General features: G+C 43.7%; 1 protein-coding gene across 3 annotated transcripts; it reads left to right on the top strand.

The window, feature by feature from the left end:
* The first annotated feature begins 38,395 nt into the window (after positions 1-38,395).
* On the top strand, positions 38,396-106,442 carry LOC147442053 (microtubule nucleation factor SSNA1-like). 3 transcript variants are annotated; one of them, XM_086528379.1, is made up of 5 exons: positions 38,396-38,508; positions 104,917-105,063; positions 105,757-105,956; positions 106,046-106,113; positions 106,244-106,442. In XM_086528379.1, exons 2-5 carry the CDS (start codon positions 105,000-105,002, stop codon positions 106,260-106,262), a joined length of 351 nt encoding a protein of 116 aa, XP_086384505.1. In that variant the 5' UTR covers positions 38,396-38,508; positions 104,917-104,999; the 3' UTR covers positions 106,263-106,442. The 3 variants fall into 3 exon arrangements, with proteins under 3 accessions (XP_086384505.1, XP_086384504.1, XP_086384506.1); XM_086528380.1 differs by lacking the exon at positions 38,396-38,508 and adding an exon at positions 38,577-38,598; XM_086528378.1 differs by lacking the exon at positions 104,917-105,063 and having other exon boundaries at positions 38,481-38,598.
* The last annotated feature ends 37,737 nt before the right edge of the window (positions 106,443-144,179 follow it).

The following is a 144,179-nucleotide window of genomic DNA, read 5'->3' on the forward strand; positions in this document are numbered from 1 at the left end:
AGAGACTCTAGAACCACCGAGTGATAATGCACTAGTAATTAGTACTAGTGGCTTTGTTCATCATTGGGTATAGCCTATTTGTCATAGAGGTATAGCAAAGCCTGTAGGCCACTTGGCTAAGCTATGCTAGGCTCTTTGAGCAGGTGCAACAAAAGGGCAGCAAAATAGATTGTGTCCTCTTGGGAAAAGAGAGAGCAAGTGAATGTGCCTTTGTAGGATGTGGTGAGCTCCGATGATAGCTACAAGGGAGTGTTTCTCTTGCACACCACTCACATATCAGTTGTGGACAGTCGCATGATCTGCACACATTATTGTAGGATGCATATGTGTACACAAGATAAGCTAGGTTCAAAGACCAGAGGTGGTCGATCACATATGGTTTTCCTTTCCTCTACTACTACGGGTTTCATTGAGCAGCACATGGGGGTGCAACTGACATTGAGTATGAAAGGCTCACAAAAGAGGCAGCAAGGTTCACAATGACTATAGAATAACAAGGGTACTTGGGGGCAAGCATCAAAAGGCCAGGTTTTTGGATGTGATGTGCATAAAAGAGGCAAAGAAGTGAAGTGAATATGCCAAAGGTAGAAGAGTCAGAAGATGTTGTGAAGTGATGATCAAAGGTAGAAGATTCGACTCATGCTACACACATCTACACATTCAAAATAAGTGAAGTTCATGAAAGAGGCTCCTCAAGGCAATGTTCAGATCATGCTGCAACTCATGGAGATTTAGCAGGTCCCATAAAGTGATCAAAGGTGGAAGATTTAGCACATGCCATGATCTGATCAAAGGTACACGAATTAGCAATCCTCATGAAGTGATCAGGGGTATTCAGCTTGACACAGCAGCAGTAGTGAGGCATAGAAAATGGAACTTCAGATTGTAGCACGCATGAACATAGAGCGAAGGAGTTTGTGAGAGATGCGATTGGATCACTCTCCAGTTCTCTCTCTCTCTCTCTCTCTCTCTCTCTCTCTCTCTCTCTCTCTCTCTCTCTCTCTCTCTCTCTCTCTCTCTCTCTCTCTCTCTCTCTCTCTCTCTCTCTCTCTCTCTCTCTCTCTCTCTCTCTCTCTCATTTGTGAGTCCACTTGGAGGGCTCAAGGCATAGCATATAGTGCCACAATTCATGGCGTGCTCAAGACACAGCTACGTGACAGGGCATGGAAAGCTCATGACACAGCTGCGTGAAGTTGTCAGTTTCAAATTTTGAAACTAACGTCTAATTTCAAATTTGACAAACATGCTATTTGAGGAATGTCCGGTGAAGTTGTGCCCTTCTATTGGAAGGATGTTTGAGAATGTTTGTGCTCGTTTGCAAAGCCACCCGTAGTTAGTGTACACAGTTCCTCCGTGTGGTTCCTCATGCTTGCTCGAACTATAGCTCGAGCCTCGTTGCCTTGAAAACTTGTTGTCTTTGCCTCGAACTATAGCTCAAACCATGTTGTCTTTGAAAACATGTTGCTTGTGGTTGTGTAAAAGAAATAGCAAGTCCTAGTTATGTATCACAAGCATGTTTATACAATTTCTCATAGTTGATCCTAAAGCTATGACCTAGAACAATCTCATAAGATTTTGTGAATAGGGCACCACATACCTAGCTTGGTGTTGTTGGGGCAAAGAATCACCATGTTGATGGGGGGGCATGTGGTCCAAGCAGATGCTTATGAGAGTGAGTTTCTTACATAAAAAATGGATGACATCTCTTGCAAATTTCTTTTGTTTTTAGCTTTGATTTCTTTAATTTTGTAGTTTTCTATTTTGGATGTTTAAGCTGCTAAAACTCACGTATCAAGTGGAATCTTTGATTGCAGGTGGCTCTTGAAGCCTCAAACTCTAGTTTGAGCCTTGCTAGAAGAGTGTATAAGAGAAATGCTACAAATGTTTTCAGATCAAAACGTTCATTTTAATCCTTATCGTTTCTAGTATGAGATAATTTACAAGTTCATAGTAAACATTCACAAGATGTTCTAGAGAAATTCTCAAAATACGTCCCACTGTGTGAACTACCACAACATCACAGGGTTTTGCAATGGATGCATCACATATCTTGCTATGTACTATTGGCCCTTTCTGTCCAATTCTACATGGCTATGTATACGCTTCCCAAGCAAAATCTCCCGATGTTATGCTCTATACAGAAAAACGATGAGAAAGATTTCACCGAGTTCCTACATGTCTTGTAAATTTGTACATAAAGCTCCGTCTTGGAATTTTGGGTTATTTGATCTCATACTCTAAAACCAAATTCTATTATGGAAGTTTTGTGATGCGTGGCTCCTCCAGCATAAAACTAGACTGAACATGACATGCTTCTATAATCTTCACAAAAAGTACTTGTAAATGTTTTTAGCACATCAATTTCATTTGATCTGTGCAATTTTACGATGCAAGAGCATTTGTAAGTTTCTTTTGATGTTCACAAGAATTTTTAGCAAATTTTTATAGTACTTTCTATTTTATGGCATATTACCTCAACAACATGAGCTTTTGTGTGGGGGCATCACATACCTAGCCAGGTGCAATTGACTCTTGTTGGTATAATCTTCATAAAAAGTACTAGGGAAGTCCTTTTAGCTTAAGAAATTCTCATATTATTTCCCATATTGTGGCATACCACAATACCATGAGATTTTTTGTGGGAGGAACCACATACCTAACTTGGTCCTATTGGGGCGAGTAGCCTCAAAGATGATGGAAGACCAGTGTCCTCTTGATCTTCAGTGCACATTGCTAGTACCTTGTTTCTCCCTAGAAGCTCCTAATGTTGATCACTATAAGGGAAAATGTGAGAGAAAGTACCCGGCTTCCTACGTACAAGTGTATGCTACCTCTTGTCAATTTTTGCATGAAACTTTCTTGGGTTTTGGGTTGTTGCTCTTGTAATGAGTGTTCTAGCTAACTCATGTTTCAACATTTCAGCTTTACTAAAACTCAAGCCCCCACACTTAACCATTTAAGGCCCTCCAAGTTTCTTCAAATTCTATTTATGCTTCTAGAACAAGGCAAAGTTGTTCACTTTACAATTCAAAAATTGATGTTTCCCATTCCTTTGTATACTCTTGATCCCCATCTAAACATCAACAGTTTCCAAGTTCTCTGTATATTCCTGATTCCTAGCACAATGCAGCTTCTGCAAGTTAGTAGAATTAGACACCCAACTCTTGACAACAATGCAACCTAGCAAAGTTGACACCAATGGTTGACAATAATGCAATCTACTAACAATGGAAACTCTGCTGTAGAACTTGACACCCAACTCTTGACAACAATGCAACCTAGCAAAGTTGACACCAACGATTGAAAATAATGCAACGTACTAACAATGCAAACCTTCTCTAGAACTCGACACTAATGGTTGAAAACATTGCAACCTAGCACAATGCAATCACCATCACTCAAGAACTTGGTTCACAAAAATTTGTCCCAAAATTATGCATTTTGCCCAAAATTCCTAAATATGTCTTTTGAAGAAAAAAACCCTCACCTGTGATGGTGGTGCCTTTGGTTGGTTCATGGGTCTGCTCTGGGAGAAGGGGTAGAGGAATCTTGCTACATTCTGCCTTAAAAAATCAAGAGGGAGCTAGAAAGTCTTGCCAATTTTACTTTTGGGTTGAATTAGAGGGTATCTTTGAAGATACCCTCTTTGACATCAAAAGAAAAGTTGATTAAGGCAAGGATCTCAGCACGTGGAGGTGGGGGGGGAGAGAGAGAGAGAGAGAGAGAGAGAGGGGAGAGATATTTTTTTAGGGAAAATTACAAAAATACCCCACTAATTCGTGGAAATTCTCCTCAAATTTCTAAAATTCCCAAAATACCCTTTTGTCTATTTTGGTTGGATTGTTCAAAGATTTTCTAATTTTTATTCCTTTTTGAAAATTCAAATGCGCACCATGTAATTTGTCGCAAATCACTTGGCGAAAAAAGGCAATTATGTCTAAAATGGCAACTCATCTCCAAAGTCTGCACAACTGACTCAAATTCTAGTTTAAGCATCTTGTATTGATAAACAATCAGTCTTCTTATGAAAAGCTACAACAAAAAAAAAAAAATCTTTGGAGAAATTTGGCATTTTGGGAATTTATGACAAAATATTGGAGGTAGTTTGGGACTTTCCACTTGAGTTACCAGATTGGCGCATGGAGGACGGAGATAAACACAAAGTCGATGTGCGTTGGTGCGAGGGTGGGCGTTTAGAGATTTTTTGCTCCTTCATCGTGACGGTATCTGACAAGTCTGCGGTGCATTGTGTCTGCTTGACAATGGTTACAAGGCAGCACATTAGTTTTCGTATGTGTTGGTTTGCAAAGGAGCGCATAATCTCTCTCTCTCTCTCTCTCTCTCTCTCTCTCTCTCTCTCTCTCTCTCTCTCTCTCTCTCTCTCTCTCTCTCTCTCTCTCTCTCTCTCTCTCTCTCTCTCTCTCTCTCTCTCTCTCTCTCTCTCACACACACACACACACATTTACGGCTTTAAGAAAATGCAGGCTGCTAGACCTACTCGCGATAAGGAGTGCAAGGGGTAACGACGAGCTATAGGCTGCAAATTTCTCATACAACACAAGAAGCAACGACTGCAAGCTAGGTGAGGTGTGTGCGCCCTCAGTGCAAGAAGAAGGTGCCGATGCAAGAAGAGGCACAAAGGGTTGTTGATAAGCCAACAGAGAGAGAAAGTAGCAAGCATAGAAAAATCCAATAATGGGTCCATAGAGGAGATGATGGTGAGCCGATGAGAACATGTGCAGAGCCCACGGTGGTGATTCCTAGTGAATCATTGTATCTGTGCAGAGAGCATCTTTTGTGAATCAAGAGAGAGCATGCATGAGCGGGGCTTGCTATGTCTTTTGCTCTCAAATTTGGGAGATTCCAAAAATCTCGATAATAAATTAATGGGTTGAGTTGATTTCCATACTCTTCCATTCACATCATCTCGCTCCCTAACACCAACCGTTCCCTCCTTCACTCTGGGTGCACCGACATCAACACCACTATGGTTGTAACAACACCATCCTTGCCTTTTGAATTCGCTTTCCCTTCAAAATCAAAGGCATCAGTTGTGAGTCCCCACACAAACGATTTCAAAAAATTGTAGGCACATACTCTTTCATTCTCTACACACACACACACACACACACACACACACACACACACATAGAGAGTTGTTAAAAAGAAGTAGGGGATGAGAGAGAAGCATAGACACACACTCACGAGCTTCCTTTGTACACTAGGGGAAAGAGGGACACACATGTTAGCTCCCTATGCCAGATGCCCACAAGGTGTACTCAAATCCTATTGGATGGCCATGGAGGTGGACCAATGAGAATTAAGCTAGAGTAAATCTAGTTTAATTAATTTAAAAACACTTAATAAAAGAACCAATAGGAATTAATCTCTCTAGAAGACTATTGGATAGTCTCCCAAGGGGTGGGGTCCAATGAGCATTCAGCATCCCAATGGCTTGCCTGATTCCTATTGGCCAGGAGACAAAGGGGTCCAATGAGAGTTTAATTGCATTTATTAGTTACCTAAATCTCTCACAAAAGGCTCTCTAGAAGACTATTGGATAGTCTCCCAAGGGGTCCAATGAGCATTCAGCAGCCCAATGGCTTGCTTGATTCCTATTGGCGAGGAGACAAAGGGGTCCAATGAGAGTTTAATTGCATTTATTAATTACCTAAAGCTCTCACAAAAGGCGAAAGGGGGACACATGTCAGAAGGCTATCACTTATGCTCCTGAAATCCTATTGGCTAAGCTTGGGGAGGTCCAATGAGGTGCTAGCAAGAGCAAATAGCAAGAGGGGTCGACCAAGAGAGAGAGGGGGCTGATTTTTCAAAGGCAATTATCCACACTCACTACACAAGCTCATGTGTAGAGTAAGAAGACTCTCTCTCTCTCTCTCTCTCTCTCTCTCTCTCTCTCTCTCTCTCTCTCTCTCTCTCTCTCTCTCTCTCTCTCTCTCTCTTCTCAAGCTTTAATGGAAAGCGTATCACCTACTCCAAGCTTGTGAGAAGGGAGGCCTACACCAACAACTCTTGTCTTTGTGATGCAAATCCAACCAAGAACCAAGCTTCAATGGATGCTCATCTCCTCTACCATGCTAATTACTAAGCTAAGCTATGCTAATATGAGTGATTATGTGAGGAGATGTACATCTTTCTCGTAAGACTACTCCTTCTTCCTCTCAATCTACTCTCATACCCCGCTAGCTCTCACCATCTTCGAAGGTGTGTGAGGTCTTGGGTCTGAGACCGTGAGGGAATTGATGTTGTGTTTGATAAGTGTATTGCTTAGTGCTTGAAGTTTCCATCTTCATTGCACTAGCTAGTATTGAAGGAACAAAAATAATTGTATTGTAAAATGTCTCTCTTGATGGGAGAAACCATAATACAAAGCCTTTTGGAGGGGGGACAGGCTCCATGCAAATCCGGTCCTCAACTGTTGTCAATTGCTTAATTTCTCTCTCTTTTGAAGTATTGTTCATGCTATCTATGTGTTATACTTTTTGTTGCCCCCTCTCCACCCAAGTACTCTTGTTATTCTCATTAGGAATCTATTCTAATGAAATGCTCACTATGTTCATGCTATTTTCCGCTACACACAAGTTACTAGGCCATTAAATGTTACATTGGTATCAGAGCACAAGGTTTCTCTTTTCTTGCTCAAGAAGGGAGGTCCTCAAGCTAGCTATAAATGGTTGGTATTATTAATTGCATGTGAGTAAGTAGAATAGGGATTTTTTAGCCTTGTAGTGCGCCTGCCTTTGTGCAGTTAACGGGGCATCACCGTCGAGAGCTATGGTCTTAATAGTGGATTCCTATAGGGCTTGCCTACAACTTAACCACTATTGAGCTATTAGAAGCTTGACAGGAGCCGGTGTTGTTTTGGTGTTGAATGCCCCTCTCTTCTATTCCTTGCAATTAATGGTATTCAAGCCACGGGTACAGTAGCTTGGGTGCTTTTTCTAAAGGGGTAAAGAGGAGTAGCAATTAGGGCTTGAAGTGCCAAAGTACACCTAAAAATTTCACCTAAAAGTTGTTAGAATGGCTGACAATAGTGAAGAGAGTGAAATTAATGTTGATAACTTTGATTTTGCTAATGAGCAAGCTACTAATGATGCCCCGATGCTTGTTAACTATCTTGTTTCTAGGCTTCAACAAGCCATGGGCAGTCCGTCCCTCCAAAGTGAAGTGCAACAGCAACTTCGTGCTCATGGGATTCTCCAAGCTCCCCACCATGACGAAAGAGCACCTAGGAAACCTCCTTGCAAGACTTCCAAAAGAGGCCTCTCTCCAATTCGGGAAGAAGAAGAGGATCCATATGAAGGGTCTTAGAAATGTGCTCCTTGATGACGCATCTCCTTCTCAAAGGAGAATTCAAGAGCCCCCACTGAAGGAACGAGAAAGAACGAGAAATAGCAACCAACTTCTCTAGCAGGATAGTAGTAAAGCAGGGTTACATGACCTTGCCCTAAGTAATTGTGGAGAATTGATATTGGAGAAATTACTAAAAACAACTACAGATGGATCATGTACAGTCTTATTGACACTCACACCTGTAGCAACATGCCAATTGAGGCGTGTTTTTCTCTATTGAATTGTTAAGTACATCTCCTCTCCCCCCCCCCCCCCCCCCCCTGCCTGCGTGCATTGCATCCTTTAATAATTGAATCATACTCAGTTTGTAGAATTAGAAGTCATATAATGCTCTCGGATGTACAACTTATATACTTGTCTTCATATGTATTGTTGCTTGTGTGCAAGGACATTCTTAGAAGTGCAAATAAGACCTCCAACCACCCAATGACCACACTATAGCAGTGCCTGTTATGTGGTGACACAATTTTGGGTGACGGACTGTGAAATTAACCGCCCTTTGGTGGAGGGAGCTTTTTGCATAAGATTAGGGAATCCATCACAAAGTTCATGGATAGAGATTTTTCAATAAATTTACCAGCCGGTTTATTTTCCATAAAAAGCTCCCTCCGTACCCCTACTCGAGAAAACAACTTTGGAAACAGAATTGCACCAAACAAAAGAACTGCTTAGACATGAGCACGAGAACGAGAAAGACACAAAGGAACCAAAAGAGTCAAAAACTGACTCAGGCGGTTCAGTCTTGGTGGAAAAAGTGAATGGGCAACTAGATGCTATGCCTATATGGCAAGGCCCAATAACAACCAAACTTTAGAACAAAGACAACTGACCTATCCGTATTCAAAGGACCAAACCAAAAGAATGAAAGTGGACAAAAGACTTGTAGAAACTGCTCAAGCCCTGCTACAACCTAGAGGTACAAATACTCCTGGGCCTGTAACACATGAGCTAGGAAACGAAAACACACGAACGCAGGGGAAAACCAACATAGGTGAAAAATATAAAATACAAAAAATTTGTGACAGTTGTGGAAGGAATCATCTTCCCATAAATTGCTCCAAGAATCTAGACAACAAGATCAAACTTGCAAAAGCAGACAAGGAAGAACCATGGACTATGAAAATTATTGCGAACACAATGGATGAGGCCAAATCTCACGAGATGCATCCAATTTCAGACGTAGAAGAACCGTGGCCGCAATCATTGTGGGAAACGACCATAATAGAAAATACGGAAGTGCCACATTGATATTAGCACCAATCCCCGCAATAAACATTGACCATGAGATCTATCCGGGAGATATTCAGTCATTGTACGGATGGAGGCTTCTGTAGAGAGAAAACTTGCAACCATAAGAACTTTACCATCCTTTGGAGGAGATTATGAGACAAAATACCATCCCAATGGAATTCTGTTCCACAAGTGAGGGATACAAAGAGCTTGCATGATTTATTGTCTTCTCCTATAAGGTGTACAATCACTCTTGTAGAGTTGCTAAAAATCAAACCATATTTATAGGGGCAAATGAGCAAAAACCTGGAAAAGATGGGAGTGAAGATCCAACCAAAAGATGACCTTGTGGAGGAATTTCAAAACATAAATCATCATAAGGAACCAAAATCAGAACTTGTCCCGGTGAATAAGGTAGAAAATCATGGCGAAGGAGAAGAAGGAAACACCACCTTATCCATGTATACAAAGGAGTAAAGACGACAACAGTACTTGACGGTGGGTCCGGAATAGCTATTGCTACAAAAGGAATCTAGGAGAAATGGGGAAGGCCAGCTCTCAGGAAAACGTGGATGAAACTGCAATCAGTCGACGGGTATGTGGAAAGACCCTTGGACAAGTAATAGTATTCTCATGTGGGATAGAATACAAACATACCTCTGTAGTAGTAGATTTTAATAAAGGAAACAATTTTGAAGTTGTTTTGGGGTGACCCTTTATGCGTCAACTCAAAATGGTTCAAGATTGGGGCTACGATCATCTCTATTTACGGCACAAGGGAGTCATAACCAAGATAAACACCAAGGACCATGATGATAGGGATGTAAACCAAACTTTGATAGAAGACTTTGTTGTCGCTACAGATGGCGGAAACACAGTTGCCTATTTGGTTAGTGAAGGATGCTCATGTTTGGATGTATGGAGCATCAGAATACGGAAGCCTAAGGAAGGAAGATTGCATCCTAGAGCGTTCAGTTGAAGAAGATGACAAGGATGAATACCATGATTTGAGGAGCGATAATTTAGGAAACAACATTGTAGAAAAACTGTCAAGTGGCCATGACATAACTCCCTTATTTACGATAAAGGTGTTGAATGAAGCTAATGAGGTTTGTGAGTATGAAAGCAAAAAAGGTGAGACAAATAGATTCGTCATGGAGCATGATGCCAAATTACAAATGAAGAAAGTAGAGAAACCACGAGAATATGTCATCATCGACATACCTAATGAATTGACCAAATTTGTTTCAACGAAGCCATCTCTAGAAAATGGACAACCGAAAACATATGAAGGAGAAAAGTTTCCAGCTTCAACGTCAAATGTTCAACAAACACAAGATCAAGAGAAGAACAAGAATAAGGAAGAAGATCGATTCTCCTATGAAAATGAAATTTAGTGTATGTGGAGAAACAAGACTCAAAATCACATGTCCAGCTATGATAGATTCATAAGCGACAAAGAATCTAATGTATTATGCCACATGGATAATGATGGAAAAGCCACCAATTACCAAGCTAGAAGAAACAATGTACACAAGTTCTACAACGGCAATTCCTAGCTTTGGAGTGGCAAAAGCCGTACTCAGTTGAGTATTGAGGAATACAAGGATACTTTCCTGATTACTGACTCCCATCTTATCAAAGAGAGTCTAGTCTTGACAAAAAGCTGGATTGACATCTTCTTTTGACAACAACCAAAAGCTTCCAGGACAACACCATCAAAAGCCCCAAAAGCACCTCAAGTCAATGCAAAAAAGGAGCAACCAAGCATCGCAAAAAAAGGTAAAGCTAAGGTAAACACTAAAGTAGATAAGCCTCACAAGTCGATTTTACCTTCAAGGAGCCTTCATCAAACTACCCACGTAGCCTCTACATCAAGAGCCACACCATCAACAATGCAATGGGAACCAAAGCAAAAAGTTTATCAACCAAAGTTTCCATCACAAAAAAGCTTCTAGAAGAAGTCGAAGAGAGTCAACCAAGTTTTGGTATCCAAATAGCACATCAAATTCAATGACCCAATTCGGATACATGAAGCACAAGTTCAACCTCAACAACAAAAGTTAAAGGGTAGGTAGTATCAAATGAGTCAATCATTGGTCAAGGCTACTTCCAGGGAACCACCAATTTTTGGGCCAAAAAGCTCAAAGTAACAACTTGGATTGACTCACCTCAAACAGTGCTTCTACAAAGAGAAAGCCGAGCAATCAATGGAAGACAAACAACTCAAGCAAGAGAAAGAACAACCACAATAGGCAAAAGAAAAGATCAAAAAAATAAGAAATGCGACAAGTGTGGACGTCGAAGTCAGTAGCCAAGCTACCCAATATAAAAAAGTGCGACAATGGATGATTCCAGTGAGGCTACTCAAAGCACAAGGATTTTACAAAGGTAACACTCAAATATGGTTACCCAAAGTTATAGATCAACCTAGAACAACGAAGATCAATCAGGGAATAAAGGGCTCCACCCAAAGGCAAGCGAGGACAACCAAGAGCCAACAGAAGCCAATCACAATTGAGGGTGATGCAACCTCTAGATGGATAGCTTGTTTCCAACTACAAAATCAAGGCTTCTACAATGAAAACAATCAGATATGGATACCGAAGCCTAGTCTCCATCAAGCCAAAGAAGAAGAGAAAATACAAAAGATGGTCACACAAGGACCAAAGATAAGGTGTGTTCCAAAATTGCTAGTGAGAATACAATTACAAAGAACCCACACGCATCGACAACCGCTTCTCAGGGAGATAAATCAAAGACTCCATCAGCCACTATAATAGCCGAAGAGCTTGTTTCACAAAGCAGTGTCAACATATGACAAGCAAGTCAAGAGGAGCCGAAGCATGCAAGCCTATTGGACAAAATGATGACATCCATAGACCAACACAATGAAAAAGGCCTAAATCTCCAAGAACTTCTAGAATTGGGCTTTTGGCTTTGAACATGTATATCCAAGTATTCATTAATAATACATGGCATAAAAGTAAGATTCGGGCAGCTAAGCCACCAAATGAGTGAGGCATTAGTCCCAAAGATTCAATTAATATTCTATGTGGTCTAAGTGACTTAGCTATTCTAGGTACTACTCAAGCTGGAAGAGTTGAGAATATCTATGTTGTGTTGCTCATGCTGGTATAGGTGAGCATAAGAGTCGAAGTCTACGTATTCTAAGTTTGGTGAGCTGAAGGAGAAAATCCAAAAGACACTCATGCACTAAGCACAATGAGCTATGAGTGGAGAAGCTTCTACATCAAAAACCCTTCTTGGAAATGTGGTAGCTATAGCAATGTCCTTTGATGTCATATGTGCTACATTTGTTCCTTGAAGCACCCATCAACTCCATCTTTCACACTGCATGCTTTTCTTGACAAATTTCTCATATGCATATAGAGTTTCCCATAATTGGCACTTGCATTCAAAACTCTTCCTTTGTTTCTCCCAAGCACTCATCTTGCATGACAAGTACTTCAACTGGAATTGCTCAGTTCCAATAAGAGAGTATACCAAAGGCACTTTTTTCCCACTGCGTTTATTCCATTTGGTCATACAGGGTTTAGACCCTAATTTGAAAACACTCATCATCATCCTCTTGTACATATTCCTTCTACACAATAAGGGAATGGCTACCTACATCATTTGTCCATGCATTGGAGCAACAACTACATGTCTCAACCGTGTTTGTCAAGAGCATCTCTTACCTTCAATGGCAACAACAAAGCTACATTAAAAAATGGCAAGTTAAAGAATGGCCTACAACACCAAGCAATAACAAATTCCACAAGAGAGCTATCCACAACAACCATAGGTAGCTCACACCGCTTGTCTCTGTAAAAGTATTTCTTCTTTGAATAGAACATGTGGTCATCAGAGTCCAAACTCTCAGAGGAGAATGAATCTTCTTAAGGAATTTTGTCTCTAGGTTCCAAGAAATGCCTTGTGTACCTTTGAGAAACACTTTCCAAGGGTGTTCTGATGCTTCAATATCTTCAAAGGCTTTAATGTAGGTGATGATCATCTTTGCAATCTTGACCAGTATCTAACAGGTGAGATCGAGAACATCCCGTATTTATGTGATCACTGCCCCTAAAGTGTGCACCATACACAATTCTGTTGGCTTGTAGTTGTTTATTGGCTTTGTCAACATTGGATAGTTCAACATTGATGGTTGCTTGCTTTGCCATGTATCATAACTCTCCCAAGATCACCTTCTAATGATCAGGAAAAAAGTTGGGTCGATCTTGAGGTGTTGTGGCACACTTCAATAGGTTGTTTCATCCTGTGGTCGCTTCTCAAACCACTTCTTGTTCCATAGAGTTTGATTCTCTAGAATGGCTAGCACTTGATTTGTTGATACTGGCACATACTTGTAGTTTCCCTTTTTGTTGGGCTCAAGTGCTAGAAGGAGCTTTCTTTTCCATAAGAGGGATTCTTGCTTCATCAGAGAGGAAATGATATAAGTTTGTGGCCCAAATTTTAGACCACCTTGTCAGGCTTGATCATTAGTAAAGCTATGGATTCCAAGAAATTAAGCTCGTATAGCATATACTCCTTGTGCAACAAGTCTAGAATTTCAGTTGTCCACCTTTTCATTTCCTCCCTAGCATCTGTGAGTTCCTCTATGTCTTCAAAATTATAGAGCCCACTCTCAATAGGTGTACTTGGTAGATCTACTGGGGGAAGGTCTACCCTTGTTATTTCTACTTCTAATGCTGGTGCTTGATGAGCTGTTACTACTACCTTTTCTTGTAGGGCACTAATTCACAGGTCTTTTCTTTGAAGCTCTTCTACGTTCTTTTCAACTTGTGCGACAAGATCATCTTGTGCCTTATCTAGTTGTTCCTTCAATGTCTAGATCTCTTTGTCTTTCTAGGCTTGTATAAGCCTACTATCATTATTTGTCTATCATACTTTTCTTGAGCTAACTCTCCCTTGATTGCCTTAATCTCCTCGAGAACTGCAAATGGTTCTTATGCAGTAGATGTTGGAGCAGGTGTGTCTTGCATGGTTAGGAGCTTGGAGAGAGTGTTATTTATGATTTCGTACAAGTCACTCAGCTTTGCATTTTAGTCATGCTCCTTCTCCAACTGTTCTTCTAGTCACTCCTGCTCCAGTTGAATTTCATTGGTTAATGCAATGTGAGCTTGTAGGTCACAAAAGTATCCTTCCACTTTTGTTGTTGCTAACTTTATCCTTCTTGCAATTTCTTGTGTCCTCTTGGAAGCCTTCTATTTGAAGGTGCAGCCTTGTATTCTATGCCTTCCACATTTGCCTCCTTCTTAGCATCTTTAGCATCTAGGTCCCTGAGTTGGGATATTGCTTACTGACAATTGAATCGTGTATTAGCTAGGTCAAAATCGTGTATTAGCCAGTCAACATCTTCAACGACGGCTCTTGAGTGCGGTGATATTGGGCCTCGTTCTTGATTTGTATGTTGTCAAGAGGTCCCAGACATTGACTCTTTCTTTCTTGCCGATCTAGTGCTTTGACTTGGTCTCTTTCTTCTCGTTGACTTTGATCGATCTTTATAGCTTCCTTCTTCTCTTGGCCCTCATGAGCTACCTCCATCTTCTCTTGGCCTTCCTTACCTTCCTCAAAGTCTTTTGGCTCGGGCGAGGCTTGCTTTTGATTGGCATATTTATTTCTAGCGTCTTGTTTGTCTTTATCCACGGGAGGTGGTGTTATTGGCTTTGTTGAAAACCATTGATCGATCTTAGTGTAAGCCTCTTATGTGTCATCCATTGTCTCCTCCCCATGGGAGTTCTTCATTTGTTGTGTCTTGGCCCTTGGGGGAGTCCATCAACGACTCTAGATCATCCACTTTTTGATTTTTGGAGTCTTCTTCTGCTCACTACTCGACATTTCTCTTGAGCACTTTATGGATGTGTTGCCAAAAAGTGCTGGCAAGATTCACCTCCTCGACCACTTTTCTCCTTCTATATTGTTTGATCTTCTCTATTTGTTTAGCTTTCCTTTGTTTTAAAAATTTGCTGAGCTCCAACTCATCTTCATCATCAGCATTGGATCCTGTTTCATCTACTTTTTTTCTCTCTCTTCGATAAGCTTTTTGAGTCACTCGTCTTGCAATATTTGAGCCTCTTCCATGAATCTCTGTGTTTGTGTCTTGGGTAATTGCTTAGTTGGCTTGCTTCTATTTCTCACCAGAGGTATGGTGATGTCATCCTCTTCTTCTTCTTCTTCTTCTTTAGTGATGATTGGCTAGAATTTAGACGGCGTGTCTCTATTTTTTGGCTTTATTTTGCCGTTGAGCTCAATATCTGACCTTGTTGCTTTGCTATCCGTGACTTTAGCTTTAGCCCTTTGTCCTCTTGTCCTTATTTTGGATGGAGTGAAAGAGGAGAGTGAAAGAGGAACTTCCTACTACTTTGATGGAATGCTTGGCCTTGTATAATAGATCAAGTTGGGACTCCGCATGATCTATCATGCCCAATGATTGATCGGCAATTCTTGTCAAAAGAGGGCCCGCATTCATGTAAGTTTTGTTGCGGTCGCTAACCCTTCAAATTAGCTCCTACCAAGTTCTCCAAGATGTAATTTTTAAGATCACATCTGATTATTCTTTGTTTGGCGAGCCCCATAGCCATTGCCATTGCTATGTGTAGGTTGGGCTCTGTGTACCGTGGTGGCTTCTGAACCTTCAAGTGCTAAGAAGTGAGCAGCAAGGGCAACTTCATTTTGGTATAGATAAAGTCTTTGTAAGTAATGTGTACCCTTGTTGCTTTATGAAAGCCTTGTCATTGTTGATTGCTTTGGTCTTGTGAAGAAGGTTGGGATTCCCTACCGGTATGTGTAAGGCTTGGTTGATCATCTCGTATGTTATTCTTTCTTTGACTATAGCTCCATCCTTGTTGGTTAGGATTTCTTTGTCATTGTATTGAATTGAGCTCATAAGCTTGTGTGCTCTTTGAAAATGTGTCCCCCAAGGTGGAAGGCGGAAGAAGGTTTCCAACTGCAAGAATCTTGACCCTTCTAGTACTTCCCACTATTGGTGCAATGTCCATATCTCTTTGGGAAATATTGTTTGTCTTCACCTTGGTTCCATTAGCCACTTGGAATTTTCTGATGAACACATTTGCTAGGATCTTTGCTTCTTCCAAGATGTGTGTCTTTGCATTGGATGAGATGTTGATGACTTCATATGGTGTAGCCTCCCACTCCTTTTGGTCCCTTCTACAAACCATCTTGGTATCAAAAAATCAATTGATCAGCATCTGAAATTTATCAAAAGGTTGTCAATACGTCAAAATAATGCAAATTGGACCATAAAATGAAAAATGAGCATAACCTGATGAAAACAAGTCCAGACTTGAACAAACTTCACCAGTGCATCTAGGACAACTACATGCACTAGGTCATGTGGTCATAGGTAAGATTTGGGTACAAGGTACATGGATCGGGATCCATGTTGGAACATATTTTGGACTCTGATGACACCATCTAATTAAGTATGTTATGGAGATGCTATGGTTCAAAACTTTGTGAATTTGGATCACTAGTTATCCGTTTCTTGGAAATTTTTCGTAGACTTAGAGAAATTTGGCACTTTGGCTAGGGTTTGTGAAATCTAATTGGCTTAAAACTTTAGGGTTCGTATTTTCCCATCCATGTTTGACAGCCTTTTGAGGTGAAACTCATTGTACATGTTCCTATAACCTATCTTAATACACTGGTGAATCCTTTTAGAATTTGGACAAGTTTTTTCCAAGTTTACCCAATTTCCCAAATTATGGCCCAATTTGGTCCAGCTTGGGTATATTTGGTTTTTAATGACATCTTTGATCCCGCAAAGTTATTCAAGAGAGAGAAAGTAATAGGAAGAAGAGATAGAGATTTAGAAAGAGAAAGGAGATAGAGAGCGAGAGAGAGAGCATTAGAGGGATAGAGAGAGATTGGGGGGAAAGAGGGAAGAGAGAAGAGAAAATTCTATATAGAGAGAGGGATAGCAAAGAGAACGATATATACATCTATATATATATATATATATATATATGTATGTATGTATGTATGTATGTATATATGAGAGAGAGAGAGAGAGGGGAACATAGGAAAAAAGATAGAGAGAGAGGAGAATGGAGGGAGAGGGATACAAAAAGAGAGAGAGAGAGAGAGAGAGAGAGAGAGAGAGAGAGAGAGAGAGAGAGAAAGAGATAGAGAGAGAGAGAGAGAGGAATGGAGGGAGATAGCCAGAAGGAAGAGAGAGGGAGAGGAATGCAGGGAGAGGGATAGAGAGAGATAAGGGAACATAGGGAGAAAGATATAGAGAGAGGAATGTAGGGGGGGAGAGAGAGAGAGAGAGAGAGAGAGAGAGAGAGAGGGATGGACGGAGATAGCTAGAGGGAAGAGAGAGGGATAGAGAGAGAGATAGGGGAACATAGGGAGAAAGATATAGAGAGAGGAATGTAGGGGGAGAGAGAGAGAGAGAGAGAGAGAGAGAGAGAGAGAGAGAGTGGGGAACATAGGGAGATAGATAGAGGAAAAGAGTGGAATGGAGGGGGAGGGATAGAGAGAGAGAGGAGAACATAGGGAGATAGATAGAGGGAAAGAGTGGAATAGAGGGGGAGGGATAGAGAGAGAGAGAGAGAGAGAGAGAGAGAGAGAGAGAGAGAGAGAGAGAGAGAGAGAGAGAGAAAAGAGGGGGAGAAATAGAGAGAGAGGGGAACAGACTCAAAACAAAGGGAGATATCTAGATGAGAGAGAGAGAGAGAGAGAGAGAGAGAGAGAGAGAGAGAGAGAGAGAAAGAGATAGTTCTATTATCATCCTCGGAGGTCAAATATGACCTATGGGACCAAATGAGCATGTCACATGGTGTGAGTGGAGGTCATAAGTGACTCTCGATGCTCAAAAATGGCTGAAATGTGCGTCACAATAGAGAGTCCACATCGTGGTTGGGAGAGGAAGGTATGTAGGGAGAGCTCATGGCTGAATATATGGGGAAAAGAGGACCTAATGTGGTCAAAAGCTGAGCACTCAAGTAGTGTGTGGTACTCACTCTCTCGCACTTGACGAGGGCATAAGTGCAAAGTCGATGAGACTCCTCGTAAGTGCCCAACGTCCTGTCTCGCAGTGTAGAGAATGGGAGCTAAGACAAATGGAGGCAATGGTGCAGATCGCACTCAATGGGATGGGCTCAAGGATGTAGGGATGGGTTCGGTTATCGCGTTCAAAGAAGAAGAGAGATTTGTAGTTTGGGGCAATGTGTGTGGTGTAATGGGCTGAAGCGAGAACCTCCGGATTTCTCCCAAGCCGTGATACATTGGCGTTGTAAGAAGGCCTCATTAACTTGGGAGTCGATCGACGCATCCTTGACCCAACGTCCTGTCTCGCAGTGTAGAGAATGGGAGCTAAGACAAATGGAGGCAATGGTGCAGATCGCACTCAATGGGATGGGCTCAAGGATGTAGGGATGGATTCGGTTATCGCGCTCAAAGAAGAAGAGAGATTTGTAGTTTGGGGCAATGTGTGTGGTGTAATGGCTGAAGCGAGAACCTCCGGATTTCTCCCAAGCCGTGATACATTGGCGTTGTAAGAAGGCCTCATTAACTTGGGAGTCAATCGACGCATCCTTGACCAAGTGACATGCATCCCATCTTCCAAACCATTTCTTGATGTCAAGCATCCACCCCGAACTTAGTATTTTGCTCTTGCATGTCCTTTGGACCTTTTGACTTGCTTCATATGCAATTCTAGGAAGTCGATACAAAGGGCTACGTTGTGTCTTAAGCATGTACTCCACAACCCTTTGCATGCCCAAGACCTCAATGGGAAGCGATCCGGACTCAAGAAGTAAGAGCATGTAGGGTGTTTGTGTCTTGACTTGGAGAAAGCTGGTGAGAAAACGCTTTTGGACATTCTCAAACTCTTTCCAAGTAGACTTCCCGATGCTACCACCCCCACACCTCCACTCCATAAAGAAGCATCGGTGTCACCAATGTGTCAAAGAGGTACTTTTTGAGAACCCAACACTTGATCTCTCCATCATTGCATTCTCAAATGCATAATAAGCCCTCTTTCCGGCTTCCAAGCGACGCATTGCGCAATCCGTCCATCTGTGATTGGATGGAACCTCAAGGCCAAGGTACTTGAAGCTATCTACCACTTCAAGTTGCTCATTGTTGTATACAATGCATGGATTTTCATCATTGAGGGTTTTACAAGCATAACCTTGGTTTTGGATCCATTCACGATCAGCCCGCTATGTAGGCAAAAGTGTTCCAAGACACTCATAAGCTTTTGTGCATCTTCTAAGGTATGTGCAAAGAGCACTACATCATCGACATAAAGCAAAAGCATGATCACCGCATTTTCGATCTTAACCTCTTCTATGCCTTCTTGTTGCATAAAATCAAGAACCATGCATTCCAATTCATCAATGAGTAGCCCAAAGAGGGTTGGGGAAAGTGGGCATCCTTGTTTGACACCAATGGTGCTTGTAAAAAGTTTTGAAATTCCATCTCCCATATGTAATCGACATATCACTTTTTGGTAGATGCGAAAGACTGCATGCATAAATTCTCTCGGCACTTAAAGGCTTTGCATACGTCTCCAAAGATTTCCTCGCGGTACCATGTCAAAAGCTTTCTTGAAATCCACAAAGCAACAATACAACTTTTTTCCTTTCAATCGAGACGCTTCCATAAGAATTAGAAGAGTGACAATGTGATCAATAGTGCTATGATGCTTTCAAAAACCTGCTTGGCCTAGCGCACGTTTGCCGTTCTTTTCAGCCCATTCACTTATCTTCATCTCCATGATACATCCAAATAACTTTGCCATCAAAGAACCAACCAGAGAGAGAGAGAGAGAGAGAGAGGAATGGAGGGAGAGGTATAGAGAGAGAGATATGGAAAGAGATAAGAAGGAAAGAAAGAGAAATAGAGTGATAGAAAGAGAAAGAGGGGAAGATTGGGGGGGGGGGGGAGAGAGAGAGAGAGAGAGAGAGAGAGAGAGAGAGAGAGAGAGAGAGAGAGGGAGGGAGAGAAAGATGAATGGAGGGAGATGGATAGAGATAGAGAGAGAGAGAGAGAGAGAGAAGAGAAGAGAAAGAAATGGAGAGAGATAGATACAGGGAAGAGAGAGAGAGAGAGAGAGAGAGAGAGAGAGGTGAGCAGAGGGAGATAGATAGAGGGAAGAGAGAGAGAGAGAGAGAGAGAGAGAGAGAGAGAGAGAGGAATGGAGGGAGTGTGATAGAGAGAGAGAGAGAGAGAGAGATGTGGAGGGATATAGAGAGGGGAGAGAGACAGCTGGGCAAGCAAAAATTGTCTATAAATATAGGCTTGGGAGTCTGTTAAAATATATATGGATAGCCAATAAGCTCTAAAAGATTCTCCCAATGATGGCTTCAGTCTCGTCATGCAATGTGAGTTTGTTCTTGAATATTATTAGGCATGCAAGAGTCTGTAACACAATCACCCAATGCCTTGCAAGAGTCCCTAGTATATGGCTAGTGGAAAAGGGAACAAACATAACTGCTCCAGAGTTGCTAGAATTGGAGACAAGATGCTTCTCAGTAAAGAAGATTGCAGTTAAGGAAACCAACAATGTGCATTATCGGTCAGGAGTATCAATTCAAGCCTCCAAGAGAGTTGAGTTGGCAATAACCATGGAAGCTCAAATTGAGCAACACACTGACATGAAGGCAAGCATGCATGAAAAATTCATGGTAGAGATATCTTCTTCACAAGTCCGGGGCGAGAGATATGAAGCTCATGTTGCAAGTAGCCCGATGTGTACATGTGGAGACTTTGCATAACGAGTAGCACAAAGCAAACCATATATGGTATGCAAGCATATTTCTTCATCTTCCTTCGCTACTTTGGCTTGGATTTAACCCACATTATGTTTATCCATCAAAGAAAGCTGACAAATGAGGATCTGCTTCGTGTGTTCAACTACCGTCGTATGGCATAAAACAAAATTGTAATTACATTGTTTCGATCACATCCCCTAGTGCCCATATGTAATTGTATGGCACGAACTGTAACTGCTAATTTAATATTGTAATTCTTTCTGTGGAAATTCATGGTTTGAGAGGGTTTCTTGTGTCTACTTGTTCTTATTCTATGGGCGAGGCATCATTAGTACATGTTAGATGCTAATTTAATATTGTAATTCTTTTTGGAGAATTTCATGATTTAATAGAGTGGCGTTGTCATACCCCTATTGTTCGAAGCATAATTTTTTCCGATGTACATGTTCGATTGAAGGTTCAATTGGACTGTGAAATAACAATGAAAGCTCCCTCCAAAAAGCTCCCTCCAACGAGGGCATGGAAAGCTTTTTTCCTTGCAAACACTACTCCAGTAAAAGGATTAGAAAAGCTCCCTCCAAAAGATATCTCCATTCACATCCCCTGTTTTCTCCTTCAACCTCTTTGATTTCATTTTGTCACATTTGACTTTTCATGATTTTCTTCCAGTTCTCACTGATAAGTTTTTGATTTCTATGTTCCTCCTCAACGAGTGCGTTTTTGGTAGCTTCTTGAGCTTGAGCTCGAATCATCACCTTTATAGGAATTGTGGGTTCTATGTCAAATCTACTTAAAGAGGGCATCACTCCTACAAATTTCATTGTTTCTTTCCCCTTGTTGTTTGGCTGTTTTGGACAGTCATGAACCAGGTGTGAAACAACGCATTCTATATAATATTGAAATATCTCCACGTTCTTCACCTGATAAGGACAATCTCTTGGCCAATGATTATTTCCACACTCGTAGCATGGTCTTACTCATTGCATAGTTGGTGGTATGGCCAATGGTTGTCCTTGCATAACAAGAATGGTCTTTGAACCATACTCTTGTTTGGCTATGAACATGAGTGTATTCTCATCCATGGAGTACTGGTTTCTCGGGGGTTGTGGCATATGACTCATTTCTCATGAACGTTTTGGTATTTCTTTAGTTACAAGAAGTTCAAAAACCTCTTTTCATGCCACAACGTTTCTCAAGACCACAAATTTTGCACTTCACACTATGAATTTTGTAATCTTGACAATTGAAGCTCTGGAAATGATAAAATACTAAAAATTTGATACATGTCCCAATTAAAGATCACTGCACACAATATGTACTCATTTTGTGATCAATTTACTTCAGGGAGTCATGGATCACGATCAAAGTTCTAACACCATTTTGCACAAGACTTATAGGGTAGTTGGGAGGCATCTTCCCTAAGCTATTGGTGCACTTTTAATTGAATTTGGATCAAATTTTTCCCACCCTAGATGAAAATGACCATTTGGAGACTGAAAGACCATTTTTCATTGATTCTTTATTCTTCAATGTCCAATACATGTCAAATTTGTAGGCAAAGTGAATGTACTGACATTTCCATGTTATGCCATGTTGGGGGACATGGATCGTGATCCATGTTCAACAACAATTTTCATATGTGATTATTGTAGTGTAGAGGTTCTTTCAAATTCAGTTTTATGGTTGTTTGTATGCACATTTGACCATACATGACTGTTTATGGTTGTTTGTGTGCACATTTGACCATACATGATTGTTTATGCACTGATAAGGAGCATACCTATGAAATCTGGTGTGATCTAAATGTTTGGCGTGGTTGTAGCATGCAAAATTTTGGCAGGGATCTTTAGGTCAAAAATCTCTCTTTGAAGGTGTCTAACTGTAATGAGGTCTAAATTGCCCATTTTTGCCTATATGTGTTTGACTTACCCCGAGTGCAATCTGCACACTTACCTTACTTGGCCACATTTCTCATGTCATACCACATGCGGAGGATCAGACGGCTCATCATTTGGACACCTGGTCATTAATGGCTCTTGATTTTGCAATTTTGGTCAGTTGTAAGTTGGCCTGAAATTTGAGTTTTGCCAAATCCTTTCATATTTGACATGCTTGAAGCTCTTGCTTTGTAGATTTGGCGTTTCCTTTCAAAAATTGATTCCAAATTTCTTGGTTCTAATTATTGATTTTTCATTATTATTAGGTTAAAAAGGAAAGAAAATTACTAAAAAATATTATTACTCGGCCAAAAATCTTGCCAAAATTATTCCTCACTCTCGTATGTACATACTCTCACTATAGGCATTTGTCAATATGGCTCAATGTTATGCCCTGATACAAGAAAAATTCTACTAAAATTCTACAAAAAGAAAAAATTTAAGCAGTAAAACACACTTTATGCATTGTACACATAACCTCTCAACATAATATCTTGCAATATGCTGCTCCAACTATTGTAGCCAGTGTTCCTCCCCCCTTCCCATTTTGAGTCTCCCCAGATGAAGGCTTGTGCGATGTGCATGGATGAATATAATGTGTTTATGCAAAGCCATGAAATATGCTCCTACCATGCTTATAAAAAAGATGCATGGGGTAACACATTTATGTGCAAGATGTGGGTACTGAACTAATTGCTCAGTGGTTTTCGCTGGCAAGGTTTTATCCCTTTTATGTTTTCCGAATAGAAGTTGTTAAAGATAAATTTCCCTCTCATGAATGCTTGGGATTTGGAATATCCTTTGTGTGTCCAATAACTAATTTGGCTTACTTTAGGGATCCAGATCAAGCTTGTGGGAGACTGCAACAGGGTTTAAGGTTTCGGCCTCCATTCCCATTTTGTTGTTGTTGGCTCCTTTGGCTTGTCCAAGTTAGCTTTGGGAATCTATTTGTGTTTTGGGAAGCTTGTTGAAGCATGAAGTTGTCGGTTGAAGTTTTGTTGTCGGCATGGTTTAGGATTTGTTTTTCCATCAATCAAGAAGCTGGCCTAAACAAGGGAAAAGATTGATTAGCAAGCAATGTTTTGGGTATCCATATCTTTTGCGGCCTTGATGCCAAGGTTTACTTCCAAATCCAAATTTTGGTAACCCTTTGTCCATGAGTACTTGCAAGTAATTGTTGTTGAAATGTGGACAATTGGTCTCTTGTATCTAAGTTGTCTAAATGCTGATGTTCATCCCATGTGTGATTTGTTTGTGCAAAGGGCGTAACATAAGGGCGTATCCTCAAGATAGTAATTTAGTGTGTTGTCTTGCCAATCTGAAATAGCCTTGTAAATACGTAGCCATGAAACTCCCACTATGATTTTCTCGTTGAGATATGTATCTCCCATGATGTGGAACCAATGTGGAGAGTGGTTACCATCTATATATCATGAAACTTTTAGTAAATTCTATACAATAAAATCTTGATTTGACTTTTAACACAAAGCATACACATTTGAATAAAACAAATAAAAATATCTAATGTGATATAATTTTGATCTAAATATTGCCAACCTGTATCAAATTGTATATGATACTCATAAAGAGTAAATATGAAGATCAATCAATTCATCTACTTTTTTTTAATATATGAATATGATTGAATGTGACGTAAATCCAATATAATTGACTCTTGATCTGGTTTCTTTTATATAAACTAAATTGCATATGATACATGAAATCAAAGCAAAGATTCACAATAAAATCAAGATATAATTCTAATTGAATATGATATAAATTCAATATATTGAAGTCCTGATCTAATTTATTTTATACAAACCAAATTACATATGATGTAAAAAGAAAATCAAAGATGTGACAACAAGAAACATCAACATGTAACAATATGTAAGTCTAATGGAATGTGATGTAAACTTAATATTAACTCAATCTTTTTTTTTATATATATAAAGTGAATTTCATATGGTACATAAAAATCAAATCAAACATTCACGACAAGAAGCTCAACCCATGTGGATTTGGAAATAAAAAGGTTCTTATCTTTTTTATGTTTTTGATTAAAAACGTATTGAAAATAGTTACCGATTTGTTGTAAATTACTTTTGAGGTGTAATTTGATAAATATTCATGATGAGTAGCTTTGAAATGCCCCAAATCTTAAGAATGACTCTTCAAATGCTGAAATTGAAGTTTCGAGTAAAAGGTTATGAGATAATTTTATGTTTTACAGAGTTGCTATTTTTTCATGTGGGTGCGTTGTGCATATCCAAGGGAGTCCAAAAACATATTTTCTTTTGTGAAGATAAAGCAACCACACTCTGATACCATGTTGAGAAGACAGAGGAATAGAAGAACAAAGAGACGATGCATAGAGATGCAACCTCAAAGTGTGTAGAGTACTCACACTAGATGCATATATATAGAGATAACCTGGAAGCTATATATAAAGTAACTATACATATAGCTCAACAATATCATGAATATTAATGATAGATTAATTTTTGTGCAAATCGTTCTCAATACATTGCTAGTCTTACAAAACTTTTGCTAGTACTTAGAGACTTATGGCCCAAGGAAACCCTCAAGCCATCAATTTTGATGCATTATTCACATTGCTATTACAAGAGTCACTTTCAAGAAATAGGGCTAAATAGCATGCAATTGAACATGCTTTCATTACTACTCAAAGAAGAGGTGGTGATACCAATACAACTTCTTCTTGTGGTTCTTCTGTGAGTCGCAAATCACCTATGTTTAATGTTGCTGTTGACAACAACTTATCAAGCAATTTTAGTGAAAAATAAAAGAATAATATGCATTTTCATTATTGCAAGGCTAATGATTATTTGTTAAGGCAATGTCCCAAGTTGAAGGCAAAAGAGTCTAAGAAGAGTGTTACACCATTGGGTGGGATGATCTCCTCCACAAGTCTCACATCTCCTCAATTGCGGTTGTTGTACATTCAGGCTCTATTTGAAGCCTTGGTTTATTCTTCTAATCACCTCCTCGACCACTTGATCAATGCTTGGTTTTGTAGGAGTTTGAACATCTCGCTTTATTGTAAATTCTCTCTTTGGAGATGAGGCACTACTAGTCACGTTATTTGCATCTTCAGTCGCCTCTCCGCAAGCCATGCAATTGTCAACTAGATATAGAGCTTCTCTAGTGACTTTCTTGAACGTCGTGCATCCTTTCAAATGTAGGTCCTCTTTTAGAGTCTTTTTCTTTAAGCCTTCTATGAAGAGAACAGATAATCTCTCATCTTGTGGTAGCTCTCTCACATCCAATCTCTCTATGTACTGTTTGAAGCGAAGCAAAGCTTCTTTCACTTTCTTGTTCACTTTTTGTTTGAAAGCGTAGATTTGTGACACCTTGTTGTTCTTGATTCCCCTTTTCAGAACTCCTCTTGGATTCTTGCAAGAGGTGTGCTATGTTTGAAAAATCATCTCTGTTCAGTGGTTCGAACTAAGTCAAAGCCGTTCCTTCCAATGTCAACCCAAATCCCTCATATTGAGTATGGAAATCCGCATTCTTTTAGCTCTTCAAAGCTTATTTGAAGTGTAACATTTAATGGCCTAAAAACTTGTGTGTAGCGGAAATTAGCATGAACATAGTGGGTATTTCATTAGAATAGATTCCTAATGAGAATTACAAGAGTGCTTGGGTGGAGAGAGCAACAAAAAGCATAACACCTAGTTAGATAGCATGAACAATACTTTCAAAAGAGAGAGAAATTAAGCTATTGACAACAGTTGAGGACCGGATTTGCATGGAGCCGGTCCCCCCTCCAAAAGGCTTTGTATTATGGTTTCTCCCATCAAGAGAGACATTGTACAATACAATTCTTTGTGTTCCTTCAAGACTAGCTAGTGCAATGAAGATGAAAGCTTCATGCACTAAGCAAAACACTTAGCAAACACAACATTAATTATCCCCGGTCTCAGACCCAAGACCTCACACACCTTCAAACATGGTGAGAGCTAGCAGGGTATGAGAGTAGATTGAGAGGAAGAAGGAGTAGTCTTACGAGAAAGATGTACATCTCCTCATATAATCACTCATATTAGCATAGCTTAGTTTAGTAATTAGCATGGTAGAGGAGATGAGCATGCATTGAAGCTTTGCTCTTGGTTGGATTTGCATCACAAAGCCAAGAGTTGTTGGTGTAGGCCTCCCTTCTCACAAGCTTGGAGTAGGTGGTAAGCTTTCCATTAAAGCTTGAGAAGGAGAGAGAGTCTTCTTTACTTCACAAATGAGATTGTGTGAGTGTGTGTGTGATAATGCCTTGCAAAAATCAGCCCCCTCTCTCTCTTGGGCGACCCCTCTTGCTATTTGCTCTTGCTATCCTCTCATTGGATCTCCCCAGGCCTAGCCAATGGTAATTAAGCAGTATAAGTGATAGCCTTCTGACATGTGTCTCCCTTTCCCCTTTTGTGAGAGCTTTAGGTAATTTAATAATTCAACTAGACTCTCATTGGACCCCTTTGCCTCCTGGCCAATAGGAATCAGGCAAGCCATTGGGCTGCTGAATGCTCATTGGACCCCTTGGGAGACTGGCCAATAGTCTTCTAGAGGACTTAATTCTCATTGGTTCTTTTATTAAGTGTTTTTAAATTAATTAAACTAGATTTACTCTAGCCTAATTCTCATTGGTCCACCTCCAAGGCCATCCAATAGGAATTGGGTACACCTTGTGGGCATCTGGGCTAGGGAGCTGACATGTGTCCCTCGTTCCCTTTGTGTAAAGGGAGCTTGTGTGTGTGTGTGTGTGTCGCTTTCTCTCTCATCCCCTACAAGCAAGGCTCGCCCCCTCCTAAGTAGGGATTGGTAAAGACTTTTTTGGACACACACAAAGCATCCAATTCCCCTATGGTTGACCTTTGGACACAACCTTTGAATTTTGGAACCTTAGCATTTTGGAAGTCTTAATGGGCTAAACCTTAGGGTCTTTTTAGCCCATTGTTGCACATGGCTCTTTTGCAGATGGCCCCCCCTTTGGATCCCTACTGTGGCCGGTCTGCTAGCTTAACCAATATTCTATCTTTTTCTCCCCTGGCACTTCCCCATATTAAATGATCAGTTTAACATGAGAAAATCATTTAGGAGAATTAGATATTGATTATTATGACATTACCTCTCTCTTGAAATCATAGTCGTCCTCGACTATGGTGTAGAGAAGATAAAGCATATTCATGAGTCCTTTTCTTAGCGGGTAGAGGATCCCTATGTTACCCTACAACATCATTCCACAATGGATGACTAGTCCATTTGGTGCTTGAGAGCCTAAGGCTGCCGCAAGCATGTCTGCACATTAGTCCTATCAATCTTCCATAGTAGAGTGAGAAGCTCTACTTGGTGTTTGGGAAACGTCGTCTCCGCAAACTTGATCTAAGCATGCATACTACTTCATTTTTGTGCACAATAAAGAAAAAGAGAGTCTTATAAGACAAAAAATTTGTTCATTTTTAACATTTTGTACATTTTCTTACTCTTGGGAAGCATTGTAAGCATTGACAAGGTTTAGGTTATCTTTTAATTGTATGCCTTGCATCCATCTAGCATCTTCAAAAGGACAATTCTTAAACTTAATAAGATATCGTGGGATAGTCTTACCGCCTCTTAGTACCTTGTCTTCATGTCGGAGAATGGACTCGGGCTGCAGCACCTCCTCTTGGTCCTCGATCTCCGGTGGGTCTTCAGTAGTTGGTTCTTGAGGTGGCTCTCCTTTGTAAGGCTTTAATAGGCTCACATGGAAAGCATTGTGTATGAGCCAATGATTGGGCAACTTGAGTTGATAGGCCATCTCATTGATTGGCCTAAGAATCTGGAAGGGACCATAGTACCTTTTTGCTAGTTTAGCATAGTACTTTTGGTGTCCCGTAGGATTCTTGCCTGTCGTGTGCCTTAGTCGAGCCTTGGGAAATTTTAATAAGACCCAATCATTTTCTTTAAAGGCTTGGGCTCTTCTGTGCTTGTCAGCATCAGCCTTTTGCCTTTGTTGTGAGATAAATCTTTTGAAAAGATTCTTGTAGGTCTCGACTATACTCATCTGCAGAGCGAAGATCTTCCTATGTACCTTAAGTAGCAAGGGACTTTTTGATCTCCCCTCAATTACCTCGAAAGGTGCTTTTCCCGTGGAAGTATGTACAGTGTTATTGTAAGCATACTCCACTAAGGGTAAGTACTTCTCCCATTGGGATCTTTGATCTACTTCCGCTACATAGGCTTTTAGTAGATCGAGAATTGTTAGGTTAGCTATTTCACTTTGGCCATCCGTTTGTGGATGATAGGCCGAAGAGAAGTTTAGCCTTGTCCCCAAATTCCTTCCAGAAATTATTGGTCATTCTAGGATCTCTATCCGACACTATGGACATTGGCAAGCCATGGTACTTGAAAATTTGTGAAATGAAGAGGGTTGCCATTTGATGGGCTTTGATAGTCTTTTTGACAGGTATAAAATGAGCTTGTTTACTGAACCTGTCTACTATCATCCATATTCCCGTATTCCCATGGATAGACTTAGGCAATCCAAAGATAAAATCCATGGATATGCTCTCCCATGGTGAATTAGGGATTGGCAAGGGTTGAAGCAATCCAAGTTGCTTCCCTCTATCAAATTTTGTCTTTTGGCATACCACACATTTAGAAACATACTCTTGTATGTTCACTTTCATGGTAGGCCAATAGAAATATGTTTCAATTCCCTTTAAGGTAGACTGAATCCCTCTATGCCCCGCATAAGGAGGAGCATGAGATTCATACATTACTTTCTCACGTAGTGAGTTAGTAACACATAGTCTATTGCCATAGAGAAGATAACCATCTTGTAAAGTAAATGGTTCTTCTTTCTTCCCTAATGCAAGGGCTGAAATCACATCTCTAAAATCGGGATCGATAGCATACTCATCTATCATTGAAGATAGATCATTGTGAGTTGCTATGGAAACCGCATTCACTCTCGGCCGTCTTGAGAGTGCATCAGCTACTTGATTATGCTTTCCAGCAATGTGAGCAATATGAAAATGAAATTGAGAAAGGAAATTTGCCCACCTCATTTGTTTGTTGGAGAGCTTGGTCTGCGTCATGAAGTATTTAAGACTTTGGTGATCCGTTCGCAGAATGAAAGGAGTCCCCAATAAATAGTGCTTCCATGAGTCTAAGGCATGTAGAACTTCAAGGAGTTCTTTTTCATATATGCCTAGAGCTTGCTCAACAGGGTCGAGCCTTTGACTTTCATAGCCTATGGCGTGCCCTTCTTGGAGCAAAAGAGCTCCAAGGCAATCACCACGAGCATCACATTGGACCTCAAATGGTTTTGAGAGATCCGGTAGTGTAAGCACAGGTTGAGAGATAAGCTTTTCGAAAGCATTGTTCTCCTTAGCAGACCATGTGTACTAAACTCTTTTCTTTGTTAGGTCATGTAATGGTCCCGCAATTTGTGAGAACTTTTCTATGAAGCGTCTATAGTATGCACACATACCTATAAAGCTTCTTAGTTCATGAAGATTCTTTGGTTTAGGCCATCCTTTTATTACCTTTAACTTTGATGGATCCATTTGGATGCCATCTTGAGAGATAATGTGACCTAAATACTGAATCTCTTGCAAGAAAAATTCACTTTTCTTTCAATTAACATAAAGTTTATTCTCTCTTAAAACTTGAAATATTACCTGGAGATGTTGCTTGTGTTCGTCTAATGAATTGGAGTAGATGATAATATCATCAAAGAACACTCCAGTGAAGGTTCGATGAGGCCTGAACAGCTTTTCCATCAAGCGGTTGAATGTGGTTGGTGCATTGGTCAAGCCAAAAGGCATGACAATGTATTCGTAAAGACCAAATGTGGTGCGAAATGCGGTCTTTACAATGTCTTGATCAACCATCCTTATTTGATGATAGCCACTTTTTAGGTCAATCCTACTGAAGTAGGTCGATCCTTGTAGCTTATCAAATAGGTCTTCTACCTGTGGAACGGGAAACCTATTCTTGATAGTGATCCTATTTAGTGCTCTATAGTCGACACACATACGATATGTGCCGTCTTTCTTTTGCACTAATAACACAGGTGAGCAAAATGGAGATGAGCTAGGCCTAACCATACCCCTCTCAAGTAACTCATGCACTTGCCGCATAATCTCCTCTTGTTGAGCTTGAGAAACTCTAAAAGAAGGTTTGTTAGGCGGTGAACTTCCTGGAAGAAGTTCAATTGCATGGTCATCATTACCTCGTTTAGGAGGTAGCTCACAAGGGATGTCGTCAATAAAAACATCTTGAAACCCCTTGAGAAAATTGGATAACTCTAATTCCTTTTGGTTGCTTTTATTTTCTTTTGCTAAAGCATTAGGTTCATTTTGAGAATCTTTAACAAAAATCATGTACACGGAAATAGAGCTCTTTATTGACTTGTTGAAAGCTGGTGTATGTACAATGGGGATAGTGTTACCCATTTCCTTAGCATCTATATACATGTCTTTTTCCCTGAACTTAAAGGAGATTCTCCTTTCACGGAATTTAACATTGGCAGCCAGGCGATCAAACCATGGTGCCCCTAGGATTACATCCTCATGCTTGAGAGGAGAGATAAAGAAGTCCTCTTTGTCCACATAGCTTTGGACATGAAGCCTCAATTTCCCGATTAAGGGAGTGACTGAAGCTTCTTGCCCCTTGAAAGCATTGTCTGCGGCGGGTAGGACATCTCCCATCTCGTAGGCTTGTATGCCTAGCTTGGTGGCCAACTCTATAGATATAAAATTGTGAGTAGAACCAGGGTCAAAGAGAATAAAAGCATCATGTTCTCTTACCTTTCCCCAAGCATGGCATAGAGGAGATCCTTTGTGGTGAGTTTGGTGAGTCTCCTCCTCTTGGATTTCAACCAAGGTAGCTCTAGGAGGATCTTGGCGGTTGTTCTTTTGGGGACAAGCGCGGTACGCATGCCCTTGTTCGTCGCACTTGAAGCACCGGTTATCCTTGCGATAACGCTCAAGCTCTTCAGGAGAGAGTTTGTTTTTACCTTTGTAAACTCCCTTCTCTTTAGCTTTGTTGGAGTTGCCCTTAGGAGACTTTTGGACATTTTCCTTCCCCTTAGGCTCATTGGAACCCTTGTTTTTCGTGGGCTTATTATTTCTTTTAGCCCCCGTTTGGAAATTGATTCGAGAGGCCACCATAGTATGGTGTATTACCGCCGATATGGTATGTGGCCTTTGGGAGTTGACATACTCCGCCATTTCTTCGGTTAAGCCCGCACAAAATTGTTGCTTTTGCTCTCCAAAATCCAACTTTTTGAAGACAGTGGCTTTGAGTTGTAGGTCCCAAAACTTGTCTACATATTTGTGGATGGATTCATAGGGAGAGAGCTTTAAGCTTCGCCATTCGGTGAGTACTTTGTCTTTGGCATCGGTGGCCAAAAACTGCTTCATAATGGAAGCTCTTAAAGCTTTCCATGTTCACGGAGCTTCACCGTTGGCTCGTAGGCTAGACCACCATTGCCTGGCACACTTTTGAAAGTGCATAGCTACATGGCGTAGCTTAGAGAACTCCGTAAAGCCCTCATCTCCAAACGCCGCATCAAACTGCTGGATAAAGTCCAAGACTTTGTCCGTAGCACCAAAGGTGCCATCATAGGTAAGGAAAGAGATACTCTTCCCTCCCTCTTTGAACTTCTTCAGCTTGGATGACCTCTTCCATGCGGCATAGGATTTCCTATGGCCTCTTCTTTTTGATGGTTCAAAGGTTGCACCATCACTTTCTTCAGAAGGTGAAGAATTTGAAGAAGGTGGAGAAGAGGGTGACCTCTTTCTCGCCTTTTTCTTATCTTGATCTTCGTCGTCTTCACCATCACTTTCATAAGAGGAAGAGGATGAAGAAGATGGAGAAGAGGATGTCCTCTTTCTTGCCTTTTTCTTCTCTTGCTTTTTATCATCCCTCTTTGAATTATGGTGTGGAGAAGGGTGCGATGGTCTTCTCCGCTTTGGTGGTGATGGAGAGCGTTTAGCCCGCCGTCTTCGTGGAGCCATCTCCACCGAGGTGGCAGGAGACTCACTTCTTTCTTGTTCCTTCGGTGGAGGCTCTTGAGTTCTCCTTTGGGAAGGAGATGCATCATCAAGAAGTAAATTCTTGAGCCCTTCGTATGGATTCTCTTCTTCTTCCCGAATCGGAGAGACACCTCTTTTGGAAGTCTCACAAGGAGGCTTCCTAGGTGTTCTCTCGTCATGGTGATGAGCTTGGAGAATCCCATGAGCACGGAGCTGCCGTTGCACTTCACTTTGGAGAGATGGATTGCCCATGGCTTGTTGAAGCCTAGAAACAAGATAGTTAATAAGCATCGGAGCATCATTAGTAGCTTGATCATTAGCAAAATCAAAGTTATCTCTCTTTACTATTGTAAGCCATTCTAACAACTTTTAGGTGTACTTTGGCACTTCAAGCCCTAGTTGCTACTCCTCTTTATCCCTTTAGAAAAAGCACTCAAGCTACTGTACCCGTGGCTCAAATACCATTAATTGCAAGGAATAGAAGAGAGGGTCATTCAACACCAAAACAGCACCGGCTCCTGTCAAGCTTCTAATAGCTCAATAGTGGTTAAGCCGTAGGCAAGCCCCGTAGGACTCCACTATTAAGACCATAGCTCTCGACGGTGATGCCCCGTTAACTGCACAAAGGCAGGCGCATTGCAAGACTGAAAAATCCCTATTCTACTTACTCACAGGCAATTAATAATACCAACCATTTATAGCTAGCTTGAGGACCTCCCTTCTTGAGCAAGAAAAGAGAAACCTTGTGCTCTGATACCAATGTAACATTTAATGGCCTAAAAACTTGTGTGTAGCAGAAATTAGCATGAACATAGTGGGTATTTCATTAGAATAGATTCTTAATGAGAATTACAAGAGTGCTTGGGTGGAGAGAGCAACAAAAAGCATAACACCTAGTTAGATAGCATGAACAATACTTTCAAAAGAGAGAGAAATTAAGCTATTGACAACAGTTGAGGACCGGATTTGCATGGAGCCGGTCCCCCCTCCAAAAGGCTTTGTATTATGGTTTCTCCCATCAAGAGAGACATTGTACAATACAATTCTTTGTGTTCCTTCAAGACTAGCTAGTGCAATGAAGATGAAAGCTTCATGCACTAAGCAAAACACTTAGCAAACACAACATCAATTATCCCCGGTCTCAGACCCAAGATCTCACACACCTTCAAAGATGGTGAGAGCTAGCAGGGTATGAGAGTAGATTGAGAGGAAGGAGTAGTCTTACGAGAAAGATGTACATCTCCTCACATAATCACTCATATTAGCATAGATTAACTTAGTAATTAGCATGGTAGAGGAGATGAGCATGCATTGAAGCTTGTCTCTTGGTTGGATTTGCATCACAAAGCCAAGAGTTGTTGGTGTAGGCCTCCCTTCTCACAAGCTTGGAGTAGGTGGTAAGCTTTCCATTAAAGCTTGAGAAGGAGAGAGAGTCTTCTTTACTTCACAAATGAGATTGTGTGAGTGTGTGTGTGTGTGATAATGCCTTGCAAAAATCAGCCCCCTCTCTCTCTTGGGCGACCCCTCTTGCTATTTGCTCTTGCTATCCTCTCATTGGATCTCCCCAGGCCTAGCCAATGGTAATTAAGCAGTATAAGTGATAGCCTTCTGACATGTGTCCCCCTTTCCCCTTTTGTGAGAGCTTTAGGTAATTTAATAATTCAACTAAACTCTCATTGGACCCCTTTGCCTCCTGGCCAATAGGAATCATGCAAGCCATTGGGCTGCTGAATGCTCATTGGACCCCTTGGGAGACTGGCCAATAGTCTTCTAGAGGACTTAATTCTCATTGGTTCTTTTATTAAGTGTTTTTAAATTAATTAAACTAGATTTACTCTAGCCTAATTCTCATTGGTCCACCTCCAAGGCCATCCAATAGGAATTGGGTACACCTTGTGGGCATCTGGGCTAGGGAGCTGACATGTGTCCCTCGTTCCCTTTGTGTAAAGGGAGCTTGTGTGTGTGTGTGTGTGTGGCTTTCTCTCTCATCCCCTACAAGCAAGGCTCGACCCCTCCTAAGTAGGGATTGGTAAAGACTTTTTTGGACACACACAAAGCATCCAATTCCCCTATGGTTGACCTTTGGACACAACCTTTGAATTTTGGAACCTTAGCATTTTGGAAGTCTTAATGGGCTGAACCTTAGGGTCTTTTTAGCCCATTGTTGCACATGCCTCTTTTACAAATGGCCCCCCCTTTGGATCCCTACTGTGGCCGGTCTGCTAGCTTAACCAATATTCTAGCTTTTTCTCCCCTGGCACTTCCCCATATTAAATGATCAGTTTAACATGAGAAAATCATTTAGGAGAATTAGATATTGATTATTATGACATGAAGAGTGAGACATGAGCATATGGATCCCCTGACCCACAATACTTTGTGGGCCACTTGATATGGTCTTAGTCATTGTGGTCTAGTCGCCAATCTAACCAATTCTTGGTCTCTTAGAAAGGCATCTCTTGCTCTTTCCTCTCATCGTGGAGAAAATCCTGGTGGAATCTCCTCTGATATGTGCTCTAGTATCTTTTTTGGTTGAAAGTAAGTAGAGATCAAAGTATCCTTATATGTATACCTTTCTAGATTAATTGGATCAACAAGTTTATACTCTCGTCCATACTTATCTACCATCAAAACTTGCACTCCATGGGCATCTGTAAATGTGAATGCACTCTCATGGATTTATTGCTTTTGATGACTCTCACATTCGGTTTGTTAATTAGTGGATGCCTCCCCTATATGTATTCTCCCAATCCCGCAGTCAAAGGAATCTCAACGTTTCTTGTATTTTTTATGTCTCAGTGGAGTAAAAAACCATGGTGGTGGATGATTTGTCATGGTAAAGGCTCACTTAAAACTCTCAAGGTAGTCCTTGACAAGCCACTTTGGCTTAGTGCACTTATCCCTTTTTGCCCCTAGTCAGGTCTCTCAGAATTCAAGTCTTTGTGGTCCTTTGGTCTTTGGAAACTAGTCTTGGGGATGCTTAAAGGCCAAAATTCAGGCTCATTGTATGCACTCTATATCTGTTTAGTGAAAGAGAATTCTATTTGTGTAGCCGAGCTGTCATCAACAGAGTTGTGGCATAGTTGGCTGGGATATATGAGTCAGAAAGGAATGAAGATACTACGATGTTCTGGCTATATCTCCATGTTAATTTACTCTAATTTTTCTTTATGTGAGCATTGCATTTATGGAAAACGGACTAGATTGATCTCAGCGCATTTAGACAAGATGTTAGGAAGCCCTCTAGATGTTGTTCATAGTGACTTATGCGGACCTATGCATATTAAGTCTCTAGGGGAGCACTATACTTCTTAACATTTATAGATGACTCTACTAGGAAGGTGTGGGTTTATCCCTCGAAGCAGAAGAGCAAAGTCTTTAGTGTCTTTCAAAAGTTCTTAGCAATGGTACAAAACACTCATGTAGAAAGCTTAAATGTTTGCGAAATGATAATGGAGGCAAGAACATCTCCTCTGAGTTCAAGGAATTCTACAATAAACAAGGCATTAGAAGACGTTCACCACGCCTTACACACCCGCTCAAAGTAGTGTGGCAGAAAGGATAAATAGTATTATCTAGGAACGGGTCACTTCTATATTGTCTACAACCAATTTACCTCAGGAGTTTTGGGAAGAAGTTGTTATGATAGTTTTCTGCTTGATAAAGCAGCCGCCTAGTACACCAGTGAAGTATAAGATTCTGCAGGAGATATGGACGAGCAAACAATCTAATTACAATAGGTTATTGTTGAAAAGAGGGTTGCAGGGGAAACACACATTGATTGGAGAAGCCGAAGAAGCTCAAGGCACGCAATAGAGAGTATATATTGCTTTACTGCACAATGAAAGATAAGATAGCTCTAGAGTGATGTATGTATATACAATGCACGGGGGGAAAAACCTCCTAGTAAGGGAAAAAATGCTCCGGTAGTCCTAAGTGTGTTCACACACATCACTACCACATATGTATGGTAACAAATCACCCTTGGGAGTGATGCGATGAACAAGAGTTGGCACATAAAGCATAGGGAAGTGCCATGCCCCGAGGACATGATCAATCCACAAAGGGGAGTAAGCCCTTCAAACTTCTCAAACTTCGCACAAGACAATGCCTTTGTGAAAAGATCTACAAGGTTCTCTTGTGTTGGCACATAAGCCAAGCTGATCTTACCGAGACTCTCTCCCTGACATAGTGATAATGCACCTCAATGTGCTTTGTGCAAGCATGAAAAACTAGGTTCCTCATAAACCAACAAAGAATAATCATTGGGCATAGATCGACATATACTGCTCAAATAATCTGTCAACCGAATGACTACCAACTTGACATCAAAGCACCTATACCCATCTATACATAACCTATGGTAAGGCCACAAATAGGAATCTCCAACAACCTGATACACCTGACACTAGGTAGCCCGCCCCCCAGTGCTCAGCTTCAAAAAACCTCATGCAACGACCCTCACAAAAAAGGTTATGCAGACTCAATGACTAGCCACAGTCTTAGAAAAGGCACTTCCAGACCAAGTCTCAGAAACGATCGAGTAACGACCAAAAATATCAAGACAAATTAGCTCCACAAGCATCGTATAGTGACAAGATCTGCAACTCAATTTACATGTAACGGTAGTCACTATTGCTGTAGCAGGATCCGTGCACAAACAGGCACAAAAAGAAGTGCAAGCAAGCCTGAACTGGAACTTCTCCCTGCACGGAGTGAAAAACCACTCTCAACAGAGCACAATAGCATCACAAGTGCTGGTCACACATAAAATAATGCATAAAGATCCCACTAGAGCAAGAGTCTCTCATCCGTAGCCATCTAGGCCAAGCATGTAGCCACAAATGCCGTACATGTGCCAAAATGGGTATGGTAGTAAAAACTTTCTGAAAACTATAGAGAAGAGTGCGAATCCTATAGCAAAGTAAACACTTGCAAACCTATCTCCACATGTATGTGTAAGCCGACATGGCTATGCTGAAATTTAGAGAAACTCAATACGTGAACCACACAAAGCATACATCGAGAAGCACTCCTATGTGTGCCAAAAAATTGCTCGTCATATGTGCCTACCATGCTCATCCTTCTACCCTACCACTGCAAAGCTTTGGTAACACAACTTCAACCTTCACCTCCGCTATGCACCTACCACGCTCAAAATGGTCCTCTGCCACCGTAAAAGAGCCCTCTTGGCTGTTCCATACCAAATCTTGGTAACGTAGCTTCAAGCTTTGTGTGTCCACTCGTCACCCTTTGCCTTGGGTACCCCCACCTCCACTATACACCTACCACGCTCAAAACGGTCTTCTACCACTATAAAAGAGCCCTCTCGGCTCATCCATACCGAAGCTTGGTAACACAACTTCAAGCTTTGCAATGTCCACTCCACCTTCACTATCATGTTTGTTTCGGCGGTCATACGAAATGATAAATGCAACCTGTGTACATCGATGACAGACATTCAATCTCACGATGAGTAACCATTACCATTTTTTGTTTTTTTACACTGAGAACGTAATTAATGAAAACGTTGAAAATTGCACGCTACCGTGGGAATGATACGTTCCCTCGTATTATAAAAATTGGGCAGGACTGTGCAAAATCCCGCATGCGAGGAGACTTGCATGTTTTTTTGAAAAAAACGTAAAAATGAAACAACAAATAATTAATAACACTGACATCTTGTATGGTTACGAACATTGAGCTTGACAAAACTCTAACTCTCCTTGTGGTTTTTTGTAAGGAACACCTCTGAAACACTATGATCGGTATCCCAAACACACTCTCAGGTATAAAAATATAACACACTTTGTCTCTCTCTCTCTCTGTGCTTCATTTTAATGTCTCTCCTTCTAATTAATAAATATCTTAGACATAATTAATAGCATCAAATAATAGAAGTTGTCAAATTTTTTTCATTTGAGAAGAGTTGAAATGGCATATATAACTTTTCACTACTTTGCTCGATCTCAATTCCATGCGAACCCAGCTAAGGAAGCACTCTAGTTCCCAGATTAGGAGAGCTAATGGCAATTTTCATAAAATACAAGGGTATGTTGATAATTTTTCCTATTTTTAAAATAGACCAAATCGAATGGACAACGAACTGCGACCTCCCGATGCCCAACATTGGCGCCATTGTCACTGTTTGGCTACCGCCATTGTAAGGTATGACTAGCCCCAAAGCGCAGAGAGAGAGAGAGAGAGAGAGAGAGAGAGAGAGAGAGAGAGAGCACAATCTCGAGTTCCATTTTCATGGTAAGATATTCTTGTGAGCATTGTTTGAACTGGGATGTCAGATGTCAGACTCGGGTGCTGGCTGCGCTTGGTCACTTATACAATATGATTCAAAGGATGTACTGTTATGGCATAAGCGTGTAGAGGAAAGGAGGATGAAAAACCACACATAGAGTTTGCTACGATTTTGGTTCCTTTGCTGTCTTCCTGGAGTTTTCCTCCCGAATTTTGGATCGTAGTAGCCATTTTCAACAAGTGGACTGTCTTCTACCTCGGCTGACATCTCCTTGACTGCTCCAGTTTATAGTGCTCTATGGGCCATCCTTCTTGGTCTCCTTCGTTAGATTTCTTGGTGATGCCAGTTCTCTATCATCTTCATCATCTACTGCTCTCTCCCTTCTGTTTTTCCATAGCCCTTGTTTTCAAAAGGTAGCATTTGGAGGACTTTGCCCGGAGATCGAGCTACTACCCTGGTGGCTGTTCCTTACTCCACATCACTACGAGTGGCTATTTGGTGGTCTTGGTCTTTGAAATGTAGTTGTAGAGCAAGCTTTTGGTGGGAGTGCCTCTCTTTCAAAGGCCACCGTCATCCTCTCCTCCCTTAGTTTGCCAGTGCACCTCTTGCTCTCTTTAGGAGAGGTTTTTTTCCTTGGATTTTCATTCTTTAGTTTGCAAATTTGTCCATGTGACTAGTTTTATACAGTTTCGCAGATGTTGCCTTCGAGCATGTATCGTAAACAGTCGTGTACTTGCCCTCCGAATCGGCACCGTTTGGATGTTCTAAGGGGTTTTCAAGTAATAGAAATCAGTTACTTTTCCTTGCAAAAAGACTCTTAAACCTGTCACATTGTAACTTGTAGTCAATGTCGTCCATTTGGATCTTTGTCCCGATCTGAATTACTCCATCCTCGAAGAATGATCTTGGAGTCCGTACCTTCAGCCGCATAGAAAATGCCTAACGACTTTGATTGCTTTAAATATTGTAGAGTTTGAAGAGCTTGCTCAATATGTGACTTGGCAGGCCTCTATCTAAACAAACTGAGAGGTCCCACCAAAAAAATGACATCACCAGGTTGAGTATCCAAATAAGAGAACCGACTAGCTTTCGATACTTTGTAGCACGCGTTACATCTGAGGAGTCGTTTTGTGACAACTTTCGGTCCATAAGAGAAAGATGCCTCCCCCTCGTCTGCCATATCTCCAATCCAAGAAAGTAGCTAAGCAAGCCAAGGTCTGTCATCTCAAACTCCTTAGCCAAGGTCTCCATAGTATTGCGAATATGCTCAACGTGGCTACTTGTAATAAGATATCGTCCACATAGAGGATAATAAGAGTCACCAATCCTCCCTTAGTGAAAATATACAAATCTGGGTTTGCAAAAGTACGACAAAACGAGTGCCATAGGAAGAAAGAGTCTATTTTCTGGTATCATGCTCGAGAGGCTTGCTTAAGGCCATAGAAAGCCTTCCACAGTCTGTAAAACATGTCACTGAAATCTGGATCCAAGAACCGTGGAGGTTGCTCTACATACACCTCATCCTCTAAGTTGCCGTTAAGAGAAGTCAAGATGACATCCATTTGAAACACGGGCTAGTTGAAAAAGGCAGCAAGGGAAATAACTGTTCGTAGGCTCGCTATCCTTGCAGTCGGTTCAAAGGTCTCATCATAGTCTACACCATGTCTCTGAGGAAAGCTCTTGGCAACAAGCTGTGCCTTGTGCTTATCCAAAGAACTATTAGATTTGTACTTGGTCTTGTAGACCCATTTGACACCAATCACCTTTCGCTTAGCGGGGCAACATAACCAATTCCCATGTGTTATTCTTCTTGATGGAATGAAGCTCAATCTGCATGCACAACTTCCACTTTGGTTGTGAAAGTCATAGTAATTGGGGACGGAGGGGACGAAGCCTAGAGACGGGGGACGCCCGATTCCGGGACGGGTGGGGACGGACTGCAAATTGCTTGCCAGGTGGGAACGCAACCAAAATGTCCTAGGGATGGCAGTCAAACAGTCAACTTTTTTTAAAATTTGAAAAATTGATCATTTCTAATGGCCAGTTCCTCTCCAACAGCCTATTTTTGAACTTTGAAGCACCCCAATGGCTATAAAAACCACCCTTTGGGTCCTCATTTCTCGATATTTTATTAGCACATTTGCGTCTATATGACTCATGTTCTTTGGTCTATTTAGTGTACATTTGTGGTTAAAGTGATGCTCTCTATGTGTGTGGCATGTATGTAGGTCAAAAAATGCCAAAAAAACTCTGTTTTTTTAACTTTTGCCGTTCCGACCCTCATCCCCGATCCCTAACTTTTGCCGCCCCGTCCCCGTCCCTGTTCCCGACCCGCCATTCCATGTTACTAACCTCCTCAACTATCAAAGGGTCTTTGCTCTTGATCATTGCAGACATCAATGCATAGTTGGCCTGCTACAAAGTCCTATTTGTCTTAGCAATCCGAAGTCACTTAAGAGTATGAAACCGGCCTGCTTTAGCTTTCATCCGTAAATAAATCGTCCACCTTTCCTTGTACTATACAACACAAGGTAACTTCACAAATTAGCCTACTGATTGGAATTCACCACTTCAAAACAATCCACGACTTGGTAGTTAGAGTGCTCTTAAGTAGACAATGACATCGTGTTGACCCCAAAGATAGTTGTCACGTGACACATCCAACCCTATGTGTCCGTGGACAAGCTACAGCATGATCATGGTTTAGTTCAGTTCAATCAGTCTAGATTAGAAGTGATCTGGCACTTTTGTGAGTCTATTCGTAGACCGTGCATGCCCAGTCACTTAGTGTAGATGCATATCCTCTGGTTGCACACAGCATGATCATAAGCATTCCCATCAAAATCCATCAGAATTCTTCAAGGGAATTTTCCAATGCATTTAGCCTATTTTACCTATTTTTGACATTTTTCACTTATTATTTTTAAGTGACTTTTGTTGGAAAGTAGGTAGGGCAAATTGAGTAAGTTTGTATATAAGCAAACCTAAGCTAGCACTAATTGGCAGAAGAGGCAACAGGAGCCAAGCTCAGCAGGCAACTTCTCCAACAAGACCCTTGGTGGATTTCCTCCAAGCAAGAAGAACCTCCTGTAGCGTTTTCTTCATCAGCCATTGCCTAGCGTTTTCAACAGCTGCACCATCGCCAGCAAGCTCAAGCCCTTGGCGTTTTTGCATCAGATCGTCACCGCAAGATCCTCTCATGCCTGGCCTTTTTCCCTATGCCTAGCGTTTTTGAAGAGCTACAACTGCAGCGTTTTTCAGCCCTAAAGAGGTAGCAGATTCAGCCCGGAAAGAGCATTAGTTTTCAGCCTAAAGAAACCTCAGTTTTCAGCCTTAAAGAACCTCAGTTTTCAGCCCTAAACCTGCAGATTTTCAGCGACAAGAACCCACAGAAACAGCCCCCAATTCAGCATTTTTGGATTGTAGCAGATTTCAGCCCATAGTGTTTTTGGACAGCAGATCAAAGATTGCAGATTTCAGCCCTTATGTGGCTATCGTCATCCCCGTCGTCATCGTCTACATAGCGTAGACTTGCATCAGTCTCATGCATTCCATTTGTACCAGATTGTGCAATCATAAGCAAACCACTCTCGCCGACGAGAGTGGGGCCTTCGGAGGAGGGTTTTACAACGTCTCTGGTGTCGTATCTCTCTTCTCTCTCTATCTCTCAGTCTCATACACTTGCACGCACAGTGTCCATTCACTTTGTTTGTGATCATAGCATTAAGAACGGAAGACTCTCCCTTCCATAAGAACAAAAGGAACCTTGAGCACAGTTCGGAGCACTCATCTTGAGCAAAGTGCAAACATTCATTCCGCTGCACCTAACAATAGCACTCCTTTCGGTATTTCTTTATTCTTATTGCAGTGGAGAACACCTGTAAACTTCTACAAGTTGTCCCACCATTATTGGGTTGAAAATTTCCCTACTCTAGCCCAATTTCGGCTGCATCATGACAATAGAAGTCATCACGGCCAAGAACCCAGGTAAATGGTGATTTCCCACGCACTATAGAGCACTTTTATATACCTGGCAAAAAATTACAATAAGCTGTAATTCTCTGATTTAGGTGAGAATCTCTCTAAATCGTCTTGTTAGCACATGTACTTGCTTTGAATGAGTGATTAGTTGATTTGATATTTGTGCAAGAGGCTCTTGCCTCGGCAATCGAGCATAGAATCCCCACAACTATACATAACAGATGAAAAGCCCTTGAGCTGGGCATCACGAATATATAGGATGAAGACTTAAGCGTTGTGCCCATGTTTTCAAACAAGCCTCTCCACTGACGATTGACTGTGGCATACCATGGTACTTAAACACATTGTACATAAACAATCGTGCCATTTGATTAGATTTAATCTTCTTCCTAGCAGCAATAAAATGGGTGTGTTTGCTAAACTTGCAAATAATGGTCCATATACCATCATTCCCTGTATACGTTCTCGAAAGATCAAAGATAAAATTCATAGCAATACTTTCCCATGGCTGATATGGAATAGGCAATGGTTATAACAACCTGGTATGAGAGTGTGCGTGTGCGGATGCATGAGAGAGGAGAAGAGAGAGAGACAGGGGACCACAAATGCTAGATGTAGGAAGAGGGGACGATCAACCCCCCATGACTACAAGGGCAAGAGAACCTCAATACAATAGATGTCAGATTGTGTTTGTCCTATGGGTACCCCCTGACCCCATATATAGGTGCCCAAGGGGAGGTAGGGCAATGCATGGACCCTGTAATAGACTTGGACACTCCAAGTCAAGAATCAACCGCGACAGCACCAAATAACCACTTCAAAACAAGTCACAGATCACAATAGATGTACACTGGTCCGACGGAGTTCCGTGCCTAGAGATATTGGCCCCAAAGACTGGCGCCCCTTTCGGTATTTCTTTTTATATTAATCAAATCAAAGTACAAGAGTGGCTAGGGGTTCACTCTCAGACTCTGCGTCCAGATGCTCTGAGAAGTGAGGCCCTCACCACTAATTTAAAGGTTACAAGGGATGCCCAAAAGCAGAGTCCCAAAAGCTTCAAATCAAAAAGCAATTGCTCCCTCTCTCTCACAGAGAGTCAAAACTTGAAAGAAAAAGCATTCTCTCTCTCTTTCTCATATTGTAGAGAAAAAGCAAAATTTGCGTCGCTCATCATTTTCAATTTTTTTTTCTTTTTTAATAATAGCCTCTGCGATTAGGGTTTCTGGCAAAAATTAGGGTTTGCAGGAATTTTAGGGTTTTTGGCAGAAATTAGGGCTTGTGCTGTCCGCCACGTCATCACTTTGTGACATACCCCCCTCTTGAAAGCATTGTAATTGACCGCGACTACGCCTGCAAAACCGACAAAAGCCATAAACCGTCTTAGCAGACACTGACTGTTAGTACCTACGTACTAGGAACACACATCTAGCACATGTACAAAATCGACAGTCACATCACATGACATCACAGGACATCACCAGACATCACAGGACATCACATGACATTCAACATTCATTCGGATCTTAGACCATGATTTATCGGCAATGTAGCTAGCAATCGCATCTATGTCCAATCGGGACCTCATCGATGTCCGATTGACTAACCCGTATTGCAACCATGTCTATTCGAGATCAATCAGACCAAAATGCTGCAGTCATTTCGTCTATCAGCTCTTGCACTCACAAGAAGTCAAGAACAAATCAGTATCATTATCAGGAATTCCATTTCATAAAGTAATCCAGCAGAATACTGTCAGCTCAAAGAGACATCAGTGACTTTAGTATCAAAATCGAGGCATATGTTGACAAAGGAGCGGAATAACTCCCCTCTTGTGCATCCCACTGCACCAGATCTTCGGCCAAGCTGAGTTTCTGGGTTCCGTTTGGAGTCGACTATGCTAAACCAAAACATCGAGGTAAAGTTTCACAATCCGAGGAGTATCTGCTAGGTCCTCCTTCTCCATCCACTTCGCATCAAATGCAGGAAAGTTCTTGAACTAAACCAAGAACCGCCTTCGGACTTTACCTTTCTTCGTATCGTTATGTGCCAAAATTTGTTCAGGAACAAGGATCTCCTCCTTTTCTTCCACTTTGGGTTGCTCATCAGGGCCGATGAGGCTCCCCATCATCAGGCACATCACCCTTATTAGGGTTCAAGAGACTCACATGCAATGCATTATGAATCCTCCAAGTATTAGGCAGTTTCAATCGGAAGGAGACATCATTTATCTTGTCAATGATCTGGAAAGGTCCGTAGTATCGAATACTAAGCTTTGGAAAAAGCCTCTCCTTTCCCTTTTTCTTTCGTGGGCGTGCCTTCTCAAAAGTAAGAGCACCCAATCATCCTCCTTCAATTTCAAGTCGCGACGATGGCGATCCGCTGCCTTTTTCTGTCGTTCTTGAGACTCCTGCAAAGTCTTGCGAACCTTGGTAAAAGCCGTATCCAAATCTCGCGAATATTCATCCGCTTCAAATATCTAATCTTTCGTGCTCAGGAAGGATGGAACCTTCGCAGCACTTTCAACAATCTTACATGGCGTCTTCCCCGTCGAAGAGTGTATCGTGTTATTGTAGGTAAATTCCACCAAAGGTAAGTTCTTTTCCCATTGAGTCTTCTGATCCGAGATACAAGACTTCAATAAATCTAAAATCACTGAATTGGCAATCTCAAATTGCCCGTCAGTCTGCAAGTGGAACGATGACGAGAACTGCAACTGCGTGCCAATGTTCTCCCAAATTGCCTTCCAAAACAAACTCATAAATCTGGGGTCTCTGTCTGAGACAATCGTCTCAGACGTGCCATGTAATTGGAAAATCATCGTGATCATTCTGTGTTCTTGGGAGATCAAAAATGAAATCCATTGCAATACTTTCCCAGGGGTGGGTGGGTATGGGTAAAGGCTGTAACAATCCCTGTGCCTTATGCCTGTCAAACTTGACCTTCTGGCATACGAAGCAACTGCGCACAAACTCTTCCACATCCTTTTTGAGTCTCGGCCCAAAGAAGTATCTCTCTACCCCCTTCATGGTGGTAGCAATGCCGCGGTGACCCGTAAAAGGTGGACAGTGGCATTCAGTCATAACCTTATCCCTCAACGGTTGTGTAACGCACAACATAGTCTTTTTCATCAAGTAGCCTTCCCGAAGGGAGTATCTAGCTACTGTCTCCCCATCCCGTATCCGTGTGAAAATATCTGCAAAATTTGTATCTGTGGCATACTGATCGACCATATCCTCGAAGCTCCTATGATGTATCGCGAAAATAGCCAGAACCAACGGTTTCCGAGACAAAGCATCTGCCACCACATTCTTCTGTCCCTCACATGGACAATCTGGAAGTGGAACTGTGACAAGATGTTCGCCCACCGCATCTGCTTTTTCCGAAAGCTGCTTCTGTGACAAGAAGTAGCGCAAACTCTGATGGTCTGTAAAGATAGTAAAATCTGCTCCGAGTAGGTAATGCTGCCACTGAGTAAGAGCATGGATAACCGCCAAAAGCTCTTTCTCATAAATCTGTGCTGTCATCTCCGGCCTAGAGAACAAACGGCTCTCGTAAGCTATGACATGGCCTTCTTGCATCAAGACCGCACCCAGACTACGACCACAAGCATCACAATATACTTCAAATGACTTCTGCAAGTCCAGCAAAGTCAAAATAGGTCCCGTAGTCAATTTCTCTTTCAATGTCCGAAAGGCAGTCACCTCTGTGGGTTCCCACGAGAAAGGTACTCCTTTCTGAGTCAAGGTATGCAAAGGGGAAGCAACCTCTGCAAACTTTCGTATGAACCGCCTGTAGGACGAACACAGTCCCAAGAAGCTTCTAACTTCATGGACATTCCTCAAATCGGGCCAATCACGGATAGTCTCTATCTTGGCCGGGTCCATTTGCACTCCTGCTGTTGATAGTGTCCCAAAAAGTGTATCTCTGGTAGGAAAAATTCACTTTTCTTTGCATTAATCACTAACTTGTGATCTCGTAATGCTTGAAAGACTTGAAGCAGATGATCTCTATGTTCTGCCTCATTCTTGGAGAAAACAATGATGTCGTCAAAGAAAGTGCCAACAAATAGCCTGTACTCTCGAAAAATCCGGTCCATCATCCGGTTAAATGTCGCAGAGCATTGGTTAAGCCAAAAGGCATCACCAAAAACTCAAATAACCCATAAGTCGTCCGAAAAGCCGTCTTGTGGACATCTCCTGGCGCTAGCCTGATCTGATGATATCCACTCTTCAAGTCAATCCTGCTAAAGCACGAGGATCCCTGTAACCTGTCGAGTATAATAATTGATCCTAGGAGTCGGAAATCTGTTCTTGATGGTGATTTCGTTGAGAGTGCTATAATCGATGCACATTCTCCAAGATCCGTCTTTCTTCAAAACCAACAACACTCGAGAGCAATACTGTGAAGTACTAAGCTGGACAAGACCCTTTTCCAAGAGGCCTTTCATTGGGTTCATAATCTTTTCATTCTGTACTCGGCTCACATGGTAAGGTGGCCGATTCGGTGGCGTGCTTCCAGGTATCAGATCAATGGTTTGATCTTCCGGCCCTCTGAAAAGCAATCGGCATGAGTGTGGAGAAAAATCTTGGCATTCTTTTGATCAGGTCAAAACATATTCAACCTTTATCCATCATTCAGTTCTCTCCCAAAAGAATGAGTAAGAAACTGAAGTTCATCAAGTACAATCTCTAAGCCCTTCATTTATCAAAGTCGCTTTCTCGGCCCGGTAGTCAACCACGGCGTAGTTCTTGTGGTACCAAGGGATCTTGAGTAGAACGTCACTCGCGTGCCCTGAACACCCCTGTCATTGCAATCGAGGTTTGCCAATGCTCGATGTAATGGCAACATCCCATTCGGGTGCCAATCGAACTACCTCCGCCTGTGGCGTCAGTCTGTCGGGCGTAATTCCAAATCGAGCCGCCAATTCTAAGGGAAAAGAAGTTGGCCTTGGCTTCTTCAAAAGAGCTTCTTGATCCTTCACTTTGCCCCAAAAGCAGCAAAGTTTGTACTTTCATTCATTAGATTCGATGCAGGTCCCACGCCATGTGGTACCAGTTCTGCTTTTCTATCTGCCTTTTTTGCCACATTCCTCAGCTGCTCTCGAACTTTCAGGCCTGTCGTCGTCTTTATCATTCTGTTCTTTCTGTGCCTTTTTAGGGCACTTCGCGGAGATATGTCCATGTTCCCTGCATCCAAAGCACTTCCCTCTCTGATGAAGCGAGCTCTCTCCTCGGGAGTCAGCTTGGGTCGTGCATCTTTTCCTGTGGGTTGCTCTTTTTCTTTCTACTTTCATTCCAAGAAGTCTGTTCGGCTCGTTGTGTCATGGCCTTATCTGTGGGGTAGGTCAAACTGCCAGAGTGAATGGCAAAGCCCCGCTTCGCATGACTCATCAACTCCTAAATAGAAGCTGACTTCTATTCCAAGCAGTGATCTCGGATCTCTGTAGGTAGACCCAAGGTAAACCGCTCAATCTGTTCTCTGAATGAGATCTTCTTGAATGAAGAGGGGGGTAGAAAAGAGCTCCAGAATCTTTCACAATAAGCATTGATTGTGTCTTTCTTGGTCATCCGAAGATGGTTCCAAGCAGCTCGTATATCTCGTTCATATTCTTGCGTCAACCAAGAAGAAATAAAAAGCTTCTTAAATTTCAGCCATTTAACTGGTGCACTCTCATTAAAAGAAGCGTGGACCACCAAGTACGAGCATTCCCCTTAAGGTAAGAGGTAGCTCTCCGAATCTTGGAGTGCTTTGAATAGCGTCCTCCCGCGAAAGCGATGTCAAACTGCTGTATAAAAGACAAAGCCTTAGAAGCATCTGAGTATCCTAAAAAGTATCAAACTTGATGGAGTGGCCATCTTCCTTAAACTCTCGGACTTTCTTGCTTTTATCTTCGAGAAAGTCATACTGGTTGGCTTTGTAAAAATTCTTCTTGTTCGCATAAAACTTTCCGTCATCGGAATCTGAGCTGTCTGTAGACGAGTCCACAGTAGAACTGTCAGTCTCTGGGCGAGATGTAGCCTTATTTGCCTTTTTCTTGCCCTTTCCGAAGCTTTGTTTCTTGCTTCGCTTTTTACCTTTTCTGTCGTCTTCGCTCGAATTCGAGGAGCTAGTAGAAAAATCAAAAGAAGAAGAAGAAGAAGAAGAAGAACTGGGTACTCCTTCAAATCGAACACGCTTCTTCTGTTTCTTTGCCTTGTCAAATGTCGACCGACGACCCAAATATCCCGGGAAGTCAGTGCCTTTCTTCTGCTTTTTGCCTTTCTTTTGCACGTCGAAAAGCTGAGCAATCCGTGCATCAACCACGTTCTCTAGTTCCTTCTCCGTATATTTCTTGGAGGCAGAAGGTTTCTTGGGAGCGGGTTTCGGGAGTGGTGTTGTGGTTCTTTGCCACTCCATCTGTACCTCTTCCAAAGAGGTCTGGTTCATATATTTTACCATCTTTGGGTCCTTGGCAAAATTGAGCATCATCTTTGTTGCATCGCCAATCAATTGACGATGCTCCATCTCTCTTTGCTCCGCCTGAGTAGGCCGAGGTGGGCCATACTCTCTGTCTGAATCTTCGTTGTGATCCCAGTCCTCATCTCCAGATGCAGAGGGAGTCGACTGATCATTGCCTGAAGCTATAGGTGCCGCGGAAAAAAAATTTCGAGGATCGGATTTCCCATAGAAGAGAAATCGGCCGTGCTCTGATACCACTGTAATAGACTTGGACACTCCAAGTCAAGAATCAACCGCGACAGCACCAAATAACCACTTCAAAACAAGTCACAGATCACAATAGATGTACACTGGCCCGGCGGAGTTCCGTGCCTAGAGATATTGGCCCCAAAGACTGGCGCCCCTTTCGGTATTTCTTTTTATATTAATCAAATCAAAGTACAAGAGTGGCTAGGGTTTCACTCTCAGACTCTGCGTCCAGATGCTTTGAGAAGTGAGGCCCTCACCACTAATTTAAAGGTTACAAGGGATGCCCAAAAGCAAAGCCCCAAAAGCTTCAAATCAAAAAGCAATTGCTCTCTCTCTCTCTCACAGAGAGTCAAAACTTGAAAGCAAAAGCATTCTCTCTCTCTTTCTCATATTGTAGAGAAAAAGCAAAATTTGCGTCCCTCATCATTTTTTTAAAATATAATAATAGCCTCCGTGATTTTCGGAAATTAGGGTTTGCAGGAATTTTAGGGTTTTTGGCAGAAATTAGGGTTTTTGCTGTCCGCCACGTCATCACTTTGTGACAAACCCAACGACCCAACAAGGGAAAAATAATATGAGGGCGCTCGGACAAGGTGGGCGACCGAATAGTGAAGTGGTGGGCTAGCCGGAGACATACTAGCCGTACATATATGTCCTAGACGTGAGTGAAGCTGCAGAGTGGTGTAAATATAACTCTCTCTGTCAACACCTGATGCTGAACAAACCGCGTGAAGCCGAAGATATGAGGCAAAGGATGAAGATGTCTGTAGTAGTCTGGGGTGTCCCAACCTACGAGAGATCTCCATGGTAAAGTGCCCTCACGAGTAGTGTAGCAAACTGCTGTACTCCGCCAATACAGGGTGAAGATACTATACTACGTGAAGGTCCCGAACCAAGTGTGAAAAGAACTCCTGTCGTGAAAGAAGTGCCAATAGACCTGCAAGTGTCATGCCCAATAGGATCTGTGGTGTCTGTAGTCAAATTGTCTAGAGAAAATAGGGAAGTCCAGGAACCGTCATGAGAATGACTGGAAGCCTGTCAATGCATGAACCTGTAACCCAATGTGGCTAGGTGGCTAAGCCGTGTAAAACTCCAGGAAGGCCAGATGTAGCAATCTGACCGTAATCGTCCTCCGAAACAAGGAAAACAAGACTAAACAGTCTGCACTGTAGAAGCTACCGTAAGCTGTAGCAGTCATCGATAGACTGCACGAACTACCATCGGATGGTGTCCTGTCAGTAGGTAGGGTAATCCAAGGTGAGGGGAAAGCCAGAGACTCAACTGTCTGCGTTGTGAAGGGCCTCTAAGAAGAGGTGTGGTCAGACCAAGCTGTCTGCACTGTAATCATCCTGTATGAAGAAGGGAAGCCAGACTGAGAAGTCTGCGCTGTGAAGTGAAGTGGCCAGACCAAGATGTCTGCATTGTCTTGCCTGTATCTCCTGCCTCCAATCCTCTGGTGTCAACCAAAACAGAACCCGCGCCAACAACGCCACCAAACCGCAACTCGGTGTGGCTCTCAATGTGAATGAGCTAGGAGTGGCCTACTGCCCAGGTCAGGGGATTAGTCTGCCGTAAGGTTACCAAGGGTGAGTGTAAGCAACTCTGAAGGTAGCAATCCAAATGGTCAGGAGTGTATAAGAGCAATTGCACTACCAACATCCAAGCCAAGCTCTGGGTGACTCCAGATGTAGTCGTGGGACGCTTGATCTCCCGCACCTCGCGGGTAAACTCTCCAAGAGAGTCCAAAGAACTGAAGTCCCACTCTAGTCTGTAGATCCAAGCAATGAACCTGTCCAAGAAGAGATCCAAGGTCCTCTCCCTAAGTCCATGTAGATGCGCCTGTGTAAGCAAGTGATGTGACGTGTCTAGGTCAAGTGGCTCCACCCAAGATGGTAGTGTCTTCTCTGGGAATGTCGGAATCCCATATGCCATGAGCATGGCCATATCTCGTGTGAACTCCTTTGATGAGTGCATAGGTGTGTCCATAGCAAACCACAAGTCATCACCCCCTTTGGAGTGCGCAACCGCCGAAGAAAGGCTGGAATGAATGCATTTCCCAAGGATCGTATGCCCGTTGATGATCAAGCTTATGTCGTAGATACCGTGTATTGCAGCACTCACTGAGAGACCGCATGGACCACCATCGGATGGTGTCTAGGCAGGAAGTAACTTCATCCTCTGTGAAAAACACAAGCCAAGAGGCTGCTGTCCACCCGAAAACACAACTGCGAGGTGATGAAATGCTGCTGCCCAGCGGTCTTCAACGTGCTCATACGCCCCCGGCATGGTCCGGAGCGGTGCAAAGGGTGTAGGGAGGGTGGGGAATCAATGTAGCAACCCAAAGTGGGCTGAAAACAGAGAAAACAGCAGGTGTTTATGGTTGAAATCTGAGGTAAACAAAGAGGAATCTCGCCGGCAAAGCGCCGGATGCCAAGCCAGGTAGGATGTCACAAACTAGTGACGTGGCCGCCCCATTGTACACACACATACCCACCCCGGCTGGCCGCAGTGCCACGTGGAAACCGTACGGACCTCCGCTATTTGTGGCGCAAAATGCGGCAGCAGGACTTGTCACCAGCGTGTGACTACTATCTATCCTTTTTGTTGATTTCTTTCTTATTATCTATTTACTTTCACTTTTTGGAAACACCCCTCGGGAAATCTAACTGCCCTGCATTGCATAGCTAGTGTGGAACTGTCCAGAGGGAGTCCAGGCCTGAGGGCAAGAGAGCACTAAGGTTGGACAAGGACTATGGTTAGCCAAGTGGGGTCATTGACTAGCCAAAGTGGAATCCTTTGCTACAGAGGCTACATTTCAGTTCTGGATGTGGCCACAGTGTACAAAGAGGGTCGGATGACCTAGAAAGATATAATGGCAGCATCTCCTAAAATTTAGGGAACTGCTATTTTGGGACCTGAAAATGTCTTCGCGTCATTACGTGCAGTTTGACATGGGGATCATTTTGTTACTCTGTGGCCAAGTCAACAGAGGCTGCAGGTGAGATATTTTTAGACCCGAGGGTCTAAAGCGGGAAAGTGCACAAATGAGTGACACTTGGCACTCTGAGGCCAGTTTACTACTTATAGAGAAGGCAAAAACGTGATTTATAGCTGGGAGGCTCATTTTGCAAGTCTCTGTCACAGGTTAAGAGCTATGGAGTGCTTGCTTTCCCTCTTATGCACAGTGCGGTGCCAGGAGTGATGCCCTGCACGCTACGCACTGCCCTCTCTCTCCCCTTTGGCAGTATGTTATGCCCCTCTAGTGGGCTTTTCATTTGACCAATGTACAGTTGTGTGGGTTCATGCGCGATTGCCGAGGCAAGAGCCTCTTGCACAGGTACTGGATTAGCTAGCGGCTAATCCCCCCGCAGGTACAGGTGAAATCTCGTCCGATTCAAAGGGCAAGTAGCCCTACAGGTGCGGGAGCTCGAGGACTTGCTAGGGATGCGACCGGCACGCGAAACGGAGCCCGAAACAGTGAATTACAGCCTGCTGTGTATTTTTGCAGGTTTAGGGTTTTGGCCCTAAACGGACCCTAATACCCCCAGGAGGTTCGGGGACGCAAGGGGACCGCTGTACAGGCGATCTGGCGTATTTTCAGGGCTGAAAACAGAGAATTCAGCGTGCTGCAGATTCTCGCCAGGTTTTGCAAAGTGCCCGTATGCGTCGGGAAAGTCGGTCAATGCGTGGGAATACTGACCGTGAAGGGTTCTAGTACAGTTATGTTGCCGAAATCGGGCTGGAACAGTGGAAATTCAGCCGAGTTTGTGCGGGGCAGCTTGTAGGAACCACAGCGTTTATTCCCTCTTTTGAACAATAAAGAAATACCGAAAGGGGCGCCTAAGTTAGGGGCCAATCTGGTGTCCGTCTACTCATACAGGTGCAATCTAGCAGCCTGTATCCCTCTCCCCTTTGTTGTGTCTTGAAAGTACAGGTAAAATAGACGACTAATAATGGGTGAAAGCTAAATCAAGGTTTAAAGTAAAGTCTACCGCCCTTTTTGGATTGAACAGGCCGGTTTCATGGTTCCATCGACGGGATTAAATCACTTTTTTCCATAGAAGTGAGCCTTGGTCAGTTTTGGGCTTGAAGACACAGGGGATCATAGACGAGACACAGGGAATTGTAATTATGGCTGACAGACCAGATGATGTGACTGAAGAGGTTTCCTCTTCACAGGGTCAACAGACACATGAAGTGGGTGAGTCCTCAAGACCACCACAGACTGATGATGATATATTCAGGACCCAGTTGGCTACTGCTGTGGCTATGTTCACACAAGTAATGCAGAATCCGAGGTTTTTAGCCTTTCTGCAACCTCCGGTTCCGTCTCAGCAAGTTGGGTCACTGGATCATATTCAAAAGCCTGTTAAGGCTCGAGCACAGGTGATTCATACCGCACAGTCAATGGAAACACCTGTACACTTGACGGAGAACATGCAGTCTCCACAACGTATGCCTAAGGTGCAAGAACAGGTGGCTGAGATGCCAGTTTTTCAAGCTGTACCAATTCAGCCCGCCACCTTTCAGCAGCCTATAGCTGGTTCTAATGGGCAGGGAAGCAACTTACAGGCTATGCAACAGGTCTTCCCACCACCTTCAGTACACCCTGGCTATTTTGGAGGTGGATCGGTATTTCAGAGCATGGCTGGTCATGCACCTGGAAATCAGTTTTATACGCCAGGAACAGTGTTTGCGGGTGCTCAAACGATGATGCCTAACCCCATGTACAGTGTCATGGGTATGCAACCAGGGTTTCAAAGCACTCAGGGACAATTTGGGATGCCACAAGCAAATTTTGGTATGGCTGGAATTACAAATCAGCAGCCAAATATGGCATTTCCAGGTCAAGTTAATAGCGGCCAAGGAACACAGATGAACCTTAATAGTGTTCCCATGTTTCAGTCACTTCCATATGACAATTTAACGCCGCTGGAGAGGCCAACTCCGTACAAAGAAGGTGGCAAAGGAGTGTCATTCACGACCTTTACAGGGTTTGATGACAGGAAGAAGGCTCTTTCATTCCTCCAGCAGTTTGACAAGGCCTATGCAGGGGGAAACTTTACAGAGGCTTCAAAGGTCCGCAAGGCAGCCACTTTCTTGACAGGGAATGCGGGACAATGGTGGACAACTTTATTGCTTCAAGGGCAAGCTCCGTCCACATGGATTTACTTCAAGCAGATTTTTGCAGCAGCATGGTTATCTGATGATTTCGAAGCAGATGTCATGACAGAATGGCACCAGCTAAATGCTGCCACTTGCAGAAATCTGGATGATTACAATCGGAAGTTTTGGAAAGCTCTACTTCCAGTAACTTCCTATAGGTTTGTGCCATTGACAGAACAGATTGAAAAATACTGTTGTGGCCTACCCAAAGGATTGAGAAAATACTGTACAAAGACCAAAGTCACTACTTTGACGCAGCTCATCGAGGTAGCAAACACTGGCAATGGTTTGCTCAAGGGAGAAGATTGTGAATTTAACACTGGCGTCAAGGCAGGATCAGGCAAGAAAAATTCAGCCAAGAAGCACGTTCCCAATGAGGCTCCTAAAGGGACTCAGGAGTCGGCCAACACAGGGAAAGACAAAGCTGCGGCTGAATCAGAAAAAGGACCAGCAAAGAAATGGAAAAGACGTTTTCCTCGCAAGTCAGAAGAGCAAAAGAAGGTCCTGAGGACAGAGAACAAATGCTTTATATGTGAGCAGCCTGGCCACATTGCTTACAATTGTCCTACAAAGAAAAGGCCAGCTGATTCTGAAGACAAGGAAGACAAGAAAGGAAAGAAGCCCATGGCTGGTCTAGTGCCAGATATGGTGGGCGACAAGCCAAATTCAGATGCAAGTGAGCTTTGCAGAGCATGGGGAAAGGTTAGGGATCAAACAGTGCTTATCTTCTTTGATCCAGGTGCCAAAGCCAACTTCATTTCCCCAGAATTGGCTTCAAAGTTGGGAATCAGACCTGAAGAGATGGGGTATACAGCAGAGGCAGGTTTGGCATGTCCTGGCCATACAGAGGCTGTGACACCCATCATTGGAAAGTTGCGTCTACATATCCAGTCCTATGTAGATGCTGAAGAATTTTACATCATGCCACTGGACGGATGTGATGTGTTGTTAGGTATTCCTTGGTTATTTCGTGTACAGGGAATCATGGATGCCTACAACAAAAAGATCACTGTACAGAGCAGGGGAAAGACTCACATACTGGATGTAAAGCTTAAAGGGGAGTCTATTCCTACTGTATCAGCTTCTGCTATTACTTCTGTAATGAAAAAGCATCTTTCTGCGTACTTGGTTTTTGCACGTGAAGTGTCAGATTGTGATGAATCAAATTTATCTGTGCTAGATAAAGAAAGGTCAATGTTTTTACAACAGTATAGTGACTGTTTTTCCGATTCATTACCGTCTCAATTACCGCCAGAGAGACCCGAGGACCATGCGATAGATTTGGTGCCAGGCTGTAGCCCACCAAATAAGCCTCCGTACAGGGTTAGTGCGGCTCAGCAGAAAGAGATAATGGGCCAAGTACAGGAGCTGTTAGAAAAAGGGCTGATTCAGCCCAGTTCATCTCCATTCTGTTCTCCAGTATTGTTGGTGCAGAAAAAAGATGGCTCATGGCGTATGTGCATCGACTACCGTGCACTGAACAAGAATACCATCAAGAATAGGTTCCCTATACCTAGAATTGATGATATTATGGACAAATTAGAAGGAGCAGCTATGTTTAGCAGGATAGATCTAAAGAGTGGGTATCATCAGATCCGCATTAGATCAGAGGATGTGCACAAGACTGCTTTTAGAACAACGTTTGGCCTTTACGAATTTTTAGTGATGCCCTTTGGTCTCACAAATGCTCCTGCTACGTTTAATAGGATGATGGACAGAATTTTCCGTCCACACCAGCAGTTTGTTGGTACGTTCTTTGATGACATGATAGTCTATTCAAAGAATGAAGAGGAGCATAGGCATCACTTGGCCATTGTGTTCAAAGAGCTACGCAGTCATAGGTTGCTCATCAATGCAAAGAAAAGTGAGTTTTTTCTGGAAGAGATTCACTTTCTGGGACACATTGTCTCAAAGGACGGTGTCAGAATGGATCCTGCAAAAGTTGAAGCGATCAAGTCATGGCCAAATTTGAAGACGGTGCATGATGTCCGAAGCTTTTTGGGACTATGCTCCTATTACAGAAGGTTTATTCGAAATTTCGCTGAGATTGCTTCACCTTTACATGCTCTTCAAAAGAAGGCAGTCACCTTCAGATGGACACAGAAAGAGATTTCAGCTTTTAATCTCTTAAAGGAAAAGATGACTTCAGATCCAGTCATTGTCTTGCCAGATCTTAGGAAGTCATTTGTGGTCCAATGTGATGCCTGCGGTAGTAGCATTGGTGCTGTGCTAATGCAAGATGGCAGGGTAGTAGCCTATGAGAGCAGAATTTTGCAAGGGCCAGAGATGACCATGCAGGTCTATGAGAAAGAGTTACTGGCTGTGATTCATGCGCTCTTAAGTTGGAAACACTACCTGCTAGGTGCAGATTTCGTTGTCCAAACGGACCATCAGACCTTGCGATACTTCTTGACACAGACAAAGTTATCTGAAAAGCATATGCGATGGGCAAATATCTTGTCCATGTTCCATTTTCAGATTGTGCATGTGGAAGGCAAGAAGAACGTTGTGGCTGATGCCTTGTCAAGGAAGCCACAAATTTCAGCTGTGTCGATTCCTTATCATCATGAACTTGATGATATGAGAGAACAGTATGCAAATGATGAAGATTTTGCAAGGGTCTTCGAGCAGCTAATGGATAGACAACGTCATGAACACTATCTTCTTAAAGACGGGTTCATGATGATGCATGGCAGATTGTGTGTCACAAAGCCATTGCGACGCAAAGTTATGGAAGAGAGTCATGTCCCACCGTATGCAGGGCATCGTGGTATCGATGCTACAGTTAAAGCGGTAGAGACATTCTTCTATTGGCCTACATTGAGAAGGGATGTGGATGCCTTTGTGCGAGAATGCCTAATATGCCAAAAGGTCAAGTTTGACAGGCAAAAGGCACCAGGGTTATTGCAACCACTACCTATTCCAGATAAACCATGGGAAAGTATTGCTATGGATTTTATCTTTGATCTTCCGAGAACGCAGACAGGAAACGATGGTATTTGGACCATTATTTGCAGATTCAGCAAACAGGCTCATTTTATTCCTGTCAGGAAGAAGATAAAGCCAGATCAGATGGCACGCTTGTTTATGAGCAATATTTTCAAGTATCATGGCATGCCACAGTCGATTATTAGCGACCGTGATCCACGCATGACTAGTTTGTTCTGGAAAGGCTTGTTTGAGAATATGGGTACCACGCTCAAATTCTCTTCGTCATTTCATCCTCAAACAGATGGGCAGTCAGAAGAGGCAAATTCTACTGTCCTAGATCTGCTGAAGTGCTATGTGTCAGAGCATAAAGGAAAGTGGGAGCAGTATTTGCCATTGGTGGAGTATGCATACAATAATACAGTGCATTCATCAACTGGCAAGGCACCTTTTGAGATAGTTGAAGGTGGCAAGAAAGTTCCTCCCATACTGCATACAAAGGACAAGATATTTGAAGCAGATAAGTATGTTCAAGACATGGATGAAATGTACAAGAAGGTCAAAGTGGCCTTAGAAAGAACTCAGGCAAAGCAAAAGAAAGCAGCTGATCGTCACCGTCGTGAAGTGGTATATTCACTTGGTGATTGGGTGCTTCTACGGTTTGAAAAGGCAAGGTTAAAGAAGATGAAGGGCAAGGAAAGACTGTTTCCAAAGCTCAGCATGCGTTACTATGGGCCTTTTCAAGTGTGCGACATAATCAGTGATGTTGCATATAGGCTGAAATTGCCTGACAGTTGGAAGATTCACAATGCGTTTCATGTGAGTCTTCTCAGACCCTATGTGGGTGATGTGCCAGAAGATATACCAGCTGAAGATCAGCCGGAAGTCGAGGAACTTGACGAAATCTTGGTCCCTGAACAGATTTTGGCACACAAAGAAAGGAAAGTGAAAGGCAAGGTTGCTAGGCGTTACTTGGTAAAGTTCAGAAACTATCCACCAATGGATGCTAAGTGGATGGAAGAAGGTGAACTTGCAGAGTCACCAACTGTGTTATCACTTTACCTGGAAGCCTTCGATTTGCAACCTACCTTGACCCCTTGAGTTTCAAAGCTAAATGGATTGTCAGTGTGACAATGGCTTTTGAAACAAATGATGTACATGGTATTTAAAGTGAGCTCAAATGAAATACATGTTACATGAATGTTAGAGCTGTACAGATTGTCAGTTTGGCAATTGCTCTTATGGAATGTCCAAAAGTTTGGTTAGTGCTATAGAAGTGAGTATTTCTTGTCAGTCTGTCAAGGATACAGTGATTGCTTCTATTAAAGAGTACATGTGTAACTGCATTCTTAAACTGTCGGTTTGGGTATGCTCGCAAGTGTTACGGGATCCAACGTGTACTATAAGACAGTGCCAAAATGTGCAGCTACCATTTTGTCATTGGAAAGTTCGTGACTCAAAGCAATGGCAGAGTGCGAAGCTACCACTATGTCATTGGGACAGGGTTCACACGCAGGCAATACATGAGTCGACGAGGTGTTGAATACACCAGGGTTGACAATGAGCATGTATGTGTCGTATATGTGTCGACAGGTGTTGAATACATCAGTGTTGACAGTAAGCATGGACGACATAGATGCAAACGAGGACGTTTGAGATTTCAAGAGGGCGGTATGTCACCAGCGTGTGACTACTATCTATCCTTTTTGTTGATTTCTTTCTTATTATCTATTTACTTTCACTTTTTGGAAACACCCCTCGGGAAATCTAACTGCCCTGCATTGCATAGCTAGTGTGGAACTGTCCAGAGGGAGTCCAGGCCTGAGGGCAAGAGAGCACTAAGGTTGGACAAGGACTATGGTTAGCCAAGTGGGGTCATTGACTAGCCAAAGTGGAATCCTTTGCTACAGAGGCTACATTTCAGTTCTGGATGTGGCCACAGTGTACAAAGAGGGTCGGATGACCTAGAAAGATATAATGGCAGCATCTCCTAAAATTTAGGGAACTGCTATTTTGGGACTTGAAAATGTCTTCGCGTCATTACGTGCAGTTTGACATGGGGATCATTTTGTTACTCTGTGGCCAAGTCAACAGAGGCTGCAGGTGAGATATTTTTAGACCCGAGGGTCTAAAGCGGGAAAATGCACAAATGAGTGACACTTGGCACTCTGAGGCCAGTTTACTACTTATAGAGAAGGCAAAAACGTGATTTATAGCTGGGAGGCTCATTTTGCAAGTCTCTGTCACAGGTTAAGAGCTATGGAGTGCTTGCTTTCCCTCTTATGCACAGTGCGGTGCCAGGAGTGATGCCCTGCACGCTACGCACTGCCCTCTCTCTCCCCTTTGGCAGTATGTTATGCCCCTCTAGTGGGCTTTTCATTTGACCAATGTACAGTTGTGTGGGTTCATGCGCGATTGCCGAGGCAAGAGCCTCTTGCACAGGTACTGGATTAGCTAGCGGCTAATCCCCCCGCAGGTACAGGTGAAATCTCGTCCGATTCAAAGGGCAAGTAGCCCTACAGGTGCGGGAGCTCGAGGACTTGCTAGGGATGCGACCGGCACGCGAAACGGAGCCCGAAACAGTGAATTACAGCCTGCTGTGTATTTTTGCAGGTTTAGGGTTTTGGCCCTAAACGGACCCTAATACCCCCAGGAGGTTCGGGGACGCAAGGGGACCGCTGTACAGGCGATCTGGCGTATTTTCAGGGCTGAAAACAGAGAATTCAGCGTGCTGCAGATTCTCGCCAGGTTTTGCAAAGTGCCCGTATGCGTCGGGAAAGTCGGTCAATGCGTGGGAATACTGACCGTGAAGGGTTCTAGTACAGTTATGCTGCCGAAATCGGGCTGGAACAGTGGAAATTCAGCCGAGTTTGTGCGGGGCAGCTTGTAGGAACCACAGCGTTTATTCCCTCTTTTGAACAATAAAGAAATACCGAAAGGGGCGCCTAAGTTAGGGGCCAATCTGGTGTCCGTCTACTCATACAGGTGCAATCTAGCAGCCTGTATCCCTCTCCCCTTTGTTGTGTCTTGAAAGTACAGGTAAAATAGACGACTAATAATGGGTGAAAGCTAAATCAAGGTTTAAAGTAAAGTCTACCGCCCTTTTTGGATTGAACAGGCCGGTTTCAGGACTGACGTGGCTGAGGGTACGGATTTTCGTGAATTACGGCAGCAGTACGGACACTTGCTTTTTGGGCAAGAGAAATCCTACACAAGGTTTTGGAGAAAGCTTTTTGAGAATTTGCTTTATTTAAAGAGCTTTTGATTTTGGCAGCTTTTGGGGCTCTGCTTTTGGCATCCCTTGTAATGAATAAATAAGTGGCTTGGGCTCCCTCTTCAGAGCATCTGGACGCAGAGTCTGAGAGTGAGACCCTTCCCACTCCCTTGTACTTTGAGCACAGATTAGTACAAAAAGAAATCCCGAAAGGGGCGCCAGTCTTTGGGGCCAATATCTCTAGGCACGGAACTCCACCGGGCCATGTCGAATCAATCGTGAACTGTGAACTGTTTTGAAGTGAAACTCTGCTATGTCGCAGTAGAATCTTGACTTGGAGTGTCCAAGTTTGTTACAGTGGTATGAGAGCACAAAAAGATTCTTCTTCTTCGGAGGATCCGATCCTTTTTACTGCGCACATAGCTCTTGGGAAAGAATCTCCGTGTCCTGACCCTGGACTCATTAGCCACTCCCACCCTTCATACATCGCGCATTGGGCGTGCTGCCGTCTTCATCGCTCTGTCTTACAGGGCATAAAGCCATAAAGAATCCCAGATTACACATGGGTTCTCGCGAAGAATTTGACAAAGATGACACCTCTCAGTGGGAAGGCAAAGAAAAGTTGAAAATCTGGCGCGGGAATTGAAGAAAACAACGAAGATCTGGGTAAATTTTTTTTTCCGAACAAGTTTGCCAGAAAGGAGTACAAACGTCAACTGCAGATTGGCATATGTGTGAATAGAGTGATTAAGTACTCCAGGGACCCGAGATTGGCGAAACACCTGAAGAATTACCTGATTGATAAGATTTACTCGAGAGGGGAAGTGTGTTGGTTGCGGGGAATTTGGACACATCTCCGCAAAGTGCCCCAAAAAAGGCACAGCAAGAACAGACTGAAGACAGGCCATAGAGTTCTAGAGTAGCAGAGGAATGTGGCAGAAAAGGCAGATGAAAACAGAACAGGTACCACATTGCGTGGGGCCCGTACTGAATCAGATGAACGAAAGTACAAAACTTTGCCGCACTTGGGGCAAAGTGAAAGATTAGGAAGCCCTCATTTTCTTTGATGGAGGAGCCAAGGCCAACTTCTTTTCACTTGAACTGGCGGCTCGATTTGGAATTACGCCCAACAGGCTGAGGCTACAGGCGGAGGCAGTTCTAGCAGCACCTGGACGGGATGTTGCCATTACACTGATCATTGGCAAACTTCGTTTGCAATGTCGGGGGTGTTTAGGGCACAAGGAATTCTATGTAATGTCCTTAGGAGGTTGTGACGTCCTCCTCGAAATCCATTGGTACCATAAGAACAACGCCGTGGTTGACTATTGGGCTGAGAGAAAGCGACTTTGACAAATGAAGGCCACAAAGATTGTATTTGATGAAATTCAGAGAATTGGGTGATGAACAAAGGACAAATATGTCTGAACTTGATAAAGAATGCCAAGATTTTCTCCACACTCATGTCAATTGCTTTTCTGACGGCTTGCTAGACGAGTTGCCACTATCTCGTCTTGAGGATCATACTATTGATTTGATACCTGGAAGCACTCCACCGAACCGGCCACCTTACCATTTGAGCCGAGCCCAAAATGAAGAGATTATGGACCAAGTGAAAGACCTCTTGGAAAAGGGTCTTATCCAGTCGAGTACTTTATCTTACTGCTCTCCGGTGTTGATTTTGAAGAAAGACGGATCTTGGAGAATGTGCATTGTTTATAGAGCTCTCAACAAAATCACCATCAAGAACAGATTTCCGATTCTGAGGATCGATGATATTCTGGACCGACTATAGGGATCCTCTTGTTTCAGCAGGATTGATTTAAAAAGCGGATATCATCAGAGATCCGAATCGCGCCGGGAGATGTCTACAAGACACCTTTTCGGACGACCTTCGGTTTATTTGAATTTTTGGTGATGCCTTTTGGCCTTACCAATGCTCCAGCGACCTTTAACCAAATGATGGACATGATTTTCAGAGAGTATAGATCTTTTGTTGGCACTTTCTTTGATGACATTATCGTCTTCTCCAAGGATGAGGCAGAACATAGAGAACATCTTTTTTCTCAAGATTAGTGATCTTTATTGCTCAAGGTTCCTTTTAGTTCTTTAGGGAAAGAGAGAGCTTTCCGTTATGTAGAGTGCTGTGGTCACGAACAAAGTGAGTGGATATTGTGGGTGCAAGTGAATGAGACTGAGAGAAGGCCAGAGAAGAGATACGACACCCGAGAGGTTGTAAAACCCTCCTCCGAAGGCCCCATTCTCGTCGGCGAGAGTGGTCTATTCTTTGATTGCACAAAGGTGTACAATGCGTATGCAATGGACTGATGCAATGGGACTATGCCGATGACGACGACGATGGTGACGACGACGACTTGATGGCTGAAATCTGTAGGCTTCTAATCGCTGATTTTGGGGACTGTTTCGGTGGCTGAAAATGACTGTTTTGGCTGGGTTTTTATGGCTGAAAATGGGGGAACATTTGCAACCGTCTTGGGGGGGAATCTGCTACTGTGTCATGGCTGAAAACTGCGAGGATCTGCTGTAGGTTAGTGCTGAAAACCAAACGCTGGCTGAATCTGTACCTCTTGCCAAAAACGCTGGCTGTTGAGACCAAAAACGCTAGTGGGCTGCTGTGAGAAAACGCTAGCAAAGCTGAGTTATCTTGCGATGGTGGAGATCTGCTAACGCTAGGGTAAGGAGGTTGATGGCGATGACTGCAATGAGGAAACGCCAATGGTGAGGATCTAGCCCGGCGAGGAGGAACTCCAAAACGCTGGGTGTGCTGTGGGGGGGGGGGGGGGGGGGGGGGGGGGGGGGTGTTGTTACTGCTGAGAAGTTGCTTGTTGAGCGGGAAGCTCCTGCTGCCTCTTCTGCCAGAAAGTGTGAACTTGGGTTTGCTTATATACAAACTTAGCAAAATTGCCCTACCTACTTTTGTTGGAAAGTCACAGAAAAATAATAAGTGAAAATCCCAATAAATAGGAAAATAGGCTAAATGCATTGGAAAATTTCCCTAACTGATGCTAATGGATTTTGATGGGAATTCCGATGATCATGCTGTGTGCAACCGGAGGATATGCATCTATGCTAAGTGATTGGGCATGCACGGTCTACGAATAGACTCACAAAAGTGCCAGCCAGATCACTGCTAATCTAACTTGATCGGACTGACTGAACCCTGCTGTGGTGTAGCTTGTCCACGGACACATAGGGTTGGGATGTGTCACGTGACATCCCCTCCTTTTCAAAGTGAGGTACTGGTACCGAACTGTATGGCGTCGAGGGAGATCGCCAACAGCATCCGGAATCCTGGAAGGGACTCTTCGCTGGCCCACTCTGATGTGTGGGTCGTGCGGTACTTGAACTTCATAAAGGTCTGCAACGCTTGCTTCTATGGGCCGCGCCGAAAGCGACACAAAGTCTTCTTTGGCTCCTTCCTTGCTTCAACTTCGTCTAGAGACCTGCTTCTTTCGTCTTCAAGAATCTCCATGGCTGAAAATTCCTGAAACCATCTCCAATACAAAACCATGAACATACCCATTCCATGTGAAGTGAAGGAAAAAAATCTTGTCTTCTCTAAAGACTGTGCATGCAATGTAGATGAACATATAGACGGAGTGACAACCCGTTCATCAAATCCATGCAAACAATGCGGTCGAATCTTTTCTGTATGATCGAAATCAATCAACTGTGGCAAATCACAATGGAAATGCCCATGCTTGGTGCTCATACTATCATGTGCTCTTCCTACAACTGTGTCATGCCAAGGAAGAGACATGGAATGTGACTTCCTGACATACAAACTTTTCAACTTTTCATGCACAATCCGCATACATTCGTGCTCATCCATGAGAGAAATGTGCTCAACATACAATATGTCATGCCTAGAAAAAGGGATCACATAACGATGCTGACTAAAATACAGGAAACCTTCACGAATGAAACACTCGAACAATGCGTGCGTATCAATCATGCGAACACATAATACTTCCTGTGAGGGGGCTTTTGACCAAGGCTCGAGAGCCACGATCGGTTCATCTTGAATGATCGAATCGTCCTGTGGGGGTTCTTTGGACCTCGACTCGAAAGCCAAGATCGGTTCTTTGTGAGTGATCGAATCTACAACGAGATTAGCTTCGCTAGAAAAAGCATCAACTAACACATCATCCTTGTGAACAATCACATCATCTTTATGCAACTCATCATGCTCGTGAGAAATCACATCTTGATCATGCAAATCATCATGCTTGTCATTGTCATCCAAATCATTATCATTCAAATCATCATGCTTAGCAATATCATTCGAATCATCATCATGCTTCAAACAATCATGCAAATCCTGTGTATCTTGCTTTGGAGAAGAAGAGACCGAGACAGTCTCCTTTCTGTGATTCTGTGCAAAGTACTTCTGTACTTTAGCAAAAGTCGCAAGAACTCTTTGTTTTGTCGGTCGCTCTGTTCTTGTAGTGCTTTGGTCTCACGCGCTATGGCTGCCATTCTGTCTTGGTACATACGCTTGATGGCTGCCATATCTTCTTCGTAGGCTTTTCTTTCTGCTTCTCTTTCTTGGTCCAACTCCTCCATAGGAGTTAGTGCAATCTTTGTCGTAGATGGGGAAGGGTCGGAAAAACCTCCTGGTGGGGAAAATTCTTCTTCGCCTCTCTCATGCTCATCACTTCCAAGCGAAGTATCCAATCCGCTTCGAGTGATAATCATTCTGTAATCGTGGGTGCTTGTGGGTTCTTGGGGGTCCTTGATTCGTGAGAATCTTGGGGTCTTGAGGATCTTGAGGTTCTTGAGGGTTTCTTTCGCTTGCAAATCGCGTTGGAGAAGGATCTTCTCTTCACCCGAGTTTTATCCTTTTCTGCGGGCACACCCCTTGGCGGCCTTGCGCTCACACCAAGGTTGCTTTTTCCCACCTCACGTCGATTGGCCGGCCGCTAAATGCACGGTCCGCTCTCAATGAGTGAAAAGAGACACAAGGGGAGGCTGGACAAGCCCTTCTTTCTTGGGATTCTTGTCACTCTTCAACAAAACACGATTAGGAATCGCCACGCCCAAGTAAACTTGGGTTCGTGTGATCGCAACAAGCAAAAAAAATTCTTGTGGTTCTTGTGGTTCTTTCCTTGAGTAAGGCAGAACACTTCCAAAGCTCTGATACCGTTAGGTGCAGCGGAATGAATGTTGTTTTTTCTCAAGATTAGTGATCTTTATTGCTCAAAGGTTCCTTTTAGTTCTTTAGGGAAAGAGAGAGCTTTCCGTTATGTAGAGTGCTGTGGTCACGAACAAAGTGAGTGGATATTGTGCGTGCAAGTGAATGAGAGTGAGAGAAGGCGAGAGAAGAGATACGACACCCGAGAGGTTGTAAAACCCTCCTCCGAAGGCCCCACTCTCGTCGGCGAGAGTGGTCTATTCTTTGATTGCACAAAGGTGTACAATGCGTATGCAATGGACTGATGCAATGGGACTATGCCGATGACGACGACGATGGTGACGACGACGACTTGATGGCTGAAATCTGTAGGCTTCTAATCGCTGATTTCGGGGACTGTTTCGGTGGCTGAAAATGACTGTTTTGGCTGGGTTTTTATGGCTGAAAATGGGGGAACATTTGCAACCGTCTTAGGGGGGAATCTGCTACTGTGTCATGGCTGAAAACTGCGAGGATCTGCTGTAGGTTAGTGCTGAAAACCAAACGCTGGCTGAATCTGTACCTCTTGCCAAAAACGCTGGCTGTTGAGACCAAAAACGCTAGTGGGCTGCTGTGAGAAAACGCTAGCAAAGCTGAGTTATCTTGCGATGGTGGAGATTTGCTAACGCTAGGGTAAGGAGGTTGATGGCGATGACTGCAATGAGGAAACGCCAATGGTGAGGATCTGGCCCGGCGAGGAGGAACTCCAAAACGCTGGGGGGGGGGGGGGGGGGGGGGGGGGGGGGTTGTTACTGCTGAGAAGTTGCTTGTTGAGCGGGAAGCTCCTGCTGCCTCTTCTGCCAGAAAGTGTGAACTTGGGTTTGCTTATATACAAACTTAGCAAAATTGCCCTACCTACTTTTGTTGGAAAGTCACAAAAAAATAATAAGTGAAAATCCCAATAAATAGGAAAATAGGCTAAATGCATTGGAAAATTTCCCTAACTGATGCTAATGGATTTTGATGGGAATTCCGATGATCATGCTGTGTGCAACCGGAGGATATGCATCTATGCTAAGTGATTGGGCATGCACGGTCTACGAATAGACTCACAAAAGTGCCAGCCAGATCACTGCTAATCTAACTTGATCGGACTGACTGAACCCTGCTGTGGTGTAGCTTGTCCACGGACACATAGGGTTGGGATGTGTCACGTGACATCCCCTCCTTTTCAAAGTGAGGTACTGGTACCGAACTGTATGGCGTCGAGATAGTTATGGTTTCTGTCTGTTTGCAGGCGTAATCGAGGGTGATTACAATGCTTTCAAGAGGGGGGTATGTCACAAACTAGTGACGTGGCTGCTCCACTGTACATACACACCCGCCCCGGTTGGCCCCAATGCCACGTGGCAAGTGTACGGACCTCCGCTATTTGTGGCGCAAAATGCGGCAGCAGGACTAACGTGGCTGAGTGTATGGATTTTCGTGAATTACGGCAACAGTACGGACACTTGCTTTTTGTGCAAGAGAGATCCTACGCAAGGCTTTGAAGAAAGCTTTTTGAGAATTTGCTTTATTTAAAGAGATTTTGATTTTGGCAGCTTTTGGGGCTTTGCTTTTGGCATCCCTTGTAATGAATAAATAAGTAGCTTGGGCTCCCACTTCTCAGAGCATCTGGAGGTAGAGTCTGAGAGTGAGACCCCTCCCACTCCCTTGTACTTTGAGCACAGATTAATACAAAAAGAAATACTGAAAGGGGCGCCAGTCTTTGGGGCCAATATCTCTAGGCACGGAACTCCGCCGGGCCGTGTCGAATCAATTGTGAACTATGAACAGTTTTGTAGTGAATCTCTGCTGTGTCACGATAGAATCTTGACTTGGAGTGTCCCAAGTTTGTTACATAGGAGGCAAGATCTAATGGGCCAAGGCTGACGCTGCCCCCCTCTGCTGAAATCGCTGCCATGCTGTCCAAAAACGCAGATCTGGCTGAAAATGCAGGTTGTAGGGAGGGGTTTTTCGGCGATGAAAATGCCCAAAAGGGTTAGCGCTAGGCGAGATCTGCAGGTCCTTGCAAAAACGCAAGTTGAGAAGGTTTCTTCGCGATGAAAAGCTCCATTTTTCTTCGTTTGCTTAGCCGATGCATTTGGCAGATTCTGTAGAAACGCTGCCTGATTAGTGCTTGGGAGGAAAACCTAATCCGAATGATGCCCCTTGGACTCAACTGACGATTGATACTATGTGAGTGCGCGGGTGTGCGGAAGCACGAGAGAGGAGAAGAGAGAGAGGGACAAGAGACCACAAACGCTAGATGTAGGAAGAGGGGGCGATCAGCTCCCCATGACTACCAGAGCAAGAGAACCTCAATACAACAAATGTTAGACTGTGTGTGTCCTGTGGATACCCTCTGGCCCCATATATAGGTGCCCAAGGGAGGTAGGGCAATGCATGGAAAAATTCCAAAGACCCAATATGAGGGCGGCTGGACAAGGTGGGCGTCCGGACAGTGCAGTAGGTGGCCAACCTAGAGACATACTAGCCGTACATGTATGCCCTTGACCCGAGTGAAGCAGCAGAGTGGTGTAAATCGAACACCTCGTGCCTTTTGCCTCTCAACTTTTGGCAAATTAGGCATGCTCGCACCAAGGGCTCCACATCTCTCCTCAAAGTAAGCCAGTAAAAGAATGTCAACCGCCTTTACTGTTGCATCTATTCCACAAAGTAAGCCAGTAAAAGAATGTCAACCGCCTTTACTGTTGCATCTATTCCACAATGTCCTGCATATGGTGGGACATAACTTGCTACCATGACCTTACGTCACAATGGCCTAGTAATACATAGTTTGCCATGCACCATCATATAATCATCCTCGAAAAGATAGTGTTCATGGCGTTGTCCATCAAACTCCTGCCAAGCTAATTACTAAGCTAAGCTATGCTAATATGAGTGATTATGTGAGGAGATGTACATCTTTCTCGTAAGATACTCCTTCTTCCTCTCAATCTACTCTCATACCCTGCTAGCTCTCACCATCTTCGAAGGTGTGTGAGGTCTTGGGTCTGAGAACAGGGATAATTCAAATTGTGTTTGTAAGTGTTTTGCTTAGTGCATGAAGCTTTCATCTTCATTGCACTAGCTAGTCTTGAAGGAACACAAAGAATTGTATTGTACAATGTCTCTCTTGATGGGAGAAACCATAATACAAACCCTTTTGGAGGGGGGACCGGCTCCATGCAAATCCGGTCCTCAACTGTTGTCATTAGCTTAATTTCTCTCTCTTTTGAAAGTATTGTCGATGCTATCTAACTAGGTGTTATGCTTTTTGTTGCTCTCTTCACCCAAGCACTCTTGTAATTCTCATTAGGAATCTATTCTAATGAAATGCCCACTATGATCAAAGATCCTTGCAAAATCATCATCATTAGCATCCTGTTACTTCATATCATCAAGCTCATGATGATAAGGAATTCACACAGCTGAAATTTATGCCAATGCGTCAGCCACAATATTCTTTTTGCCTTCTTTATGCATAATCCGAAAGTGGAACATAGACAAAACGTTTGCCCATCGCATATGCTTTTTAGATAGCTTTGTTTGTAGTAAAGTATCGCAAGGTCCAATAATCTGTTTGGACGACAAAGTCAGCACCTAGCAGGTAGTGTTTCCAACTTGAAAGCGCATGAATCACAACCAATAGCTCTTTCTCATACACTCGCATAGTCTTTTCTGGCCCTTACAAGATTTTGCTACCCAACCATCTTGCATTAGTACTGCACCAATACTATGGCCACATGCGTCACACTGGACCACAAATGACTTAGTGAGTTTTGGCAAAACGATTACTAGAGCCGAAGTCATCTTTTCCTTCAAGAGATTAAAAGCTGAAATCTCTTTTTGAGTCCATTGAAAGTGACCTCTTCCTTTTGTAGAGCATGCAAAATTACGAATGAACCTTCTGTAATAGGAACATAGTCCCAAGAAGCTACGGACATCATGCACAATCTTCAAAGCTGCCATGTTTTGATTGCTTTACCTTAGCAAGATCCATCCGGATACCATCCTTTGACACTATGTGCCCTAGAAAGTGGATCTCTTGTAAGAAGAATTCACTTTTCTTGGCGTTGATGAACAACTTGTTGCTGCATAACTCTTCGAACATAATTGTCAAATGATGCTTGTGCTCCTCTTCATTCTTCGAATAGACTATCATGTCATCAAAGAATGTGCCAACCAACTTTTGATGTGGGCAGAAAATCCTATCCATCATCCTATTGAATGCAAGAGGACCATTTATAAGACCAAATGGCATCGGTAAAAACTTATATAGACCAAATGTCATACTAAATGCAGCCTTGTGCAGATCCTCTGGCCTAATATGAATCTGATGGTATCTACTCTTAAGGTCTATCGTGCTGAAAGTTGTTGCACCCTCTAAGCGATCGAGAATATCATCAATCCTTGGAATAGGAAATCTGTTCTTGATGGTATTCTTATTCAACGCATGGTAATCAATACAAATGCGCCAAGAGCCATCTTTCTTCTACACTAAGAGCACTGGAGAGCAAAAGGGTGAAGAGCTAGGTTGAATCAACCCTTTTTCTATCATCTCGTCTACTTGGCTCATAATCTCTTTTTGTTGACCGCACTAGCCCTGTACGGAAACCTAATTGGTTTTTTTTTTCCGAGAAAAAGGTCCTTCCATTAGTAAATAAAAGCTGCCCATAGGGCTACAAACCACCTCTACTAGAGAGGGCTACATCAAAAGCATGGGGAGACTCTCTCAGTTAGTGAACAAAATATGTACAATGAGGCTAAATCACAAAATGGGAGGAGGAAAGAGCCACACAAGTGGCCGGTAGTGCCATTTGGGCACACCCTAGACCATGGTGAAGAAAGGCCCTGGGTGCCAAAGTTGTAGCAAAGCCTCTCTGTGTTCCCCTTGCGGTCAGAGCTGCCTTGAAGTCTCTTGAATTGACCCTTGAGTGTATGAATCAACTCCAACCAAAAGTCACGAACAGTCTTAGCTGGTGGGTAAGGGCGAGCCTCGAAGATGCGGAAGGAGTGGGCCTGCCAAATGAATGAGAATGTCAGGCCACAGACGAGCTCCCAACACACCTCTCTCTCACTGCACCACTCTTGGGGGGTTAAGCTCTGTGGCAGGCTGAAGTGTAGGTCAATCCCCGTGGATCACTATCATCCTGCTGGTGGAGGATAGCTCAAACTGAAGAGTAGGGCCCATGAGGGTGGACTAGGTAGCAACACCCCAAGTGTACTGTCGCACTGTGGAAAGAGCTGATATCAGTCGAAGGACCTGAAGCCAAACCTTCTGTGTCATAGGGCAGTCCCACAGAGAATGACGCTGACTCTCCAAAGGATGGTCACAAGCTGCACAGGCTGTCACCAGGAGGTGTATTTTTCCTGTTGCCATCCGTAAATAAGTACTAGATATTTTTATTTTTACATGTTTTCCCCGGAACCCTTGAAAAGGTGCAAGTGGACATTGCATGGCCAGTGTGAAACGGCTGCGGCCGAATAGGTTTCTCACAGCGGGAGTCTGGGTCGGTCAGTCTGGGACTGGTCGGGCCAGTTAGCACTGAATTCTGATGAGTATGGAAGCTTGTGTGCGCTAAATGAAGTCTAGGCCACTCGGAAAGTCACTTATAACGTTATAAGTCAGTGGGAACTAGGGAATTAATTCAAAAGGGGCAAACTGGACACATGGTGGCTCCTGGTGCAGTTTTCCACTTCCATCAGCAAAAGGGGCGCCCAATTTGAGAGAGGAGGCTGATTTGACTCATAAGTGAGCTACAGTGTGTGTGAGTAGTGGGTGCAGGTCTACAGCTTTAATGGAAAGCTTGCCTTCTCCTCTGTCTCATGTAGCGCGATGATTTGCTCTCGTGCATCTCTCTCTCCCCTTTGGCACATATGGTAATGCCTCACTAGTTGGGCTACTCAGTTGAACATGTACAGTTCTGGGGGTTTATGCGCGTTTGCCAAGGCAAGAGCCTTCTGAATAGGAACCGGATTAGCTAATTGCTAATCCCCCACAGGTACGCACAGTTCCATCGCGAAAGATTGCGAGTTCGGAGAGTTTTCTCGTGTGAAAACTCGTCCAATTCACAGGGGAACCGTCCCATTGCGTGCGGGAGCCCTTGGGACACGCGTAGGCGTGTTCGCTCCGCTAAAAACGATCCGAAACAGCGAATTACAGCCTGCTGTGTTTTTCTGCAGGTTTAGGGTTTTGGACCTAAACTGCAAGGGAACACCGGGGGAGCCTCGTGAGAGCCTTGGGATGCGTGTACAGGCTTTTGGGCACCCGGCAGTGAAAAACAGGGAATTACAGCCCGCTGAAATTCAGTGACAGATCACCAGAAAGCTTCCAGATAGCGAGGGAATCCATCCTAGACAGATGCTTTTGACCTACAGGGGTTTTTGCGCCGTTATGCTACTAAAATCAGGTCGAAAACCTGCGTTTTCAGCCCTCGCCAGGTTTGGACAGCTTTGTGAAAGCTTGTGTGAAGTGGTCGGATCGTCTACCTTAATTTGAATAACGAAAGGGGCGCCAGTCTTTGGGGCCTACATGGTGTCGGTCTCGTGTGCGCAGTGACATTCTAGTCGCTGGACGCAACTGTTTTCTCTTCCCTTCTCAGTGCTATGTGTAAAGTTAACAGGTAATTGAAATAGTACCGCCCTCTACGTTGTACTGGCCGGTTATATGGTTCCATCGACGAGATAGTCACTTTTTCTTCAAAAAGTGCAGCGTGGATTGTTGTGGGTGAAAGCAACACAGAGCTTGTCGATATGGCAGAGAAGAGAGACCAAGTACCTAAAGAGGGATCTTCCTCACATGGCACGGAGAAAGTTCCTTCAACTCTTCAAGAAGAGGACAAGTTGTTTAGAACTCAACTGCGTTGCTGCATGGACATGTTTCAGCAGTTGGCTAACAACCCAAGGATGCAGGAGTTCTTACAGGCTCCGACACAGGGTTTTCAGCCTCCTACACAGGGCACGATTGAGCCGTTGTAGGAAAAGGAGATTTTCAATGCGCAGAGGACTCATGATGCTCGAGGGAAAGCCCATGTGGTTGAGCAACTAGTGGTGTCCAATGATCCAAAGCAACTTGCTTTAGCTGGACAGGAACCGTTTGTGAATGGTCAAGGGAGTAATGAACACGCTATGCGTCAGACACTTCCATTACCTAATACTTATCCTGGTTATTTTGGAGGTGGTTCAGTGTTTCAAGCTATGGCTGGACCTTCCACAGGTTATATGCCAGGGAATGTGTTCCGGACAATGCAAACAGGCATGGGTAACCCTATGTACGCGAACATGGGTGTCCAACCAGGTTTTCAGGGTGCCTATGGCCAGTTTCGAGTGCCTGGAACACAATTTGGTATGGCTGGTTTTTCGCAGCCATATGTACAAAATGCAGATATGACAGGTAAAACAGTTGATGCGAGTGCTGGAATGAACAATCATGGAGCACCATTGTTACAGGCACCTGTTTATGATAATGTGGCTCCTTTGAGTCAGCTTAAGGATTACAAGGAAGGTGGAGAGGGAGTGAAGTTTGAAACTTTCAGAGGAACTGAGGACCAATTGAAGGCTCTGACCTTCTTACAGCAGTTCGATGCAGCTTATGCTGGAGGAAACTTCACGGAATCTTCAAAGATACGCAAGGCTGCCACTTTCTTGAAAGGGAATGCGCTTCAATGGTGGACCGCATTGTTGAACCAGGGTCAAGCCCCAACAAGGTGGGTCCAATTCAAACAGCTTTTTGCGCCTGCATGGTTGACGAACACTTTTGAAGTGGATGTGATGACAGAATGACACGAGTTAAATGCTAAACAGTGTGCGAACTTGGAAGAGTACAATAAAAAGTTTTGGGCCGCGCTGTTGCCAGTCACCTCTTACAGGTTTGTGCCATTGTCAGAACAAATTGAGAAGTACTGTTGCGGATTGCCCAAGAAAATCAGGGACTACTGCACAAAGACTACTGTCATGAATATGTTTCAGTTGATAGAGAATGCAAGAGTGGCCGGCAATCTGTCAAAGGGAGATTCCGATGGATTTAATAGCCACAAGAAAGGGTCCCAGGGCAAACAGTTTTCAGCCAAGGGCAATGTTGCAGCAAAGCCTTCTGAACCTCCCACAAAGAAGCCCTCCACTGAAGAAGGTGATACGTCCAAGAAGCAGTCTAAGTCTTCTTCGGGACGAGGACAAGGACAAAAAAGGCATTTTTCAGGCAAAACTTTTGAGGAAAGGAAAGCTCTTAGGGAGGCCAAGAAATGCTACATTTGTGAACAGGAAGGACATTTTGCAAATGAATGCCCACAGAAGAAGTCACAGGATAAGGATGACAAGTCAGACCATAAAGGGAAGAAGCCAAAGCCGAGTGTAGGACTTGTTCCAGATTTGGTTGGAGACCAGCCAAACACAGATGCCACGGAGCTGTGCAGAGCTTGGGGCAAAGTTAGAGACCAGACAGTGCTGGTTTTCTTTGATCAAGGAGCCCGTGCAAATTTCATATCACCAGAATTGGCATCAAAATGGGCATTCGTGCAGAGGAGATGGGTATGACAGGGGAAGCAGTTTTGGCATGCCCAGGTCATTCAGAGCCCGTTACTCCCATTTTGGGGAAGCTTCGTCTGCACATTCAGAGCTATGTGTGGATGCGGAAGAATTTCATATTATGCCACTTGAGGGTTGTGATGTGTTACTGGGTATCCCATGGTGTTACACGTTGCATGCTATGGTGGATACTTACAACAAAAAGATTACCCTTGTACATAGAGGAAAGACTCATGTCCTTGATGTAAAGCTTAAAGGCGAGTCTGTTCCAGTTGTTTCTGCTTCTGCTATTTCATTTGTAATAAAGAATCATCTTTCTGCGTACTTGATCTTTGCAAAAGAAGTACCTCAAGTTGTATCTAATTTGTCTACCTTAGATAAAGACAGGTCAACTTTTTTGAGTGGTTTCAGTGATTGTTTTTCGGACTCTTTGCCAGGGGAGTTACCTCCTGAGAGACCTGAGGATCATACCATAGATCTTGTGCCAGGTTCTAGTCCACCGAATAGACCACCATACAGGGTTAGTGCAGCCCAGCAGAAAGAGATTATGAGTCAAGTCAACGAGCTTTTAGAGAAGGGGCTGATTCAGCCCAGTTCATCCCCTTTTTGTTCGCTTGTACTCTTAGTGCAGAAGAAGGATGGTTCATGGCACATGTGCATTGACTATCGCGCCTTGAATAAGAATACCATCAAGAACAGGTTCCCCATACCGAGGTAGATGACATTCTTGATCGGCTTGAGGGAGCGTCATTGTTTACAAGGATAGACCTAAAGAGTGGCTACCATCAGATACGCATTAGGCCAGAAGATGTCCATAAGACTGCGTTCAGGACAACATTTGGTCTCTATGAGTTTCTTGTCATGCCATTTGGTCTCACAAATGCTCCTGCCACGTTTAATAGAATGATGGACATAATTTTTAGACCACATAGAAACTTCGCGGGTACCTTCTTTGATGACATGATTGTCTATTCGAAGTCTGAAGAGGAGCATAGGGATAACTTGACTGCAGTTTTCAATGAGTTACGTACGAACAGGCTACTCATTAATGCGAAGAAGAGTGAATTCTTTTTGCAAGAGATTCACTTCCTTGGGCACATTGTTTCAAAGGATGGGGTACGCATGGATCCCACGAAAGTGGAAGCAATTAGATCATGGCCAGACTTGAAGTCCGTACATGACATTCGAAGCTTTCTAGGCTTATGTTCCTACTACAGGAGGTTCATCCGAAATTTTGCTGAGATTGCTTCTCCACTCCATGCACTACAAGGAAAAGGAGTTACTTTCAAGTGGACAGCCAAGGAAATTTTAGCGTTCAAACACTTGAAAGAGAAGCCGACTTCAGATCCGGTAATCATTTTGCCAGATCTTTCGAAACCTTTTGTGGTTCAGTGTGATGCGTGTGGCCATAGTCTTGGTGCAGTTCTAATGCAGAATGGCCGAGTAGTCGCATATGAGAGCAGAATTCTTTTGAAGACTGAAAGGAACTTGCAAGTCTATGAGAAAGAATTGCTGGCAATAATTCATGCTCTCACTAGTTGGAAACACTATCTGTTAGGGGCTGATTTTGTTGTCCAAACGGATCATAAAACCTTACGATATTTTCTCACACAGACGAAGTTGTCTGAGAAGCACATGCGATGGGCAAACATCTTGTCAATGTTCCATTTTCAGATTGTGCATGTGCAAGGGAAAAAGAATGTGGTGGCTGATGCGTTGTCACGAAAGCCCCAAATTTCAGCAGTGTCAATTCCGTACCATTGTGAACTAGACGAAATGAAGACACAATATGCTGAAGATTCAGATTTTGCAAGGATCTATGACCAGCTTGTTGATGGGCAACATCATGAGCACTATATGCTTAAGAATGACTTTCTCATGATGCATGGAAAGTTATGCGTTACCAAACAGTTACGGCCCAAGATTTTGATGGAAAGTCATGCTCCACCTTATGCTGGGCATCGTGGAATTGATGCGACAGTGAAAGGGGTTGAGGCATTCTTCTATTGGCCAACTTTACGTCAAGATGTTGACACATTTGTAAGATCATGCTTAGTATGCCAAAAAGTCAAATTTGACAGACAAAAGCAACCGGGATTGTTGCAGCCATTGCCGATCCCAGATAGGCCATGGGAAAGCATAGCAATGGACTTTATCTTTGATCTTCCAAGGACGCAAACAGGTAATGATGGGATTTGGACTATCATGTGTAGGTTCAGTAAGCAAGCCCATTTCATTCCTGTGAGGAAGAAGATAAAGCCAGAACACATGGTCAAGATATTTATGAGCAATATCTTTAAATATCACGGGATGCCTCAGTCAATTGTCAGTGATAGGGATCCACGTATGACGAGTCTTTTCTGGAAGGCATTGTTTGAGAACAAGGGCACTACGCTAAAGTTCTCTTCTTCGTTTCATCCGCAAACTGATGGACAGTCAGAAGAGGAAAATTCTACTGTTCTGGACCTGCTCAAATGTTATGTGTCAGAGCACAAGGCAACTTGGGAACACCATCTTCCATTGGTTGGATATGCTTACAATAACACTGTGCATACGTCAACAGGTAAGGCACCATTTGAGATAGTGGAAGGAGGGAAGAAAGTCCCGCCCATTTTGCAGACTAAGGACAAGATTTTTGAGGCAGACAAGTATGTGCAAGATATGGATGAAACATACAGGAAGATAATGATTGTTCTTGAGGAGACTCGGGCTAAGCAAAAGAAAGCTGTTGATTGTCACCATCGTGAACTTGTATTTTCACTTGGTGATTGGGTGCTTTTGCGCTTTGAAAAGGCCAGGTTAAGGAAAAGGAAAGGCAAGGAACGCTTGTTTCCTAAGCTCAGTATGCGATATTATGGTCCTTTTCGGATTTCAGAAAAGATCAGCGATGTAGCTTACAGGTTAAAGCTACCAGAAGGCTGGAAAATTCATAATGCTTTTCATGTCAGCCTTCTAAGGCCCTTTGTTGGTGATGTGCCAGAGAATATGCTTGATGAGGAACAACCCGAAGTGGAAGAATTGGATGAAATCCTTGTTCCTGAACAGATATTGGCACATAAAGAAAGAAAGGTTAGAGGAAAGGTTGCAAGACGCTATTTGGTGAAGTTCAAGAACTATCCATCGTTGGATGCCAAATGGATGGAAGAGTCTGAATTGGTTGATTCACCTCAGCTATTGCAATTGTATCTTGAAGCCTTTCAGATGGAACCCACAGTGACTTGATGTAGCCTTTTCTGGAGCAAGGCAAGAGCATGGTTCATGATGCTCAAGAGAGTAGTTAAGCAATTGTATCTACTCTTTCCATACAGAATTTAGCTAGAGAAGTTTGTGCTTTAGAGTACACTAGAAGGCTTCTATGCTTGATATATGTGTCGTAGCCAGGTTGGTGGGATTGTTTAATCGTCCAACGCTACATTTCCGGAAGCATGTATATCTTGGATTCCCATCATAGAATATGTGTGATATCAACAGATACCGCATGTATTATTGGCATGCAAGCGAGGTCGCTTGCAGTATTTCAAGGGTGGGGTGTGTCACCAGGAGGTGTATTTTTCTTGTTGCCTTCCGTAAATAAGTACTAGATATTTTTATTTATTTTTATTTTTACTTGTTTTCCTCGGAACCCTTGAAAAGGTGCAAGTGGACATTGCATGGCCAGTGTGAAACGGCTGCGGCCGAATAGGTTTCTCACAGCGGGAGTCTGGGTCGGTCAATCTGGGACTGGTCGGGCCAGTTAGCACTGAATTCTGATGAGTATGGAAGCCTGTGTGCGCTAAATGAAGTCTAGGCCACTCGGAAAGTCACTTATAACGTTATAAGTCAGTGGGAACTAGGGAATTAATTCAAAAGGGGCAAACTGGACACATGGCGGCTCCTGGTGCAGTTTTCCACTTCCATCAGCAAGAGGGGCGCCCAATTTGAGAGAGGAGGCTGATTTGACTCATAAGTGAGCTACAGTGTGTGTGTGAGTAGTGGGTGCAGGTCTGCAGCTTTAATGGAAAGCTTGCCTTCTCCTCTGTCTCATGTAGCGCGATGATTTGCTCTCGTGCATCTCTCTCTCCCCTTTGGCACATATGGTAATGCCCCACTAGTTGGGCTACTCAGTTGAACATGTACAGTTCTAGGGGTTTATGCGCGTTTGCCAAGGCAAGAGCCTTCTGAACAGGAACCGGATTAGCTAATTGCTAATCCCCCACAGGTACGCACAGTTCCATCGCGAAAGATTGCGAGTTCGGAGAGTTTTCTCGTGTGAAAACTCGTCCAATTCACAGGGGGACCGTCCCATTGCGTGCGGGAGCCCTTGGGACACGCGTAGGCGTGTTTGCTCCGCTAAAAACGATCCGAAACAGCGAATTACAGCCTTCTGTGTTTGCCTGCAGGTTTAGGGTTTCGCACCTAAACTGCAAGGGAACACCGGGGGAGCCTCGTGAGAGCCTTGGGATGCGTGTACAGGCTTTTGGGCACCTGGCAGTGAAAAACAGGGAATTACAGCCCGCTGAAATTCAGTGACAGATCACCAGAAAGCTTCCAGATAGCGAGGGAATCCATCCTAGACAGGTGCTTTTGACCTACAGGGGTTTTTGCGCCGTTATGTTGCTAAAATCAGGTCGAAAACCTGCGTTTTCAGCCCTCGCTAGGTTTGGACAGCTTTGTGAAAGCTTGTGCGAAGTGGTCGGATCGTCTACCTTAATTTGAATAACGAAAGGGGCGCCAGTCTTTGGGGCCTACATGGTGTCGGTCTCGTGTGCGCAGTGACATTCTAGTCGCTGGACGCAACTGTTTTCTCTTCCCTTCTCAGTGCTCTGTGTAAAGTTAACAGGTAATTGAAATAGTACCGCCCTCTACGTTGTACAGTTCGGTTATACAGGCTGTTGAAAAGCCTCTATGTACTAGCTAGGTCCCATTGCTGTAGCTCTGTGTGCAACTAGCCATAGGAACAAAGTGACTCGTCTCGGCTGTCTGGAGTCCCACAACCGCTCCCAAAAGCCTCACAAGAACTCAATTGTGAGACCCTTCTCTTGCCAATGAAGTGCTGTAGTAGGACAAGCATCTCTCCGTACTACGAGTATGTGTCGCCCCAATCGAACAATGTACTGTAAGAAGGGGATCCTAGTGTGATTGGTTGAAGAGAAGGGTCTCTCCAAAACCACTCTCCAAGGTCCCACTGCACTCGTGCCAGAGGGTAGCCCTCCCAAGCCCAAAGCTACTAGTGGCCTGTCTCAAGGTCTACTGGGTCAAGATCTGTGACACAGGTCCTTCTACAGATGCCCACTACTCGTATCCTCTGAAAACAATACTCTGCAACCTGTGGAGCCTCTACTGAGACTCTGTGTAGGCGACCCTCGCCCTGGATCTCAAAAAACATGGGGGGTAAGGACTCCGAGCAAGCATGAACTGCGATGAGGACCTCCAATCTTGTGAAGCCCCCATTCATTTGGGAGCTGCTGTCTCTAGAGGGGTGAGCCACTCAGCTGGTAAAGCCTTTGTAATGTCTTGGCACATGCTCTACACTCCTTTCATGTAGTTGGATGCTCTGTGCCTCCTCTGGCAAACCTGAAAACCGAAGCCGATCGTCGAGAGTGCGGCCTGGACCCTCTGCCATGGGACCCCAAGAAGCATGGGGCCTACTACCAACTAGGTGGCCTTTGTTAGTGCTAACCATGGGGTTCCAAAGAAGGGGCTGTCTCAAGCACTCCTCCGTGCAAGTGGGCTGGTGCTGCTCCAGGCCACTCCGCAGCTGCTCCCAAGATCGAAGCAGGCTTGCGGGAAATCGATCCTAGCCTCTTGCTTAGACCAACTCTGCGCATCTTTGTAAAGATCCACCTGATGAAAGGGCTCCAAGGGCTTTCTGCATGAGGGACTCGAGCTCGAAGTCGCTGAAGCAACAACTCCTTCCAAGGCTCCTCCCTTAGAAGCAGTCCTTTGACAACAAACTTTCCAAGAAGGGCTCTGCTCTGATGTGCTGGGTCGATGATCCCCAGCTCCCCCCTGAGAACACGGAAAGGTGATGACCTGCCAAGCTACTTCGGCCCGGGCTAATTGGGTGTTGCATCCTGACCAAAGAAAGTTCCTTTCAGCCTCTCTAGCTCGCTGATACAGAAGCTCGAGAAGATCCAACAAGACGTGATGTACCATATAGTAGCCAAAAGCACCTGGTGGCCACTACAACTCTGCTTGCCAAAGAGAGCCGTGCCGAACTCCGATGCAGCAACTTCCTCCTAATGGACAGGAGGGGAGCAGTCTGCTGCTCAGTGGACAAGTCTGGGTCCCATGTATAATGCTCTCTAGTAGTGGCTGAATTCTCAAGCTCAGAGCCTTTGCTAGAATTATGTAGGATGAGTTGAGGATGGTAATGGGTCAACACTGTTGAATGATGAATCTCATCCAAGGAACCTCCCTCCTTGGGAATCAGGTAGATCAGGCCCTCACTCATGCTGTCAGACATCTCGCGAGTGTGCAAAACGTATAAAGATTTGAACCAAGCAAGTCCAAGTACTCCCAAGAAAAAGCTGGGAGTCGAATCATCCTCCCCTGGACAACTACCTCGGGGGAGTGCTGTGAGGGCCTCATGGAGCTCCTCTAGCTGGAGGGGAAGCTCAAGTCTCTGTCGCATCTCCTCAGTAACAACGCAAGGCATCTGTGCCCAAACCTGCTCTTTGCATGCATCGTGACACTCTGACTCAGGCTCAATCGACAACAAATCACGGTAAAAGTTAGTAGCAACTGCACGCATATCCTCAGGCTCTAAAGCAACTGATCCGTCGGTCTCCTCAACTAACTAACACTAGTGTGCGCATGGCATGGCCCCACTGTCTCAAAAAACTCCTCGGAAACCTTGTCACCCACTTGGGTCCTCTGAGATGCCTGCCGATGGAAGGCAAACTCATGACGCCGCTCCTCAATGCTAGCCAACTCCTGTCTAGCTTGTTGCATTTGCTCCTCCAACCAAGGACAGTCTGGATGTCGCTCCTGCATCCTCTGCAAGGAAACAATGCCTCATCAAAGATTCTTCTCCTCCTCCCGGGCTGCAGCTCGCTGACTTTTGGAGGAAGAAACGACTAAGCTCAGCCAGTCCAGAGGCCACTCTACAAGTAGGGGTGTCCTTCGTGTTCAAGCTCTTTGTCCAAAGTGACTCCACTCGTTCTCTAAGCTCTGGATCCAACAAGATCCTCTCGGGGATGCGTAGCATCGCACCTGTCACAGTGAGAATCACTGGCGTATGGTCGGAAAAAGTAGTCCCTACCAGGATGCAAAGAGATCCCCCCATGTCACAGATGTGGTCACTAGCGTAGAAGCGATCTATCCGAGATAGATAGATTCACTCCTCCTACTCTGCGGTCAGAGCGAGAGAAAGACAAGTTGTCTGGGGGCCTCACAAAGCCCGAGTGCTGCCAAACATCAGAAACCCTCAAAAGTCATACATAGCCCCTCCCAAGCTGCCAACTCAGCCCCGTATACAATAGCATGGTCACCTCCAATCCTGTCAAAGGGGTCCTCCAGCATGTTGAAGTCCTCACCAACAGACCATTGCTTTGCATGCGGCAAAGACTCAACAACATGAGACCAAAACTCTGCTCGTGCACTTGCCACATTGGGCGCATATATTTTCAGGAAACCCATGAGGCAACCCTGAACCTGCATAGTAATCCACCGAGCTCTGCTTGGCACAATGATACCTCTATCCACAATGGCCTGTTGCCATGAGTCTGCAATAGTCATACAGACACCTCCTTGGATACCTGTCACAAACTGCTGACGTGTCAAGTCACCGAAGAACAAAGCCAACCTTCAGAACACGGCCGAGGGGCCTAAACCCTAAGAAGAACAAGCAACAACAAAAGAAGAAGTCCTACCAACTTATGGGGACCCCGTTCGATGGGGCCCAAGTGACAAAGACATTAAAATAAAGCAGGACCCACACACTTACACGCGTGAACTGCTGACGTGGCAGCGGTATGGACAACCGTGGATTTGCGTTGAGAGTGCTGACGTTGCAGATTTCCGCAAAACGCGTTGACAATGCTGATGTGGCAGCTGTACGGATTTTCGCAAAACGCGTTGACAAATTTTGGGCATTGCTTTTGGACCAGATGCTTTTAAGTTTGAAGGCTTTTCATGTAAACTGCTTTTGGGCCTAGGGCCTTTAAATATGAGGCCATGGGCTCATTCTCTGGCATGCTTCTGGACGAAGGTGCAGAGGATGGAGTACCGGCTTGTACTGTGTTGATGCAATATAAAGAAATACCGAAAGGGGCGCCAAGGTTTGGGGCCAATACTCTTTGGAGTGGAATTCTACCACTGTGTCGCGTGTCGTCTCTCTCTTTCAGTTCAGTTGTTATTGAAGTGCTAAAAGTCTGTTCTGTATGTTCTTTTCTATTGGCACGTGGTGCCCGTCTTGTGACAGTGGTATCAGAGCATCAGGCGTGTGCTTTTCTGAAAGCATACCGGTCTTACAAAAGTGCAGACAGAGCAAGATCGCACTTCCAAAGCTCATTGGAAATTTTATCTTCGGGTCCCGACCTCAGACTTATTAGCGACTCCCACCCTTACTTCATCGCGCATCGGGCGCGCTCCCGTCTTCACCGCTCATGTCTTATAGGGCATAAGCCAAATAGATCACTTGCAAGAGAAGGATCCAAGATTTGTTTTGAGTCACTGTTTTTCTCAAAAGCAGTGCCATACAGATGTTGATGTCTATAGCTACCAAGCCGCACACTCCAAGGACTTGGCAAGCGCCAAGAAAATTTTTGCCCGAAGTTATATGGTTTCTGACATCTTCGTTCGGAGTGAAACTTCTGGTAGAGTGGGGTATCTTGAAATGCTTGCCATGGAAACCCTAGCCGATACGACTTGAAATTTTTGGACATGTCTCACCAAGTCTCTTCTCAAGATGATAACCTTGGAGGTCTAGTGTGATTGCTATGCCTTGAGACTACCATCGCCGCCAGAGGAACACTGTCTATCCAAGAGTTGATGGACCAAGCCGTGATCGGCTATGACCTTATGGAAGGAACCTAACCCTAATTTTTTTTGGTGCAGGTTTCAGGATGGAAAGTCAATCGACTTTTCAAGCTCGGCTGATGTCAAGATTTCTTTTTAAGTTTGAGTTCTATTTGAACTTGTTAGGTCATCCTATTTGAAATTTGTTTGAACTGGATGGTATTTGTTTCAAACCTGTCTTGGTGCCGATTTGAATTGTTTGACTCTGGTTTTAATACTGGTTTCATTGATTGGTGATTTTACTCCCGGATGCAGTAGTGAGAAATGTTGTTTTGGTATTGTTTGTTTGAACCTCGGAACGATGCAGGCGGGTGTCTGGGGAGCGTTTCGTTGTATGTTGAAAACCTCGGAACGACGCAGGCCGATGTTTGGGGAGCGTTCCGTTGTATACTAGAAAACCTCCGAACGACGCAGGCCGATGTTTGGGGAGCGTTTGGTTGTATGCTTGAACCTCCAAGCGACGCATACTGCGGTCTGGGGAGCGGTTTGGTTGTACAGTCCTTTGAGCTCATGGTCTGGACCTTTTTAAGTTATTTGCGGGGAGAGTGACGAGGTAGTCGTTGAGTAGCTTCATACCCCGGACCGTTTGTCTCGGGGGAGTACTCGGTGACGCTGTTCTTGTAACATGTATATGTGAGCATTTGTGTTGCATTGTGATATACCAACCATGTAACAATGTCAAACTTTGTAAATAGTTAATTTATTTACGAGAAAATAATTATCTAATTAGTTGTGTGCACATCAGAACAGAACTAGCAGTTCTAGGGTCTCAGGTGTACCCAAATTTGGGCGAGAGCACCTCGGGGAGACCCTAGCAGAAAATACCCTAAAGCCCTAGTGATTGGGAAATCGGGTCTTCAATGAAGGGGTAGATAGTAGCCTCAGATTTCAGGCTCAGAAAATTACACGTGTCAGTGCAAGCACAGGAATGGGATGGGGTCCTTAGGATAGTAATCTTAAGGCTTGCATTATTTTTAAAGCCTTAGAATAAATCACTTAAAATATTTTAAATTGTTTGTGTTGGACCAAATGGTCGGACAAGTGTGAACAGGTAATGCTAGAGCAGTGCCGGTACGACATTGTGCTGGAAAGCAGCTAACATTTCATTAGTTGCATCTATGTGTGCTGTTGTGAGTCAATTTGCACATTTCATTAATAGCCTAGGGACTTTTCAATGTGAAAGTTGAATGGTTTTAAAGTTATTAAGTATGTGTGCCACTTGGCACACTTACCAATGCAAAGTGACTCTCACTCTCACTCTCACCCTCTCTCTTCTTCTAGCGCCCCCTTCTTGCTGGAGTCTATAAGAGTGTAGTCTCTCCCCCTCTTCTCAGTGTTGGCACACTCCTACCTCCCCATTGTGAGTGTGCTCTACACATTGGAGCCCTCCACGGAAGCTTGAGAGCAGCCCCTTGCGACATATGTGGTAGCCTCGTGCTACCATTGTCTAGAACAAGGGTTCTCATAGCCATAGCCAACTTTTGGTAAAGATTCGTCACGAGAAATTGTAGCAGGCACTCTCTCCGTAGAGTGTGGTGGCTGTAAATTCTCTGTTTTCAGCCCTTAATCATCTCTTTTAGGGTGAATTTCAGCAAAGTACTCATAGAATTTAGCTCTTCTCTACCTACACTATGCGTACACAAAGTTTGGTGCGATTCCATCGCGAAAAAGGTCTCTATTCCGGCATTGGAACGTGCTCAGGTAACATTTTTAGGTTATGTGCAGAAAATTACAGCAAGCATGTGTGCGTGCATTTTGCGTGTTTCTCCCTTGTTTTTATTGCAGGTATGATTATGCATAAAGGGACACAGTTATCGGAAGGTAGACTCTCATTTCGAGAGCTTCCATTGAGTTTTGTGGAAGATAGACTCTCGCTTCCGAGAGCTTCCCAAAATCTCACAGCAGAGGGAAAGTCCACTCAGTACTCAGAGAGTAGTTTTCTCACTCTCTCAGTCAAAAGCAGAAAAGAAAGAATAAAGGACGGGCTTTTGCCCCGTTTTTGTGCTTGTAAAGATTCTCCCTTAGTAATAAAGATAATCTCTTTATGGGGGGGGACCTTTATGCATAATCATACCTGCAATAAAGGGACACAGGCACTTTCTCCTTCCCTTTCTCAAGGGTAACATGCATAACATTTCGGCATTGGAACGTGCTCAGGTAACATTGGAAAGCTCAGGTGCCTGTTATTGGAAAGCTCCCTATTTCGGCATTGGAACGTGCTCAGGTAACATTTTTAGGTTATGTGCAAAAAATTACAGCAAGCATGTGTGCATGCATTTTGCATGTTTCTCCCTTGTTTTTATTGCAGGTATGATTATGCATAAAGGGACACAGTTATGGGGCACTTTCTCCTTCCCTTTCTCAAGGGTATGGAGAATCTTCTGGACTTTTGGATGGGAGAGAGCTTTTTGCAACTCTGCCACCTGTTGTTGAAGGATAGAGAACTCTCTCTCACGTCCTTCCATTTCTGTAGTCTGCCAAGAGTTGTCAATCCCTTAAGAAAGAGAGAGATGACCTTGCTCTGATACCACCGTCACAAAAATACGGAAGCGTAAACTGACTTTTAATTATACTTCAAATACTCAAGAGAATTGGAGAGAGAGAGAGAAAGCTTGACACATCATTGGGGACCAAAAGATGGGGGCTGGTCCCCCCCCCATAAAGAGATTATCTTTATTACTAAGGGAGAATCTTTACAAGCACAAGAACGGGGCAAAAGCCCGTCCTCTATTCTTTCTTTTTTGCTTCTGATTGAGAGAGTGAGAAAACTACTCTCTGAGTACTGAGAGGACTTTCCCTCTGCTTTTGGGAAGCTCTCGGAAGCGAGAGTCTATCTTCCATAAAACTCAACGGAAGCTCTAAAAAATGAGAGTCTACTTCCGCTAATGGTGTCGCTTTATGCATAATCATTCTTGCAAAAAAAACAAGGGAGAAACACGCAAAATGCACGCACACATGCTTGTTGTAATTTTCTGCACATAACTTGAAAATGTTGTAATTTTCTGCACATAACTTGAAAATGTTACCTGAGCACGTTCCAATGCCGAAATAGAGACCTTTTTCGCAATGGAATCGCACCAAACTTTGTGTACGCATAGTGTAGGTAGAGAAGAACTAGATTCTATGAGTACTTTGCTGAAATTCACCCTAAAAGAGATGATTAGGGATTGAAAACAGAGAATTTACAGCCACCACACTCTACGGAGAGAGTGCCTGTTGCAACTTCTCCCGATGAATCTTTACCAAAAGCTGGCTATGGCTATGAGAACCCTTGTTCTAGACAATGGGAGCACGAGGCCACCACATATGTCGCAAGGGGTTGCTCTCAAGCTTCCATGGAGGGCTCCAATGCGTAGAGCACACTCACAAAAGGGGGGGTAGGAGCACTGCCAACACTGAGAAGAGGGGGAGAGGCTACACTCTGATAGATTCTAGCAAGAATGGGACGCTAGAAGAAGAGAGAGGGTGAGAGTGAGAGTGAGAGAGTCACTTTGCATTGCTAAGTGTGCCAAGTGTCACACTTAATAACTATAAAACCATTCAACTTTCACATTTAAAAGTCTCTAGGCTATTAATGAAATGTGCAAATTAACTCACAATTGCACACATAGATGCAACTAATGAAATGTTAGCTGCTTCCCCGTACAATATCGTACCGGCATTGCTCTGGCATTACCTGTTTGCACTTGTTCGGCCATTTGGTCCGGCACAAACAATTTAAAATATTTTAACTGACTTATCCTAAGGCTTTAAAAATAATGCAAGCCTTAAGATTACTGTCCTAAGGATCCCATTCCATTCTTGTGCTTGCACTGATGCGCGTAATCTTCTGAGCCTGAAATCTGAGGCTACTATCTACCTCTTTATTGAAGACCCGATTTCCCAATCACTAGGGGTATTTTCTGGTAGGGTCTCCCTAAGGTGCTCTCGCCCAAATTTGGGCGCACCTGAGGCCCTAGAATTGCTAGTTATATTTTGATGTGCACACAACTAATTAGATAATAGTTTTCTATTAAATATATTAATTATTTACAAAGTCTGACATTGTTACATTTAAATAAAGCAGGACACAAACTCACACGCGTGATCCACTGACGTGGGAGCTGTACGGACAACCCTGAATTTCCGCTGACAGTGCTGACGCGGCAGATTTCCTGCAAAACGCGCTAGCAGATTTTGGGCATTGCTTTTGGACCAGATGCTTTTAAGTTTGAAGGCTTTTCATGTAAATTGTTTTTGGGCCTAGGGCCTTTAAATATGAGGCCATGGGCTCATTCTCTGGCATGCTTTTGGACGAAGGTGTAGAGGATGGAGTACCGGCTTGTACTTAGTTGATGCAGTATAAAGAAATATCGAAAGGGACGCCAAGGTTTGGGGCCAATACTCTCTGGGGTGGAATTCCGCCACTCCGTGTCACGTGTCGTCTCTCTCTTTCAGTTCAATTGTTATTGAAGTGCTAAAAGTCTCTTCAGTCTGTTCTTTTCTATTGGCACGTGGTACCCGTCTTGGGACAATACCTCCAAGTCCAAATGCAACCGATCAAAATGTCTCATAGCAACCACGCAAAATCTGGCCATGTTGTCTAATGCGGCTCTCACAAAGATGATGCTCTTGTAGCATAATAATATCGGAAACCTATTTAGTTGGCTACAACGTGGCACCAAATCTATCGCATGATCTTCAGGCCTCTCCGACGGTAACTGAGATGGTGGTGAAGAACAATTGCTGATCTCGCAAAAAAGTTGACCTTTCTTTATTTAACGAAGATAAATTTGACTGACAATTATGTGAAACATCATGTGCAAAAATCAAATACGCAGAAAGATGATTTTTAATTACAGAAGTGATAGCAGAAGCTGATACAATAGGGATAGAATCTCCTTTCGGCTTTACATCCAAGATATGAGTCTTGTCCCTATGCTGAAAAGTAATCTTTTTGTTAAAAGCATCTAGCACTCCATGTACACGGAACATCCTTGGGATTCCCAACAAAACATTGCAGCCTTCCAATGGCATAATATAAAATTCTCTAGTATCCTCATAAGACTAGATGCGTAGTCACAACTTTCCAACGATGGGAGTTACAGACTGTGCATGGCCAGGACATGCCAAACCTGCCTCAACTGTGATGCCAACTTGAAAGCCAATTCTAGTGAGATAAAGTTTGCCTTTGCACTTGGATCAAAGAAGATAAGCGTTGCTTGATCCATGACTTTACCCCACGCTCTGCATAGGTCATTGGCATAAGAGTTTGGCATATCCCCCACCATATCTGGCACTAAACCGGCCGTGCATTTGGGCTTCTTTCCTTTCTGTCCTCTTTGTCCTTTGTCATTAGAGTCAGCTGGCCCCTTCTTCTTTGGACAATCGGCAACAAAGTGACCAAGCTACTTGCGAATGAAACATTTTCTTTCAGCCATTAAAGCTTTCTTTTCCTTGAAAGACTTTAGACAGGTCTTTTCTATTCCTTGGCCCGTCCTCTAGAAGTGTCGGCTGAGTCTTGAGCTCTCTCTACTTTTCCAGAGGCGTGGGAAGCTTCAAGAGTCACTTTTGCAAATGACTTCTTTGTTAAATTTTTTTGATTGACCCCCTTTCACGTTGCCCTTGAATCTGTTGCCTTCTCCTTTCAACAAGGCATTATCAATGTTCATAGTCTCCATCAGTTGAGTAAGGGTGGCCACTCTAGTCTTTATACAATAATTCTGAGCCCTTTAGGCAGCCCACAAGAGTACTTTTCTATTTGCTCTGTCAATGGCACAAATACGTAGGAAGTTACTGGAAGTAGCGCTTTACAAAACTTCCAATTGTACGCTCTAAATTTTTGTAGTTAGCAGTATTGAGTTGGTGCCAATCTGTCATAACATCAACTTCAAACTCATTTGACAGCCTTGCAGATGTGAAAATTTGTTTGAAATAAATCCATGTGGCAGGTGCTTGTCCGTGCATTAATAAAGTTGTCCACCATGAACGTGCATTTCCTTTTAAGAGAGTGGCAGCTTTCTGAACCTTCGAAGCCTCCATAAAATCCCCCACCCTCGCCCTTGCATATGCACAAACTGTTGGAGGAAGGATAGAGCCTTCGTCTTGTCATCAAAACCACTGAAAGTGTCGAACTTCACAGTTGCACCACCTTCTTTGTATGGTTTCGGCTTGTCAAGCACTGTCAAATTGTCATAAGGAAGTGTTTGCACATGGATACATTGGTTGGGATCATCTGTGCTCCTTGACCATTACCATTTTGTCCTCCTTATGCCATATTTGCTTGTTGATTGGATGTCAGGTGTAGCAAAGTGTTTAAGGATTTAGCTCAGATCTAGTAGTCCGCACAAACACAAGGTTACTTAACTTCACTTGAAAAGAGAAATTGAATTGAACACGATGAGAGAGAGAGAGAGAGAGAGAGAGAGAGAGAGAGAGAGAGAGAGAGAGAGAGAGAGCATGTCGGGTAGAGCAAGTACTTTTTTCCCCCCCCCGAGAAAAAGATCCTTCTATTAGTTAATGAAACTACCCATAGGGCTACAACCACCTCTACAAGAGAGGGCTACAACAATCATGATGGGGAGACTCTCCCAATGAAAAAACAACATATGTACAATGAGGCTAAATCAAGAAACGGAGGAGGGAAAAGCCACACAGGTGGACGGTATTGCCATCTGAGTACACCCTGGACCATGGTGAAAAAGGCCCAGGATGCCAGAGTCCAAGGAAAGCCTCTCTGCGCTCCCACATGCGGTCGGAGTTACCCTCGAGCTGTCCTCTGAGAGTATGGATCAGCTCTAGCCAAAGATCGCGAACGGTCTCTGCCGGTGGTACAGGGCGAGCCTCGAAGATGCGGAAGCAGCGGGCCCGCCAGATGAACCAAAGTGTCAGGCCACTGATGAGCTCTCAACACTCCTCTCTCTCACTGCACCACTCCTATGGAGTAAGCTCTGTGGGAGGCTGGATTGTAGGTCGACCCCCGTATATTACTATCATCGTGTTGGTGGAAGATAGCTCAGACTGAAGTGCCGGGCCCGTGAGAGTGGACCAAGCAGCTGCCCCCCAAGTGTACTGCCGAGCTGTGGAGAGAGCTGGCATCAGCCGAAGAACCCGAAGCCACACCTGCTGTGCCAAAGGACAGTCCCAAAGATAGTGGTGCTGACTCTCCGCAAGATGGTCACAAGCTGCACATGCCGCCGAGAGACCACTATGTACCAGCCAACTCCCAACTACTGTAGCTCTGTGTGCAACCAGCCACTGGAATAAAGTGACTCGTCTCGGCTGTCTGGAGTCCCACAACCTCTCCCAAAAAGCTGCCAAGAACTCAGCTGTGAGACCCTCCTCTTGCCAATGAGGTGCTGCAGTAGGACGAACCTCTCTCTGTGTTGCCAGTATGTGACGTCCCAATCGAACAGTGTACTGAAAGAAAGGGACGCCTGGGTGGTCTGCAGAGGAGAAAGGGTCCCTCCAAAGCCACTCTCTAGGATCCCACTGTACACGTGCCAGTGGACAGCTCTTCCAAGCCACAGTCTCCAGTGGCCAGACTCAAGAACTGCTGGGTCAGGATCTATGACACACGTCCTCCCACAGATGCCCACCACCCGGATCCTCTGAAAACAACACTTTGCCACCTGCGGGGCCTCTACTGCAACTCGATGTAAGCGTCTCTCACCCTGTATCTCGAAAAACAGGGAGGGTACAGTCTTTGAGCAAGCCCGAACTGAGATGAGAACCTCCAGTCGCGTGAAGGCTCCCATCCATCTGGGCGTTGCTGACTCCAGAGGTGTGAGCCACTCAGTTGGTACTGCCTTTGAGATGTCCTGACACATGCTCTGCACCCCTCTCATGCCCTGTATAGCTGAAAGCCCCGAAGCTCCTCTGACAAGCCTGAAAACTGTAACCAGTCACCTAAAGAGCGTGCTGGACCCTCTGCCATGGGACCCCAGGAAACATGAGGCTGACTACCAACCAAGTGGCCTCTCTGAGTGCTAACCATGGGGTTCCAAACAAGGGGATGTCTCAGGCGCTCCTCCGTGTAAGTAGGCTAACGCTGCTCTAGGCCTCGCCGCAGTTTCTCCCAAGATCGGAGCAAACTCACAGCGAAGCGTTCCTTTAGTCTCCTGCACAAGCCAACTCTTCGCATCTCTGTGAAAATCCATCTAGTCGATGGTCGCTAGGGGCCTCCAGCCTGAGGCACCCTAGCACTAAGCCGTTGAAGTAAGAACTCCTTCTAGGGCTCCTCACCTGGAAGAAGTCCTCTGACGATGAACTTCCCAAGAAGGGCTCTACTCTGCTGTGCGGGGTCTATGATCCCTAGCCCTCCCTGAGAGCAAGGAAGAGTGATGACCTGCCATGCCACTTTGGCCTGGACTATTTGAACGCCTTGACAAAAGGAAGTTCCTGATCAGCCTCTCTACCTGGCTGATACAAGAACTCGAGAAGATCTAGCAAGAGGTGATGTACCACATAGTAGCCAACAACACCTGGTTGGCCACTACAACTCTGCCTGCCAGAGAAAGTCGTGCGGAGCTCCAATGTAACAACTTCCTCCTGATAGACAGGAGGAGGGGAGCAATCTGTTGCTCAGGAGACAAGTCCAAACCAACCTGACAGCCCAAGTACCGAACTGCAGTCCCTGCGGGAATCCACCTGAAACCCTCACCTGGCATCCAATCGGGCATAAGAGCTCTACCAACCGAGAAAGCCACTGTCTTTCTCCAGTTGATCAATGCTCCAGATGCACAACAGAAAGTCTCAAGAGCCTGCTCACACCTGTGAAGGTTGGCCTCCTGGCCATCCAAGTACAAGGCTGACTCGTCAGCAAACTTAGCGTCCAGTAGCTCATCTCCCCGAATAGGAAGTGCTAAGCCACGTAAACCAACCTGCTGTGAAACCAAAAATCTGCTCATCGTCTAAGCATAGAACAGAAAGAGGAAGGGGGCAAGAGGACAGCCCTGTCTGACCGAACGTGTGAGCATGAAACAATCACCTCTACCTCTTGACAAAAGTACCTGATTGTGTGCCCGTCTGTACAAAGCTGACACCCCTATGATCCAAGCATCTGAGAAGCCCATCCTGCGTAGAGTGCCCTCTAGAAAGTCCCAGTCAACTCTGTCGTAGGCCTTCTCAAAATCGAGAAGAAGAATCACCAGATCCTCACCACAGAGCCGCGCTAGGGTAGAAGCCTCCCAAAAAGTAAAGATGTTGTCAAGGATACTACGCTCCTTGACAAAACTTGTCTGTGTCCCATGTATGATGCTCTCTAGAAGTGGCTGAATCCTCGAACTTAGAGTCTTGGCAAGAATTTTGTAGGCTGAGTTGAGATGGTGATGGGACGCCACTGTCGAATCTCATCCAAGGAGCCACCCTCCTTGGGAATGAGGTAGATCAGGCCCTCACTCAGTTGTCAGGCATCTCTCCTATGTGCAGGATGTACTGAAAAGCACTACAGAGATCTGGGCCAAGCAAGTCCCAGTACTCCAAGAAAAAACTAGGAGTCAAGTCATCCTCACCTGGACAGCTACCACAAGGGAGTGCGCTAAGAGCCGTGTGTAGCTCCTCTAGCTGCAAAGGCAGCTCATGCCTCTGGCGCGTCTCCTCAGTCACAAGACAAGGCATCTGTGCCCACACCTGCTCTCTGCATGCATCCTGACGCTTTGATGGAGGCTCTGCAGACAGTAGATCACGTGTCTGCAGATCACGGTAGAAATCAGTGGCAATTGCACGCATGTCCTCTGGCTCTGAAGCAACTGACCCATCGGGCCTCCTCAATTGACTGACCTTGGCACGCGAATGTCGAGGTCCCATTGCCTCAAAGAAAGCGCCTGTCACTCTGTCACCCACCTGGGTCCACTGAGATGCCTGCCGATGAAAAGCAAACTCATGGTGCCTCTCCTCTGTGCTGACAAGCTCCTAGCGAGCGTGCTATAACTGCTTCTCCAACCAAGGACTGTCTAGATGCTACTCCTGCATTCTTTGCAAGGAAGCAACGCCCTGTCGTTGCCGCTGCTCCTCTCTCACTGCAGCCAGGCGAGCCGAAGACTCCTGGAGATAGAGTCGACTAAGCTGAGCAAGTCCAGAGGCCACTCCGTCAGCAGGAGAATCCTGCATGTCTAAGCTCTCTGTCCAAAGAGCCTCCACTCGCTCTCTAAGCACTGAGTCCAACAAAACCCTCTTTGGGATGCGAAGCATCGTGCTCCCCCTCCTCTGTCTATCAGTCACTGTAAGGATCATTGGAGCATGGTTCGAAAAGGAAGTCCTTGCCAGAATGCCAACTGTCCCACCCAAGTCACAGAAGTGGTCACTAGTGTAGAAGCGATCTATCCGAGATAGATTCACGCCTCCCACTCTGCGGTCCGAGCGAGAGAAGGCCAGGTTGTCTGGGGGCCTCACAAAACTGGAATGCTGCCACACATTTGTAACCCGCAGAGTCGTACAAAACCTCTCCCAAGCTGCCAGCTCAACTCCATGCAGAGTAGTATGGCTACCACCAATCCTGTCAGAGGGTTCCTCCAACATGTTGAAGTCACCCCCTATGCACCATTGCTCTGCCTGCGGCAGAGACTCAACAATCTGAGACCAAAACTCTGCACGTGCACTCGCCACATTGGGCGCATAGATGTTCAGGAAGCCCACGAGACAACCCTGAACCTGCATAGTGATCCACTGAGCCCTGCTTGGCACAATAATCCCTCTGCCCACAATGGCCTGCTACAAATAATCCGCAATAGTCATACATACCCCGCCTTGGATGCCTCCAGGTCCAAATGCAGTTGATCAAAATGTCTCATACCGTCCACGCAAAAGCTGACCATAGCGTCTAATGCAGCTCTCACACAGATGATGCTCGTGTGGCATAAGAAGTTTAATCTCTCCTCCCACGAGGCATCGCTGAAGCTCCTGCGCAGTCGGCCCCTTTGACGCCAACTGGGGCCCACCTAGTCCCTGTACATTCCATGAGACAATCGTCATGGGGAGCGAGAGAGAATTGATGTTGCCGCAGCAACTAACTGTGCTATCTTCAAGGCAGGCTTGGATGGGGAGTAATCCGCATCTGAGCGTCCTCGAGATAGGCGTGACTGCATGGAAAGTCCAACCCAAGCCCAAGAAGACCGAGCCGTGCGTAAAGCAGCCTCCTTTGTCCAAGAGTCCTCATGTATGTGTACATAGCATGGCGGGCTCTGCGTGTCAGCAAAAAAGTGAACCACAATGTGTCTACATCCTGTTGCGTCTGGAGGTGTCCCAACAAACTTGGCCAATGGTCAAAGAGTCTGAAACATGTTTGTAACTCCTAGGTCTCCTGTAACAGACTTGGACACTCCAAGTCAAGAATCAATCGCGACAACACCAAATAACCACTTCAAAACAATTCACAGATCACAATAGATTTGCACTGGCCCGACGGAGTTCCGTGCCTAGAGATATTGGCCTCAAAGACTAGCGCCCCTTTCGGTATTTCTTTATGTATTAAATCTTTAAATACGTGGTGAGGGGCTCACTCTGTAGAGCATCTGGACGCAGAGTTTGAGAGTGAAAGCCTAACCGCTCTTTGTACTTTGACATTGATTTAATACATAAAGAAATACCGAAAGGGGCGCCAGTCTTTGGGGCCAATATCTCTAGGCACGGAACTCCGCCGGGCCAGTGCAAATCTATTGTGATCTGTGAATTGTTTTGAAGTGGTTATTTGGCGCTGTCGCGATTGATTCTTGACTTGGAGTGTCCAAGTCTGTTACATCTCCCATGTGATGAGAGAACTCTAGGGCTTGTGTCTGCAACCACTCCAACACTAAGTCTATAGTCCACTCAGCTTGGTCCTTGCTGCTGCAGAGGGGGGAAGAAAAGCCAACCGCCGAGTCCAAGGCTTCTATCCCCCTAGTTGCAAGGAACAATACATGAACTTTGAAGCAGGTTGCCTCAAGGTCTGGAGAAGGGTCGTTGAGAAAACGTGTAAAGTCGTAGGCAAAGAAATCCCAACGACGACGAATGTTGAAGCTCGTCAGACCATGAGGAACTGCTGCAAAGGGAGACGTCTGCACCAGAAGAGGAGGTCGCAAGAAAGGCTGTTCCTCTCTCGCCAAACGACTCGTAGCAAATGCGCTGTCAAGAGATCTCTTAGCAGCTGAAGAAGACCCTGCCCCCTAGGGCAGCTGTGAGACTGGAGCTGGAGGAGGTGAGGGAGCAGGGGGAGAAGGGGAGGAGGAGGGGCGAGGGGGATCAACAGAGGATGGAGGGCGAGATGGAGGGGCAGAGGGAGAAGGGGGAGGGGGGAGCGGGAGCAGGGGAGAACTCGGGGGGAGGAGGGGGGGTTGTCGAGGGTGCGGCTGAGGTGGAGGCTGGAGCAGGGACCTCGTCCTGTTGAAGAGGGTCAAATCGGTTTTTCGTGGGAACCCACTTCTGCTGGGCAAGAGCTTGAGGACCACTCTGAATGCTAGGTTGGCGCGGTGGCCCTTGCCTACGTCGACCACGAACCTGCTGCCAGCCCTCCTCTGCTTGAGCCCCAGGCTGGGAGGGTGGCTCTGCCTGTGTACTCTATGGCTTTGCCTGTTGCTGCTGGCCAGTCTTTGAGGGCTGGCTCTGTGCCTGTGGTGCAGGTCGAGGTCTCCTCCGTGGACATGCCTTTGCGAGATGGCCCATCTGTCGACAAATGAAGCACTGATTCGGGAGGCCCGAATACTCCACGCTTTGTCGGAACCAACCCCTACTCACCCGAGGAAGTAAGATGACCTTCAGGAGAGTGTGGGTGTCTCTAACTAGAACACGTACAGAGGGAATGCCGACCGCCTTTGTCTCCATGATAGTCCCAATCGCTGAGCCTATCCTGGACAAAAGTGGTAGGCACTCCCTCCTCAAACCAGGAAAGCAGACGGAGATGGGAAGGTTTGCCTCCTCTACCAGAACATTTGAAGCTGGGTCAAAACCATGTCTCCACTGTCGAAAGTGGGCTCGAACTGCTCGGATGGTCAAGGGGCTCATGGCGATGACCGTGGACGCCATCTCGGAGGTCTCAAACTCGATCTAATAGTAGCCTCATCCGAGGAATTGAACGTCCAAGATCTTGCCCACCTCTACGAGAAGGCGGGCCTGGAGAAGATCACGCAGCTCTCCTCTGCTAGGTCTGGTGCCGAGAATTTTGCAGATGATAGAAGTCGCTTGTAGGCGCTCTACCTCTGCGGCTAGGTTCGCTTGCTCTGTCGGTGAAAGAGCAAGTCGAATGGTGGGCTCAGCGAGGTAGGGCGAGGGGACTTCACTGGAGTTCCCGTGTGGCGAAGCTTGAGCCTCCATCTGTGTCTGCTGCTGTGTAGAAGAGGCGGAGAACGACGACGAGGGGAAAACTCCCGCTGGACCAAGCACGCCGAATGTGCTGGTGTGGCCTGACAAGCAGGAGAGGCTATGTTGGCGGGCGGACAGGGAAGCGACGGGGGGAGGGTGGGTAGCGGGCGGGGGAACTGTAGCGGGCAGCGGGCGGGGGAAGAGCAGTGGGCAGCGAGCGGGGACTGTGCAGTGGGTAGCAGGCGGGGGAAGGGACAGAGGGTAGCGAGCGGGGACTGTACAGTGGGCAGTGGGCGTTGGGCTGCGCAGTGGGTAGCGGGATGGGCAGCAGCGAGGTCAGTTGCGCACAACAGCGGGCAGGGAAAGGGGCGCAGGGGGGAGAGCAGCGCGAGGGCAGCGATGGCAGGGGGGGGGGTGGGGGGGGGGGTGGTTTGCGGGCAGCAGCATCAACGAGTTTTTGCTGCCAGAGCAAGTGCTTGCTTCATTTTTTGCACAAAAATGCTGATACAATGATGCTAAATGATGAGATGTTGAGATGCTAATGGGTACTTGATGCTACTGATATTGGGTACTGCTGAGGTGTTGATGGGTACTTGGTGGAGGTGCTTGATACTGCGAGGCTAAAGACTGGATACTACGGGGACTTCGTGCCTGGTACTGTGGGGTACTTTGGTGCTTGGTATTGCGGGTACTGCTGGGAACTAAAGGTACTTGGGTGCTGAGGATACAGAGGTATTGATGATCCCTACGTTGAGCTAGGCAGGAGCCAAGCCAAAATGCAAGTGTGCTAGATGTTGGGGTACTGCAAGGACGACGAGGTGTACTTCGACGACGATACTTGGTAGAGATGCTTGTACTGCCACGACGACGAGGTGTACTTCAATGACGATACTTGGTAGAGATGCTTGTACTGCGGCGCTATGACTGAATGCTGAAAACGCTACTTGTATTGGGCTGAAACCCTGATCTACTTGTGCTGAAATGCTGAAATGGCTGATCTACTGGTGCTGAAAGCGCTGATCTACTGGGCAAAATGCTGAACTAAGAAGGGCTGAAAATGCTAGTACTGATCTGTGGGTACTTGGTACTTCTGCTTCCTCTGCCTCTTCTGCTTCCTAGCGTTCCTCTAGGGCTGTCTAGATAGTGATTTCCATGCTGATCGAGTATGCATAAATCAGCCTCCATGACCTTGACAAAAGTGAAGCTGAAGGGTCATTACTTGATAAATGGCTTGAAGAGGCGGTTCACACGTGGTAAACCGTAAAATGCCTATATGCTGAAATGTTGTACTGTGCAAGAGAGGGTGCAACTATGACTTGCCTGGGCATGCACGTATTGCTAGAGGCTCACAAAGTGCCAGGCTAGGTCCTACGCTAGACTACGATTGACGCTAGACTGTAGCAGAAGCTTGTCCACGTGGCGCAAGTGCAATGTGCACGTGACATCCCCCTTGTTAAAGGTGAGGCACAACTGCCAAACTTCTTTTGGGGATGCTTCCTGTATTGCTGATGTTGAATGCTTTTGATGCTCGTGGATGCATAAACCATGAAACTCCTCCAAACTGGTGGATATTGCGGATGTAGGTATTGTTACGATATAAACACCGACCAAACAAGTTACTAGGTAGCCTTAATACTGTCGCAGAATACAAGCCTCGGTGTTGACTTTGCCTTGCGAGCAAGTACGACCACTCGAATAGTCCTGTCGTGAAAACATTGCAAGTGAAGATGAAAGGTAAGGGTGCTCGGAGAAAAATCCAAGGGTTGCTTGTCGACGGAAGTGGATGCACACTACATGCGAATGCGAATCCAGAAAAGGGTTAGGGATCCTTTCTCCAACTCCTTCCATATCCGCATTCAAGGCGAGCAAATCTTGGTAATCAAGATTTGGGTTTTCATGTATTTGATGTCGATCTTTGTTCAAAGACATAGCGATGAAGATGGGAGCGTGCTGGATGCGTGATGGACCAAGGGTGGGAGTGGCTAATAAGTCTGGGGCAAGGATGCGAAACTTCTTTGAGAAAAAATAACCAAAGGGAGATTCTTTGGTTTCTTGATCCTGCTTAGGTTCTTGGTACTTTGAGTACTTGGGGTTCTTGGTATTTTGGGTACTTGGGATTCTTGGTCCTTTCCTTAAGTTCGTGAAGCCGAAACATGCACAGAGCTCTGATACCAATGTCAGGTGTAGTGGAAGTGCTGGGATCTAGTACTCGGCACAAACACAAGGTTATTTAACTTCACTCGATAAGAGAAACTGAACTGAACGCAATGAAGGAGGGAGACGCGAAGAGAGAGAGAGAGAGAAAAGAGACGACACGGCATGTCGGGTCCCAACCACCCTCAAGGGCCCCCATGCCGTTTTGTTCAGTTTCTCTTTTCAAGTGAAGTTAAGTAACCTTATGTGACATTGGAAAAGCATGCCATACCAAAATTGCCTTGTGGCACCCCAAACTGGCCCTAAGTACTATGAAACCCTGGCTGTGAGCCAACATTACCATACATGGGGTTTGGCTTTATGCCTTGCATACCCCGAAACACTGTTCCTGGCATATACTGCTGATTCCAGGCGCATAATAGCCATGCTTTGAAACACGGATCCACCTCCTAAATACCTAGGATGTACCGTAGGTGGCGGAAATAGCTGATGCATAGCTTGGAAGGTAGTTCCCTGTCCATTTAGACCAACATTTCGAGGCTCCAAGGTGGCTGGCTGAACTAGTAAAGCCTGAGGAATTGGCGTCATGGACAGAAAGGGTTTGCCTTGGAGCCTCCTGTGACTCCACAACATGAGAATGCTCTCTCTCCTACTGGAACACATTTGGGACCAAGCCTCAATGGGCTCTGCTTGATGAGAATGTTGCCTTACCTACTGTGACTCTAGTGGAACTTGCAGAAACTCCATAAACCTGGGATTTTGCATTAACCGGCTAAACACATTTAGAGCAGCTACCAAGTGTATCCCGAATACGATGTTGATGGGATCTTGCGGTAGATGCTTGAATCTGCAAGGCTAAGGGTTGAAAACTAAAAACATTAGGCTTGAAGTCTGAAAATTGGAATCACTAAGTGATTTGCCAGCTGAGGCTAAAAATGCCAAGTCCGAGGGTGTTTCTAGAAACGATTCGTGAGAGGAAACGCTAGGAGTGCTGATGGCTGAAAACGCTAAAGGCGACTGCTGCCCATGGTTTGGGTACGGAACTTATGCTTCTATGGATGACCCTTGGGGGCTCTTATATACCATTTGAAAGCTGGGTCGAGCATAGGCAGACGTCAAGCCCCATAACTTTATAAAATAATGTGGAAATGTGTGTTAAAGAAGAACCCTGCTTCCGATGTTGTGTCGTTGTGCTTCTACAATGAGAAATAGGAATGAAAGAGATGGATTGAATCTGGTTGAAGTGTATAGGTTAATTAAGCAATGAGTAGGGCACAATAATTGGCTAATGTATTGTTAAATGAGCCAAATGATGTTTTAAAAGCCAATAATTGTATTTTTGGTGCTGTAAGTGGAGATTCTCAAAGTTGTCAAAATGAAATCTTATGGGCTAAGAAAGTAGTACTCGGAATGCTCTACAAGCGTGTCTTTAGGACTCGTTGATTGGAGTCTGGATGGAGAAGTTATGGGCAGTTTGGTATTTTCCAGGGGCCGGATATGCTATCTTTAGACCGGACTTGAGATACGTGCTTGAGTGATCTGCTTCATTTGATAGGGTTCCAGGTGATAGCACTTGGTACGGGCTTGAGTATGTGCTCAAATCGGGCATTCATTGCACAACTTATAGCCGGTTTATTTTTTTCACAGTCCCATTCATCCATGAGCAGGGTAAAATGAAGCGGATTCAATTAAAGTTATGCTCGCACTGCTTTGGTCGATATCCGAGCCAAATAGGGTGCTTGGCTATGGTAAATATGATGCTTTTATGAAAGCACAAGTAGTTCTTAACATCCGGAATGTCAACAATTGGAATGCTTTGATTGATAATAGGCCCAGCATAGCTGTGGTCATGATGCGAAGGGAGAGATCTCTCTCCAAATGCTTTCAACTATGTCTACACCTTAAATGCAAGTGGCCTTATGCAATTTATTGACATGGTGGAGAGAATTCACGGAGTGAATGCTAGTCAGGGGGTTGCTGGAGAAAAATGCCGTGTTTGGTAGAATTAAGTAAGCCGGCCTGTGGCTATTGGAAAAGCATGTTGAAGCATGTTGTGCTTGACCATGCTTTAGTTGAGATGTATGTCAAATGTGGTTCCCTTATGAAAGCACATAAAGTTCTTAGTGAGCTTTCAATTCAAAATGTCGTCTATTGGAACATGTTGATTGTTGGATATGCCCATTACGGCTGTGGCTAGGAAGCTCTTGCTCTTTTAACCGAATGCAAAGAGAAGGCCTGCTATCACTTGAGCTTGCACCTTGAAGGCAATGGCCTTACAATGGCTGCCCAATGAAAGTGGCCGCCCATAAGCCAAATGTTGCCGCCCAAGGTGCAGTGGCCGCCCAATAGGGTTAAAGAGGGGTAATAATGTGAAAATAAGGGGAAAATAGGAGGCGAAATCGAGTAGAGGCTGCGCAAAGGCATGATAAAGATGTAGCATCAGCTACGATGCTCGGACAAGCTCGATGAAGGAGCGAAAGCTGATGAGCAGGTTGGGTTGCTCCACTTTGATCCTTTTTCGCGCGATTTGGTGCTGATCCGAGGGCCGGCTGCCATGTCATCAAGCGAGTTTATGTGCCCATCAGTCACGGCGCTGGTGCTGATCCGAGGGGCGGCTACCATGTCATCAAGCGAGTTTATGTGCCACCAGTCACGCAAGAGAAAAAAAGGGAGATAATGGGTATAACGGGTGTGAAGGGGATACGAACCAAGATGTGACAAAGAACGAGGAGGATAAAGAAAAGCAGGGCAGCTATCTCGCTCTCAAAGAGGAAGCACGGAAAAGAAATCTCTCTCGGGAACCTTGTCACAAGAAGGGAAGGGTGAGCAAAGGAAGCGGATAAAAAGCAAGGCAAAAAGATCTCTCTCTCTCAACCTTGTCAAGATAGTGGAATAAAGTGGAATTGGAGTTATCTTAGGGAACATGAAAGAGGAGTGGGAGAGGGAACTCATGCGAGCTGCTACCAGGGAACGAGGAGCAGTATGGCAAGAAGGGGAGAGGATAATCTCTTTCTATCATACTTGGGAGATACAAGGGCATCAGGGTTGCAGGGAATTTAAGCTAGGTTTACATGTTCGAAGAAGCAAAAGGATAGAAGGACAGTTCTCTTGTTCAAGGGTGCAGGAGTGCTAAAGACAGAAAAGAAAGAGAGGCTTTGGGAAAGTAAGGGTGAGCTCAACAGTAGATGGGCACTTACCAAGGTTTGGAGCAGGGGCCAATCTATGTTCATTTTGAGAGGCTTGAGTGCATGCGCCTATGAGGGCTTGGACATGTATCGAGAAGACTCCGATATCATGATCGATTGGGAGCGAAGCGGCGGTTTTAATTGATTGTCAATGCTAGAGTTGTTGATTAAACTTTACTCAGTGTTTTTATTTGTGCTGATAGTTAGAGGTCAATCAGACCACATCTTGTACATAGTTCTAATGATATAGTGCTCATTTTGGGTTCCTGTTGGCATTCATCTATCTGTCTCTACTAATTTCTCTCTTCCATCTCTCATAGCTAGAGGCCCCGCACCTTCTCGGCTCACCTCTCGAACCCATATCCCTCAACATCTTTGGTGAACCCGACGCGAAGCGAGCTGGGGTGGGAGGTGCAAATGGAGAATTTAGAGCAGATGATGAAGCTTATGGAAGCATTAACTTCCAAAGGATTTGATAAAAATCTGGTAGCTCGAGATTTTTCAAAGATGCTTGAATTGGTCAAAGGATGTTTGCTCGATGCGGAAGCCATGAAGTCGAAAGAGCAGATTGATGATGTGGTAGAGATGGCACTGCCGTGTGTGAACAGTGTGGTGTTTTTCAAGGGCACGATTCAGAAGGTTGCCTTGCATGCTATGAAGCAGAGATGAAGAGTCGAGGGGTTCCAGAATGTTGCCTTGCATGAGGGGCTCCAGAAGGTCGAATGGTTTCAACTTTTGATGAAGTTGTAGGTTCCGAGTTCAGAGATCAAGTTCGGGAGCTGGCAGAAACATATCCCATACAGTGCGACTATTTTGCTGATGGATTCATTCACGGAAGCTCAAGGATTATGGACTTGGGAATGAAGTAAATTTTTGAGAAGAGCCGGATTACTTTCAGTAAAGGTGATGGAGATCAGTCGCAAGTACTTAGCTATGATGAATCTTGGGAACAAATTTATACAAGAACTAAAGCCGAAGCAGATGCAGCCTTGGAAGTAGCAGATTTAGTCCTGGAGGATCATCTTTCGGGCAATGCAACACAGGAGAATAATAAATTTGATGCTAAAATTGAAATTGATGGCAATGAATATAGAGATAGCGTGGGTGTGTGGAAGGAGACACGAAGTAGGGCGAGGAGGATAAAAGAAAAGCAGGGCGGCTATCTCGCTCTCAAAGAGGAAGCACGGAAAAGGAATCTCTCTTCTGGGAACCTTGCCACAAGGAGGGAAGGGTGAGCAGAGGAAGCATATCTATAGGGGACGCCACATGATGATGAAAGCATTGAGCTCATTGATATGAGACATGAGTGTGACAGTTTTGGGATTAGGCTCCTAACGGGTCGTCCTCAGCAGCAATCGATGCCTTATTTTTCGATAGCAGCTTGGGACACAGAAGAGAGACTGTAAATGGGAGTTGATCAATAACTTGGGCCAATGGTTTGTATGGCAGGCCCACTCTTACAGAGTTTCTTAGGTCAGGCCTGAGCCTCCAACAGTGACAATACGTGTCTTCTGGTTGAAGCTGATACACACTCTCCGAGGCCAGTATGACATATGACAGGATGCACGATAGCTTCGACAAAGGAGAGAGAGATAGCACCAAGCTTTCATACAACCGTGGCAAGAAGGGCATTTCTTCATGGTGGGCTAGGGTATCTAGTGAGCCACCTGCGTGGGATTTCCCCCCTCCCATTGTCTGATGTAGTCGTCCTATATTTATTTGTTTAGCATGGGAGAGTCTCCCCCTTTTTTTCTCTTTTACCATGTAATCTTGCACTAGGGGAAGATCTAGCCTGTTGGGAAATTTCAAAAACTAATAGAAGGATCTTTGCACGCCTAAAGGAACTTTATTTTATCAGTTATGGTGGCACGGTTGGGAATAAAGCATGAAGAGATGGGGCCACAGATGGATGCGACTCTAGCGGTACCGGGGCATGAGGCTGCAGTAACACCTTTGATCGGCAATCCCTGCTTGCGTGTTCAAGGGTACCTGGGTTAGGAGGATTTTTATATTATGTCTCTGGTGGGGTGTGATGTTCTCTTGTTGACCACAAGAATAGATAGTGTCATAGTGGATTCTCCGGCTCAGAAACTACAGTTAGAAAAGTTGGGGCAAGTATCTTGTCATTGATGTAAAACTCAAAGGGGAGTCTGCCCCACTCGTATTGGTGTCTGTCATTTGTAAATCAATGAGAATATACATTTCTGCTTACACCATTTTCATTTGCCTTATTTATCTGAGCTAGAGGTAGAATGTCTGAGTTTACTTAAGTCTCATGAAGATTGTGTTTCAGAAGGCTTTCTCAGCGAGCTTCCTCCTAGATGACCGATAGACCATACCATTGATTTGTTATGGGGAGTTCACCTCTTAAAAAACCCATGCAGAGTGAGACCAACACAACAGGAAGAGGTCATGACTATCAAGACATCTGTTAGGGAGGCCTGGATGTGATGGCTAGACGGATTTAGTGGGGGATCATGGTTTGCATTTGAAGTTCGGTGAGGACCAGGATGTGAATGTGATTGATGATTGTTGTCTGAAACCCGATATGGATTAGGATATGTGCTAGCACATGCTTGGTGATTGTACTCTCGTGTGCGACGGTGAATGGCATGTCTACATGGAGGGGGGGGTCTACTAAATCTTTGTTTTATGTCTTTTGCGGATTTAAAAATGAGGCCTAAAGGGGATGGGCGAACGAACAGGTGGCAGCAACCCTGTAGCGTGGGAGTTCCATAAAATGCGTTGCAATTCGTGGGCAGTGAGCTCTTTTTACCTGTTTTTTGGGGGGGGGGGGATGCGGAAAGAGCATGCAACGAGCTCTGGACTCTCGCTTTCTACTTATCTCTCTCTCTCTCTCTCTCTCTCTCTCTCTCTCTCTCTCTCACACACACACACACACACACACACACATTCGCTTACTCACGCATACACTCTCTCACTAATATACTTGTGTTTGTGCACGAGAATGAATATTCATGTTTGATCACTAATGTACTGAGCTAGAGGCACTTTCATGAGATACATGATCTTTTGTCGGCCACTTTGTTACGTGCAGGTTTGCAACCAGAGAGTCATTCAATTGTCTTTCCGTCCTTAACAACAAGAGCTGGATCTGGGCTTTGAAGAAGACGTAAAATAATGCGAATGCCAAGGAGCATGCCAAGGAGTGAGCTTGAGGATTACACTATGGAGATAATTCAACGTTCTCTCTCTCTCTCTCTCTCTCTCTCTCTCTCTCTCTCTCTCTCTCTCTCTCTCTATATTACCCGAGTACTGTGCGTCCTTGGGGATGGTTGGGTACTTGAGGGAAACCCCCCCCCCCCCCCCCCCCGGGCGCACGAGCGTAAAAAATGCCAGGAGGAGACTCCGACGCCCACATCACAAACAGATTAGAGCTATGATTGAGCTGTATCGGAGGCGGATGCCAAGACATCATACCATCTTGCCATGAAGGAGACACTGAATAGAGAGAAGATAGTTCTGTGATACTTGCATGTTTGTACTATGGATGTAATGTTTAGATAGGTAGCGTAGGCTTACTTTTCTACTCCCTCTTTTGTGTGTTGCCTTGTGTTCAAGGCTCGTCGGATAGATCTTTGAGATCTCTTGGGATTTTTCCTACGACGTTAAAAGTTCTGTTTTCTTCTCTCTCTCTCTCTCTCTCTCTCTCTTTGTGGGCCAAGTGGTCATGGCACTGGGCTCCTTGACTACTTGAGTCAAATTTGGCAGCCCCATTTTACAAGTCTTGCCATGTAATACAACAAAATTTGGCAACCGAGCTCTTGATCTCTTGGTCCTATGCTCTCTTGTAAAGCTCTCACGCTATGTGTGTGTGCGCGCATTTATCTACCATTTGAGCCTAGTGGCTTTAATTAATCAGAATGTGTTGGGTCAGGTATTGATGAGCTTCGGTCAAAGAGAGGTGAGCTTATGGAGATTTTGCAAGCAGAAGAAGATGAGAAGGCTCGCATCCAAAAAGACATGGTGGTTCTAACCAAGCGATTGGGGGAGATCGACGAAAGCTTATCAAGCAAGTATGCTTACATCAATGAATATGACAAGACAATTGAAGATGTGGAGGCTGCTTATGGCAAAGTGAGTCTCTTTACTAATGCCACTAGGATTTTTGTAAATTTGTGACGGATTCGATTAATTGGATTCTTTCATGGCATCGTGAGGTACAGATCGTAGAAAGCTCTCAAGTTCTCTTGCACGTTTTGAAGACAGAAACTATTCAAATTGCCAACAAGAGGTAAAGCAGTGTCATGTACCCTCAGATGTTGTATATAGTGGGAAGGAACCTTTACATTCTATGCTGGTTATATAGACAATTCTTTTTAAGAATCTAAAATATTACATTTTATTGCTCTGTTTGTAAAAAGAGATGACAGTCTCTCCTAAAGACCTTCAAACAGGGACCTTTTGTACGTTCAAAGTCATGAAAACACAAACTATTTTGTTCTTCCGAGGATTTGAATTCAAACTCATGTAAACGACCATTTGGTGAAAGTTATTTCCCTGTTTGAATTCAAACTCATGTAAACGACCATTTGGTGAAAGTTATTTCCCTGTTTGGAACTATTCACTTCCGCCTACACTGGATCTTTGGAGGATTGGCTACCCCTTGGGCATCGGCTCTCCTTTGGAGCGGTTAGCGCTGAGACTTGAACACATGGCCTTTTCTTTTGGGGATAAACTAAAGTTCTTGCACAAGAAATTTCACAACTGATAAAGAGCTCTGCAATATATAAGCCCTTAATTTCCACCTACATTTCTACATGCTAGGTCTTTACCCTTATGTACAGGATTTTGTATTTGATTTACACTAGCACGAGAATCCGTCATGTGCTTTACTCTTGTGACCTAATTTGTAAGTAAGCAAATTGTAATGATATGGACATTGAAGAATGTCGGTGATCTAAAGTATCTAGTTCAGTTGTTGCATGTTGGTCTGTTCCACTCTTTCCGAAGATACAAAGATAAGAATAAGCAAGCTATGGTGGAAACCCATGACTACACACTGACGCTCGTCGTATCCTCTATTGAAGGTTGACTAAGTCACATATTCGAATGCAATTTTACTAGCAATTTTGTTGTGGATGTTAAAAGAGGTTTCAAATACACAAAGGATATGGTCCTTGATAGTTTGCAAAATCTTGCTCTTAATTTAGTCAAGAACACAATCAAGTTTTACAGCAATTGTGTTTATGTGCGCGCGTGCGAGCACACACCCAGAGAGAGAGAGAGAGAGAGAGAGAGAGAGAGAGAGAGAGGTTTTGGAGTTGCTCTTTATTTGATTGTTTTTTAAGTCCGGTGCTCCATGTGAGGCGGTTTGGTTTGCTTTTGTGGTCGTCCCATTTTTAGGAGGGCGTTTGATTGTGTATTAGGGGACACACTGAATGTTGTGGCTCAAGGTTTAAGATTACAAATGCGGATAACCGCAAATACATTCTTTGATAGAGGCTAATCTCCTTCAATAATTAAGGGAATAAATGTGGCTCAAGATATAAGATATACAAATGCAGACAGCCCCAAGTACATACTTTGATAGGCTAGCCTCTTCCAATAATTGAGAGAATAATTTCTGACCCCTTTTATGCTCACGAACTTACTTATTGTCTCAAAGATACGGAAGTTGTTACAAGCATCATTAAGAATACCATTCGCCTTCCCATGTGACATCATTGACCAATCTAATTGCTCGTTTGTGCACGTGTGTGCTGAAGGGTTGTAAAACAACCCACAGTGAATTCGGATGAGAAACAAACTTGTAGGTTACACAACCCTAACGACCAAGCCAACATTGATGATGAAAGAGTTACACATGTCAAGTCCACACACACATGCGCACAAACACAAAGTCAATATACTTCCCTTTCAAATTTTTGAAACATGGTTCATGTTGTGAATGTCTAAATTGCTTGTTTGACCCTTCATGAATCATTACTGTGGATGTGCTATTAGTATTTTTCAAGTTTTTGACATGTTGAACAAAAAAGTTGCAAACTTGGGAGTGAGAAATCAAAATATTCGTTCCTTCCCCTGTAGATTGTCCATGTGTATGTGTCATGTATACCCCATGAGGTGTGTACCTTTCGCCACTCGGAGCCTCCTCTCTCTTTTCCCTACCAAGAGCCACTTGTACGGGTTGTGGATTCTACGTTCCTTTTAACTTCTGGGTTCTCATAATTATAGGTAAAGTGCCCTTCAATCAATGGAAACCTTTACCTACATTAATATCCCTATAAATGTCTCCTCTCTCTCTCTCTCTCTCTCTCTCTCTCTCCCCCCATATTTATGTGAGAAAGCATTGTATTGATCACAAGCGATCTGCAATGCATCAAGAAAGATTGCTCTCAAAGCAGCACCTGACAACCACAATGTGCTAATTGTCTCATCGATATCAAAATCTGCACAATCTCAGGAACATAATGCACATGCCATATTGTAAAATATGCACCACTAGGTAATGACAAACATACATCTCTTGCACCTTCAATGTCAAATGCCAAACCATTGGCCAAGTGTATACAACCAAGCCTCCTATTAGATAAGGTACTAAACCGCTCATGACATGGTGTGATGTAAAAGATTGTACCCTCATCTAGCAACCAATGGGAAGAAATTTCACATGTGCTAGACTTGTAAGCATGAGGAATGCTAGAGGTAAATATGACATCATTGGCACACTGAGCCACCTCTCTAGCATGTGTCAAAACCTCACATGCATCATACATATATCTCTGTTTTGGCCTCATACATTTGAAACAACGGCGCCTAATGTGTCCTCTGTGACCACAATGCCAACAATGCAAGTATTGGCATGAACAAGACCTCCGCCTCTCATGAGTCATCTCTGTAAACTCTAAAAGTCATACATATATGGATGTCAAGAAACCAAAATCTTCATATACATAAAAAAGTGTATGGCTAGAAATCCTGAAAGAAATCCAACAATCTCCCCTATAAACTAAGCAAAATCTCAAGAAAATCTCAACCATAAACCCAATCAAAGATACCAAAGTGGAAGATCACCTCGACCACTGCACAATCATAACCATGATAACATGTAACATGTAGCCCCTACGAGCATACATAATAACTCACTCCAACTAGAGTGGATACAAAACACTAAATCCTTGTCCTAAAGTGACAAAAAACCTGTCCAAGTGAGTCAAACTCAATCACAATCAAAGCGGGAGTCACACTTGACCATTAAGGCATCAGAGAGTAGATTGCGAATACATTGAAACTATGGCAAGAACTTCAGAAAAATCCGATAGAGGTTTTCTTATAATTTGAGCAAAATCTCAAAAAATCTCATGAAAATCGCCAATCACAAAACGTGTGAAGCCAACTGCATAAACATAGATCAAATCTCTCAGCCATAATCTATCCCACATCAAGTTGAATTGGCTAAAAAATCTCCAAACACGATGGAGAGAAGCAAGATAAATTGTTGGGTTGAACAAAGCACATAAACCTACCAAAGACAAAGCTGTCTCGAATCACAAATCCATGTATAAGCATACATAAACCGCCAAAACTATGGCAACGAAGCTCACTCCCTCAAAGTAGCTCCCTAGACCACTCCACATATCTGTAACCTGTCTACATGTGAATCTGTATCACCTGTGAGCTGTAACTAACCGAACTTTTAGTTGCATATACATCCTTAACGGAGAAGTACTAAACTAAGTGCGACAACCTCTTTGAAATCCCACACAATCTCAATGCGCACAAAACTGTATCGGGATGTGTATTAGTCTAAAAGCTATATCCCAAATCAACACTTTCTTACAAAAATGCAAGGTAAATCATTTCTCAAATAGCACCATAGTATAACATATATATCCAGAGATGCAAACTACATACTACTCTACAGTGTCGGAGTCCAACTGTCAAGGCATTTACGTGTAGAAATTACTATAGGTTGCTGCAAAATTTTCAACGTATAGAATTTTAATTTTTTTTTGCCAACGTGTCTATAAATTTGATAAACCTTGGGGTAGACTCTTAGATCATATAGATTTGAATCCGAATGTGAGAGAAACGCCAAAAACAATGTTGTTTGGTTAAAAAATGCAAAACAAATTTTAAATATAATTTGAGGAAATAAACATTGCCATCGCATCCAAAATGTGCAAAAATCTCAACTTAGACTCCTCTGGATCATATCCATATGAATTCGTGTGACGTTGCCAAAGAAGGTGTTCCAAAGTTCGAAAATGGAAAAAACGTGCTACAGATAATCCTGTTTTTGCTTTTACTATGCTCTCTATGACGCAATATCAAGGTGGCCATCGCTACTCCCTCTGCACTTTGATATCAGTTGAAGAGCATGCCAATGCAAAAGCTGTGTGGTGTGGATGCACGTGTGGTGAGTGTACAATGATATTTTATGTGTGGGTGGAGTACTCACTACTAATGAATGAGACCCCTTTTTCTTTTATAAAGAATAAGGTCAATGGTCAGTGAAGTGAGTGGGAGGCTACCTAAGTATTGGACATCCGGCCTTGAGGCAAGGCACATGCTGCCTTTATCCCAACAAATTGAGGGTACCACTGATTCAATTTTCATTGATTAGAGGTTGAGGGCTCAATTTTAGACCAACAAGCAATTCAAAGCTTCATTCTCTCAATTCCTTGTCAATTTTTCTAAACCCTTTGAGGGAGATTTGCACATCTTTATCATCTATGCTTCATTCTCTCAATTTGTTGTCAATTTTCGAAACCCTTTGAGGGAGACTTGCATATCTTTATCATCTACCTTGTCCACTTTAAGTGAGACTCATGCATTTATACCCTCTACCTTGTTCCCTTGGAGGGAGACTTGCACATCTATAGCTTCTATCTTGTCCCCCAAATTTGTGCACCACTCTAGTATACTTGGGCAAGATCTCCATCCACTCACATTGGGGTATTCAAAAGTTGAAGGGTTATGATTTCCATACTTGGCTACTTGTCAAGACTACATACTACCTTGCAATGAAAACTGATGCGGTGTTGTCAAAACGATGGGCACCTGGGAGACCATCCAAACAAGGATTGCCTAAGCCACAATTTTATTGAAAGGATGAACAAGCACTTGGGATCATCCTCATTGTTGCAGATGATACTTTTGATCAACATTTGGATGATGGGAACATAGCCTTTAAAGCTTGGAAAAAGGTGGAGAGGATGTTTGGAGCCAAAGCCAAGAAGTCCAAGATTTAATTGAATGTTTCATTCTTTGGCTTAATGTTTCAAGAAGGAGATGATATATCTAGGGTTGTCACCATGTCAAGTTCCACATGTACCCATTAGTCTATTTGGAGTGTAATATTTATCAAGAATAACTTCAAGGCAACTAGGAATTTGACCAACTTGTCACTATTCATAAGGAGAAAGAGCCCATTCCACAACTTTAGAATGTCATCAATAGTTTGCAGCAAGAAGAGAAGAAGAGTCTCAAGAGAAAAAGCAAGGAAACCAAGGTAACAACCTTTCGTTCCACTACTTCCAATGAAGGTGAAGAGGTCTCCACTAGAGGAGCCTCTACTATCTCTTCTGATGGGATGTCATGAATGGGGCAAGCTAGGCCCTCATGTAACATATTGCGTGCAGCAAGAGCCCTTGCACTCATTGTGGCAAGAAAAATAATCCAAAATCCATATTCTACCACAAGAAGAAAGGGAGATACTCCAAAAGCAAAGCAAAGCTTATGTGGTAGAAAAGGCCATGAATCCTACAACCATTTTACCTAGGAGTCAAATATTGATGTTTTTGTGCATTATAGTTGATTGTTGTTGATGTTGCGTGCCCTTTGTTGTTGTCAATGTAGTAATGTTGCCTTGGATAACTATGTTGCTATGTTAAACGTCAGTACTTATGCTAGCCTTTTGTTTGATGAAAGTCTATTGAGGCATGTTATCACAAAGTCCATTCTCATGGGGTCAATGTGATTTTCTTGTCATGTTGTCATCATGTATTGCTTGCATTCAATTCAATTTTGTGCTACTTTCCAAGGTTTCTTTTGCATTAATTTTTTGAGCTTCTTTTAGCACTGCCTTCACACAATGCAAAGGTTCTTGGACACTCTTTGCAATTGATCGATGTCTTAGGTTTTTGATTTTGATTTTTCTGTGTAAGTCTTGATCCAAGGTTGTCCAAGCAACCTTAGGCTTGCCAGGAAGACCTTAGGCTTGCTAGGAAGACCTTGTGCACATGGGCAACATAAAGCCGTTGTTCGGGGTGCGCATGAGTGCTGTGCGAACAAGGAGATGGACACACAGTGGGGTTTGGAGCTTCCTCTCAAACGTGATGAAGAATATATATAAGGGTACTCCGGGATCTACTTACTTTCAACCAAAAACGATTCCAAAGAGCACGCATCAAAGAGGATTCCTCCAGGATTTTCTCCAAGACAAGAAGAGAGATCGAGAGATGTCTTTGCTAGAGATCACGAATTGGTCAAATGGGTGGTTGAACCAAAAAAATTGAGACCATTTCAAGTGGCCCAATGTGTTAAGACAAAGTACAATGGGTCAGGGCATCCATATGCTCATGTTGCACTCTTCAAACAAGTTTTGAGAGCTAAACAATGTAGATTTTTTACACCCAATACGAGGGATTTGGGCTGGCATTGGAAACAACGGCCTTGACGTGGTTTCAATCACTAAACAAAGATAATTTTCCACACACATAACAACTCTTGTGTGAATTTGCAAAGGAGTTCGCTAAAAAGGGGATCAAGCACAACAAAGTGTCACAAATTTATGTTTAAAAAAAAAAAAGCGAATGAAAAAGTGAAGGAAGCTTTGCTTCACTTCAAACAATTCATAGAGAGGTGTCCTAAATGAGAGTTACCACAAGATGGGAGGCTATCAGTTCTCTTTAAAGAGGGCTTGAGAAACGAGACTCTCAAAAGGACCTGCATTCAAAAGCTTGCACAACCTTTGAGCAAGTCGCTAGAGAAGCTCTATATCTAGTTAACAACTGTAAGGCCTACACAGAGGTGACTGAAGATACATAAAATCTGATGAGTAGTGCCTCTCCTACAATGAGTGAATCCACAACAAAGCGGGTGGTTCAAACTCCAACTATGCCAAGCATTGAGCTGGTGGTCGAAGAAATGGTAAGGAGAATGAACCAAGCTTATAGACATAATCTAAATGTACGACAACCACAATTGAGGAGATGTGATACTTGTGGAGGGGATCACCCCACCCCATGGTGTAATACTTAGCCGAGACCACAACGTATGCTAAGGCAATAACCACCTCCCAAACCAAAGAGCAGCTGAAACAAGAAAAGGAAAACAAGGAATAAATGAAGAAAGAAAAATTATCCAAAATATCATCGATAGGTTTAGTCTTAGTAGAAAAAGTTAATGAGCATTTGGATGCTTACAAGGCTAGACTGAAACCCAATCAGACATTAGAACAAAGATTGTTGACACATTCACATCCAAAAATTAAATTCAAGCAAATGGAAATGTGTAGAAGGCTCATAGAGACAACTCAAGCTCTAATGTAGCCAAAAATATTAAACAACCCTAAGCAAGTAGTACATGTACCTGAAAAAGAAAAGAAAAGCGCACTAAAAAAAACAAAATGGGCGAACCAACCAAAACGGGGAATGAAAAGCCGTTGGATATGAGGAAACACAATGGATGAGGCCAAATCTCAAGATATTCAGACAATTCTTGAAGTGGATGAGCTGTGCCCACAATTCTTATGGAAGACAATCAAAAACTAGAAATTCAGTAGTGCCACGTTATAGTCAGTACCTATCCCAGAGATCAACATAAATCACAAGTTCTATCCTAGAGATATATGATCTCTGTACAAAGATGCCGAGTCTATAGCATCTGAAGAGAGCAAACCACACTCTCTTCATACCTTGCCATCTTTCATAGGAGAACACAAAACAAAATTTGAGGTTAGAGTGGTACCTTCTCAGTGGAAAGCCACACCAAAAATGATGGATCCCAAAATCTTGCACGAATGATGTCTTCTCCTATACATTTCACTTTCTCTCACAGAGTTACTAAAAATTAGACCACATCTATGGGACCAAATGGGCAAGAACTTGGAAAGAATGGGAGTGAAAATTCCTCATCAAGACATCCTTTTATATGAAAGCATGGGTAAAACTCAATTCGAGAGACAAAAACAAATGTTATGGAATTGATATTCTATTATTTATTGCAGCTAACAGGTGAAAAAGGATTGACCGATCTAGGCCTATGCAAACGGATATGTATATTATGTACATTTTATTATTCAAGTGCTCTTTTATGAGTTTTGACCATTTATGACCGGCCGGCCAGTTTGTAATCAATTTGACCATTCAAGAAACCTATAAATCAAATACGTGCAAGAGGAAAATGGTCACTCTTGTATGGGAGGAGATTGCACCCAATGCTTGTGTCTTCTTATCTTCTCTCCTCTCTTCTCTCTTGCCGTGCCGGCATAGCACTCCGCTCTAGGAGGTGCGCCTGCATGTCGCTGGCACTTTTCTAGCTCTCTATCTCTCACTACACGCTTACGGATTGATTAGTTGGTTCGTGCGATTATCTAGCTAAATAGTTTTTTGCTGATTCATGGCTTGCAATATGTTGTTTTCACTATTTTGCAGGGCGCGCTACGCTCTCGTTTGTAGCAGTGGTATCAGAGCATGGCTACGCTCTTGGCTACACAATAATTACGGATACGATGAATCTCATGAACAAGCGATCAAAGCTAAGTATAGCTGATTTTATTTATGCCTTCTTGAAATCTCGAGGTTAGGTCTTCTCCCTTTCATGGACTATTTATGTTTAACTTATTTATCCTTGATTGTTTTGAGAACAATTGATCATTAGGTATAGCTCTTTGAAGTTTATAATAAAGAAATTAAGTATTTAATAGTGGATGTATGCTAGAAAAAACACTAATCAAGTAGATATAAGAGTTAATAAGTGCAATTTTGATTGCGATTGTGGAAATATATACTTGGACAACCATACTAGAAATCCCAAAAGGAGAGTTTAATAGTGGATGCATGCTAGAAATAACACTAATCAAGTAGATATAAGAGTTAATAAGTGCAATTTTGATTGCGATTGTGGAAATATATACTTGGAAAACCATACTAGAAATCCCAAAAGGATACATGTGAAGAGTAGTAGAGGAATGGGAAGTAGAGAAAATTGTTAAGGGAGTGGAAGGGAGGTAAATTTTAACAAAAGTGGGCCTCAAAGACCTGATCTCCCATTGACAAGGAATTTGATTGACGAATCCACTAGACGTCAGCTTGGTGGGAACGACTCTCAAGCTATATTTACGAAAATCATTGACAAGCCATACAACAAGTAGCATCCTGACTTGCCACAAGCGGGTCACAAGCAATACACAGTCAAATTGTTTCATTCTCTCTTTCTTCGTGCTATCCATTTTGCGATCTCTCTCACCCTTGATAGGTACACACATCCACATAGTCATGCAGATGGCGAATCAAACTCTCTCTTTCTCTCTGTCTCACTATAGGAACCAATTGGTGGCAGGTTCATCTCTGAGTGATCTGAGTGCGTGTGTAGGTGAGATAAAAAGAGTTTTTTGTTGTTGTTGTTGTTGTTGTTGTTGTTGTTGTTGTTGTTGTTGTTTGAATGATTATTTTATTGTCAATCGAGCATGTTTGCATAGCCGCATGATGAGTGGGATTGGATGGTAGAAAAAAAAACTATATGGGCATCAGATGCAGCAGACGAGAGCGGGAGAGAGAGTTTAGTGGTGCTTTTGGATGGTGGGAGAGAGTCGGGAGGTAATAGGTCAAGTTTATGTCGTTTTGCCCATTGACATTCACAAGTAAACTATTGATCTGTCTCCTTCAAACCACCCTAATTAAAACCTATAAATTTTCAAGGGAAAGCGTGCCCATCAACTAACCCTAAGTTGATCTTTAATGGCTCTTAACATGACGAGTCCGAAATTTATGTGTATTTTGACCGATGTCTATAAATATTACTGATGTTGCCAACAATGGGTGGTAGTTCATGTCAATTATTTACAGCACCATTCTAAGTTACTTGGAGACTCATTAGAGACCTATGTTTAGCCCTCCCAACCGTTATTGGTTACACTTAGTACCACTTTGAAGCAAGACCAATATAGATCCTCCCTGCCCCACAAATCATTCTACAAATTTATATAACACCTTCGTTATCCGCTCAAAGCTGACTGCTCTCATTCTCTTTTATTGGCAGCCAATACCACTTTTTACATCAATTTTTTTTCGCCTTTTAATGTCAATGTACTACTATCCGGTTGAATTGTTGTTGAATTGAATAGACAATCACCTTTAGTATTTTTTTCTCTTTGAGTAACACTTTTGCTGATAAAGCTCAGTACAATGCTATCACATCAGAAACCCCCATTAGCTATATTTTGGTCTTAGTCTGTTAGTCACAACTCTCTCTAGTTTATACAAAAATTCTATTTGCAACACCCCTCATCCAAATTATGACTCTTTCAATTATAGCTCACTCCACACACAGACACATAGATAAATACATTTTCCGATGCAAAATATTCTCCACGTATGTCCCTCCAGTACATCACTCCCTTTTTCCTACTTTATTTATCTGCATTGTCTGGTCAAGTGAATACTCCAACACTGCTACAATCAAGGCTTACTAGCATTATATGAAATTTCTTTTATTGACATGATTATTCATTATCTATGCAACTACTCATGTGAGCTAAGGTGCTTTGGGATTGTGAACAACAGTTTGTAAGTACCCTCCTACTCAACCATGCTCCAAATTGGTCTCACACATGTGATAAATGTTATATTTTTTATGCCTAGCCTAGTCCATTGGTCACGGACACACAGATTCACCAATTTAAGCAGTGTGTAGATACTCATCTTGGTGCAGATCTGCCGCTTTAGGCAGCACATTGATAAATTACAATTCATGATTTTTAAAGAATATCAAATGCAGATTCGTCAAATTAGGTAGCATTAGTGCACATTTGTTGATTTAGGAACATCTTATTGGTGTAGATTCACCGATTTAGGCAACACCAATCACAAAATCATGTTGTAGTGGCTGGCCACCACTGTCACTGGTATGATTTTGTTGCCCTGGTACATAATGAAAGTGATTTGGATTTGGACTTATATTGTGGAATTGGAATTGGATTGGGATTTTCTATATGATGATTTTTTTGTCACGACAGCGGACTTGACATTTATGAGATCTATGATGAGTGTGACCAATGATATCCTGATTCATCAGGATATGACATATACTGCTTATCTATTGGTATGGGACACTAGAAAAGGTAGTATGTGGATGATGGCAGGCATATGCAATGTTGTTAAGTTTCACTATCTTTATTATATGCTAATTTTTTGACACAGATTTCTAATCACTATTTTTGACAAGTATCATTTGCAGATTTCTTATCTTTGCAACTAAGGACAATTGTTTTTTAACGGAGAGGTATGTTATGGAATTGATATTCTACTATTTATTGCAGCTGACACGTGGAAAAGGCTTGACTGATCTAGGCCTATGCGAACGGATATGTATATTATGTACATTTTATTATTCAAGTGCTCTTTTATGAGATTTGGCCATTTATGACCGGCCGACCAATTTGTAATCAATTTGACCATTCAAGAAACCTATAAATCAAATACGTGCAAGAGGGAAATGGTCACTCTTGCACGGGGGGAGATTGCACCCAATTCTTGTGCCTTCTTCTCTTCTGTCCTCTCTTCTCTCTCGCCGTACCGGAGTAGCACTCCGCTCTAGGAGGTGCGCTGCACGTCGTTGGCACTTTTCTAGCTCTCTATCTCTCACTACACGCTTACGGATTGATTAGTTGGTTCGTGCGATTATCTAGCTAAATAGTTTTTTGCTGATTCATGGCTTGCAATATGTTGTTTTTTCTATTTTGCAAGGCTCGTGTTGGACGGATATGCCGCGATGGACGTCAGCACAACAAGAACTCACCTAACAAGATTTGTCAGCTAAGGACGAAGCTCGACTTGTAGGCGCGTAGAAGCAAGCATAAGGTGTCAACCTACACTCGACCGACTCCTAACTAATTCCTACAGAGGTCTCTACCCAATGTCTAAGTCACAGCCCTCAAGAGTGCATAAGAGGAAACTTCCTACAACGCTTTCTAGAGCTGAACATCCATCAAATAATCTCGAAACACCACAGAACTTGAAGGAGACCCTACTAACACCAATAGGTCGCTCTCCCTAAGGTCTATGAACCAAAACCCCAACCCAAAACACCTGGTGCAAAATCACATAGGATGTCTGGCCGAAATTTGCAGGTCTTCATTTCCAAAATCTAAAGTGCCTAATGTGTAGCTCTACTCAATGTGAACGCGTGGATATGTTGCAATGCAAAATCGGACAACGTATGCTCACCGAATCACTAGATGAAGCTCGTAGATAGAGCTCGTAAAACCGGACCGTACACGCGCAATGTAGGTATCGACGCGTAGCTCTCATCGGGGGCAACACGCTGCACTTCTCCGCACTCGATTCCGACCACTGATGCACACTTACCGTCAAGATGAAGCTCACACTCTCTCTCGTACACAGTACGCTCACTCACAGACTTCAAAACTTTTTTAAAAATGACAAAAGAGTCCTTCATTAAGGTCAAAAAGTGGTATAAATACCTTACAATTCTCAAACCCTAAAGCTCCAAATCAACCATCTACTCAATCTAACTATCAAAACTGGGATACAATCTGGAAACTTCTGTAAGCCCCAATATTTACAAGGTGAAATGTCGAGTTTTCTCAATAAATGAATAATTACAAAAAATGATAATCTGCCGAGTAGTCAGTTTCCGTAGGGTGTGTCTGTTAGGAAATAAGACGTAGCTAAATAGATAATTGAGTAGATTACTTAATGGAGAGAGACAGATTTATATACACGAGATTATAGAGTAGAGAGAGAGAGAGAGAGAGAGAGAGAGAGAGAGAGAGAGAGAGAGAGAGAGAGAGAGAGTACACACGATATACGTGGTTCACCCAATGTGGGCTACGTCCACGGGAAAGCATCCACTCAATGGCTTTAGTACTTCAAAACAAGAAGTAGTTTACAAAGGGATTATACCCTTAATGGAGCTCCCGCCTTGCTTCACTCTCATCACCTCACACTCACCTTGTTGCATCAACTTCACACTATGAAATGTGTGTAGAAATGGCCTCCTTTTATAGGCCAAAAGGGTTGCCCTCTCTTATGAGAGACAGCCATGTGTAGCCGCCCTTGTGCGAATAAGTCCAAATCGGACCCTCCAATCCGCCCATGTGTGGCAGCCCTTGAGAAGACAAGTCCGCTTTTGAATTCGGCCACCGGCCACCGGCCATTGACTTCCGACCACCGGTCACCGACCATTGACTTCCGACCACCGACCATCGGCCATTGACTACCGGCCACCGGCCAACCGACTGGTTGTTTTACGACCACTTTCCGGCCGCCGTCCGGCCATAATATTCCGGCGAAAAAAAAAGTCTCGGGGGCCTCCGCCCTCGAGGCCTTTAAAGTTGCCCCTGATTCTTGCACGTGAAAATTTTGGTTTCCAGTGAGTGATTTTCCTTCACGCACGATGGCTTCTCCTCATAATGGGGGCCTTACAAATGTGCGCTTTTACCACAGAAAATTACAAGGGTAAATCAGGCTCCATACTTAACAATCTCCCACTTGGAGACTGATCTCCAAACCAAACCTGTGACTGCTTTCCATTTTGGCTTCTTATCCTTGAATGCCGATTGAAGATGAGCAAAAGCTCAACTTTTCCTTGTTGACCACCTTTGTAAACATGTGTACAGGATTTTCACTTGTATGCACCTTTCCTAGCATTAGTTGTCCCTCTTCCAAAAGAGTGCGTATGAAGTGATATCTCACCTCAATGTGCTTTGTCCTTGAATGAAAGGCTGATTTCTTCGCAAGATGGATAGCGCTTTGGCTATCACTGTATAAGACACAATTGTCTTGTTTGAATCCAAGCTCTTCTAAGAATCTGTGAAGCCACAAAATTTCTTTGCTTGCCTTCGTCATTGCTACATACTCTGCTTCCGTGGTAGAAAGTGAAACCACTTTCTGCAGCTTTGAAGCCCAGCTTACTGCTGTGCCTCCAACCGTGAACACATAGCCAATAGTGCTCCTTCGAGTATCTTTGTCACCTGCCATATCTGCATCAGCATACCCTTCTAGAAAAATATCAGTTCCTCCAAAATACAAAGCATTTGTTGTTGTCCCTTTTAGATACCTAAGTATCCACTTCACAGCTTGCCAATGCTCTTTACCTGGGTTGTCCATGAACCTACTCACAACTCCCACTGCATGTGCAATGTCTGGCCTTGTCCAGACCATAGCATACATTAGAGAACCTACCGCTGCAGCATATGGAACTTTAGACATATAGGCTATCTCCTCTTGTGTCTTTGGACACATATCCTTCGTTAGTTTAAAATGACCAGCCAAATGTGTAGAAACTGGTTTTGCATTTTGCATTGCAAACCTTTCTAGTACCTTCTTGATGTAATCTTCTTGAGATAGCTTTATTGTCTTCTTCGTCCTGTCCCTTGATATTTTCATACCAAGTATCCTCTTTGCAGCACCTAAATCTTTCATTGAAAAAGATTTGGACAGCTCCTCTTTTAGGTCTTTGATGTCCTGCATGTTAGCACTTGCAATCAACATGTCATCAACAAACAACATTAGGATGATGAATTTCCCAACTCCCAAATTCTCCGTGTAGACGCAGTGATCCGAGTTGCATCTTGTGAATCCATGATCCAACATCCATCGATCAAACTTCAAGTACCATTGTCTTTATGCTTGCTTTAAACCATACAAGCTCTTCTTTAATCTGCAAACCATTTTCTCCTTACCTTTTACTTCATACCCCTTTTGTTGAAGCATGTAGATTTCCTCCTCTAAGTCACCGTGAGGGAATGCCGTATTTACATCCATTTGCTCGAGATTTAGATCATGAGCAGCCACAAGGCTTAAGACAAGCCTAATTGAGTTCATTTTTACAACAGGAGAAAATATTTCATTAAAGTCAATACCTTTCTTTTGAGAAAAACCTTTTACCACAAGCCTAGACTTGTACCTTTTCTTCCCACCTTCTTCTTCCTTTAGCTTGTACACCCATTTGTTTTGAAGTGCCCGCTTACCTTTAGGCAACTCAACCAACTCCCATGTTTGGTTGCGATGTAGTGAGTCCATCTCCACTTGCATGCTCTTCGTCCATTCTTCTTTGGATTCATGTTGCATAGCTTCTTCATATGATTCCGGCTCTCCAGAATCTGAGATCAAGAGATGGTTGAAGGAAGGAACAAAACTTTCTGGAGGTCTACTTGCTCTTGTAGATCTTCGGGGAATAGGTTGAGGCTCCTCATTTGGTTGACGTTGTTGCACATTGTCACCGTTTGCAATCCTTGAGTCTTCACCCTCCTCAAGCTCCATGTACTCATCACCTATTTCTTTTGTTTGTTTTCTTTCCAAGTAATCTTTGTACATATTTTGTTCGTTAAAAATTACATCCCTACTCCTTAAGATTTTACCATCTTCAGGATTCCATAGGCGATACCCAAAGTCTCCTTCTCCATAGCCAATGAAGAAACACTTTTTGGACTTTGCATCTAACTTTGATCTTAGGCTTCTATCTATGTGCATGAAAGCCTCACACCCAAACACTTTGAGAAATGCATAATTCACCGGTTTACCTGTCCATGCCTCTTCTAGAACTCCCCCATCCACTGCCGTTGAGGGTGACCGATTGATTAAGTACACAGACGTACTTACAGCTTCCGCCCAAAGCTCAAGCAGTAGGCCTGCATGTAGCCGCATGCTTCGTGCTCGTTCCATAATTGTCCTGTTCATCCTTTTCAAAATCCCATTTTGTTGAGGTGTCCTTGGGGTTGTCCTTTGCCTCCGAATGCCATTCCTAGCACAAAAGCTTTCAAAAGCTTGGCTGCAATATTCGCCTCCATTGTCTGATCTGAGGCATTTAACCTTGGTACCTGTTTCATTCTCCACAAAGGCTTTCCACCTTTGAAATATGGAAAATACATCGGATTTATTCTTCATGACATAAACCCATGTTTTTCTAGTCGCATCGTCTATGAATGTTACATAGTACAATGAGCCATCAAGTGATGGTGTACTTGCAGGACCCCAAACATCAGAATGAACCAACTCAAGTTTTTTATTTTTTCTTTCATTTCCTGATTTTCAAAATTTTACCCTCTTTTGTTTACCATAAACACAATCTTCACAGAACTCTAAGTCCACTTCTTTCAAACTTGGTAGAAGCTTCTTTGTTTGAAGGATTTGCATTCCTTTGGCACTCATATGCCCAACTCGGTAGTGCCACACCGCACTGTCAACTTCTGTAGTTGTTGCACAAGCTGAAGGTTGCGCGCTAACAGTACACAAGTAAAGTGTACCGACTTTTTCACCCTTGGCAACCACCAAAGATCCCTTTGAGATCTTCCACCGTTTGTTTCCGAATGCAATGTTGTGACCTTCATCGTCCAATTGCCCTGTAGAGATCTTTAAGCTTCCATTCATTTCCGTTAGCAGTTTTGACAGAAACTGTACCTTTGCCGACAATCTCACAAGCTTCATCATCTCCCAAGTATACATACCCAAAATTACCTTTGGTGTAGTCTTGGAAATGTTGCTTGTGTGGTGTCGCATGGAATGAAGCCCCGGAATATACTATCCACGAATTAGACACATTGTCTAATGAGAGAATTAGAGCATCTTGCTCTACTTTACCTGCCACATTGGCCTCCGATGTTGGCTTGTTGTCTTGAGACTCTGTCTCCTTCTTCTTCTTGGACCAACAATCCTTCTTGACGTGGCCCTTCTTGCCGCAGTTCCAACATTCAAGAACTGACTTTGTGCGTGACTTGCTCCGCCTTGAGCGATCACGACCCTTTTGGTTTTTGAACCTCTCCTTGAGCCTTCCTCTTGTTTCCACTGATAGTGCAGCACTTGATGATTCTCTTGTGCTTCTCCTTCGCATTTCCTCGCTTAGGAGAACACCCACAACATCATCAAACTTAAGAGTATTTGTGCCAGAGATAGAATTACTTACAGCCATCACAAGGCTGTCCCAACTATCCGGTAGAGATGATAGTATAAGGAGAGCTCGCACTTCGTCATCGAAATTGATTTTCACTGATCGAAGTTGACTTATGTTTGTGTTAAAGTCATTCAGGTGTTCTGCAACTGAACCATTCTCTGCCATCTTTAGATTGAACAAGCGCTTCATAAGAAATACCTTATTGGATGCCGATGGTTTCTCGTAGAAGTTGTCAAGTGACTTCATCAAGTCCTCCGTGGTCTTCATCTCCGAAACATTGAAGGCCACCGTTGACGCCAAGCTTAACCGGATTGTTCCCAGTGCCTTTCGATCAAGGACAATCCATGCTTCATCTGCCATTGTTGCGGGCTTCTTCTCAAGACCGCCTAGTGGCAAATAGAGGTCCTTCTGGTAGAGATAGTCTTCAATCTACATCTTCCAATGTTGGTAGTTTTTGCCGTTGAACTTCTCAATCTTGAGCTTCCCTTCCTCCGCCATAACTCCCACTCAATTCAAGGAATCCTTTCCTTGAGATAATTTAGCTACAAGAAAACCTTGCTCTGATACCAGTTGTTAGGAAATAAGACGTAGCTAAATAGATAATTGAGTAGATTACTTAATGGAGAGAGACAAATTTATATACACGAGATTATAGAGTAGAGAGAGAGAGAGAGTACACACGATATACGTGGTTCACCCAATGTGGGCTACGTCCACGGGAAAGCATCCACTCAATGGCTTTAGTACTTCAAAACAAGAAGTAGTTTACAAAGGGATTATACCCTTAATGGAGCTCCCGCCTTGCTTCACTCTCACCACCTCACACTCACCTTGTTGCATCAACTTCACACTATGAAATGTGTGTAGAAATGGCCTCCTTTTATAGGCCAAAAGGGCTGCCCTCTCTTATGAGAGACAGCCATGTGTAGCCGCCCTTGTGCGAATAAGTCCAAATCGGACCCTCCAATCCGCCCATGTGTGGCCGCCCTTGAGAAGACAAGTCCGCTTTTGAATTCGGCCACCGGCCACCGGCCATTGACTTCCGACCACCGGTCACCGGCCATTGACTTCCGACCACCGGCCGTCGGCCATTGACTACCGGCCACCGGTTTGAACGTCTCGAAGACTGCCAAAAGGGTTTTGCAGATCTTCCTCATCATTATGCAAGAAAGGTCAGGCGAGCCAGTGAACAATTTGATGGCACCCGTTAGGGTTTTCACCATGTATTGAACACTTATTCTCTCGCCTGCCTTCAAGCCTAGTAGCTCCGGATAGTTCAGCCAAGTGGGTTGGCTTCTTTGTAGTATTTCCTGGGCCTTCCACGTCCTTATCCTTGGTAGAGGGCAGAAGCTTAGGTTATCTCTGATGATTTTGGGTGCCTCTACCAAATGGATTAGGTACTGTGGATATTTCGTCAGCCACGCCTTTCTCCACCTAGGCTGAGAGTCGACTATTAACTTGGCCCCTTCAGGCTGGGAGATATCTGCTGTGTAGAGTGGCACTGTCGGCTCATCTCTAATCCTCTTGTTGATGGTGGCGGCTTCATATTTTAGCAAAGGATATGGGAGAGAGGGCTGTAGCCATTCACGCCGGAGGTTGCTGGCGTCGATCTTCTGAATGGTCATGTTTAAAAACCATTTGCTCCCATTCGAAGGCTTCCTTGGCCGTTTCTCTGATTTCTGCCTCTATGGCCTTGCGCAGCTTCTCTTCCTCTTCTTGTGTCAGATCTTGTGGCTCTTGAGAGGGTCCTACTAGGATTTCCTCTTGCATGGGTGTGTCCACAGGATCTGCCACATTCTCTAGGTCTATGCCTTCCATGGCTGTCGGCCCTGTGCCTGCCTGCTCTTCTGCCTGCTGTCCTCTCAGCTCTTCTATCTGCTTTAGGAGTGTCTGTTTCTCTGCTTCAGCTTCTTCTCCCATGTTCACGAGGAGGTCGTTCAACTTGGCGTTTACCTTCTCCGCCTCCTCGAGCTTTCTCTTTATAATTTCTAGCTCATCTTGCATTGCTTCTGCTCTTCTTCCATGCGTGTTTGCATAACCACGGACCCTTCCGACATCATCAACCTTTGATTTTTCTCTAAAGTCAACTCTTTATGAAGCTCTTTCATCTGGTCTTCATAGGTCTAGCTTTCTGTAGTGGTGTGAGTCGAACTAGTAGCTCTAACTCTGGCAGGAGATGCCCGTAGCCGCTGGTGGTTTGATCTTTAACTTTAAGTTGGTCTTCAAGCTCAAGGACTTCATCCTAGCTAGCCTCCTAGTCTATTTCTGCCTTTTCTTTGGCATTTATCATGGCCTCAACTTCCTTGGACTCCTCAACAAGTTGTAGGGTTAGGTTATCCCTTTCCTTCTCTGCATCTGTCAATGACTTGCTGAGTCGTCTATACTCCTCTTTGGCTCCTTGCAGTCTTTGAGCTACTTCCTGATTTTCTCCTTCCATTTCCTGGCATCTTTGCAATGCCTTTGCCAGATTGGCTTGTAGCTCTGCTTCTCTGTCTATCTGTCTTTGGCTTTGCTTTTGTAAAGTGTCAACTTCCAGCCTTATCTACCCTGCAGTGGCTTTGAGAGTTGCCATTTCACTTTCTGAGGCCATTGACTGAGCTCTTATCTCGGTTAGCTTTGTCATCACCACATCCCAATCATTGGTGGGTGGGTGCAGGTCCACTGTATCAGTGGCCATCTCCTTTAGCTCTACTAACCGTATGCTTTGCATTTGCTCTTTGTTCCCCGTGCTTGCCAAGTTGAATGCGACTGTGGACAACCTCTTCTTTTGTGTATCTCGTAGCTAGCAAGTGTAGAAATGTATTGTACGATTCATTTGGCTCTGGCTGCCCACTTTTAGGCTTAGCCTCTTCCTTTGGCTCTTGCTCCTGGCTTTGTTCTTGCTTGAACTCCTCTTCTTCTGGTTTGACTTGCTCCTCTTTGTCTTCTTGTGGAGGGCTACGAGGAGGTGGTGAGGGCGGTGGGCTTGGACTCAGGGCTAGCTGGTGGAGTTGTCGGCTTTTTCATGAAATCTCTGTCCGCCTTGGTCTTCCTTTCTCTCTCTTGGCCCTCTTGGGCTTCTAGCAGTTTCTGTCGGACTTGCTCCACTTCCTCTTCTGTAAAGGGTACATGTGGGATATTCTCTGTTGTGGCATCAAGAATCTCAAAATTCTTAATGTAATCATTGAATCTGTCTCGGTGCACCCTTCGGGATGATCCCGACATTGCTTCTAGAGATGGCTTCCATAGCTCGTCTAAATCTCCTTTGAGGGCTCTTTCTGCCCTGAAGCTCTCATCAGCCGCTCTAGAGGTGCCGTTTTCTGTGATTTCGTCTGTTTTTCTGGCACTTGGGCAGATTCTTTCTTTCCTTTCTTCTGCTCTAGCTGCTCTTCTTGCACGGTTTCTAACCGGTGTTTCAAACGGGTTGCTACCCTTGGTGCTTTTGGCTGCTCGTCTTCCTTATCTTCTTTGAGCCTCAGCCAGTCGTTCTGTGATGGAGGGTCAGGCCATCTCCCCTTGGCGTGCACGGCCCCATAAATCACCTTCATGATTAGCTCACCCGGCACAATGTACGTGGGGTTCTTGTTGCCCATCTTTACCAGATTATCATGTACATAAGCTGCATAATTGATGATCTTTGGCTTGCTTTTCTGCATTGCCCAGGTGAATGTTGTGGCAATTGCTACAGGCGGCATCCTGTACTTTTGTGGCCGCTTTGTACACATATGGAAATATTGATTGTACAGGTGACTCATGATTGCCACTTTGGGGTTGGCAATATCTTCAAAGGTATAGTTGGCTTTCTTTTCAGTGTACACCTTTACTTCGTCTCTTCTTTGGTTACACTATCCCCCTTGTTGGAGAGGTCTAGTGCAGCTGCCACCACTCTTTCTGTGATTAGAATCTCAGTGTCTGCCTTGCCCTGCAGATCTGTAACTCGGGCCACTCCATCTTCTTTTATTGTTGTCACAAATTCCCAGACTCTTTTTATGTCAATACCTGCCGGCACCGCTTCAAAGTAATTGTGGAGATCAATCTTCTCCAGATACTCTGCCATCTTGCTTCTGACGAACTCATTGAGCTCTCGCGGTAACATTGGTAGCTCTATCACGTTTCCATCGGTGTCTTTGAACACACCTTGGTAAATTAGATCATTGGACTCCAGTAGATGTTCTTGGATCCATGTGCTTGTTGGCTTTAGAGTTCCTTCTGGTATAACGAAGGGCTCTACCTCTTCTAGGTAATCTTTTATGGTCATTCTTTTCTTCTTTGCCAGTGACTTTGCGGTTGCCATAGATCCTGTTGCACTCAGTCGTCCGAAGTTAGCGTTTTTTCCATATCAGCTGAGAAACTGAGTTTTACCTATCCAAATGACTTGAAAATTGAAAATAAAGCTTAAAAGGAACTTGTGAAACTGTGCATGTGCTCACAGTGCAATTCTGACAAAAAATTTTCATTTAGACATCCTACGCATAGGATGTCTTTTTCATCAGATTTGGGTGATACTTGACATGTTGGTAGTCCTTGGCTTGTGGAACATGGCCATGTGCTTGGATTTGGATTTGGGCATCAAAAAGTGGATTTTTGGGCTGATTCAGGATTTAGGTCACCAATTGGGTAGAAAGTCCACAATAGGTAGCAAGTGATGTCCAAATGGGTTGAAAATTGATATATGGGCTCATTGCACCATGGTATTGGCTCCCACGATGTCACTCTTTGCACAAAAGGTCAAAAATATGCTTGAGACATCCTACGCATAGGATGTCTATTTCATCAAAATGGCTTGGTATTTGTTCTGTGGGTAGTCCTTGGCATATGGAACATGGCCATGCTCTTGGATTTTGATTTGGACAAGAATTGATGCTTGTAAGAGCCCGTGTAGTATTTTTGGGCTCAAAAAGTGTATCTTGAAGGTGTTGGGGGTCAAAAATGATTAGAATGGCTTCAAACTTGGTATATGAGCTCTTGAAGATGATGTGATTAGATCTGGAATGGACAAACACCCTCTGTAGGCCAAATATGTCAAATAGACATCCTACGCGTAGGTGTCTACTTCATCAATTTTTGCAGGTGATCACACAGATTGGTTGGCTATGTGCTTGTGAATGTGTTGTGCAATTTCATGTGATTTGGACAAGTTTTGGTAGTTCTATGGCCCATTATTGCCTCTATGCCCTAACTTTGCGTTTTTCATGCATATGAGGTCAATTTTGGTCGAAATGTGATGAAACTTGGTGGCTAGCATGTAAAGGTCATTCAGAAAATGTGTGTGATGAGAAATGTTGGGATCTGTGCCCATAAATTCCCTTGAGACATCCTACGCATAGGATGTCTCCTGATGATTTTTTCATGGAATCTATCACTAGTGCCTGCCCTTAGTCCCCCTGAGTCCCTTTTAAGCCTAATTTCAACAGAAAAGTCAAATGGATAGAAAGTAACTCCCTGTGTGGATTTCAGAGCCTCCGAGCTGTTTTCTGACTTTTGGAGTGCTTTTTGGCGATGAAATTTCATGATGTTGGTCTCCATAGCTTCCCGATCCCTTGGGGATCCTTGCCGTATGGTTTTTGTCGACTTTGGCTTCACCGGAGCTTCATTTGGCAATTTGTCGCTCTAGAAGCACCCGTGGTTGCGTTTACATGTCTTCGATGATTTGTGGTGGTCTACCACCATAGGACTTGGTTGTTGATGGTCTAGGAAAGCTGCTCGTGAAGTTTGGTGGCAAACGGACATGCGGTTTGGCCGCGAGAGCTATTTGACGCTTTGTGTGTTTGATGCCGTTTCTGAAGTTTAGTGCCGCTTCGGGTCACCTTTTGGTCATGTGGGATTCATAGATTTGTCGAGCATGTCAAGATGCTCCTACCCATGAATTTTGGTAGCATTTGGGGACCTTTCCGCCGATTTCCCATTTGGTGGCCTCTTGCGAGATTCTAGGAATTAGGGTTTTTCCCGATGGTTTTCTACTACCTTTGGACGTCCGAGACTGGTCTCCTATGCTAGGGTAAGCTGCCGATGAAGTCTCGTTGCTTTTGGGTTAGCTGTTAGGTGGCCGCTTCTATTTGTAGCCTCTATTGCCCGCTTTGTGTGTGAACCCTACGCTAGTTTTTGCGACAAAACGACAAACATGCGCGAAAAGCTCAAGGTGGTGAGCCTACCTCTGATGTATGAAGCCCGTCGGGTAGTTGTGTGCGTCGTAGAAGCTGCTGGATGTTCCGCTCGCTCTAGGTGGCAGAAGCTCTCTCTCAAATGTCAATAGTGAAAATGAGCTAAAAATGAGGTGAAAATTTCTTATAATGGAGGTCCCCAAACCACTTTTCATGAAATTTGACATGTGCTCCCAACTTCTTGCGAGATGCGATTCAGGCTCAAAAATTTCTTGATTTGGACTCCATTTGCCCTGTTTACCAGAAATTTGGCATTTCGGTCAAAATTTGGCCAAAACACGCTTTCTGCTCCAGTCTCATAATTGCACCCCACTGTACCATAGGTTGTCCTATAGTCACTGATCATCCCCACATTTTTTTGTTTTTCATTACGACCGTTTTTCACCTGCTTTTTGTATTTTTGAAGTTTTTTTGCCGAAAATTAGCAAAATTAAAAGGAAAATAGCAAATCAAACCCAGAAAATCCCCAAAAATCATAATAAATCAAAAACAATATCGCAAAACATTATATACACTAACATGCAATTTTTATGGCCGGATTTCTCCGTTTTACCAATATTTTGCCCGAAAAATGGCTATTTCTACTTATATACACACACCTAGGGGCTTGATTTGGCGTTTGGCCCCATATACCTGTAGATACATGCTGTATAAGGGCATATGTACTTGGGTTAGTTCAAAAACTTTCACAATCAAACAACAATTCTTAAAATTGGTCAAAAAGCATGCCCTTTTTTGCTCTTTCTGCTATTGGTTCCGCATTTGAGAATGCCTCCCCCCCTCCTAGCCAAAGTCCTCCCGGATGACAAGGTATCGCCTCGGACTATGTGCCCTGCATAGGTTGAAAAACTTGTGCTAATGCTTGGCCGATTAATGTGGCCCTAATTTATGCATACTCGATCAATGCATGGCAAAATTAATGCTATGCAAGAGAAGGGTATAAGCAAGATGCTTATTGGCATTCGCCGTCGAGGTTTCCTGTTTTCTTGGCAAGTAACAGCTGTAACTCTAATGCTCTCTGTTTAATTGTCTTTCTTGAAAAAGACAGTTGTTTTGCCGCTATTGTCGATATGGCTATAGTTGTCTCTTTGGAGAGGATTGGCTTGGCCGGAATGGCCGTGGAGCTTATCTCTTTGGCTTTCCGTGGGTAGCTTGTTTTTGCCGTGTTTTGTAGGTTTTTTGCTACTTCTTTTGTTGCCACTATTTTGTTGCTTATTGGCATCCACATAAGTCGGATGCTTATTGGCATCCACATAAGTCGGTTCTTCGGTTGCAAATGCAGTTGTCTGCCTTCCGATGTTGCTTGTACTGAAGGGAGTTCCTTTTGCTTTTGTTTCGGTATCCAAATGCGAGTAACCTTTGGGTTATTGCTGAGCATTTTCTTTGGGATCCATATCTGTTTTATGCCCTTGGTTTTTGGTTGAGCTATTTGCTTCGGTTGAATTCTGACGTAGTATTGTTTTTGGTCTGCCATGTCATTTCTATCCTTTCGCAACCATACTTGTTTCCCTTGTTTTGGTAACCTAGATCTTTGCATGTAGTTAGCATGGTTTGATTTTACCTGTTTGTTAGCCTTGGGTATCATGTTGTTCTTTGGTGGTACGCTTGCTTTTGGCTCTTTTTCAAGTGATTGCATTGCTGGTAGCTCATTATTCCGGTATTGTTGAGCAAAGGCTATTACCTGTTGTTCTTGTGCATGATGAATTTTGACTGCATTCGCATTCCAATCTATCTGCACATTGTGCTCTTTTTGCCAAGGTTGTCCTAACAACATTGGGTGTTGTGTGCTTTCATCTTCGACTACATAAAATTTGTGTGGGTAAATATATTGGTGTACTTGTACATGCAATATAGTCCAGCCCAATGTTTTCAACGAGTGTGATGTACTACTTTCTAGCACTTGAGGAGTAGGATGAAGTTGACCTGTGGACTTGAGCTGTTGGTATAATCTGTAAGAGATCAAATTTGCTTGAGCTCCAGAATCAAGCAATGCCGTCGATTCAACTTGATTGCTATCCACTTTGACTGCAATTATTGGCTCCACTGTGTCTTCATCCAACGTCGTTAGTCAAATGGCATTGATTCGCAATGGTGCTCCACCTTGTTGTTGTTGTCGCAGAAGTCTTCGTTTTGCAATGCATTCTTTTGCTTTTGCTTTTGCTTGAGCTTCTTCTCGTACTCTATGTTTCTCCTGCATTCATTGTTTTCCTTGATGGATTTGTTGAAGCATATCCTGTGTTAGTGGTAAATGATATTTCTTCAATCAACATCCACTAATCCAATTGAGCATTTTTTCACCTGCTAATGTAGCAAGCTTGACAGATCCGCTTTGCGATAGATCACTAATCACAAAGGGTCCCATCCCTCGCTTTTTAAGTTTCTTGGCATGTTGCTTCAAAGTATAAACAAGTATATAATCACCTGTTTTGAACTCTTTCGTGCGCACATGCTTGTCAAAAAACTCTTTTTGTCTTTTCTTTTTAGCATAGATCGAAGCTACAACTCTCAAGCGGAGTTCATCTAGCTTTTCAAGATCATCTATTCTTGAAGAGAGCTCATGCCCTATCCATTCTAAGCGTTTCGCTACTCGTAGAGTTGGAATTAAAAACTCTATGGGTAATATAGCATTTAGGCCAAACACCATGTTGTACGAAGTCGTTCCTATCGATGTTTTGTAAGCTATCTTGTATGCCCATAGTGTTGAGTGTAGCTGCTGATCCCAATCTGTTCTTGTCTCTGACACAATTTTAGTGAGAATCGTGCATAGTGTTTTATTTGTGGCCTCAGCTTTTCCATTTGCCCGTGGATGGTATGGAGCAGATTTCCTATGTATGACCATGAATTCCTCTAGCAGATATTCAATGAATTCATTAAGAAAATGTGTTTCACGATCACTGACAATTTCTATTGGTAAACCGTATCGTACAAAAACATTCTCATACAAAAATTGTGCAGTGGTTCTTGCATCTGCTTTTTGCGTCGCCTTGGCTTCCGCCCATTTTGTGAGATAGTCCGTAGCCACAATGATATATTGAGTATGGGTGCAATATGCAGGGGGTGAAATAGGTCCCACAAAATCAATGCCCCATTTTGCAAATGCCCTTGCTCCCATCATTGGCCGTAGTGGCATCTCATCTCTCTTTATCGGCACCTTGGTGCGCTGACATGAGTCACAACGCTTTACAAACTGTTCAGCATCCATGTGCAATGTAGGCCACCATATTCTTGCGGTTAAGACAATTTTTGCCGTCTTATCGCCCGAAAAATGGCCTCCACTTATTCCGCTTTGTGCATGTTCTAGAATCAGCAGGTATTCACTTTCACTTGCACAGATTCTAAGTTGATTGTCCTTTCCTCGCTTATAGAGTTGGTTCGCAATTAACTGAAAGTCGCGAGCCTTCAGCTCTATAGCCCTTTTCCGTGCTCTTGTTATGTTTTCAGGAAACGTCCTGGTGGTTAAGAAATCAATGATATATTGACTCCATGCAGGTGCAATGTTTACCTGAAACAATGTCGCGTGATTCACTCGTCGTTTGGCACTACATATAGTACAATTGGTAACATAAGAATGTGTGTCCGCATACATAGTTGGCCAATAAACCCCTAACTGTTTCAATCTCTGGTGTGTTTTCACTGTTGAACAATGAAATTCACAATCCTGGACATGTGCTTCTTCAAGGTAACACTCGAATTCCTCCGGATTTATACATAATCGTAGAATTTGGTCCGATCCTAGATGTAACAGCCGTCCTGCAATCAACTCGAAGTTTTTGTTTCTCGAATTGTTTGTTGTTTGGATCTGTCTTCCATGCTATCAAACCTACCTCCAAAGGAAAGAATGCTAACAATTTTCTGAGACCATTTGGGTATCATTTCAATATTGAAAAGATAAGCATCTGGTATGTCATCATCTACTCCTTCAGAAGCTTCCCCGTTTTGTATCCTTGACAGATGATCCGCTTGTAGATGTATTTTTGTTAAGTATGGAGCTTGATTTGCCCTTGTAATTTTTTGTGGTTAAAGCACACATTTGTAAGGCCCCCATTATGAGGAGAAGCCATCGTGCGTGAAGGTAAATCACTCACCGGAAACCAAAATTTTCACAGTCAAAAACCAGGGGCAACTTTAGGGGCCTCGGGGGTGGAAGCCCTCGAGACTTTTTTTTCCCTCGCCAGAATATTTCTTTTCGCCGGAATATTATGGCCGTACGGCGGCCGGAAAGGGTTCGGACAACAACTGTCGGTTGGCAGGTGGCCGGTAGTCAATGGCCGGTGGCCGGTGGTCGGAAGTCAATGGCCGGTGGTCGGTGGACGAATTCAATGGCCGGTGGCCGAATTCAAAAGCGGACTTGTCTTCTCAAGGGCGGTCACACATGGGTGGATTGGAGGGTCCGATTTGGACTTATCTACACAAGGGCGGCTACACATGGCTGCCTCTGATGAGAGAGGGCAACCCTTTTGGCCTATAAAAGGAGGTCATTTCTACACACATTTCATATAGTGTGAAGTTGATGCAACAAGGTGAGTGTGAGGAGGTGAGAGTGAAGCAAGGCGGGAGCTCTATTAAGGGTTTAATCCCTTTGTAAACTAATTCTTCTTTTGAAGTGCTAAAGCCATTGAGTGGCTGCTTTCCCGTGGACGTAGCCCACATTGGGTGAACCACGTATATCGTGTGTACTCTCTTTCTCTCTCTCTACTCTATAATCTATTGTGTGTGAAATCTACCTCTCTCCATTAAGTAATCTACTCAAATATCTATTTAGCTACGTCTTATTTCCTAACAACTGGTATCAAAGCAAGGTTTGCTCGTAGCTAAGTTATCTCAAGGAAAGGATTCCTTGAATTGAGTGGGAGTTATGGCCGAGGAAGGGAAGCTCAAGATTGAGAAGTTCAACGGCATTAACTACCAACATTGGAAGATGCAAATTGAAGACTATCTCTACCAAAAGGACCTCTATTTGCCACTAGGCGTTCTTGCAAAGAAGCCCGCAACGATGGCAGATGAAGCATAGATTGTCCTTGATCGAAAGGCCCTGGGAACAATCCGGTTAAGCTTGGTGTCAACGGTGGCCTTCAATGTTTCGGAGATGAAGACCACGGAGGACTTGATGAAGTCACTTGACAACTTCTACGAGAAACCATCGGCATCCAATAAGGTATTTTTTATGAAGCGCTTGTTCAATTTAAAGATGGCAGAGAATGGTTCAGTTGCAGAATACCTAAATGACTTTAACACAAACATAAGTCAACTTCGATCGGTGAAAATCAATTTCGATGACGAAGTGCGAGCTCTCCTTATACTATCATCTCTACCGGATAGTTGGGACAGCCTTGTGATGGCTGTAAGTAATTCTATCTCTGGTACAAATACTCTTAAGTTTGATGATGTTGTGGGTGTTCTCCTAAGCAAGGAAATACAAAGGAGAAGCACAGGAGAATCATCAAGTGCTGCATTGTCAGTGGAAACAAGAGGAAGGCCTAAGGAAAGGTTCAAAAACCAAAAGGGTCGTGATCGCTCAAGGCGGAGCAAGTCACGCAAAAAGTCAGTTCTTGAATGTTGGAACTGCGGCATGAAGGGCTACGTCAAGAAGGATTGCTGGTCCAAGAAGAAGAAGGAGACAGAGTCTCAAGACAACAAGCCAACATTGGAGGCCAATGTGGCAGGTAAAGTAGAGCAAGATTCTCTAATTCTCTCATTAGACAATGTGTCTAATTCCTGGATAGTAGATTCCAGGGCTTCATTCCATGCGACACCACACAAGCAACATTTCCAAGACTACACCAAAGGTAATTTTGGGTATGTATACTTGGGAGATGATGAAGCTTGTGAGATTGTCGGCAAAGGTACAGTTTCTGTCAAAACTGCTAACGGAAATGAATGGAAGCTTAAAGATGTTAGGCATGTTCCTTCTCTTCACAAAAATTTAATCTCTACAGGACAATTGGACGATGAAGGTCACAACATTGCATTCGGAAACAAACGGTGGAAGATCTCAAAGGGATCTTTGGTGGTTGCCAAGGGAGAAAAGGTCGGTACACTTTACTTGTGTACTGTTAGCACGCAACCTTCAGCTTGTGCAGCAACTACAGAAGTTGACAGTGCAGTGTGGCACTACCGGCTTGGGCATATGAGTGCCAAAGGAATGCAAATCCTTCAAACAAAGAAGCTTCTACCAGGTTTGAAAGAAGTGGACTTAGAGTTCTATGAAGATTGTGTTTATGGTAAACAAAAGAGGGTAAAATTTCAAAAATCAAGAAATGAAAGAAAAAATTAAAAATTTGAGTTGGTTTATTCTGATGTTTGGGGTCCTGCAAGTACACCATCACTTGGTGGCTCATTGTCCTATGTAACATTCATAGACGATGCGACTAGAAAAACATGGGTTTATGTCATGAAGAATAAATCCGATGTATTTTCCATATTTCAAAGGTGGAAAGCCTTTGTGGAGAATGAAACAGGTACCAAGGTTAAATGCCTCAGATCCGACAATGGAGGCGAATATTGTAGCCAAGCTTTTGTGCTAGCAATGGCATTCGGAGGCAAAGGACAACCCCAAGGACACCTCAACAAAATGGGATTTTGAAAAGGATGAACAGGACAATTATGGAACGAGCACGAAGCATGCGGCTACATGCAGGCCTACTGCTTGAGCTTTGGGCGGAAGCTGTAAGTACGTCTGTGTACTTAATCAATCGGTCACCCTCAACGGCAGTGGATGGGGGAGTTCTAGAAGAGGCATGGACAGGTAAACCGGTGAATTATGCATTTCTCAAAGTGTTTGGGTGTGAGGCTTTCATGCACATAGATAGAAGCCTAAGATCAAAGTTAGATGCAAAGTCCAAAAAGTGTTTCTTCATTGGCTATGGAGAAGGAGACTTTGGGTATCGCCTATGGAATCCTGAAGATGGTAAAATCTTAAGGAGTAGGGATGTAATTTTTAACGAACAAAATATGTACAGAGATTACTTGGAAAGAAAACAAACAAAAGAAATAGGTGATGAGTACATGGAGCTTGAGGAGGGTGAAGACTCAAGGATTGCAAACGGTGACAATGTGCAACAACGTCAACCAAATGAGGAGCCTCAACCTATTCCCCGAAGATCTACAAGAGCAAGTAGACCTCCAGAAAGTTTTGTTCCTTCCTTCAACCATCTCTTGATCTCAGATTCTGGAGAGCCGGAATCATATGAAGAAGCTATGCAACATGAATCCAAAGAAGAATGGACGAAGAGCATGCAAGTGGAGATGGACTCACTACATCGCAACCAAACATGGGAGTTGGTTGAGTTGCCTAAAGGTAAGCGGGCACTTCAAAACAAATGGGTGTACAAGCTAAAGGAAGAAGAAGGTGGGAAGAAAAGGTACAAGTCTAGGCTTGTGGTAAAAGGTTTTTCTCAAAAGAAAGGTATTGACTTTAATGAAATATTTTCTCCTGTTGTAAAAATGAACTCAATTAGGCTTGTCTTAAGCCTTGTGGCTGCTCATGATCTAAATCTCGAGCAAATGGATGTAAATACGGCATTCCCTCACGGTGACTTAGAGGAGGAAATCTACATGCTTCAACCAAAGGGGTATGAAGTAAAAGGTAAGGAGAAAATGGTTTGCAGATTAAAGAAGAGCTTGTATGGTTTAAAGCAAGCATAAAGACAATGGTACTTGAAGTTTGATCGATGGATGTTGGATCTTGGATTCACAAGATGCAACTCGGATCACTGCGTCTACACGGAGAATTTGGGAGTTGGGAAATTCATCATCCTAATGTTGTTTGTTGATGACATGTTGATTGCAAGTGCTAACATGCATGACATCAAAGACCTAAAACAGGAGCCGTCTAAATCTTTTTCAATGAAAGATTTAGGTGCTGCAAAGAGGATACTTGGTATGAAAATATCAAGGGACAGGACGAAGAAGACAATAAAGCTATCTCAAGAAGATTACATCAAGAAGGTACTAGAAAGGTTTGCAATGCAAAATGAAAAACCAGTTTCTACAGCTTTTGCTGGTCATTTTAAACTAACGAAGGATATGCGTCCAAAGACACAAGAGAAGATAGACTATATGTCTAAAGTTCCATATGCTGCAGCGGTAGGTTCTCTAATGTATGCTATGGTCTGGACAAGGTCAGACATTGCACATGCAATGGGAGTTGTGAGTAGGTTCATGGACAACCCAGGTAAAGAGCATTGGCAAGCTGTGAAGTGGATACTTAGGTATCTAAAAGGGACAACAACAAATGCTTTGTGTTTTGGAGGAATTGATATTTTTCTAGAAGGGTATGCTGATGCAGATATGGCAGGTGACAAAGATACTCGAAGGAGCACTACTGGCTATGTGTTCACGGTTGGAGGCACAATAGTAAGCTGGGCTTCAAAGCTGCAGAAAGTGGTTTCACTTTCTACCACGGAAGCAGAGTATGTAGCAATGACGGAGGTAAGCAAAGAAATTCTGTGGCTTCACAGATTCTTAGAAGAGGTTGGATTCAAACAAGACAATTGTGTCTTGTACAGTGATAGCCAAAGCGCTATCCATCTTGCGAAGAACTCAACCTTTCATTCAAGGACAAAGCACATTGAGGTGAGATATCACTTCATACGCAGTCTTTTGGAAGAGGGACAACTAAAGCTAGGAAAGGTGCATACAAGTGAAAATCCTGCAGACATGTTTACAAAGGTGGTCAACAAGGAGAAGTTGAGCTTTTGCTCATCTTCAATCGGCATTCAAGAATAAGAAGCCAGAATGGAAAGCAGTCACAGGTTTGGTTTGGATATCAGTCTCCAAGTGGGAGATTATTAAGTATGGAGCCTGATTTACCCTTGTAATTTTTTGTGGTTAAAGCGCACATTTGTAAGGCCCCCATTATGAGGAGAAGCCATCGTGCGTGAAGGTAAATCACTCACCGGAAACCAAAATTTTCACAGTAAAAAACCAGGGGCAACTTTAGGGATATTCCTTTTCGCCGGAATATTATGGCCGGCCGACGGCCGGAAAGTGTTCGGACAACAACCATCGGTTGGCCGGTGGCCGGTAGTCAATGGCCGGTGGCCGGTGGCCGGTGGTCGGAAGTCAATGGCCGGTGGCCGGTGGCCGAATTCAATGGCCGGTGGCCAAATTCAAAAGAGGACTTGTCTTCTCAACGGTGGCCACACATGGGCGGATTGGAGGGTCCGATTTGGACTTATCTACACAAGGGCGGCTACACATGGCTGCCTCTCATGAGAGAGGGCAACCCTTTTGGGCTATAAAAGGAGGCCATTTTTACACACATTTCATATAGTGTGAAGTTGATGCAACAAGGTGAGTATGAGGAGGTGAGAGTGAAGCAAGGCGGGAGCTCTATTAAGGGTTTAATCCCTTTGTAAACTACTTCTTTTGAAGTGCTAAAGCCATTGAGTGGCTGCTTTCCCGTTGATGTAGCCCACATTGGGTGAACCACGTATATCGCGTGTACTCTCTCTCTCTCTCTCTCTCTCTCTCTCTCTCTCTCTACTCTATAATCTCTTGTGTGTGAAATCTATCTCTCTCCATTAAGTAATCTACTCAAATATCTATTTAGCTACGTCTTATTTCCTAACAGTTTTACCATTTTTGACCACCACTGTGAAATCAAACTCTAGCAATATAATAAACCAACGTACAATTCTCCCTGTATTGCATGGTTTATTTACCAGATACAAAAGAGCTTGATAATCTGTGAAGAACACAAATTTGTTTACGAGCAAATAATGATGAAATTTCTTTACAGCATAAATCATTCCTCACCCCTCTCTTTCGGTGGTTGTGTAGTTCTTTTCCACACTGTTTAACTGTCGGATTGCATAACAAACTGGAAAATCCATTGTTCCGTCTCCCGGTTGATCCAAAATACTCCCGATTGCATATGCATAAGCGTCAATGTGAACATGGAATATTTTTTCCCAATCTTGTGCTTTAAGTACAAGTGCTGATACAAGGTTTTCCTTCAACTTTTTGAATGAAGTTTCACACTCCTCAGTCCAATCGAAATTGACTAGCAAACGATACATAGGTTGTGCAATGACTGCATACATATATATGAATCTTCGATAATATCCGCAGTGTCCCATGAAGGATTGCACTTGTTTCGCATTAGTAGGCCTGGGTAGGTCTACTATGACTTTGACTTTGTCTAGGTCAGTGGTTATGTCATTTCTTGAGACAATGTGTCCTAAGATGCGGCCTTGCCTAACCATAAAAATACACTTTTCTGGGTTAAGACAAATTCTATATGTCCTGCATTTTTCAAATACCTTTTGCAAATGGTCAATATGTTCCTCTCGTAGAAGAGAGTGTACACAAAGGTCATCCATGTATATTTCTAAGAATATTCTGAGGTATTCTTTGAATGCGTGCATCATTAACCTTTGGAAGGTAGCTGGGGCATTAGTTAAGCCAAACGGCATAACTCGATACGCATAAACTCCCCATTCTGTGGCAAACGCTGTTTTGTGTTGATCCTCCCTTGCAATTGCCAGTTGGTTGTATCCTGAAAACTCGTTCAAAAAGGAATAAGCCCATTTCCCAGCCACCCGCTCAAGTACATGTTCTGTGATTGGCAAGGGATAATTATCCCTTATGGTCGCTGCATTTACCTTTTTGAGGTTTACACACACTCGCAATTTTCCGTTCTTTTTGGGGACTACGACAATGGGTGACACCCAATCTGTATGTTCAATTTCATAGATGAATTCAACTTCCATCAGCTTGTCAATCTCCTCTTTGATTCGTTTAGCAAATGTGTCATTATATGTATAAGGACGTTGTTTGCTAGGTTTTGCATCTGATTTCAAAGGAATTGTATGTTGGCATATCGCTGGGATCAAATCCTTTGAGGTCTCTATAGGACCATGTAAACACATCTTTATACTTCTTGAGAAGTTGTGTTAGCCGTTCTTCTTCTTCAGGCTCTAAATCAGTTGCTATATAGACCGGCTGAGGCTTTTCACATGGTTCCACAAGGTCTATCCTTTTTGCATTTTCTGGCCCATCGTAAGATTCTTTGTTGGTTCTTTCCCTGATTGGTGGTGTCATGATGATTTTTCTGTCCTGGATGGTAAATTTTTGATAGTGTGATGGTACATTCATGTTTCCCTTCTTTGACTCCCCTTTACCATCACTATCTTCTTCAGTAGTCCATATCTCACGTAAAGACCGTTTCAGTTCTTGGTATTTCTGCTTACGCTCCAGTTTGGTCCACTCTTGGTCTTTTGTTGCTTCTTTTTTTTATTTTTGATATTTTTGTGATTTTGTTTTTGTTTTAGCTTTTCGTACTTGTTTTATTTCCTCTCACGTTATTTTCCTTCAAACTTTTGAGAATGGTCCTGATATTTGATCTTTTACACAATCCTCTGCTTTTACAAGCATCAAATAGTGAGTTTTACTTTTTATCCTGGGCATCAGATTCTCTCTTGGTTTGTTTCCTGCTCGTTTTCTCCTATAGCGTTCCGGCGTCTAGGGTGCTTATTAGCAAAATCATAAAACTGGATATTCTTTGTTTTCCCTCCAGGATCACTTGAGTTGTCTGAACACTCATTATCTACATCATTATTTATTTCTAGATGTTCAGAGGAGTTATAGAACTCTTCTTGTTCTGGTGGTTCTATCGTCTCATCTCCTCCTGGTATAATTCTTACCATGTAGTAGGGTAGCACATCATAGCCATCCTTATCGCAAAATTTTATTGTTGGACTATCTGTAATGGTACAGACATCCAATGTTGCTAGTATGTGTTCCCATTCTAGAGGTTCCAAGGCATCTTCAGGGAAAGGTTCCGGAATATACTCCTTGTCCTCAATCGCTCTTTCTAAGACGCATTCCTCTCTTCTTATGCTTCCACAATGTGAAGCTCCGCACATCCATTGCTCTTTTTGTTGCCCTAACCATGCTGGGAGTTCCGATCCTACTAATGTAGCTGAATCAAATTCTTCCACTGGTGTCTGGTTCACATCCTTGTAACTATGGTCTTTCACATGTATTTTAGTTGTTGTCTCGCCATGTCTGAGGTATATGTGGTCATAACCCCAATCTTGTACCATCTTCAATTGTCGCATGAATGGTCTTCCCAAGATGATCTCATAATTGTTCTTTTTGTCGAAATCGACTATTGCAAATGTATGCTCATACTCGATTCCGCACAAAGTGACAATCACTTTTTCTAAGAGTCCTAGAGGCTTCTCCATGAACCCATCTGCCAATTGCAATTTCATTCTGGTAGCTCTTAAAGCTGGTTTTCCCCATTTTTTCTAGATTTCCTTGGTGGCGATAGCAACTCCCGCTCCACTGTCAAGAATAGCCTTGGAAACTACTCCTTGGAATTCTACTGGTAGCGTGGTGTTTCCATCTTCTCCCTCGCAATACTCTCCAACCTTGTTTAATGGTACTGGCCTAGTATTCAGTTGAGGCCTGTCCAATTCTCTGATCCCTTCCTGAAGCTTCGAGGTGGGGTCTTTCACTCCAAATTTTTCTAGGCATTTGCCTATTGTGGTCCACATGTTTGGTCGTAACCTTAGGAGTTCGGCTAATGTGATTGTGCATGCCACCGGGGTGGACAATAACTCAATCAATCCTTATGAATCCATCACTTTGTTAGAAGAAAGTCTTTGAGATGGGATTGATCTCACTTCAGACTTGGATTCATACTCTCCTAGGTAAGAGGGTAAAGTTTTTAGCGAGTCTGGTTGGCTGTGCCCTGAACTAATTGATCCCTGGTCTCCCCCTTGTGAATGTATATCAAAGTTCATTTGCGACCTTGCCTCAAATTCTTCAATAGGAGGTAAGATCTCATTCTTCTCTTTTCTCGTGCTATTCATGTGGTTACTCACCCTGTTAGCCTCGTTGGCGTCATGGATTTGCATCCACAGATCATCTAGACCGTTACAGTCCTTACCCATTTCTATCAATGTTTTAGGCTGGAACTCGTCACTTGCCTCATCTGTTGTATTTGGCACTATGATAGGCTCTCCTCTGGACTCATAGGCATTCGTGAGTCTTTCCTTCGTTTCTACTTGTTCCTCTAAAGTTGGTTGGATAGGGGTTGGAGCTGGTACTTCATGCCAATTTGCAGGTTTACCCAGCGGGTCTTCCATCAATGATTGAGTTGTTTCAATCATCTTTCTACACATTTCCAACCTTTGTTTTTCTATTTCAACATATGGATAAGTCATCCATCTTTGCTCTTGGGTTTGGTTCTTTCTGAGTCTGGCCTCATAAGCTTTTAGAAGTGCATCCAACTGCTCATTTACCTTGTCTGCCAGTACTGATCCTCTTGATCCTTCACTTTTGGGCTCTGCTATTTCCTTGGGTGCTATGGTTGCCATGGTGTGTGAGCTTAAGCTAGCTAGATCCTCTAACCGCTCTAATCTATCCTTTGTATGTTTTAACTCCTCAGATAGAGCTGTTTGCTCTCGTTCTTTCCTGGCTTTCATACGCCCCTTTCTAGCTTTCCAAGTGCTTCTCTGATTTTTCATTTCTGAACTTGGGGCATCGGTTTTTGGCTCTTCAATTATGGGTTCGTTCGTCATTCTTTGAGCTTGGGCTCGTGTCACCGCCTGAATAGGTATGATTGTTTCATTTTCTGACCCTCCACTGGAAGGTACTGTTTCTAACATGTTCAAGGTGGTTTTTGCTCGTTTGCTCGGGTTTTTAGGGCAATCGGGAATCAAATGAGTAACTCCACACTCGGTGCAATATGCGTTGACTCTAATGATTTCATCATGAGGACATTCTCTTAGCCAATGGTCTCCACCACACTTGTAGCAGGGTCCCTTGGGTTGTTGAGGTGCTCCTTGAACTCCCCTTTGTTGGTATGCATGTCTCTGTGTGCCCATGCCTCCGTTGGCTATGAACAACAATATTCGTTCATCTAAGCTATATCTTCCTTCTCCTGCTGCCTGTGCAACTGTTGGTGGTCCTGTACTTCCTATCATGCTCCATGGTTCTAGTGTCGAGGGTTCTTCCGGTGGATAATAGACAGAGTTTTCCGCATATCCATTGGGATCTTCACAATATGCATGCATAGGCACCAAGGCCTTCTTTTATGATTCGGTTATGGTTGGTGTGTATCTTATACCGACTGGTCGTAATCTTGGTAGGGGTGGTTGTTGCCCCAACACTGGTTGTGGTCTTTCTATACCTACAGGTCCTGGTAGGTTGCGTGCTTGATACCCAGGCATTGGTGGGACTTGAGGAGAAGCTACTTGAGCCTTGGGAGCGTAAGGTCTCTCTCTCACATATCCCTTGTTATAATAACATTCCTCTGTCCCATGGTTAGTCCATTTTTGTTCAATAGCACACCACTTGGGCTGTTTAGCCTGGGGTTTGGCATACAAGTTAATCTTTTTTAGCACTTCCTCTACAAGCTGCTCTTGGTTTACAGCTACTTCTCCTTTTGGTGTTGTCTTAGAAGACTTGCTTCCACTTTGTTGTGAAGATGAATCGTCGTCAAGGTCCTTGAACTCCCCCTCTTTGTAGACCGCAAGGTAAAGAGCCTCCTTAGTCAACTCATTCAACATTGTGCTTTGCTTCATCTGTAAGTCCTTCTGGAGATCTGCATTCCTTAGTCCTTGGATGAATATAAGCATAAGTATGGACTGAGTGGGCAGTTCTTCCACAAGGCAAAACTTTACATATCTTTTTAGTCTTAGGGCTGCCTTTCGTACAAATTCTCCATCTTTCTGTTTGAATTTATGGATTTGTGAGACGGTATTATGAGCTATCCCCCTTTGTGAGAATTCCTCGATAAACTCGTCAAACACTTCCTCCATAGACTCAAAGTCTCTACGCTCTACAGAGTCAAACCAAGTAGCAGCGCCTCTAGGGTTAGTCCAAACCCTGCGAATTGGGCAGGGAAGTCTAACACCTCTTAAGCTCTAATTACGCGCACAAAGGCTGCTACATGATCTCTTGGATCTCTGTTTCCTGTGTATTTCTTGTATACCCATTTTTGCACTTGAGAAGGTCTAATTCTACGATGGTCTACAAACCTCATCATTGGATCTCCACGTCCTAATCGATATACCTCCTCTGGTCTTCTGTAGTAGGCTGGTTCCTCTCCCAGTGGTGCTCC

This window comes from Adiantum capillus-veneris, chromosome 14, assembly GCF_014529385.1.
Source record: "Adiantum capillus-veneris isolate H3 chromosome 14, ASM1452938v2, whole genome shotgun sequence".
In the NCBI taxonomy this organism is placed as follows: domain Eukaryota; kingdom Viridiplantae; phylum Streptophyta; class Polypodiopsida; order Polypodiales; family Pteridaceae; genus Adiantum; species Adiantum capillus-veneris.

Coding starts and splice junctions, on each gene's coding strand:
- LOC147442053 (XM_086528378.1), top strand. CDS start 38,511: ATGACTAGCCCCAAAGCGCAGAGAGAGAGAGAGAGAGAGAGAGAGAGA. Junction 38,599..105,756: donor TCTCGAGTTCCATTTTCATG/GTAAGATATTCT, acceptor GTGTTGGGTCAG/GTATTGATGAGCTTCGGTCA. Junction 105,957..106,045: donor TGGAGGCTGCTTATGGCAAA/GTGAGTCTCTTT, acceptor CGTGAGGTACAG/ATCGTAGAAAGCTCTCAAGT.